This window comes from Acomys russatus, chromosome 13 (assembly GCF_903995435.1).
Source record: "Acomys russatus chromosome 13, mAcoRus1.1, whole genome shotgun sequence".
Taxonomy (NCBI): Eukaryota; Metazoa; Chordata; class Mammalia; order Rodentia; family Muridae; genus Acomys; species Acomys russatus.
Genome location: NC_067149.1, coordinates 19,782,095 through 19,923,495, shown reverse-complemented (window position 1 = coordinate 19,923,495; position 141,401 = coordinate 19,782,095). Strand labels below are relative to the sequence as shown.

The 141,401-nt window shown below is 47.3% G+C and overlaps 6 protein-coding genes across 7 annotated transcripts; 4 read left to right on the top strand and 2 right to left on the bottom strand.

Moving 5' to 3' along the window:
* Positions 1–47,041: 47,041 nt before the first annotated feature.
* On the bottom strand, positions 47,042–53,748 carry Lsm3 (LSM3 homolog, U6 small nuclear RNA and mRNA degradation associated). Its single transcript, XM_051154919.1, has 4 exons — positions 53,665–53,748; positions 52,781–52,891; positions 49,976–50,071; positions 47,042–47,122 (listed from the first exon to the last, which is right to left on the bottom strand). Exons 1-4 carry the CDS (start codon positions 53,683–53,685, stop codon positions 47,042–47,044), a joined length of 309 nt encoding a protein of 102 aa, XP_051010876.1. The 5' UTR covers positions 53,686–53,748.
* A 132-nt stretch (positions 53,749–53,880) lies between these two features.
* Xpc (XPC complex subunit, DNA damage recognition and repair factor) lies at positions 53,881–80,746 on the top strand. 2 transcript variants are annotated; one of them, XM_051154916.1, is made up of 16 exons: positions 53,881–54,050; positions 55,902–56,103; positions 58,116–58,225; positions 59,886–60,006; positions 61,410–61,494; positions 62,166–62,323; positions 62,727–62,847; positions 67,366–67,455; positions 68,261–69,133; positions 70,080–70,240; positions 72,373–72,454; positions 76,399–76,533; positions 76,632–76,801; positions 77,244–77,337; positions 78,342–78,431; positions 80,491–80,746. In XM_051154916.1, exons 1-16 carry the CDS (start codon positions 53,957–53,959, stop codon positions 80,704–80,706), a joined length of 2,802 nt encoding a protein of 933 aa, XP_051010873.1. In that variant the 5' UTR covers positions 53,881–53,956; the 3' UTR covers positions 80,707–80,746. The 2 variants fall into 2 exon arrangements, with proteins under 2 accessions (XP_051010873.1, XP_051010872.1); XM_051154915.1 differs by lacking the exons at positions 53,881–54,050; positions 55,902–56,103; positions 58,116–58,225; positions 80,491–80,746 and having other exon boundaries at positions 59,369–60,006; positions 72,373–72,511; positions 78,342–78,667.
* A 2,788-nt stretch (positions 80,747–83,534) lies between these two features.
* On the bottom strand, positions 83,535–97,464 carry Tmem43 (transmembrane protein 43). Its single transcript, XM_051154914.1, has 12 exons — positions 97,281–97,464; positions 93,671–93,820; positions 92,658–92,792; positions 92,149–92,243; positions 91,307–91,356; positions 90,964–91,033; positions 90,187–90,257; positions 88,859–88,980; positions 88,574–88,648; positions 87,837–87,938; positions 85,201–85,318; positions 83,535–84,149 (listed from the first exon to the last, which is right to left on the bottom strand). The coding sequence occupies exons 1-12, from the start codon at positions 97,290–97,292 to the stop codon at positions 83,947–83,949; spliced, it is 1,203 nt and encodes a 400-aa protein (XP_051010871.1). The 5' UTR covers positions 97,293–97,464; the 3' UTR covers positions 83,535–83,946.
* Positions 97,465–97,650: 186 nt separating this feature from the next.
* Positions 97,651–107,717, top strand: Chchd4 (coiled-coil-helix-coiled-coil-helix domain containing 4). Its single transcript, XM_051154913.1, has 3 exons — positions 97,651–97,855; positions 103,633–103,731; positions 106,899–107,717. Exons 1-3 carry the CDS (start codon positions 97,834–97,836, stop codon positions 107,195–107,197), a joined length of 420 nt encoding a protein of 139 aa, XP_051010870.1. The 5' UTR covers positions 97,651–97,833; the 3' UTR covers positions 107,198–107,717.
* Positions 107,718–123,281: 15,564 nt separating this feature from the next.
* On the top strand, positions 123,282–124,925 carry LOC127196990 (sperm motility kinase X-like). Its single transcript, XM_051154679.1, has one exon. It carries the CDS (start codon positions 123,282–123,284, stop codon positions 124,923–124,925), a length of 1,644 nt encoding a protein of 547 aa, XP_051010636.1.
* A 14,074-nt stretch (positions 124,926–138,999) lies between these two features.
* LOC127196989 (vomeronasal type-1 receptor 94-like) lies at positions 139,000–139,993 on the top strand. The gene is given in 2 exon segments (XM_051154678.1): positions 139,000–139,050; positions 139,052–139,993. Coding segments are annotated over 2 exon segments (981 nt in total). The 5' UTR covers positions 139,000–139,011.
* The last annotated feature ends 1,408 nt before the right edge of the window (positions 139,994–141,401 follow it).

The following is a 141,401-nucleotide window of genomic DNA, read 5'->3' as shown; positions in this document are numbered from 1 at the left end:
TAATTTCTATCAAGCTCCCTCCCATCTATAATCCCATATACTTGCTCGTGTTCTTCATCTGGGCCGGATTCTCCATCCACGCCAGCCATGTGCTTCTCCTCCAGCTAACCCATGGCAGCCTTTCTCTCTTCCCTTCAGGTCTGTCTCCTTTCTTCTCTTGGCAGTCCTTTCTTTTTTTCAGAATTCCTCTCTCCTTCTAGCCCCACCTATCTCCTGCCCTGCCCAGGTGGGATGGCTTTTTAATAAGCAAAAGGTAAGTCACAGAGACAGTAAGCAGTAATTAGCATCAAAATACACCAGACTATCCCCCAACATCTCCCCTTTTCTGTCTAAATAAAAAAGCTCATTGTTTTATATACAGTAGGTACAATTATGAAAAATTATAAAAACCAATAGGTAAGACACACATAACTTTTAATCAAAATGTATTTGGCAACCTTATAGATAATATTATCTATTCTATCTTGGTAAATTTAAAGTTTTGAACCTAAATCCACATCTATTAAAGTTCAAATCTATCAACCTAAAAGTATCTATCTAGACTTAAAAGTATCTTTTTAATTTTTAAACAACTAAGCTTAATTTTAAAATTAACCATCAGAGACTTGAGAAGAAATAAATTTAATTACCTGAGTAAAAGAGAAGTACAGGTTAGCAGCTTCCAAAATGAAAAATGACAGTTTACTGCCTGAACAGACACCCAAAACTCTCTATAACGTTGGAGCATCATCTTTAGCCTTCTGGCCCAGTATATCTGACAGACATATTTGTGAAGCAGAACTATTGAGGACTTGTTTACCCTATCTTGGCAGAGTCTGGCTGTCGACTCTGCCTGCATCTAAGCTTGCCCATTTTTAGGCAGAATTCTGTCTTTGGGAGAAATGGGGACATTTTTTGTCCAGTGGCTGTTTTGTCACACCCAAAGCCATCTCCACAAGGAGGTCCTTTAATGCTCATCGTCTTCTTTATGGAGGTTGGGTGTTGCCAGGAGTTAACCTGTCTTATTGTCAAATAATAAAAATATTTTTAAATGCCATATTTTGTAGGTCTCTGAGGTTTTTGAAGACCTTATCTATTTTACCACAAATATCTATCTATAAAATCATATCTGTTAAACCCAGCATGTATATTTTTATACTTGATATGACTATGAATTAATCAACAATTGACTTGTATTACTTAATTATTTTAAAAAGCCTACAGTAACACTATCAGACTTTTGGACATAAACTATGTATTAATTGAGCTGTATGTGTACCTCATACTAGAGTAGAAATATAATGTGTGAAAAACAGGACCAGATATGAATTCCATTTCAATGTATCAAAATTAAACCTACTTTGTATCAATATACAAACTTTTATATCAATGTGGTTGAACGTTGGCTTTGCTTTGCTTTGTAAGTTCTCTGGTTATTCCTCTGTGGAATAAGAATGCATCAAACTTTTTTTTTTTACGGGAACCCACAGTTAAGAGACATCATATATCAGATTTTAGAAGAGCTCTTAGACTTTAAAGTGTTGGAAAAAATTTAAAGACTATGGAACTTTTAAAAGCTGAAATTTGTTTGTTTGTTTGTTTGTTGTTTTGTTTTCGGAGACAGGGTTACTCTGTGTAGCCGTGGCTGTCCTGGACTCACTTTGTAGACCAGACTGGCCTCGAACTCACAGTGATCCTCTTGCCTCTGCCTCCCAAGTGCTGGGATTAAAGGTGTGGCTGGTTGGTGGGTTTTCGAGACAGGTTCTTACTATGTACCTCGGGCTGTCCTGGAATTTGTAGTGGAGATTATAAAGATGCACCTGCTTCTACCTCCCAAATACTGAGATTAAAGGTGTGTGCCATCATGAACAACAGTGTTTTATATTGTGATAACAACATGAGATCTTGGGGACAAGAAATGAAAAGGGTATAGAATAAAGGAGTATGCACTTTTCTGTCAGGGTTGCCATGTGGTAGAGTGTCTTAGTTTTTGTCAACCTGACACAGACCTAGATGTACAGGAATTTTATTTTTTTTTTTTTTTGGTTTTTTTTTTTTTTTTTTTTTTTTTTTGGTTTTTCGAGACAGGGTTTCTCTGTGTAGCCTTGGCCATCATGGACTCGCTTTGTAGACCAGGCTGGCCTCGAACTCACAGCGATCCGCCTGCCTCTGCCTCCCGAGTGCTGGGATTAAAGGCGTGCGCCACCACGCCCGGCTTAGGAATTTTAATCCAGTAACATGGCTACTCTAGCTGGAATACAGACACGCCTTCAATCCTAGGAGACAGAGGCAAGCAGATCTCTGAGTTCAAGGCCAGCCTAGTATAGAGCAAGTTTCATGTAAAGAAAAGCTTAGGTCCAGGCACTGTGGTACACACCTTTAATCCCAGCATTCAGGAGACAGAGGCAGGCGGATCCCTGAGTTCTAGTCAGTTCTGTCAAGGAGTTCAGCTGAATCAGTGAGTTGAAAGACAGTACAGTAGAGTTGAGTTTGTGACAGCTCAGTTCATGAAATTCCGAGGCAGTTTTACCTGGAGAGTTTTATAGAGACAGGTTGAAGAGAGAACAAGCTAAACACAGGTAACAATAGGAGGAGCCAGAGAATGAGAAGGAGCCAAAAGATTAGAACAGATTTCTAGAATTAGTTTGAGGCCAAGCAGAGCACTTCAGTGAGAAAATGAGAGAAGCCAGATTGAATCCATCAGTTTGGAGAGGAGTTTTGAGCCAGACATCTGAGTTGAACCAGGCAGCCAGTGTTCAGAAAGAACTAGAAAGGGTGAGCTTATACAGAAGTAAGTTTTAGAGGCTGAAAACATTCTAGGCCTAGATTTGATTGCATGGAGTCTAGAAGCTTCCAGGACTAGGCCTTGGTTAGCAGACAGAAGCAGTAAGCTTCTGAGAAGACAACTACTTCATTCAAATAAAAGTTACGTTAACACCTGGACATATCTGAGTAAAGGTACTCTCTAGTAAAGGTTTGCTTCTATGAGATTGGCCTGTGGGCATGTTTTCTTGATGGCTGATGGATGTCAGAAGTAGCCTCTGTGTGGTGACAACCCTGGGCAGATATGTCTGGGTTGCATAAGAAAGCCAGTGGAATGTAAGCCTGAGAGCAAGTCAAAAAGTTTCTCAATGGCCTTTGCTTCAGTTACTGCCTTCAGGCTCCTCCTCCTCCTCTTCCCCCCATCCCCCCTCCCCTCTCCTCTGCTGCCTTTCAAGATAGGATTCTTCTGTGTTGCCCTGGCTGTCCTGGAACTTGCCCTGTAGATCAGGCTGGCCTCATACTCCACTTGCCTCGGCCTTCCGAGTACTGGGGTTAAAAGTGTATACCACCATTACAGCTTCCAGGTTCCTTCTTGACTTTTGTCACTAGGGAAGGGAGTTGACGATATAAACCCTTTCCTCCCCAAGTTGCTTTAGGTCATGGTGCTTGTCACACCAATAGAGAGAAGGAAACTAGGACATTATCATTTAAGACAAGAGTGGTACTGTCCCACTTCACAGAGAGGTGATCCATCATTCCCAAGGTAAAGCGCACAGGGCCAGGTGTGCCTGGATGCACTAGACTCAACAATCAGCCATAACAGCTGGAAGACACACGGAGGATGGAGTCGCACCCGGGACGTGGAGGAAGCAGGCAAACAAATGACACCACCCAATGCGTGGGACAGGGTGAGGACGAGGCAGATGCCGGTGTAAATATTTACACCATTCATTGCAGTTTGCAAATTCCTTTCGAGCCACGGATGGCATTTATTCCCTTCTACAGGCAGGAAGGGGAGGCAGTCAATTATGCTAATTCCACCTACAGACCAAACAAGGGTGCACTGTTAAGGACCGCTGAACATCAGGGATAGTGTACGGCTTCGTCTTCTTCCTTTGAAAAAGAACGGGAGTCGAGGTCTCCTTCCTTTGGGGGGTGGGGATGGGGTTTGACAGTTTTGAGCTCTGAGAAACTTTGGGTCATCTGGCTAGAGGAAGGAAGAGCTGGGTGAGGAATCTGTGGCACAGAGATGGCAAGTGAGTGACCTCAGGTCACACAGTGATCCAGTGACGGGACTAGAACCTGCTCAGACCTGATTACACACTGTCGATGCCACCCCCTACCCCATCCATTCTGGCCTTGCTTGTGTAGCAGCCCAGCTCCCCAGCAGGGGTGGCCAGGGCCCTCTGGGGGTCTCCCAAGCCCTTCAACCCCAACAACATCAACTACTTTGCTATGCCCTTGAATTTGTCCTGGTCACGAAGACAAAGCCCCAGCTCAGCTCAGGCACCTGACCCATGGCCTGCAGGCACAGGTATGGACAGTTGGGAGGTAAGATGAGGATGGAGCATGGGGATGGGGACATTTAAGGCTTCCCGAGGAGTGAGTACTTCTTCAAGTCAGCAGGCCAACACACCCTGGCTACCAAATGCCTCTTATCTCAGTCTCTGTCTTTAGTCTGCCCACTGTCTACTTCTTTTGCTCCTCTTTCTCTCTCTGTGTCTTTATCTTGCCATCCACTGGCTTCAATTTTTATTCATTTCAGCTGTCCTCCCCCTCTGCCTGGTAAGCATCCAATGACAGGCTTTTTTGGTTACGACCCATCTTTCCTCCAAAGAAGCCCCAGAAATAAAGAGGATGGAACCCACCCTAGAATCTGGAACTTGAAAGAATTGGAAATGACCACAGAGGGAATCTGATCCAGATTAACAATTAAGGAATAGTCTACATTCCTTGAGCATCTCAAGTGTGGCTCAACAAGCTTTGATACTGGAGTCTGCGCCCTTAACTGCTAGCCAGACAAGTATCCCCTACACCCTCAAAAAGTCCCTCTCATGTCTGACCTGTCAGTTTCTACCTCCCTAGAGGTAGCTACCATTGGAGTCTGTGGCCATGGTGGTCTGTAGTCATTACAGAGCTTATGGAAGTGGTGTTGTCCTTTGACTATGGTCCATGATGCTCAGGACATTGGCTGGGAGGCTTATGCACATCACTGCATCAATGTGTTGCTTACTGAGGGGGGTTTGGTCTGCTCCAGCAAACTGGGCCACCTTCTTACTATGCCTTCCCCAGTATGTGTGCACAGAGGATGGGGGTAAGACAGAGGAAACACAAGTGTACCCACTTTCTGGATTTTTTGTTTGTTTGTTTTTTGTTTTTTGTTTTTGTTTTTCAAGACAGGGTTTTTCTGTGTAGCCTTGACTGTGCTGGACTCACTTTGTAGACCAGGCTGACCTCAAACTCACAGCGATCCACCTGCTTCTGCCTCCTGAGTGCTGGGATTAAAGGTGTGTGCCTCCACCACCTGGCCCCTTTCTGGAATTTTATAAGAACACAAATCTCGTTGGATTAACACCCCATCTTTATGACCCCATATAACCTTAATTTCGTCCATACAGCCCTCCTCTTCAAATTGAGATTCAGTGGCATTAGAACTCAAGCACCTGACTTCTAGGAAGGACTTGAAACACTCACCCCAGAACAGGTTGTTTGCAAGGTGTCTTAGTTAGGGTTTCTGTTGCTGTGAAGAGAAACCGTGACCATGGCAACTTTTATGAAGGAAAATGTTTAATTAGGGCTGACTTACAGCCTCAGAGGTTTAGTCCATTATCCTCATGGCTGGAAGCATGGCAGCGTGCAGGCAGACATGTGCTGGAGAGGGAGCTGAGAGTCTACATCAAGATCAACAGGCAGCAGGAAGAGAATATAACAGTGGCCCTGGCTTGAGCATCTGCGACCTCAAAGCCTGCCTCCAGTGACACACTTCTTCCACACCTACTCCAACAAGGCCACACCTCCTAACAGGGCTAGTCCCTATGGTCCTGTGGGGGCCGTTTTTATTCAAACCACTACAGGAATAGTGGCCCAGTCAGGGATTTGTTATATAGATGTGTTTACCTGGTGTCTTTCTCGCCTGTTGATAGACATTTAGCTGGGCTGCTATGAACAAACACACTATGAACATGTATGCACCATTATTTGAGTTAACCAACACAGAGACCACCAGGGCACTGACAGAAAGTTGCAGTGGCCTTCAGGAGTGAGTTGGTCTGCGTCTCATCAACCTCCATACCACCTTCCTACTGTTGGCAACTTTGATCTTGATGCTCACATGAGCTTGTTCCCAGCCTCCAGGCTCCTCATGTAGCCCAGCTCTTTCGCTTCTCTCATGAGCAAACGGAGAGACAGCGCTCTACCAAGCCCTGAGCTCTGGGGGAGGGAGCCATGAGTGTCAAGACTGGTTCTCACCTTCCTGAAACTCACGGTACCTCAGAAACCAGGGACAAGTGGACACAGACTGCACACACAACTCTTGTGCAGGCTTGGAGTTTGAACACAGCAAGGGGTTCTGCAGGGTAGGTGAAGCCATCTTGTGACCATCCTGTAGGCTTTCAGGTTTCGTTCCTGTGTTTCTCTGGCGTCTCCCATTTGCAGTCAGACGAAGTCTTCCAGACAGCCCATGTCCACGAGGCCTGTTTGTTTGCTTCTAATCAGGGCCTTGTTTATGAAACACGGCTTGGGAAAGCATTCCTTACTCAAATAGACATTCAAATCCTGCAGGAGAATTCCATGTTCTTGAGGTTAAGGACTCAGTGTTCCATACCAGTGTTATTCCCTCCTTAAGGACTTTCCGCTCAGCCACCAGGGCTAGTGAGAGGCGTTATTTATTGGCCAGATTAAATGTCTTCTTTGGCCATAAAACTGGTACCAGTGTCCTGTGTAAGACAGACTTTTTGTCTCTGTAGAAAGAGCTCTGAAGATGATGCACTCCTATGCCCTCTCGGGGTGAAAGGTTGTAGGTAGGTGTGGATTTTCTGTCCCTCAGGTTTACTCAGGACAGCCACCCTGAGATGAGGGCATATCAGGGATTGGACCAGGCTCGGGGGGCACATCTCTAAGCAGGAAAGACCTGGCCCATATCTCTGGTGGAGCTCAGCGTTGGTTCGCCCTGTGAGCAGAGCATCATAGTGTGTCACTGATATGATTCATAGCAAACGCCATGAAAGCAAAGCATGGGGTTTAAGGAGGATACACCTGGGTGACCTGGCCTAGACGAAGGGTATAGTGACATCAGGGCTGGAGAAATTTAAAGGGTGGACATAAATACATAGAGGGAAAGCAAAGGGTGTGCAGGGCGGGTGTGGCTAGAGTGCATGCAAAGGCAGTGAGTTGGGACGCTTGAGCAATCAAGAAAAGCAGGTGTGGGTGAAGAAGGGGGAAAAGGCCAAGTCATGCTAGGCCCTGTGTAGTTCACGGTTTGTGGAGTTTATTCTCAGAGCCGTGGGAGCCTTGGGAAGTGTGAACAGGACACTAATGTGACTGCCTGCCTAGCTCCCCGCACCAGTCTACCCTCAGTTGATCTCTGACCTCTTATCACTCCTCTCCCAGCCTTAGACCCTGCTGGGGATGGTTCACTTCAGACACAAAATCAAAATCCTCTGCAAGGTTGGAAGTGTCGCCAAGTGATCAAGACTTGGGAGACTGAGTAAACAGGGTGGGGCTCCCTGGAAACCTTTGCTGTCGTTCATTGGCAGAGCATAAGCTACTTTATGAAACAACTTTTTAAAAAACCCTTGCAACAGAGGTGTGAGGAACACAGTGTGGTTGTTGTCGTCACCATCATCTGACACACACACACTTCCTCTCTCTCTGAGTCTCTCCACGCCTTCTCCTCCACTTTTTTTTTTTTTTTTTTTCTGAGACAGGATTTCTCAGTGTAACCCTGGCTGTCCTGGAACTTACTCTGTAGGCCAGGCTGGCCTTGAACTCAGAGATGCCCTGTTTCTGTCTCCCAAATGCTGGAGTTAAAGATGTGCACTACCACTGCCCCGGCTATCACTGATTCTCTTAATTAACTAGAGTTACAGTGCTGAGTAATTTTCACACTGTATTGGCTCACCATTGCCATGTACCACTACAGCCTAAAAGTTCAGTCACTTAGAACCATGAATGTCAGCAGGGTAGGCTGGCTTCGGCTGGGCCATTCTTCTGTGGACAGCAGTGTAGGCTGGCCTTGGCTAGGCTGTTCTGCTGAATGGTCTCTCCAGTGTGCTTGTGGTAGCTGCAAGCCAGCTTCTGGGGACTATCTGAAGGGTGGTAGAATCTGAGAGGACAAATGGTCATCTATATCTGCTAATCCCTCCTGTTATATTGGGCCTTTTCCTATGGTAGTGTGAGATCCCAGAATGAAAAAAGACAGTCAAATCTAGAAACCAGGGCATTAACAAGGTGAGAAAGAGACCCTACGCTTTGACAGGAGGTATCACTAAGGAGCATAGGTGGGGAGAAGCATGGCAATTTGAGTGATTTCTTTCTTTCTTTCTTTCTTTTTTTTGGGGGGGGGTTTGTTTTGTTTTTTCTTTTTTGTTGTTGTTTTTGTTTTGAGACAGAGTTTCTCTGTGTAGCCTTGCTGTTCTATCCTCAAACTCACAGCAATCCACCTGCCTCTGCTTCCTGAGTGCTGGAATTAAGGGCACGTGCCATCCCACACTGCTCCTTTTTATTTTTATTTATTTTTTATTTTTATTTTTAAAGGTTTATTTATTATGTCTACAGTGTTCTGCCTATCTGTACACCTGCATGCCAGAAGAGGGCACAGGGCACCAGATCTCATTATAGATGGTTGTGAGCCACTGTGTGGCTGCTGGGAATTGGATTCAGCCAGTGCTCTTAACCTCTGAGCCATCTCTCCAGCCCAAATTTGAGTAATTTCACCCTCAACAAGAGTCAAGTCTAATTTGACAAACGGGGAAACTAGGCTATAAAGAAAAGCCTCTTATTCAATAAGCTCATAAATATGAGAATTGAAATTTAAACCCTGGAGTTTATGCAGGTTTGATGTAGCCGGGCAGATGAACTCACAATCCTCCTGCCTCAGCTTGAATACTGGACTCAGAGGCGAGGGTTGCCATGCCTGGTTCAAACCCGAGTTTATGACTCTACAGTAATCCCGTGTTTTGGGCCCTCAGGACACACCATACACACCACTCACATGCCAGTCTAAGTTAAGAGAGCATATTTCTCAGGATTCCAGGTCTCTTCTTCTTCCTCATCATATCTATTGTTTGTCAGTGATATACAGGGACTGTCTGCGACTCACACGTCTCAGTTTGTTTCAGTCCTCCTGAAGCCCTAGGACAGTCTGTCGACCTTAGCACTCAGTACTTAGAGGAGGTTGCTCTCAGGATCTCTCTCCACCAGGTATCGAAATCTGTGACGGCTCAAACCCCTTGTATAAAATTCAGGGCCTTAGGATACAATCCACACGTGTCTTCCTGTGGAGCCAGTGTGCTGGGTGATCAACACACCCCACATATGACTGTCATCCTGTGAGGTCATGTCAACTAGTGATCTTGCCATCTACGTGAGGACAAACCATGATGCCCACACAACAGAATTGTCTGCCAGCATGTCCGGAATGTGTCCCTGACATTAGAGTGACTGTGTTTTAAGCCACTGTCTCAGTGTGAGTGCTGTATAGTGCTGTGACCATGCACTGCTCAGGTAGCAATGTGGGGTGGGGGAAGGCTGTACATGTTTAGCACTTGAGCAACATTTTTTTTTCCTAGTTGTAACCTAGGTTGACCTCGAACTCATAATATAGCCCAGGCTGGCCTTAAACTTGCACAGCTACCTTTTCTGCCTCAGCCTCTGGCATGCTGGGATTACAGGTGAGAGTCACCCATACCCAGAAAGCTGCGTGCTTGACTTTCGTTGGGTTGACTCTATGGGTAACAGGGAGGGCTAGGTGTGTAGATTACCAGTTCCCCCACAGTAGGAGGATTTGAAATCTCATGAGGGGCCTGGGGGTGTAGCTCAGTGCTCAACTGCTTGCCTGGTATGCATAAGGCCCCAAGCTTAATCTCCTGCTCTGTGATAACATCAAAGAAATCCATGGTGGTGGGGATCCTTGGTCTTGTTTTTGACTCCTCCCTCCATCCCTCAGTTAGGAGAACATTTGATGTCCTGTCCACACTCTTTTCCCAAATATCTCTCAAGTAACTGAGCAGGCAGAGGCCCAAAGAGAGCATTATTGGCTCAAAGTCTCACAAAGTGGGAGTAAACCCAGGTCTCCGCTCCTTCCCCATGGTGGCCTGGGACTCCCTCATAACAGAGGCCAATAAAAGAAGAAGCTTAATTGGTGGCACACATCTTCCATGAAGTGCCACCAGCCACACCTACTTCAGAGTATAAACCCGGGAGCACTTTGGGATCACTTAGCACAGTGGGAAGAACTCTGGGCCCAGGAGCCAGGGGCCCAGGCATGTTGTCCTTGGTTGATGCATAATCTTGGCCATGTTGTCCCAGGGAGGTCTTGCTTTCTTCATCTGAAATGCTGGACAGTAAATCTCTACCCCTGTCCCAGGCCTGTGTCAGAAGTCAGATTCACTGGAAACTTGGGACATGATTCCCTGCTAACCTCATCAGCCCCACTGGCTGTGCCATGGTCTTGGCCCTGTGTCCAGACCCTGTACTCCCTTCCAGCTGTACTTCCCAAACCCATCCTTGCTATGGCACATGGGTATCTAAGTTTCATCTGTGGGTCTGTTGGCCAGGCAGCATAGTTTAGGATAAGAAGAGACTGAAAATGTCAAATTACAGGTCCCTGAGGAAACAAAATAAAAAAAACCAAACCAAACCAGGAATAGTTGGACCAGACTGGCAGGGCACACCCCTGGACTGGATACTTTGGAAAGCATGGCAGTTTCTTAAGATGTTAAATGTACCCATCCTGCGGCCTGACCGTTCTGCTCTGCTCATCGCATATTATCCAAGAGCAAAAGATCTAACCGTTTGTGGTGGCCGCTCATGCCTGCCATCTCAGCACTCCAGACATTGGAGGCTTAAGTTAGTTCAACATTATCCTCAGCTACATGGCAAGTATAAGGCCAGCCTGGGGTGCATGCGACTCTGTCTCAGGGAGAGAGAGAGAGAGAGAGAGAGAGAGAGAGACAGACAGACAGACAGACAGACAGACAGACACAGAGACAGACTTAAGCATATTAGGCTTTTAGTGACTTTATTTTCAAAAGCCCAGAACCCCAAACAAGCCACTCAATTGTCTCTCAGTGACACTTGGTGAAAGTGAGACAAACAGCAGCATACATAACATGGAACTTTAGTCAGCCAGAAAAATGAATGCGTCTGATATACATGGGTGATATCCTCACTACGCATGAGTGGATCCCACAGTGGCTAGACACTTGCTGAATATGACATTTTGGTCAGTGACTAACCCCGTATATAACAATTGTTCCATTCAAACCCTGTATGCTGTGTGGAAAATGCCAAAGAAGAAACTGTGTAGTGTTTGGTTCTATTTACATAAAATTCTAAAACATGCAAACTAATGAAAGATAGTGCTTGGGAGTGCTGGGGATGGAGTGGGGAGGGACAGACCACAACAGAGCATCAAGAACTTTCTGAGGGTGATGGACACATGTGTCACATCTTTATAAAACATGTTTCCAAGGGGGAGATCCGCAGGCTGGTGAGCAAGCCCAAGGGAATCTGTGGGGAAATGCTGGTTCAACGCTATTTAAAACATTTCAGTACAGAGAAGAAGGGGGAAGCTTCCAGATTCCTTGCATGAAACCAGCATAACGTGGGCACCAGAATCCTGGCAGAACTGTTGTGTTTGTGAGCACGAGGCTCTGTGCACCACACTCAGGCTTGTTACTAAATGACCAGCCTGGTAGCTGACCTAGATTCACAGTGGCTGCTGTCTTCTCCTCAAATACTACAATGTATGCTCCCACAGAGTTCTTTGGCTGTGGTTAGAGACTGACATCAGTTCAAGTTCAAGGCCAGCCTGGGCTTCATTGGAAGACCCTGCCTTACCAAAAACAAAAACAAAAATCCAACAAATAATAAAGAGGGGTTCATTGGTTGAGCCTACTTGACACACTGGGTTAGAGCCTAGTCCATTAAGTAGGGGAGGGGGATGCTGGAAGTGAACTGGAGCGATGGCTCAGCAGATAAAGTACATAGCTCAGCAGTTAAAATAGTTGCCATGTGTGCAAGAGGACCCGTGTAAATATCAGATGGCCCTCCTTCAAATTCCAGCCGTGGAGATGGGCTCCTGGAGCAAGCTGCTAGCGAGACCAGCTGTATCAGCAAGCCCTGGATTACTTTGAGAGATTCTACCTGAAATAAGGCAGAAGAGTGATTGAGGAAGATTCAAAATACCAACTTAGGACCTCCACATGCACACACACTTACATGCTCTTACACACATGTGAATACACGCACTGCATGCCACATATACACATGAGAAGAAAAAGAAAGGAAGGGGAAGGTTTCTTTCCTTTTTAAAATTATTACTGTTATTGTTTGAGACAGGGTCTCATTGTATAGCCCTGGCTGACCTGAAACTCTTTATGTGGACCAGGCTGGGATTAAAGCGTGCACCATCATGCCACGCCTGTCCTGCACCTCCCTCCTTTATACATTAAGGTATTCTTTTTATTATACAAGGGACCCTTGTCCCTTGTGCATTGTAGAATGACCACCTTCTTTAAGTATGAAGTTCCTATTGCTTTCTCATGACTTTATACTTAAGCCTCTCTCATTCTACAAAATAAATGGGGGATTCCCCCTGCCCCAAATCTATCTACTTATGACACTTAGGATCATTTGGGTTAAATGTAGCAGCTATAGAAACAGTTTTGGAGCTGGGCATGGTGGCACAGTCCTATAATCCCAGCACTTTGTGAGTTCGAGGCCAGCCTGGTCTACAAAGTTCCAGGACAGGCAGGGCTGTTACACAGAGAAGGCCTGTCTCAAAAAACCATAAAGAAATGGGTGGGGTGGGGTGGCAAATGAGGCTGTGAAGACACCTAAAAACACATTTTTACGATTTCGTGGGTACAGCACAAGCTGTGAATCTGGACAGAAGAGGGTAGAGAATGGGAGGTAATTGCCAGTCTAGCTGTAGCGAACAGTTGGAACAGACATAAATGGAGTGGTTCACAAGATGGTGGCACCTGCTTAACGTCCTGACATCGGAACACTCTGAAGTGAGTACTTGGATGTAAGCAGTAACGCTCTAGGAGTAGGCAGCCCACACCAATCAGGAGCCCAGTCCAAAAAGTCTGCAAGGAAGCCAGGTGGTGGTGGCTCACGCCTTTAACCCCAGCACTCGGGAGGCAGAGGCAGGCAGATCTCTGTCTGAGTTCCAGGTCAGCCTGGTCTACAGAGTGAGTTCCAGGACATCCAGGGCTATACAGAGAAACCCTGTCTCAAACAACAACAACAACAACAACATCTGCAAGGACAAAATAAACTCAAGATGGTCAGTGTGCTTCAATGCATCTCAGTGCACAGCACTTACACACTTTAGCAACAAGGGACCCTTCCAGTGAGCACAGCTTCCTCCAAGATCTCCTGCTACTGGCCTAGCTCTGACCTTAGTGAGCAGTGAGGTCTGGTACCCCAACTAAGCACATTTGAAGCCACGACCAGTTAGCCTCCACAACTCTTAGGGAACATGTGCTGCAGAGGCTCACTGTCCTTCCCCACCAGTGGGTGTGGACGTGGTGGCTTGCTGTGCACCAGGCAATCAGAGCTGTGGCCTACTTCATGCCACCTCAACCCACTGTCTTTATTTGTTTGTTTGTTTGTTTTTGTTTTTTGAGACAGGGTTTCTCTGTGTAGCCTTGGCTGTCCTAAACCCACTTTGTAGACCAGGCTAGCCTCAAACTCATAGAAATCCACCTGCCTCTGCCTCCCAAGTTCAACCCACTGTCTAAAAGTGAATTCTGCCTCCAGACATGGTGGTATCATTTAGAACTAGATTGTTGGGTTATTAGATTCATTTGCTATGAATTGTTCCTCTTTTCTGTTTGTGAACAATAAGCCATGCATTCAATAAATAAATAAAGACACCTATCTGCCCCTCTGTGACATGTAAGTCATGTTTGAGACAATAGTCGTGAGATCTACCTCCGACAGATGTGTGCATTTGCTTCCAGGCGTTCTTGCTTTAATACATTTGGGAAAGCCGTTGTCTCAGCAGATGGGCATTCTGGAACTCCAGTAGCAGCAGCATTAAAGGAAAATCCCTGAGCACCAGCAAGCAAGCAGAGTCTCTCCTGGGCCCCATCTTCATCTGTCACTTTTCAGTGTCTTTGAAGCTTCTAGAAAAATATTGTCAGTGATACTGGGTATGATGGAATACCAGTCTTGCTTTTCTGTGGCTGTGATTAAACATGCTGACACATAAGTGAGAAAAGAGTTTATTCTGGTTCACAGTCCACCATGCAGGGGAGTCAAGGTGTCGGGAGATTGAAGCAGCTGACCGCACTACATCCATAACCACAAAGCAGAGAGGCACGGATGCATGCCACCCCTCAGCCCACTTCCTTCACTTACACAGTCCAGAATCCCAACCAGGGGATGGTGTGGCCTTCAGTGGGTGGTGTGTCTTTCCAGTGCAATTAGCACAATAAAAAAGATCCACTATAGGCATGCCCAGAGGCCCATCACCCAAGTGAGTCTAGATTCCGTCAGGCTGACAGTTACCAGGATTAGCTAAAGCCACACCTAGACATATTTGTGCATCATTTCTTTGACTCAGTTTGCCTATCTCAGAGTGTCACTGGCCCAGACAAACGGATTGCCTCTCTCTGAGTGTACCTGCTTTCCTAGGCTTCCCTCCACCTTTGCAATGTCACAGGCCTTTAATTAACACTGGCCATGAGTCAACAGGAGCCGAAGGCAAGCTAACTGAGTGCTAGTGACTAGCTAGTTTAGTACTCTGCCTCTTAACTAATAAGCCATTAAAAAAAAAAAAAAAACATTCAGGTGTCCTTCTGTGCTTCTCTGTGGAGGCTATTTTCCACAGTAGCCACAGCTATTAAGTTTGTAGTTCCTAGACAGCCCCACCCAAGAAAGAAGATTCATGATCTGAGATGGGTTCGTTCATAACTGTTTTGGCTCATAGAAGGCCCAGTACAACAATGCAGCTGTCCCTTAATTATCACCATCAAGGGCTAGAGAGACATTCAGGGGTTAAAGGCACTGGCTGCTCTTGCAGAGAATCCAAGCCCAGTTTCCAGCACCCATGTCACGTGGCTCATAGCTAGCTATAACTTCAGCTCCAGGAGATACTACGCCCTCTTCTGGCCTCACAGGTACCTGCTCTCATGTGCACATTCCCACACACTGACACTATTAATTAAAAATAATAGGGATAAATCAAATCTTTAAAAAAATATTATCATTGAACATACAATATTTCCTCAAGCCCGGCTGATGATTTACAGTTTTCCAGCTGCGTAGGTGTACTCCCACCATCCCTGTCAGAGCTTGCTCTTATATAATAAACCCATGAGTGAGATCATCATAAAGTTGGGGAGAGCACAGTGTCTGCACAGACACTGCTCAAGGTGGATTCCTTAACAAGCTATGGACAAGTAAAGCTTTCCTGCCAGAACTTCCATCCCATAAACACACAGATCCACAAGACCCAGGACCCTTTCTCCCTAGTCACCACAATGTCTTACTATCATTTTCTGGCCAGTTATCCACAACTGATGTAATGCAAACCTGATTGAGATGGAAAGAATTATTCCTCCAGTTTTCTCAAGGCGTATTAAGACTGAGGCCAGGCACGACTAGCTGTAGGTGTATATGTTGGCATTAGATGTTCAAAATCACCTTTTAAAAAAAGAACCGTGTGTGTGTGTGTGTGTGTGTGTGTGTGTGTGTGTGTGTGTGTGTGTCCATCCTCAGAGACCAATTGTTCAATCCTTTGGGGCTGAAGTTACATACATCTGTGGACCATGCAACAGGGGTGCTGGGATTTGAACTCTAACCATCTTGATAAAGCAATAAGACCTGAGCCATCTCAAGGTCACCTTGCAGTGTTTTATAAACAGCTTCTCTCAACTGGGTGTGGTGATGTGAACCTTTGTTGCCTGCTTTTGGGAAGCAGGGGCAGTTGAATCTCTACAAGAGACCATCCTGACCTACAGGACACGTTCCAGGCCAGCCAGGGCTACACAGTAAGACCTTGTGTTGGGACTGGAGAGGTGACTTAGCAGTTAGGAGTGTGTATTTTGCTTGCAGAGGACCCAAGGTCAATTCCTAGTACCTATGTCAGGAAGCTGACACTGCATTCTAGGGTATCTGATATCCTCCTCTGGCTTCCCCCTGGCATTGCACTCATGTGCAAAAACCCCATTCACATGCACATGCACAACTAATATTTGTGCCTGGCTATTTTTTTTCTGGTGTAAAAGATGACAAAGCAAACTACAATGAACCGAGTCTGTTACTGTTTTGAGGCAGGTTCTCACAGAACCCAGACTGGCTTTGAACTCACTATGTATCTGGGCACAATGTTGAATCTTGATCCTCCTGCCTCCACCTTGTAAGCTGTCAGTCACCATCCTGTTCTGCGGAAGAGAAGAATGACAGCCAGCCCAAGATGCACAGAGCTGGGATTCAAATGCCTATGCCCAGCATCTGGACCCCATGCTTGTCCTCATATGGCCCTACCAGTCTTCCACCTGGGCCACTAAGAACCATTCCTCCCTCTCGGTTCTGTATAACGGAGATCCCTGTAAAGGCAAGGGTTGGTCTCAAACTGTTCTCTTCTGGCAGGCTCCCCGTAAGGACAGAAGCCAGTTTATTCTGGGAATGCTGCTTCTGGGAAGCAGAGGAGCCAGAGAGCTGGGGGTCTGGTTGGAGCAGGAGAAGCTGGAGAAGGTAGCAGTGCTGGCCAGGCCATTCCAAACATCACCTTGTCCAAGTTGGCACCATCCCAGCAGCATGGTTCAGAAACTCAGCAACTGTGCACAGCCAGCCCTGGCCTGCCTCGCGGCTGTCATCTTGGTTGAATCACTGGCCACCCACGACATCTTACCCACCACCAACCGGTTCCTGCTTCTAGAATCATCCCTGGATCTCTCACAGCCCCTCTTACTCAACTCCTGTCCTATGCATAGTAGGCATCACATCCTGGACCAGGCATGGACCAGTAGCTGTTTAATCATGCCTGCAGCTGGTGAGGAAGTGCTATGAGGTCCAGTTTGCTGATGTGATTCACAAGAGGGTAGTTAACCAAAGGTCACACAGTGAGTGACTGGCCAAGCCTGAAGAGGCCCAGATCCTCCTCCTTCCATCACAACTGGATCCTGTGGACTCCCCTCCTAAGACCCCAAAGGACCCAGATACTTTGGGGCTTTGATTTCTGATCTCTTCTTTTACCTTTCCCTCTCCATCCTTCTCTCTCTCTCTCTCTCTCTCTCTCTCTTTGTATATATATATATATATATATATATATATATATATATATATATATATATATATATATATATATATATATATTCTCATTTCCACCAGGCAGGGTCTCATTCTGTAGTCCAGGAGTGTTAGAATACAATGTAACTCAGGCTGGCCTTGAACTCAAGGGAATCTTCCTGCCTCAGCCTCCCAGATGTGAGGATTACAGACTTGGTTCATCATTACTGACTTTTGGATTTTAAATTTATGTATAGAAGTGTTTTGCCTGCATGTATGTATGTGCACCACCTGCATGCCTGATGATCAGGAAGGGCACAAGAAAAGGGCAACCTGTTCCTTGAGACTGAAGTTACAGGTAGCTGTGAGCAGCTTTATGGGTGCTGGGAATTGACCCTGGGTCCTTTGCAAGAGCACAAAGTGTTCTTAGCCACTGAGCCATCACTCCAGCCCTGGCCCCATTTCCTGTGTATTGTTGAGAGGAGTTGCATGGAGACAGGTGTGTGCTTGTGTGTGTGTGTGTGTGTGTGTGTGTGTGTGTGTGCACGTGCATGCGTGTGTCCATTTTCTGTATCTGTGACAACATGTCTAATGCTGGATATTTTATAAGCTCACAGTTCTGGAGGTTGAAAATCCAAGACTCAATAGTTATGCCTCTGGATTCACAATGTGGTGGCATCTTGGCTTATGAAACTAAGAGCTCTACTGTGAGACAGAAAGCCAGAGAGCAAGGAGAGATCAGGTTTGTTCTGGGGCTGAAACCTACTTGCCTGGAGCTTGCAGAAACTGGATCAATGCTTCTGTCATCAAAGACAGATGTGAATGGCTTCAAACCTCAATTCTGTGGGTTTTTGTTTTCTTTCTTTTTTTTTTTTTTTGGTTTTTCGAGACAGGGTTTCTCTGCGTAGCCTTGGCTGTCCTGGACTCACTTTGTAGACCAGGCCGGTCTTGAACTCACAGTGATCCGCCTGCCTCTGCCTCCCGAGTGCTGGGATTAAAGGCGTGCACCACCATGCCCGGCCTTAATTCTGTGTTTACTCTACTCTTCATGTCCCAGTTTAAAATTGGGAAGACAGTACCCATGTCAGAGGAACAGCATGAGCATGAAGGACCACGGGTGTATTTGCTGTTAGCAGATCATGAGCCCCTGGAGGGCAGGGCCCTTGTTTAACTGCACACAGCAGTAATCGCCACTTCAATGCTTATGAAAGTAAATTTGAAGTACATTCTGACCTCCTCACGCTGGTGAGCTGCTCAGCGAGCTGCTGTGTCACCCCAACTCTTTGTGCCCCTTGCCCTTACCATCCCTTTACATAACACCAGTGGTTTCCTGCCTACAAAAATAGGCTAATTCAATTATTCTGTATTTATCAATTAGAACCAATGGAATGAAAATAAGCTTCCATAGCACAAAACCCCCAGATGTTTGGGGTTAGTTTTCTAACACAGTGTTCAACTATTTTACTTATTTAATGTTTTTCTTAAGAAACAAAACAAAACCAGTCTGTCCTGGGATTTGGAAATAGGATCTGATTCTCTTGGAGCCTCCCGCTCCCTGCTGGGAGTGGTGTGGGCATGTGGGACAGACAGGTAATGAGAAACAGCTGCTTGGCCCATGTCGCCTCCCAAGCCCCAAATTGGTGATGAGGTGCTGCAGACAAAGGGCAGGCAGTGATGGTTTGGGTGGGTGTTCTGTGAGCAGCAGTTAAACTCTTCTCGCTAAGCTGATGGGGTGAAGGAGAGGCTGCCCAGCTGAGCAGCCTCTGGCGTTAGAAGCAGTGCGTACATACCCAGAGAGATGAGCCTGGCAGGCCCAGCCCTTCCCTCTGATGCTGGGAGGACACCCCCAGCAGGCATAGATACTGTGCACAGCTCATCCCAATGTCTTGTCCTGCAGAGACCTGGTTGCTCTTCCCCTCCATGATGTGGCATGACGTGACCCCAAGCAGCAGGCACAGTCACTTCAGAAGACATTATTTAGACGAGGAACCAAAGGACTTTCTTATAAAGGGCTGGTAAGAGAGAAAAGAGTTGAGGCTGCACAGAGAAGGCGGTTTTGGTGTAAGTGCTCAGTGGTGCTCTCGTGGTGTGGAAGCAGCCATAGATAACACGTAAATGACCAGGCACATCTATTTAAAGAAACACATGGGGTTGGATAGGGTCCACAGCATGTATTTTGTTGGCTTCGGCTTCTTCACTGGCCTCTCTGCTCAAACCCCATGTGGTTTCTCGCTCCCTCAGTGTGAACTGAGACTCCTGAGTGTGGGCAGGATGATGGGCAGGGCTGACCTTGCTTACTTCTCTACCCTTGTTTAGGACCCCCCCCCCAGCCCCATGCCCACTTCTTTCCTTGTCCAAGCCCTACACACAGGCTGCTTCCTTACGTGCAGCAGGCCCCTTGTCCCTACTTCCCCTTTCACATGATTCACACATTCCCCCTCATTGGGGCTCAGCACAAATGCCATTTCCTCAAAAAGACCATTCCCGCAACGTGTGAGAACGTGTGACCATGCCCCCTCTCTCCGGTCAGAAGTTACCATGGCACCCAGTTTTATTTTCTGCAGGGCGCTGATCACTGCTGGAAAAGATCGCCTCTGGCTTTGTTTGTATTCTTCACCCCCCGTCAGTTCCGGAAGGGCAGCAGATTCTCTCTGGTGCCTCTGGCCCATAGAGTCGGAGTACAGGAAGTATAAGAGTGACCAGCTCACCGGGCGTGGTGGCGCACACTTTAATCCCCGCACTCGGAAGGCAGAGGCAGGCGATCACTGTGAGTTCGAGGCCAGCCTGGTCTACAAAGCGAGTCCAGTACAATGAAGACCACACAGGGAAGCCCTGTCTCGCAAAACCAAGAGGGGGGTGGGGAGGAAGAGAGAGAGAGAGAGACAGAGACAGAGACAGACAGACAGACAGAGACAAAGAGAGAGAGAGACAGACAGACAGAGAGAGACAGAGAGAGCCAGTCCGACTGGTCTGTTCTATTTGTTTGTTTGTTTTTGTTTTTCGAGACAGAGTTTCTCTGTGTAACAGCTCTAGTTGTACTGGAACTCTTTCTGTAGACCAGGCTGGCCTTGAACTCACAGAGATCCTCCTACCTCTGCCTTTCAAGTGCTGGGATTAAAGGTGTGTGCCACCACTGCCCGGCTTTTTTCTTTTCTTTTCTTTTTCCTCTCTCTTTCTTTCTTTCTTTCTTTCTTTCTTTCTTTCTTTCTTTCTTTCTTTCTTTCTTTCTTTTAGGGGTGTCTTAAAAATGACTGTGGTCCAATTCTACACCGAATGCTGAATGCTCTTAGAGTAACATTCAGACTCTCACCATTGCGCCAGAGATGCTGCAAAGAGGACCCTCTGCCTCCTGCCCCAGACCATGTCTCCCATCCTGAAGAGGAGATTGCTTGTAGGTCTATTGATGTGACCCCAAAGGATGCCACTTGGCAATGGATGTGTTTTTGCATTGATAACAGACAATGGGTGATGTTCCAAGAATTCTCTTCAAACAGAAGAATGAGGCCAAAGACACCTGACTCATGAGTAGCTGGGAAGGTGTCCAGTTTGCTCATCTCACCTCACCTAGGTCAGGCTCTGTCTCATGGCATAGGCAGGGCAGAAATAGAGAACTTGATTGTTGCACACGGATGTCAAAGACCAGCCAGGCTGGAGCTGCACAGATTGTGAGACTCACGGGGCTGGGAGCTTCTACTGCATTTTCTGATCCGGCTAAAACTAATACAAATACAGGAGATGATGCAGGGCTGCCTTAGAGTCATGGGCTCCTTCTACACGTGTATCTTGTATTGCTTTCTCCACACTGCAAACCCACTTACCATCCTACGACAGAGCTGAGGGGGTGTGCACAACTTGCATGGGTATGAGGTACACAGTTGTAGACAATTATTAATTCTGAACATGGGTGTCTGGTAGTACATCCAAAGACCTTCTAGGTCTATGTGACCCACATAAAAAGATCCTGTAGGTCAGAATATGAGCATGCCTACAATCCAGGAGATAGAGGCAAACAGATCTGAGTTCAAGGCCAGCCTGGTATAGAATCAGGTTATCAGGTAAAGAAAAGCTTAGATCCAGGTGTGGTGATACACTCATTTAATCCCAAAGGACGGTAAAGTTAGCTTGTAGAAGGAAGCCCATGTTTGAAAATAATGTCTAATTGAGTGGCAGAAAAGGTGATGAATCAGAAAAAGATTTGACAGAATAGGATACACCAACTCTCACAAGAAGAGAGAGGAAAGGGGAGATACTTAAGAGGCAATTTTACACAGAGAGGAAGGAGTTTTTACCAGGACAGTAATAGAGAGATGTGTTGCAAAGAGAGAACTCAGGTGAAGACAGAATGAGCCAGAAAATGAGAAAAGCCAGAAGATTACAGCAGATAGCTGAGCTAGTCCACGCCAAGAGAGAAGTCAGATTAAATAAATCAGCTGGGAGAAGAGTTTGAGCCAGAACAGCTGAGTTGAACCAGACGGGCCAGAGCTCAGAAAGAACAAGTAAGGGTGAGCTCATTAAGCAGTAAGTTGCAGAGGCTGAAAACATTCTAGGCCTAGGTTAGATTTTATGGAGGCTAGAACCTTCTGGGACTAGGCCTAGGTTAGCTATCTAGGCCTCCTAGATAGCAACCAAGCCAGGAGAATAAATTAATTGAATAAAGTTGCTTGAGTTATGTAAAGAAGAAAAATTAAGTACCTGTCTTTTGTCTTCATCTCAAAGATGGTACAGGAATTGACATCCAAGTGACTAAAAGCAATACCCCACTTCTAAATGACATGACATAAAGTGTATGTTTGAGATTGCAAGAGAATCAATTAAAAATATTTTAATTCTAGATGGGAGGGAACATGGTCCATTAGAATTTTTTTTCTTGAACTGGACTATTATAAAGTGCTAACTTTGAACTGGGTGTGTTGGTGCCCACCTTTAACATTAACACTTGGGAGACAGAGGCAGGCAGAGCTCTATGAGTTTGAAGCAAGACTGGTCGGCATAGTGAGTTCTAGGACAGCCAGGACTATGTAGTGAGACCCTGTCTCAAAAAAAAAAAAAAAACCAAAAAACAAAAACAAAAAAAACCAAAGCAAAACAACCCTCCCCCAAATAACAAAACAACAACAGCAACAACAAACTAATGCTCTACAGTGCATATTAACAGCAAGCTCAGCACATTCACCCCACTTCTGGTCATTTTTTTTCTCTTTGAGACAGAGTTTTGCTGCATAAGCCAAGCTACTCTCGAACGCAGGGAACTCCTGCCTCTACCTTTCACCTTCTAGTACAATAGCAGTATACCATCAAACCCAGAAATTGAGTCACGTTTAAGGCCAGGCCAGGGAAGAAGGCATCCCACCCTTTCAGGCTTATAAAAGAGGGCATTTTAGTATCAGTGTCCTTTGATGCCACTTGATATTGACTTGTTTTTGCTTTAGCTCCTTTTTCTGTTGTTAATTCTTGAATCTCTTACTTCATTCATCCTTCTGATTATCTTAGGATCCAATTACTTCCTGGTGCTCACATCCCTGCTTTCTCTCTAAGGCAGTGGTTCTCAGCCTTCCTAATGCTGTGACCCTTTAATATAGCTCCTTATGTTGTGTGGTGACCCCAACCATAATATTATTTCATTGCTACTTCATAACTGTAATTTTGCTAGAGTTATGAATTATAATGTAAATAGCTGTGTTTTCTCATGGTCTTAGGCGACCTTTGTGAAAAGGTCACTTGACCTCTGATGGGGCCACGACCCACAGGTTGAGAACCACTGCTCTGAGGACTTGCTTCAACAATTGCCTTTCATTCTTTTGATATTTCCTGCGACCTAAGTGATGTTCAAGCAGAGATCAACCCTGACCTTTGACTCTTGACCCTCTCGAGTTGGGAGCAAACACCAGTACCAGGTTATAATGACACTGGAGAGATCAGAGATAACATGATCTCTTCCCTGGGCATATGCAGCCTCCTCCATACTCTCTCACCCATCACTCACCGCCTTTCCCAGAGTACTTCCAAGGACAGGAAACTCCCAATTTCTCTGGACTGTTCTTTCTGTTTTTTTCCCCTCTGACAACATTATCAGCAAGCACAAGTTGTCAACAAGCCTGAGAGCCCTGCAGTCTTCTATTTCCTGCAGAGTGCTGATGTGTGGCGTCAACTCCCAGGCAGCTGTCACCATGCCCTCTCCCAGTCACTTGCTGAGAGCAGCGCCTCAGCATGCGACAGAAATTAATCATTCCCACTTTTCACCAGAGCAGCTCCTTGTGCCTTTTCAGCCTCTGGTCATTCACATTCAACAGATAACTGACAGCCATAGCCATGACTGGAAACATGGGCATGTGTCCAGGGTGGCCAGATATAGCCCATTATCACCACAACTACAGTGCTTGGGCTCATTGAGAAGTTACTGGACACTTTATCAATGAGCGAGGCAGGGCCTGGAACACTGGTGCTGGGTTTCATGTGAAGAAATGGAGGTGAAGATGACATCTTCTGAGATAGCACCAACCGCTTATCTGACACATTTGTCAAACGTCAATGCGCCGTCATCCCTTGTGCAGAGGAACTATGGAATGCCTAGCCTGGAAGATGGTAGAGGATTTGTAAATGCAGAAAATGAGACCCATGACAGGTTTAGACTAGACCAAGGTTATGTAGGGAGACCATGGCAGAAGCTCTGACCTCCATAAAGTGAGACAAAGGCCCCGTGCCCTTTGCAAGCTGCACTGAACTTTATGAGGAAAGAAAGGGTGTTTTGGATGTGCCCTGTTAATGGGACAAAGCCTGGCATCATATGAGAAGGGAGTTTTGATTGAGGGATCACCTAAATCAGGTTGGCCTAAGGCATGTCTGTGGGGGACTGTCTTGATTTTTAGTTGATGTACAGGGCCCAGGCCACTGTGGGTGGCACCATTCCTAAGCAGGTGATCCTGGATTGTATAAGAAAGCTAGCTGAGCTGGACATCGTGGCGCCTGCCTTTAATCCCAGCACTCGGGAGGCAGAAGCAGGCAGATCGATGTGAGTTTGAGGTCAGCCTGGTCTACAAAGCAAGTCTAGGACAGCAAGGCTAACACAGAGAGACCCAGGACTGAGCCTGGAGGCACCCAGGATTCAGAGGTCAGGGCAGTGAGGAGAATGAAGGGCACAGGCATGCTCAGTGAGGGACAGCAAGCCCAGCCAGGAGAGTCCTCTTTGGATACTGCTTCAGAAAGGAGGGATCTGGAAGCTCACACAGACCAAGAAACAGCTGGAGTCCTGGGGTGTGTATCTATCTCCTAGCTTAGCATGTACAAGGCCCTAGTTGAATCCACAGTGCAGTTTAACTTAAGGGAGGGAAGAAGGAAACAATGAAGAACGGTATCAACACAGATTTATTCACCTGGAACCATTGCCAGTCATTAGGGAAAGCCTGTGAGGCCAGGGAGGGAGCCTTCAGAGACAGGGACTCCCAGAAGTTCTTTGAAGACTTTTGCCATCAAGAGTTTGAGGATGCGGAGACAAGATGGGATTATAAAAAGAAAGCAGCAGCTTCCCAGTCTCTGGAAATGCTCCCCCAAGCCCCATCCCACCAGACACGGAGGAGCAGGCCTGAGCTCTGCATGAGCTTGGCAGGGTTCATACCTTCTGCCTTTCAACATTCCCTGCCCCAACACCTCCCCACCCATTGGCCCCAGACACCTTCAGGGCTTGTTTCAGCATTCCTGTATAGCCTAATTGGCAGAAAGATAATCAGTACACACACACCAGAAATATACCCAGAAAGTGAAAAAGTAGAGAAGTGGGGGAGGAGGGGAGGAGAGGGGAGGAGGGAGGAGGAGGGGGGAGGAGGGAGAAGGAGGGGGGAGGAGGAGGGAGGAGGGGGGGAGGTGAAGTCAGGAACCACAGACCACAGGATGGAGATGTTAGCTGTTTCACAGAGTGTAAACAAATAGCGCTTCAAGTGCCCACTCCTCGGGGTTGAAATGGATGGAGAACCCTCAGTGGAAGAGAGACATAATGTGCTTCAGTCTGGGCTCCCCAAGAGAGGCAGACTTCCAGCCAGGATCACTTCATGCCAAGACAAACTTGTAGAGGAATGGGGCTGAGGTAAAGAAGAGAAGGAACAGAAAAAGAGCATGTGTGAACACACAAGTTACCTCAGTGAGCTGCGGGAGCCAGCATGGAACACCCTGGTATTCCTCTTGATGCTGGCAGTGAGGGCTGCCGGTGGGGTAGGTATTTACCTGGCACTTCTAGACTGCCATGCCTATTGGGGAAGCAGGGCCCAGCAGCCAGAGGAGACTCTTTGGCAGATAGGGTGAGCTGGCTTGCGTGGATGTGGAGAGACCTAGGAGGCATGGGAGGGACATTGCAGCCCTCTGTTTTAGGTCCACTCCTCCTTGCTACAGATTCTTCTAGGAGGTTGATGCTCACAGTTTCTACAAAGAGTGTTTCAGAAGCTAGTGGATGGCATGGTGGTGCACACTTGTAATCTCAGGACATAGGAAGCAGAGGCAGAAGGACCAAGAGTTTAGTTAAGGCCAGCCTTGGCTACATGACGTCTAGAGGCAAAACAAAACAAAACACGGCTGCTGCTCTGCAGAAATAACTAGTCTTTGTCTGTGCGGGTCACCACTCTCTGGTTGGATGACAGTTATTTCCTTGTCCATAGTTGTCATCACCAGCTAGAGAAACATCCAGAAGAGCCCCACTGGGCCTTGAATTCTGAGCATGCTCTTCTCTGACTCTATCATCCCACAGCTAACAGATTTTCCCATGATGACAAGACTCCATTGTCCCGCCCCCCCCCCCCCCCACACGTTGGCACAACTGGCTGAATCTAACAAGGTTAGACTTAAATTCATGTGTTTCTGATTCTCTCCCCTCCCCCACCCCCTCCACCCCCGTGGTTTTTCGAGACAGGGTTTCTCTGTGTAGCCTTGAGTGTCCTGGACTCACTTTGAAGACCAGGCTGGCCTCAAACTCACAGTGATCCACCTGCCTCTGACTTCCTAGTGTTGGGATTAAGTAGGTGTGCCACCACACCTATATTCCTGGTTCTCCTCCCCCTACACGTACTTGCACTCCTGCATATACAAAGTACATGTGCATGCGCGCGCGCGCGCGCACACACACACACACACACACACACACACACACACACACACACACACACACGCCCCCATGAGCTGTGCAGTGACATGGAGACTACTAGTTCAGAGCCTAAATTTCCAGGGTCTCCTGCAGTGAGTGATCACAGGTTCATCTCTCCTTTCTTGCTTTGCTTCTTCACAGTCCCAGCACCAGTTGCAACACGCATACCACATGTCTTAAGGGACAGCCTCCTAGAGGGAGAACCACAGAGAAGCCTGTCATCTAGAAAAGGGGCCAGTGAACAGGCAGAAGCCTCCAGAATCAACTTCATTAGAACTGGAAAATGGAAAGGTCACAAGAAGCCTGAGAAAACTTAAGTACAACTGAAAAATGGAAACCCTGCAGAATCTTAACATTAGAACTTTGTTGCAGGCGATTTGATCTCATTGTGATCCATGAGACTGTAAACTCTTAACATAGCTTTAATCCAAGAACTTTCTGTTTATTGTGAACAGGTGATTAAGGTGTGGCTCAGGCAGCCCTTACACACACCTTTAATGCAAGAGCTACTGTACACAGGAGTTAATACAGGTAACCCTAGGTCAAGAGGTGGAGCAAGAAGCCAGCTGACAGGGATTAAAGAGTAGGAGGGACTTTGAGTTGAGGGGTATTTAAGACAGAGTGTAGAAGTAGAGAGGGTCTTTGGCGCTTTAGCTCTTTAGCTTAGGGGTATTTAGCTTGGCTCTCTAGCTCTTGGACTTCTCAGTTCCTTGGTCTTTGGCTTTTTGGGCCTTGGCTTTTTTTTTTTTTGGCCTTTTCCTCCTGGGCTGTCAGCTGAGCTAGTGTGCCTTTTGGGACTTTTCCATCAACTGGGTGCTTTCTCTGCCTCTCTAAGCTAGCAGGTTTTCCACCACAGCATCTGGTTCCTGAGTCTTTATTGGTAAAATAGAACAATCTGGGGTTTTAAATTAAAACAACAGAACTTTGTGGTGTTCAAATTCTCCCTGCTATCAACCAGGGGTCAAGATGTCCTGCTCTTGTGGAGGATTGGAATTTGTGTGCCAGTACCCATTGTGACAGTGCACAATCCACCTGTAACCCCTGCTCTAGGATCCAACGTGGACATCTGCACGTACCAACGTGGACATCTGCACGTACCACACACAGATATGCACACATAATTAAGCATGAAATAAGTCTTTTTGTTTTTGTTTTTTGCTCCTTGAGACATGGTTTCTCTGTGTAACTCTGTGTAACTGTCCTGGAACTTACTCTGTAAGTCAGGCTGGCCCTGAGCTCACACCTGTCTCTACCTCTCCAGTGCTCCGGGATCAAAGGCATGTGCCAACATGACCAGCTGAAATAAGTCTTTTAATTGTGAGGAAAGCAAGAGCATAAGCCAGCTTACATTCAAAAGCTGAGGGTGTACGTCTCTAAGGCAGGATTGACGAGATACCAAAGCCAGGCTCATACATCACAAGGAAACTGCAGGCTAGTATCCTCCTGGGTGAAAATGTAGTAATACCTCCACAAATATCCATAAAGGGATCATAACCAGGTAGGATTTTCTTCAGGAATTCAAGGACAGTTCAATACACAAAAGCTACTCCATGTGACCGATCATATAAACAGTATTTTATACCATTTTTGTTATATCATCTTCATACCCTGATTCACTCACAATGTCCCTCCCTCACTCTGGTAATTTCCTTTTCCTTATTCTCTGAACTATCTGGTATTAACACAATCACGATGGGTGGCGCATGCCTTTAATCCCAGCAGAAGCAGGCAGATCGCTGTGAGTTCGAGAGCAGCCTGGTCTATAAAAGTGCGTCCAGGATAGACAGAACTGTTACACAGAGAAACCCTGTCTCAACCAAAAAACAACAAAAAACCAAAAACAAAAATACCCCCCAAAATATTCACATTTATTTTAATTAATATTTGAATATAGATTTACATTTATTTGTTTTGTTTTGTTTTGTTTTTCAACTCAGAGCTTCTCTGTGTAGCTTTGGCTGTCCTAGAACTCATTCTGTACACCAGGCTGGCCTAGAACTCACAGAGATCCTCCTGCCTCTGCCTCCCAAGTGCTGGGATTAAAGGTGTGTACCATCAATGCCCATCTTAGATTTACATTTGAATAAAAAACAAACAAACAAAAAAGCCAGGTGGTGGTGGTGCACACCTGTAATCCCAGCACTCAGGTAGCAGAGGCAGGCGGATCTCTGTGAATTCAAGGCCAGCCTGATCTGCAAAGCGAGTCTAGGACTTGGCTACACAGAGAAACCTTGTCTCAGGAGAGAGAGAGAGAGAGAGAGAGAGAGAGAGAGAGAGAGAGAAGAAAAACCTAAAAAACTATGATCATCTCAATTTTGAGAAAAAGGACTTGATAAAATCTACTTCCTTTTCATATTAAAAAAAAAAACCCACTTGGCAGAATAGTAATAAAAAGGAAATTCTTCAACAGGATAAACGGTGCATAAGAATAATTCAGAGTTAGTGTGACATGCAGTGGTGAAAAACTGACTGTCCTCCTGAGGTCATGACCCATGGATGTTTTCCTCCACTGCTTCTATTCAGAATTGTGTCACAAATTCGACCTTTGGCAGTCGAGCAATAAAAAGGAATTTAAAAGTGTTTCCCAAAGTGATCAACAGATCAAGTGCAGTCCCTACCAATGACCTGTTTTTGAAAAAGCAGATGAATGGATCCTAAAACTCATGAGGAACTGCAAGAAACCCTGAATAGCAAAAGCCATGTTGAAAAGGTATATGTAGTTGGAGGGCTCGCACTTCCAAATGTCAAAACTGAGTTCAATAGTCCAGTAATCACAACTGGATGCAACTGGTATGAGGGTGGATATGTAAGTCAATGGGACAGATTCAAGAGACCAGCAGCAAACCCAGTCATCTGTGTCTAACTGGTTTTCAGCAAGGGTGTCAAGACTTTTGTTTTCTTTTAAAACTGTGTCAATTTGTATTTATATATATGAGTGTTTTCCTGTAGGTATGCCTGGTGCCTGCAGAGGTAGAAGAGTGTATCAGATCTCCTGGAATTGGAGTTACGGATGGTTGTCAGTCACTATGTGTGCTAGGAAGTGAACCCAGGTCCTCTGCTCTTAGCCACTGAGCCAATAAGGGCTAAAACTGAAAATCTCACACAATTAAACAAAGGTGCCATCTTGGGTTTGGCCATATTTCCTGACACCACGACATAGAGCAGAGAGCAAAAACAATGTAGGCAAGCTGGACTTCATCATTAAAGCTTTTGTGCATCAAAAAGACAGAAGTGAAAGGTAACCTGTGTCTAGGAGAAACCATAGGCAACTCACCTTCCCTATAAGAGACTGATATCTGGAATATGTAAAGAACTAAAATGAAAAAGCGAATCAACTCCCAACAAATGAATTAAGAATAAGGTGGATGTGGTGAACACCTTCAGTACCACCCCATGGCAGATGGAGGCAGAGGATCCCACATTCAGGATCCTTTCAGGCTGCAAGGGAGTCCAGAGCCAGCCTTCAGGACTTGAGATACTGTCTCCAAACAGCAGGGTGGTGGTACATGCCTGTAACCCCAGCTCTTCAGAGGTGGAGGCAGGCTGGGTATGGTTGCACATGCCTTTCATTCCAGCCCTCCGGAAGCAGAGGCAGGCGGATCTCTGCGAGTTTGAGGCCAGCCTGGTCTACAAAGTGAGTTCAGGAAGCCAGGACTACAAGAGAAACCTTGTCTCAGAAAAACAAAACAGAGGTAGAGGCAGAAGAATTGGAAGTCAATTTCAGCTGTATAGCATGTTTGAGATTAGCCTAGGCTACATGAGACTTTTGTTTAACAAAAAAAAAAAAAAAAAAAAAAAGGAGGAGGGGAAGGAATAGGGTGGGATGTAAGAGATGGCTCAGTGGTTGAGTGCTCCATGCTCTTGCAGAGGATCTGAGTTCAGTTCCCAGCATTCTTTGTGGGCTGCTCACAACTGCTTGTAACTTCATCTATAGTGGCCAATTAATCTAGAGCCATCAGGGTTCAGTTGGTCCTAGGACTATAGTCAGACCTTTGGGAAAGAGCTGGTTGGCCAAGCTGCAGGATGGCCAGTCAGTGCTGTTGCAGATATTATATACCACCAGGGGCAGATAACTTGTCTCAGGGGAGTCAGCAACACAGCAAGGGAGAAGCAAGGTACCTGGGCATCTGGATGTAGCTACACCTGTACTGAGAACCTGATTTAAAAAAAAAAGATTTATTTATTATGTATACAATGTTCTGCCTGAATGTAGACCTGCATGCCAGAAGAGGGTACCACATCTCATTATAGATAGCTTTGAGCCACCATATGGTTGCTGGGAATCGAACTCAGGACCTTTGGAAGAACAACCAGTGCTCTTAACCTCTGAGGCATCTCGCCAGGCGCTCCTGACTTATTTATTTATTTATTTATTTTTGTCATGTGTTCAAGGGTTTTGATTTTTGTTTTAAAGCTGGCGGCGGGGGGGGGGGGGGGTGGGGTACTAGTGCACACCTTTAATCCCAGCACTGTATGGCAGGTCAATCTTTGTGAGGTCCAGGCCAGCCTGGCCTACTAAGTGAATTCCAGAACAGCCACGCCTACATGGTGAGATTCTGTCTTAGATAGGTGGGTGGGTGGGTGGATGAATGGATGGGTGGGTGGATGGATTGATGGATAGATAGATAAAGTCCTGGTTAAAATAATCTTCTCATCCCCATACCTGCACATTAAAGTCATGTGTTTCCCAGTGCACAGAAGGCCGAGGCAGGAGGAACACACACATGTGTGTGCATGCACAGCCTTTCACTTTTTCAACGACGCCTCCAGCACCATGCGACTTATCTTTGCCCAGCTTACTATGTACTCTCTCCTCTTTGCTGTGTCCCTATCCACACTGGGTTGCCTGCTCAAACCAGCCCAGATTGTGAGCCCAAGCTTCAGTGCATCTCTGGAAAGGTCCACTCTAAGTCAAGCAGCCCTGTATTTGGTCCCCATGAAGGGATTATGCCATAAAACCCCTGAAGTATGTGATGCCATGAATATATATTGCTTGTATTATCCCCTTTTCATAGGCCAGGACAGCGGCATCCTGTGAGATCAAGTCGGTTGTCAAGAGCATATAGCTCAAAGCAGCACCTGGACTCAGACCTGAGGCCCACAAGCCCACCTTGCCTCTCCTGCGCCTCAAAGAAACCACAGCTGTGGAGAGGGCCGTTCACCTGGGAGGAACCAGAGTTGCCTGTTTCACAGTTATCTTTTCAGCACAATAAACTAAAATTAGTTTGTTTAGTAGAGTGTAACACCTGGGTTGTTAGGCGCTTTATTGCCTGGCTATCTCTCCGATAGCTCTTTGCCAGCATGAGCTGGGAGAGGCTGCTAATAAGAGCACTGAACCCAGAGCTTGGAAACATGGAGTTCCAGGCCCAGGTTGGCCATTAACTGTGGACAACTCCAGGACTCCAGCTCCCATCTCCCAGTGTCACTCCACACATCTTGGATGAGCCTGGTGGAGTCTGAGTAGAGTGGCAGTCTTCAAGTTATTTTCCAGTAGGCATATATTTTTAGAAGCTTTTTTTTTTTTTTTTTTTAAAGGCAAATGTGACTCTTTCCCATACCCACCAGTACCATGAACATGGGCTCCTCATTGTGGGCCTTGGGCCCTTAGTTTCTGTGGGTGTGACTCAGGTAGGAAGTCGCAGCATACTGCAGTCTCCACACTTCCTTGACAAAGAAAACTTGCCGGGTACTGTGTCTTGGGAAGTGTTTGTAGAATAGGCTTTGGGGAAATATTAGGTTCAGGATCTGTAGGGCGATTGTTAACTTGGAGAAGTTCTTTCTTTCCTGTACATATGTGTGCATGCCATGTGTGGTGGTTGTAGTGGGGACACATGTGAGTACGTGTGTCCTCAGAGTCCAGAAAAGGGCATTGGATCCCCTGGAGCTGGAATTACAGGCTATTATGAGTCACCTGTTGTGGGTTCTGGGAACCAAACTTGAGTCCTCTGGAAGAACAATAAAAGTTTTTGTTTTTGTTTTGTTTTTCCAAGACAAGGTTTCTCTGTGAAGCCCTGGCTGTATTAGACTTACTTTGTAGATCAGGTTGGCCTCAAACTCACATCGATCCACCTGCCCCTGCCTCTTGAGGGCTGGGATTAAAGGGGTGCGCCACCACGCTCGGCTGCAAAAAGTGTTCTTTAACCACTGAGCCATCTCTCCAGTCCATAAGAAGTTTTCATTCACAATATTTGGGTTTTATTGTTGTTGCTTGTTCATATTTATTTTCTTTTAGTTTATGTGTATGAGTGTTTGTATGCATGTACGTATATGTGTCACATTAATACAATGCCAAAGAAAAACAAAAGAAAGTCTCAGGATCCCTGGAACTGAAATTACAGACAATTGTGAGCCTCCTTGTAGGTGCTGGGAACTGAACGTGGCCCCTCAGCAGGTGCTCTTAACCACTGAGCCAGCTCTCCACTCTGAGAGGGTATTGTTTTGACTTAAGATTGTGAGATTCAAAAAGTGCATCCAGGATTCTGAGCTACGGAGCTGCTGTGGTTAATAAAGTTTGAATGAAGTTCAGTTGCAATTTACAGAAGGCTACTTGCTGGAAATGAAAGTCCCCATATGGACAAGACAGCAGAGCTTCGAGCAGCAGCCAGTCAATGAACCTGAGCCAGATTGGGCAGTCCTTTGCTGTAATGGGTCTCCACGGCCTGGTTGTGCTGGGCAGTACTGCAGTATGTCTGCGCTGTCTGTGACTTCCTCTTTCCTTCTTCTTCTCCTTCTTCTTCTTCTTCTTCTTCCTCTTCTTCTTCTTCTTCTTCTTCTTCTTCTTCTTCTTCCTCTCCTTCTTCTCCTTCTTCTCCTTCTTCTCCTTCTCCTTCTCCTTCTCCTTCTTCTTCTTCTTCTTCTTCTTCTTCTTGTTCTTCGACTATGTAGCCCATAACAAAGTGCCTTAAAGACTGCAGACACAGAAAATCAATGCCTGCTGCTATGCTGTATGTTGTTCCTGGGAAAGATAAAAAGCAAAATGAACTAACAGCCCTCTCCTTGCAGATGCCAGGGAAGAAAACTAATTCCTTAGCAACCCTCATGACCAACCATAAAAATTGTGATTGATGCTTGTTTGCTGCACCTTCCATACTGTCTTATTTTGTCGAGTATTTAAAATGTCATGGGAAAAAGTATAAATTCATCTTCTTTTCTCTCTCTTTTTTCATTTTTTTTTTTTTTGAGACAGGGTCTTACTCTGCAGCCTGGACTAACCTCAAACTCACTGCCTCAGCAGCTTCCTGAGTGCTGGGATTACAGACGTCACCACACCCAGCTCAGCAGCAGCCTCAGTGTCTACCACTGTGCTCACCCTCTTTGGGTTGCTCACACTGGGTTCATCCATTACCCATCTGTCAAGAGGCCTCTTATGGCTGAAAGCTATAGCCAGAAGATCTTAGAGGTCACCAGAATTCTTTTCACCCAGCCCTCCCTGCCTGGTGAGAGATATTTGCTCAAATGCATAGAGGGTATCCTTCTGCTATCATCTGAGTGTCTGTCAAAACTCACTCATGTGAACATTTGCGAGCTACCATAGAAGATGGAGAACCAGGATCTTTAAAAGGTGGCAGAGGGGCTAAAGAGGTGGCTCAGAGGTTAAGAGCACTGGCTGTTCTTCCAAAGATCCTGAGTTCAATTCCAAGAAACCACATGGTGACTCACAACCATCTATAATGTTATCTGGTGCCCTCTTCTGGCCTGCAGGTGTACATGCAGGCTGAACATTGTATTCCTAATAAATAAATCTTTAAAAAAAAAAAAAAGTGGCAGGAATTGATGTTAAAGTTATGAGTGTGGGTTAGTTCTCACAGGATGGACCTGTTAGAGGTCTCTTGCTTTTCCATTTTGGTCGTGCTCATTGTCCACCTTGTGATAACTCATCAAGAATCCCCTTACCAGATGCTGCCTCCATGATTTAGAATTTTCCAGTTTGGAATAGGAGACAGACTTTTGGTTTATAAATTACCCAGTCTGTAGAATTCTGTAATAGTAGCAGAAACTGGACTGAAACATCTCTATGATCTTCATTCTTGTGTGTGTGTGTGTGTGTGTGTGTGTGTGTGTGGAGAGAGAGAGAGAGAGAGAGAGAGAGAGAGAGAGAGAGAGAGAGGGAGAATGCGCCATACTTTCTTCCTGTGATTTGAATCTCAAAATCTGTGACTTTCCCATGCTCCAAGTCCTTTGTCCTCATGCCCTGCTACAGTGAGGCATGGTGTCTTTCAGTTGAATGTGTGGCATCAAGAGTTGAGGACCACTGAACCAAGACTGGAGGATCTTACCTACTTGAACTGTATTGCATCTCCTGCCAGTTTGCTCCTTCACAGCCTGAGGTCAGGAGACTTGGTAGAAGGTGGGTCTTCCCGTCAGCCACTGTCCTGGCTCCCTTGGAAACACTGGCATTGTACAGTATGGAAAAAGCTGCTCCTCTAGGGAGCCGTCTGTGGGCAGGACTTCCAACAATAATGCTGTGTTCTTCTCTCTCTTTCCTCAGCTCTGAACTTTGTAGCCATTTAAAAAAAAAAATGGAGCCCTGACAGTTTTCTCTCTAGAATAACAAAACTTTGTTAATGTGTCTCGTTTATTCACACACCCGATGCCACACATTCCTGTAAAGACTGTCCCTCACATGCCCACAGAAAATGCATTTTCAATTCTTAACATAATTAGCTGGCTTCCAGAAGGAGGGCGAGAAGCATTTATGGGCATAGATAAATCATATCCTTGGCCAAGTACCCTCTTTGACTTTCTAGAGGGGAACTCAGAGCAATCTCAGGACATGGCTCCTTGTGCAGTCTCAGACACCCCTGCAGAGAGCCGAAGGTCACCCAGCAAGTCAAAGGCAAGGCATGCACTAAACCCCAGGAATCTCAGACCTCCCAGTGTGGTAATTGATCTTCCAAGACAAACATTTGTCTTGCTAACTGTGGTCCTTGCTTTGGAGGCTGCGGATTATAAGCGGGGTGGGGGCTGGTAATGAGTGTAGCGATTAATTGGCAGAGAAAGCTTTCAAGCTTCCAGGGAGGAACAGGGTCAATGAGCTGAGGAGAAAAAAAAGTATCTTTTAAAGAAATGGCCTGTTCTCTTACATTGTTTCAATTCTTCACGCTCAGTTTCTTCAGGAGGCATTTTGTGAAGTGGGGTTTTGTTTTGTTATTTTGTTTTTCCTTTTTGTTGTCTCCCCGCCCCCCCCCCCCACACACACAAGGGCAAGGTTATTTGATAGCATCTCCAGCTTAGATTACTTCTTGAGTTGCACTTGACTTTTGCCCACTGAAGCAGAGCAGCCTCTGGTTTATCTAAAGAAAGTGGAAGCCAGAGGCTGTGGGACAATGAGAAACACAACCAGAAAGGGCTGAGATCTGGCACATCTGTCTCTCTGCGGGAAGGGTACGTGGACGATGAAGGCTGAGGTCGTGAGACACTGATGGGCGTGGAAGCTCAGAAGGGAGCCACCAGGACTGGAGCAGCACTTGGTTCCACAGTTTTACTCATTTTGGAACCATGTCCCCTGCAGTGCAGAGAGTTGGGGAACTTCCCAGCTCAGCTGTGTGACACTGGCCCAGTGAGGCAACTATACTAAGTATTAGTTTTTTCTCAGTCAAACTCCTGCTAACGTGGCAAGATCTTTGGGGACCAGACCCTGGGTTCTCAGTCCCCCGCTGATAACAGGTGCTCAGTACCTATCAGCTCATCCAATGAGCTGAGTTCATTGTTGTCAGAAGGACTGTAGGATCAGGGTGAGACTTATTCAAGAAAGGAAGAATTAAAGCTGAGGCCCAAGCCAGGCATGGTGGCATGTGCCTTTATGTGCTTGGAGGCCAAGGCAGGAGGAGCTACTGAGCAGGCCTGGGTGGCATAGAGAGGTCCCCATGACTCTACTGAAGCACTCATGTCCTCAGATTCCTCACTTCACTGTCAGACCAGGAAGGAGCCTGGCTGTTGGACCTGGCGCTGTTTGTCCTGCAGATGGGGAAACTGGTTCTTCATTCATCCGTTTCACATATACCAATGAGGCGCCTGCGGTCTGAAGGGCGCATCAGACAGAAACATTCTCCACGCTTAGGAAGTTTACATTCTGGCGGGAGGGGACCCTAAACAAGGAGACAGATATATATAAACAGGAATGGTTTACAACACAGAGTGCTGGGAGAGTAAGAAAACAGGTGATGTGGGCGGGCAACATGGCTCAGCAGAAAAGGTGCTCGCTACCAAGCCTAAGAACCCGGCTTTGATCCCTAGAACACACACGGTGGAAAAAGAAGACAAGTTACTTGACTCCTGTGAGTTATTCTACACACACACACACACACACACACACACACACACACACACACACACACACACACGGGGGGGGGGGGGGGAATAAATTGCATGTAAAGAGAAAACAGGTGATGGGGAGTGGGGTGACAGGCTGGGTGAGTGACCAGGTAGGACCTCTCTGTAGAGGTGTTACAGGGTGGAGATTGAAGTGGTTGAAAACAGAGCCACCACTAGTTAGAAGCTAGCACTCCAAGCCTCTGCTTCTTCAAGTTCTGTCTTTGGTGTTTGTTCTCCAATTTGTTTGTTTGTTTGTTTGTTTAATGTACATAGGTGTTTGGTTTTTTTTTTTTTTTTTGCCTGAATATATGTCTATGTGAGGGTGCCAGATCCTCTGGTACTGGAGTTACAGACAGTTGTGAGCTGCCATGTGGGTGCTGGGAATTGAATCCGGGTCTCCTGGAAGAGCAGCCAGTGCTCGTAACCATAGAGCCCTCTTTCTGCCTCCTCTCTTTTGTTTTGCCGAGGAGAAGAGAATGCATTTTTCTATGACTACAAACTTACAGAACAAGGTGATGGTTCTTCTCAATTGTCAACTTGAGGTCTAGACTCACCTGGGAGTCAGGTCCTGCATGCTGCAGGGAGATTATCTTGATTAACTTAATCAAAGTGGGAAGACCTGCCCACTGCGGGTGGCACCATTCCCTGGGCTGAGATAGCTGTATAGAATGGAGAAAGTGAGCGGAGCAGACAGGAAGCTCTGTGGGTAGGATGTGTCCAGCTGTCTCCTGCTGCTATGACTTCCCCACAGTGATGGACTGAAGCCTGGTACTGTGATCCAGAGTCAATTACAGCAACAGGGAAGTAAGCCAGGCATCACCTCGTCTAGATTCACCAGGTGTTTATGTTTTGCTCTGTTCTTGTTCCTCTCTATACAAGGTGTATTATGCCTGATATACTGTGCCCCTTTTCTCAGAACTCCTGTAAGTACATAGTGCAAACATACTGCCCTGTCCCCAATACTTTGGTGTGTGTCTTTTAGGAATAAGAACCTCCCCCCTCTAGTCCATATCTAATATACAACCCATGTTCACCTTTTGTCAATTGCTTTAACAATGGCCTTTTAAAGCTACACCCTTTTCCAGGCCCAAGATCACACAGCACATCCGTCCCTCTCATGTGAAATCTTCTCACTTGGGTTTGATTGACAGTTCCTGAGGATTCAGTTGAGGTTATGCCTGCTTTGGAAGGAAGACCACCAAAGTGACATGGAATCTCCAGTGTGTGGTAGCAGGAGGCACATGGTGTTCGTTTGTGCTGATAGCTTTGTGTGGTTAGAGAGGACTCCACCCAGCTGATCTACTATGACATCGATGTGTCTTCTTGGTAATGTCATCTGTTGGGAGAAGAGGTGGCATTTTGTTTTTTTTTTTTTTTTTTTTTTTGTTTTGTTTTGTTTTGTTCTTGGAGACAAGGTTTCTTTGTGCAGCCTTGGCTGTCCTGGACTCACTGTGTAGACCAGGCTGGCCTTGAACTCACAGAGATTGACCTGCTCTTGCCTCCCTGAGTACAGGGATTACAGGCATGTACCACCATGCTGAGCAAGAGGTGGCATTTTTACCACACACGTACATATTTGAGCCCTAATTTATTTTGCCCTTCATAGGCAGTTGCTTTTATCTTTGCTTCTCCTTGTTGTTAGTCAGCTTTCTGTCACATGACAAAATATCTGAGAAGAGAGGCTAATTTTAGCCGATGGCTTCAGAAGTGGTAGTCCATGGTCACTTGGCCCCATTGCTTTGAGCCTATCGTAAGATATGATCTCATGGAAGAAACATGTGGCACAGACAAACTGTTTGCTTCATGGTGGAAGGCAAGCAGAGGAATGGGCCAGGTCCCAACATCATGCTCTCAATCTACTAGGCTCTTTCCCCTGGGCCTCGCCTCCTAGGGTTCCTACTGCCACCCAATGGCACCTCAGTCTGAGGGCCAAACCTTCACCCATGTGGGTTTTGGGAGCTATGAAATACACTGAATCTATCTATACTCCAGAAGTTGGTGTTTTACTGTAGGGAGGGGCTTTTCTTTCATTCCCACTTATTTCTATAATCATTTATATTCCTACAAAAATCACAAAATTTTACCTTATTAATAGTCTACATTTCTACAATCAGACTCATCTCAAATCAGACCAATGGCTTCTGAGGCTGGGGGGATGGCTCAGCAATTAAGAGTCCTGGCTTCTTTTCTAGAGGACCAGGGTTTGGTTCTCAGCACCCACAGGCAGCTCACAAATATCTGTAACTCTAGTTCCAGTGTGCCTGATGCCCTCCTCTGGCAGCAGTGGATACTGTACCTACACACGCATGCACACATACATACACAATTAAAAAAATATAAAACTTTTAATTAGCTTCTGTGTCTCTCTGACATCATCCCGTGTTGAAGTGTTTCCTTGCTTTGTGTGTTTGTGTGTATGCACACATGGGTGGGTGTGGAGAGGTCAGAAAATGAACCTCAGGTGGTATCCTCAAGTACTGCCTGCTCATCTATTTTTGAGACATTCCTTCACAGGCCGAGCTCTCCCCAAATAGGTTATATTGGTTCACCAATGAGCCCTAGGGATCCACCGGTTTCCATATACCCATCACTAGGATTACAAGTGCATGCCACCATGCCCAGCTTTTTAGAGTGGGTCCGGGGAATCAGATTTAAGTCTTAGTGCTTGCAGGGGCATGCACTTTGCTGACTGAGCTAAATCCTCAGGCTTTCCTCTGCTCTCTGTCACCTTGTTTCAAGATCATCTGGTTCTTTCCTCACCTCAGCCCTAGCCTGAGCTTTTTCTCTAGCAAGCCTGCTGATCCTTTCAGTGTGCAATTAAGATGTGAAGACCCAGGCAGGTTAGGCTCTGCTCCCAGTGTTTCATGGCTTCCGAGTCCCTTGGGACAGGGCTCGGAGACATCTTAATTCTTAACATGCATGAGTCACTGAGGACGGCTGAAGTACAGGTTTTGATCCAACAGGTCATATTTGCTAGCGGGGGTGGCACTGGGATCTGCACTCTGACAGCTGCAGGCATTCTGCTGCTCCTGGCCCCAAAGACATCCTGAGCACTAAGAATGGAAGCCAGTACTTCCCAGAATCTGGTGTGCATGCCACTTCAGGGCTTGTCAATATGCACACTCCTGGCCCTGTACCCAAAGTTGCTCCTTTGGTACCTTTGAAATAGGGACTGAAAACTTGCTTTGCTATTGTTCTAAGGGTCTTGTGCATGCTAGGCAAATGCTCTACCGCTGAGCCAAGAATTTGTGTTTCCAACTCATGCTGCTGCTGCTGTTGCTGCTGCTACTGCTGTTGACCTGGGATTGCAGTTTGAGAAACACTCATCCAGGACATTGGTTCTTAAAAACGCTTACACACTAGACTTCTTAAGGGAGATGCTTTACTTACTTATTTATTTTTTGGTTTGTGTTTAAGTATCAACCCAGAAGGCCCCAGAACCTTTACTTAGCTGGTGTAGGATATGCTGGCCATTAAGAGTTTTATGAGCCTGGCAAGTGGTGCTGTTGCCCAGCATGACTGGAAATGATTCTAAGAGGAGATAGGTTCCAGTGGGAAGGGATTTAGGAGGCACTGAACCTTGCCTTTGTGAGGAATAACAAAGTAGCCAGTGCAGTTGGGCTGAGGGAGGAGAGTGAGATAGGCCAGGGATGGGGGTGGAGGGGTAGGAGGTGAGTGAGATAGGCCATGAATCAGACGCAGTGCCAGTGGGTTGGGGAGCCTGGGGGTAGATTGTGAACTGGACCACCTGATGGGAGTGTCTTCACTTCAGTCAATCAAAGGCCATCCTTCTTTCTACCTACTAAGCTTGGCAGTTCTCCCCAAAACTTTGTGGCTGTAATGAAGGTTAACCATGCTCCACAGTCTTCACCTCATATTTTGGGTACTGCCCATGGTTTTGAAACCTTTGAAAAAGAAGTCTAGATGGAGTAATAAAGCACTGTGTTATGGAGCAGGGACTTGGCAGCTAGGGGAATCTTCAGTCATTTACAACAGTGTGAATGTTTACTATGACCAAACTGTACCCTTACACATTGGTAAGATGGTACATTTTATCTTATGCTGTGTGTGTGTGTGTGTGTGTGTGTGTGTGTTACACACATGTGAGTATGTGGATGCATGCCACCAAAGCACATGGAATAAATAAAAGTTTGGGACAACAATTGCTTTAACAGAACAATTCCTTATGTGAAGTTATACATATGGCTCACCTACAAAGTAAGGCATCTGGGCTCTAAAGACATGGTTATTTGACATACACCATGACAGAAACAGAGAGACAAGCTGGCTGGCTTGAGACCCTCTGCAATGGCAGTTCCAACAGCTCTGCCCTCCACAGGGCATCATGAAATAGAGGGGGTTTGAATTAAACATGAGTCTTGCCACACGATTCCATTCACATCTATTTTGATTCTGGCAGTTGCTAACCATTCTTCTAGGAAAAGGTGGGGGCAGGGATCCCTGTTGGTGAGATTTTACTGTTCTGAGCTTGTGAGAGCACTGGCTAAGCAGAGGCAGGTATGAGTTGCTGCTCCTGGGTAGCTTTCAGCAACACTCCCAGGCCCTGATAGGTAGCAGAGTCTGGCACCAGCTCTGTCACCCTGCCGTGAGGATGACCTGCCCTTCCCTTGGTTATTCGAGCTCTGGGTTTTTGCTGGGCTGGAGCTGATGGTGATGTCATCATCTTGTGATGTTGTTAGGTGTCCTTGTTCAGAGAGCTGATTCTGCTCATTTCTCTTCAAGCCTGACAACTGAGCTGAGGAAATCATTGCTAAGAACCAAGGAGGGCAGGACGGAGGACCCTGTGAAGGAGAGCTTCACCCACTCACACAGTCCCCAAACCCTGAGCACAACTACCTTTGATCTAACCTAGTTTCTCACAGTTCTCAGGCTGGAAAAGCCATAAAGGAAAAAGAGCAGAAGATATGAGTGAGGGCTGGGATGTGTTCAGTGGCAGAGCACTTGGCCAGCTCCTTTCTTATGAATAACAGGATCTGACGACTGAGTCTAGTGTTCAGCTAGTTGTAAATGCAAGGTTTCTTGCCTCCTCGTCTGCATCCTTACCTTGTAACACACAAATGATGCCTCTCAAGTACCTTCCAATCCCTCTAACTTGTACAATCAATAAGAGTGCTCTTCGGCTGGGAGGACTCAGCACAAATGAGATGGCAGAGTCTGGCCTTGGGCCTGACAATAGCTCAGCTCAGCCACCCAAGCGACATCTAGGATGAGTGTGCTGATGAAAACCATCTTGCCTAGACTGTGGGTGCTCTTGGTGGCAGTTCCAGCTCAGCATCATAGGGGCCACCACTGTCTCCTGGAACTGCATGATGTTGTCTGTCCTCTGCTTCTGGAATTTGTGGTTGAATTTTCACATAGTTTGGATTTAGGGAAATAAATGGCACAGAGTTTGCTATCTAATATGTTGACAGTGAACCAAGACACGTTGAAGCACGATAGGGAAGAGTGTAGCACCCCCTGGTGTTAAAACATGCTCTTGGCTGACCCTGGGAAACTTAAAGAGTATGCTACCACAGGCTGTGGTGATAGCTGTGTATTTCAAAAGCTACAAGAAAAGACTTGTAAGTTTTCACCATAAATAAGCTAAATTTAATTATTTTAAAATACATGTTTGTGGAGATAAGCATTTATACTGATCTAGGTCCTACCCAATGCAAACACACTTTGCGACCACCTAGTATCCATTTACTAGTATGTGCATATTTTTATGTTCTTGTCTTTTGAAACAAGATCTCAATTCACAGCTCCAGGCTGGCCTAGAACTTGTGATCCTCCTGCCCTAGCCCTGAGTGCTGAGATTACAAGCACTCCAATACCAAGACCCAATGTTTAGCTTTTATGTACCAGCTAAAACAATACATTTAATTGGAGAAGGAAAAAAGGTATGTACGTTTAGGTGAATTCTCTTAGTACTCTGTGTTTCTCCTCATGTGAGCAAGTGAAACCCAGGAACGGGGAGAAGCTTTCCAAATCCGCAAAGTATGTTGGTGACAGAGCAAAGACTGGCAGGTTTGTGACCCACCTGCTTTCTCCATGAGGCATTTACTTCTTAGTGAGCATGGATGAAAGACCAGGTCTCATTTAGCCCAAACGGCAGCCACTCACTCAAAAGGAAGAATCTTATCAAAGGCAAACAGGAGATGAGACAGGTGGCGTGTGACTAGAAGGGATCATAGCCCTCAGGGCTGCTCATGCCCTGTTACCACTTATTAGTTGGGTACTATGTTCTAGGCAAGTCTCTTTCACTCCCCAGGCTTGGGCAATCAAAGTACTGAATGACACCAGGTTTTCTCTGAGTGCCCAACCTGACTCAGAGTTCTCCAGCATTGGCCTCCTTGCTGAACCTTCAGCCAGGAAAATAAACATCATTCTCACTGCTCCGTCAAATCCCCACAGAGACTACACCCTCCTGAGAAAGACTCCCCGAGGATGCTGCCTTCTTCCGTCTTCTTATCCTCTCCCTTCCTGCAGGCCCATGGTCCTGAGTCCTCTGGTAAGATTCTGGCACAAGGTAGACATTTCTTCCTTCCTCTCTGGTGTATGTGTTCATGTGTGTGCACATGAGCATTTGGGTATGCTCGGAGAGGCCAGAGGTTGATGTTTGATCATTCTCCACCTTATTTTTTGAGACAGGGTCTCTCACCAAACCCAGGGCTTACTGATTCAGCAAGACTAGCTAGCCAGCAAGCTCTGGTGATCTTCCCAGGGCTGGCTTTGCAGGTATGCTCCACCATACCTGCCTTTTCACATGGGCACTGGGAATCGGACCTTAGATCCTCATGTGTACTTGGCAAGCATTGAGCCATTTTTCTTGGCCCTTGCAAAGTTTTGAATCAAATTATTTCAAAGCCAGATTCTCCTCAAAACTACTCAAGAGATGTGGAGAGCAGCCAGAGTAAAGCAGATAGAGAAGTGACTTCAGCCCACTGTGACATGACTTCTTAGTGATGCTTCCAACTTGGAGACAATTCCGGGGGCCTCCTGGGCTGTTCCTGTAGCTGTTTTTTACTCCTTACAACTGGCCTTAGGGTACTCCATACTCCATCTGCCCAGCTGGCACGTGGCACAGGCACGTTTTGAGGCTCTGTTATCTGACTCCACGACATTGCAAGATCCTCCATGGGAACTTTCCCAACCCATGAAGGACAACAGGGAACTCCTGTCAACACCTCACCCTGGATCTCCATGGCATAATAAGTGGGTGGGAAGGACACCAAGAAAAGAATCCCTCAGGGGTAATCAATATCAGAAACCACAGTGGGGCATGCTGTGTCCACACCCACGAAACTTAAGCATCAGCCAAGAAAATAAGAACTGGCATGCTCTGTGAGAAGGAGTAACAGGCCTGCAGGAGTTGAAAACATTGGGCCTCGTAGGCTTCATTTCTTGGTGTTTTCCATGTAAACTGATGCCTGGCTAGGTGCCTGCATCTGACAGTCTCAGGAACATGGTAGCAGAAGACAGTTGAAGGGTGAAAGGGAGGTAAGCATTGCTGAGCTGTGGGAACCGCAGTATTGTGGGATAGTGTGCACAGCTTGCCTCTCCAAAGTACCACTGCCTCTTTTGCCTGCACTGCAGGCCTGGTGTCATTTAATCTTCACACATTCAGCATTGCTGGAGGACAAGCTGTTGGCCTCAAGCCTGGGGTTGTGAATACAAGCAGCCACTTGTCTGGTGGGACTGTGTTCAACTCTTAAGTTTCCCAGAAGCAGAGTAAGCCAATACCTATCCCCAGCTTAACAACCTCACCTGGTGCTGCAACAGGACTCTACAGGAACACCGCCTGCCTCCAGGGTCCTACTGCTACCTGCGGCCCAGGCTGTTACTGAACAAGCCTAAGCTCTGCCCACCTTGATTTTCTGACAGGCTCCAGAGCTGATGAGATTCTACAGCAATAGCTTAACCCCAGGATGCCTGAGGTGTGTCCAAGAAATCTGTCACTACTAATAAAGTACCCAATTACTTTTCAGCAACTTAAAACCGAGAAAGTGTTATCTATAAAACAGGCCTTTGTGTTTGGCAGTGTCTCTTTGTTTGGCTTCCAATAACAGAGGCGGGGCGCATCCTGCTCAGGCCTGGCGCATGGAAACCTCTACTCTCACAGCTGAATGAGCAGCCCGAGGATGAGCACAAGACATCTGAATGTGTCATAGGGAAGTACTTGCCCAACCTGAGCTCCATAGAAAGCTAAGTGACAGGGGCACCCGCTGTGCTTTCTTTCCTTAAACAACAGAAAGCCTGTGCTTCTGCGATAAGCCAAGGTGGCTTCCTCATTTCTGGAGGTGGTGGTGGTGGTGTGTGTTCAGCACAGGTGAGCTTTGCTCACAGCATGGGGCAGCAATGGCTGAGTATCATCTCTGATGAGTAAATTAAAGGCCATGGGAAGCACTGTTTGTTCAGATGGACAATACCTCATGTTTGGGCAGATCTTCAAAATTTACTACTTGAAACGGTCATTTGTATAGATTAGAGTTAACCAAGTTCAGTGGGTTTCAAATAAAGCACATTTCAGACAGCTCTGCATTTCCTGTCTTTGTCAGAAGCAACCACCACTCCTGTCTCTTCATGAAATGACCAACCCAGGAATGGAGGTGTGGCATCTGCTGTGCACACATATTTGACAAGAGGGAACTTACAGGAGGGTTTACTTTGGCTTATACTTTGAGAGTACATCCATCCTGATGGTTTAGAAAGCAGACAGAACAGAAACAAAACCATAAGGCCACCCCTTCATCAACTACTCCATAAAGGCTCCACAGCCCCAAACAGCAGCACCAGCTGGGGACCAAATACTCAAATACCTGAGCCTGTGGAGCTGTCAATATTGTCACTATGATAGACACAATGTTACAGAGGCCAGCTACTAGTTCCAGCAAGCATGGGATATCCAGCTAAGTGCTCTCTGGTCATAAGTCTAAGGCATAGTTGCTAGGAGTCCTTTGCCATACAGCCTGGGCGGTACTGCTTCAGACCAATAGAGTTAGCCCTCATGTGTGGGCCAGTGCCAGGGCTCTGCCAACCTTGCAAACCCCAGTTTGCTCCTTTGAAGACTGCAGGGCTTGTGAGAAATATGCCAGAGAGGCTTTGCCCAAGGCATCCTGTTCAGTGAGTTAGTTACGGCCACTGCTGTTAGCATTTGGTTAAACCATCTACACAGGACGGGGGATCCCAAGCAATGACCACTTGACGCAGTCACCATCCCAAGCCCCATGTTTCCCACAGTGAACATGACATTATCTAACACAGGCAAGGGCAGTGTGGGGTTGCTCAGGGCGGAGGGAGGGTTCTGCCTTGCCCACTCACTGAAGAACAAACTTCCACCAGCCCAACCACACTTGTTTTTCTCTTCTCTAACTTGTAGGGACAGGTACAACAAATAATGAAAACAAAGCCTCTTCAATGTGACACTGGCTCAGAGCACATGAACAAGCCGCACTTGACAGCAGATTAGCAAAATTCACAGAGCACATTCATTTACAGACATGTCCTCCACAGCTTGGGCTGTCTACACTTTTCTTCTTTTTGTGGTGCTGGGACTAAAGCCCTAACGCATACAGGAAAAGTAAGCAACTCCTGAACGCCACAGCCCTAGCCCAATTTTCCACATTTCACAATAGGATAACTACTTAGTGGAAGGTTCTTGTGTTTCTGTGTGAAGAAGCATAGGTTGGCTGAAGCCAGAATAGAAGTAGCTTTGCTTGCAGTTACTCCCTCTCACTCTCTCAGGTCCTCGTCACTGGCTGCCTGTGAGCCACGAGTAGAAGACAGTTTCCTCAGTCACAGAAGTCACGCTCTGTATCCCCCTGGCAGCTAACAGTTCAGGTCACTTGCCTCCTCTCTGGCCTAGTTCTCACTGGGTGCTGACGTGAGCTCTTGGGGACCCTGAGACAGGTGAAGCTATTGGCAATGGCCTCCCTGCCTCCGAACTGCTGGAACAACTTTACTTCAGATGAGGGCAGGGGCAGACTGGCCACACTCTGCTTCCTCACACTCAACATGGTATCCTACACACAGGACACATGCTGTACACACTGAGTAAAAGCTTGAGAATCTGCAAGACACATTAAAAAATAAAATTAAAAAGGAAACATCAAATTTAATTTAAAGAAAAACAACCTGAAAGTAACTGCAAGAATAATGGGCAAGGAACTCCTGAAGAAAGCAAGATGGTTACACTTCTAGAGGGCTGGAGAAAAGGAGCATGTCATTTAGCTGGAGAGGTTGGAAGTTACTTGCAAATGAACTTTTTTGAGGGTGGAGGGATCGGTGGGTCATCTCTGACTATCAGAGCGCATGTGAGCTTCTCTCTGTGAGTGTCCTGTACATCTCAAGAGGTAAAGTCTCCACTTTCCCACACAGGATCCATCGTCTGTCTCAGCCAACTCTCAGCGGAGGGGCAACTAGAACAACACCGTCTCCCCGGACGAAGAGCATGGGGATGTTGCGTTTTGTTGACTGGAAGAGAACAAAGGGAAAAGGACGATAAGGTTGGACAGTCTGAGCACTCCCACTTCCTCAATAACTACAGCTGAGACCGCTGCTACACACCTAGACTCACTCTCCTCTTCCTGTGTACTGCTAGAGTATATTTCCCAGACTTCTTTGAGACCAAATCTGAACACAAGGTCTATGGTTTTTGTCTTATTTGTTTGAGATGTGGTCTCGCTGTATAGCCCATGTTAGTATGAAACCTCTAATCCCCACACCTCAGCCACAAGTGCTAGAATTATTATTTTTTTAAGATTTATTTTCACTGTGTGTGTGTGTGTGTGTGTGTGTGTGTGTGTGTGTGTCTGGCATCTTTGGGCTCCCGTATGTACATGATACACATCAACTCACACAGCTGCACACATACACATAAAAGTTAGACAAATAAATGTAAAATAAACACAAGTCAGACACTGTGGTCAAGACTATAATACCAGCATGGAGAAGGCTGAGGCAGGCATCACCATAGTTTCAAGTCCAACTGAGCTACATGGCAAATTCCAAAACAAGCTGTGTTATAGAGTAAGACTGTGTCAAACATAAGTGCCAAAAGGGGAAAGGGGGAAGAAGCAAGTGCTCTTGGCCCCTGAGCTGTCTCTCCATGCTAGGACTGCAGGAGTATGCCACTATGTCTGGTTTTGGATCAGTTTGAGGGGAAGGGGTGCTGGGGATTGAACTCTTGCACATTCTAAGCAAATGCTTTATTAATGAGTTACACCCTCAGCTTAGACTGAATTTTAGCCATGGACTTCAAGAGTGACTTCCTCTGAGTGTCAATGGTAGTCACCATTTCACCAATGGATGAACTCTGAACACTGAGATCTCAAGGAATAGAAGGATGTAAGTCCAATGTCCCCAACTTAGCACCTAAAATAAAGCTACTGTGTTGACCTGTAGGCAGGACGCAACCTCCAGTATGCCTACCATCACAGCTCCTGTGCGCACATATGGGAACACAATTCTCAAGGCTTTCGCTTAGTGGTTAGGCTTTGGGCAGTCAGCAAACATGGCACATTTGGAGTCATCACTATGCGTTGGCAAAATGTTAGGCAGAACTTGAAAGAAGCCCAAAGACTTCCCAAGCCTCCAGACTCTGGGGAGTAAGGCCGAAAAAAGCCAAATGCTGTGGTGTACAAATACATTCAACAGGAAAATATGAGATCCAGATCAGGCAAGAACAGGCAAACAAAAAGAAACAATGCTAGATGCTTTTAGGCCCAACTACATAAGTACGGGGTTGTGAGGGGGGGAGGGCTGGGAGGGGCGCAAAGCTGTGATGAACAAGCTTTTCAGTTTAAAACCACTTTGTCCTCAGGCCAAGACCATGCAGCCTGAAGCCCAGGGTAAGGTTAATCAGGTGATCCAACAGAGATGCTGTCTCCTCAGTTTCCAGCAGGTCTGTAATTATTTGAGGACTGGTGCTTTTAGGATGAGGGGCAAGATGGTTCTGCTACAAAGAGCACAGTATCACCCAGAGAAGCCAGATGGTAAGCCATACTGTGGGCTGCTGGTGAAGGCAGGTAGTAAACATGACAGACAACAGGGAAAAGTGGGCTACAACCAAGTAACAAAACTTTAGCAATCAACAAAAACAATTCTCTGACTGTAGTGGAGCAAGAACGAGAAGAAGAGGGCCAACTGCTTTCTGCTTTCTTATTGGCCAGTTGGTAAATATCCAGTCACTCAGGAGTTAATTATGCATGCTGTGGGAAAAGCTCTGGGAACCCCAGTGGTCTGTGGTCACTTTGCTGTTTTGGGAATACTGGTGCTCATCAGTTATGTCAACCAAAAGATGGCAAAACATTCAACGGGTCAAGGGGAGGCTGCTGTTTGCTTTCTCATCTCAAAGGTAATGAGAACAAACAAGACCACAAGGCTATTCTCCACAGTGCTGCGTGAAACGAACTGCAGGGACTCTCCACAACACCGTAGTCTGTCTTGGGTCTGTAGTAAACACACAAGACACATGATAACTGCAAACTATTGTAGGGATGCTGAAGAGATGGCTCAGCAGATAAGAGCAGTGGCTGCTCTTCCAGAGAACCCAGGTTCAAGTCCCAGCATTCATAGGGTGGCTCACAATTGTTTGCAACTCGAGTTCCAAGGATCTGATGCCCTCTTCTGGCCTTCTCAGATACCAGCCATGAATGTAGTACAGAGACATATATGTCAACATCATATACATAAAATAAATTACTTTGGCTTATACTTTGAGAGTACATCCATCCTGATGGTTTAGAAAGCAGACAGAACAGAAACAAAACCATAAGGCCACCCCTTCATCAACTACTCCATAAAGGCTCCACAGCCCCAAACAGCAGCACCAGCTGGGGACCAAATACTCAAATACCTGAGCCTGTGGAGCTGTCAACATTGTCACTAAGATAGACACAATGTTACAGAGGCCAGCTACTAGTTCCAGCAAGCACGGGATATCCAGCTAAGTGCTCTCTGGTCATAAGTCTAAGGCATAGTTGCCAGGAGTCCTTTGCCATACAGCCTGGGCGGTACCACTTCAGACCAACTCAGCTGACTAGAAAGGACGCTGTCCAGCTTGTTGAGCTGCTTGCAGGCTATGTAATGTGTTCCAGGTTCCAGCTTTGTGAGCTTTCATCCATGTTGGGGTGGGCTTGGTGATAGAGCAGTCTTTAAAAGCAGTGTGAAAAACAGGCTGTGTGACTCTACGACCCTTGCATTTAGTTATATACTCCACCAATAGTCCTTAAGTAGGTGCCAGAACTCAGTGGGCTCTCCACACATGTGCTAAGCTGTTAAGCGTTGAGATCTGACATTGTCAAAGAGAAGACTTGCAGGACTTACTTTATATATCTCTTCATATGTCTCTTCATCAATCTCTATCGTCGTCACAGTTTCTTCTACATCTCCCAGGATCATATTTAAATGTTGATCATAAGCCTGAAATGGAAGGGTAAGATTTGAGAAACAAGGAACAGGGCTTGAAAGGTGCAAGTGGATTATAAGCAACATGTTCGATTCTTACACCCAAAACGTTTACATCACATAACAAGTGACAATACTGTTTATGATCAAAAGTTAGTTCATTCAACTGGGAGTGGCGGCACACACCTTTAATCCCAGCAGAGGCAGGAGGATTTCTGTGAGTTTGAGACCAGCCTGGCCTACAAAGATAGTTTGAGGGTAACCAGTGGTACACAGAGAAACTTAGTCTTGAAAAATAAAATCAAAACTAAAAAAAAAAGTGAGTTCACTCACACTCAGTATCTATGTTACTTGCTACCCAAGGCAGTGCCAGCGTCCCACCATTCACAACAGTTTATTATGAAAAACAAACGAACAAAAAACCAAAACCCCAGCAAATTCTGTCAGACTTCTTTCAGGGATAGTAAGCAACATAAAGACCTGTCACTTGCTGTGTGATGGTACGGCAGTTCTCAAGCAAGGACGTTGTCATTTGACTCTCACAAACATGAAACACAAAAGTTGGCCTACTTTTGTGGACATGGGCCTGTGTGTGTACATGCTCAGAATCCACTTACATGTTCTTCTAACAAAGCGCTAAGTGGTTTTGCCTTCTCATATCAAGATAAAAATAACCTAACAGCTATTTGGCTGTTACATTACTTGGCAGATACACAAATTAGCAAAATGTTCAGCTGGAGAGCAGGGAGTCAATAGGAAGGTGGGCCACTTAGTACGGCGCTAGGAGCTGAAGGCACCTCCAAGTTTTGGGTGACCGGTCTGGCCTGGGTATCATTTCATGTGCCAAAGACCCATGTAACTTACCTCTATCCCACTTTTCTCGCCAAATGGACACTGATGCTTCCATAAGGCCAATGATCAATGTAGATCAATGACCCGATTTCTTTCCCAGACTGAAAGGTTCTTTATCTTCAAGTCTCATGGAGGAACTATCACAGTTTCTAAGAAACTGAACTGTAGCTGCCTAGTCCCCCACAGAGGCTCTGTCCCTGGTGGTACAGGGCTGTTCCTAATCTGAACTAAGAAGACGCTTTAATTCCTGTGCTGTAAACAAACAGTTCTAAGGAAAATAACAAATTAGTTAAGAGACAAAGCCTTAAGTACACAATGTCACTTCAGTGTGTGCGTGCGTGTGTGTATGTGCATGTCTAATGTAGTTTTATTGCTGAAAATAAAATAAAATGTAGAGCCAGACATGGTGACGCACGCCTGTGATTCTAGCACTCTGGGAGGCAGAGGCAGGTGGATCTCTGAGTTCACGCCAGGTTGGTCTACAAAGTGAGTTCAGGACAGCCGGGGCTACTCAGAGAAATCCTGTCTTCAAAACAAAATAAAAACAAAACAAAAAAAGAGAAATGTGACCGATGCCTTAGATAGAATCCTGTGCAGTCATCAGTTGCATAATCATCCTACCAAAAAAAAACAAAACAAAAAAAAAAAAACAAAAAAACAACAACAACAACAACAACAAAAAAACAAAAAAACCACATGAAAAAAGTGCTACAAATATGTATATAAAGACTTGCCCTGCCTTTCAAGACACAGCTTCATTCTGTAGTCCAGACAGGCCTCAAACATGGTCTTCCTGCCTCAGTTATCTAAGTACTGGAATTATGGGCACATACCACCATACCTCACTCACTGGATCCCCCTTTACACACAGGCAGCATATACATATGCAGACAAGCTCTGGAAGACTAGGTAGCCAAATTTGAACAGTGATCATCCATAGAGAAAAATGGGACTTCACCTTTGATGCTATGGATTTCTATGCTGTTTAACTTTTTTTTTTTTTTTGGTAGTGTTAGGGGCTTTGCCACATGCTAGGCAAGCTATCTTTAGCCTATTTAATTTTTTTTTTCATACAAAAAAGTTTTATATGTCAAAACCTAAAACAGCCTGCACAATAACCTTTAAGAATAGAGGTCAAGCCGGATGTGGTGGCGCACTCCTTTAATCTCAGCACTCGGGAGGCAGAGGCAGGTGGATCGCTGTGAGTTCGAGGCCAGCCTGGTCTATAAATCGAGTCCAGGCCAGCCAGGGCTATAGTTACACAGAGAAACCCTGTCTCGAAGAAAGACAACAACAACAACAACAAAACGAATAAACTCTTAAAAAAAAAAAAATAGAGGTCAAGGCCAAGAATGGTAGTGCATGCCTGTAACCCTGCTCTAAGGAGACAGTGGCAGGGGAATGTTTAATGTGAAGCTTGGCTGGGCTGCATGGCAGGACCTTGTCAAAAACAAAGAGAATAGCTAAGTGTATTCATAAATACACAGGAGATCAAACTGAAGGGAACAAAAATAGGGTTGGAGAGATGCTAAGGTTAAGAGCACTGGCTACTCCTGCAGAGGACCCAAGTTTGGCTCCCAGCACCCACATCAGGCAGTTCCCAACTGTCTGTAACTCCAGCTCCAGGGGATCAGGTGCCTTGTTCTGGTGTCCGTAAGCAGCCCCCCTCCCACTCCCCCAATAAACATTCTGGTTAAGGAAAAATAGTCTGAAAATGAATAAAGGATACTTATATTAGCTAAGATTTTCCAACTCCCAAAAGAAACTTCGTACTTCAAAACAGTATGTTATGTTGCAGTTCTTAAATGTGTAAGGAGGTAAGGGAGGGATGAGAGCGAAAGAGCTGGTTTTGAGATTATTTAACAGACTTACATGTAATCTGCCTCGAAGCTCTCGGTCGTTTCTCATCTTCACATAAATTCGCTCGTCCAAACTGAGCCTGATGAGATCCAGGGGCTCCTCTACAGTGTTGGTAGTCTGTTGCTGATGAAAGAAGCAGGCTTAGTAACGGGATACTATCTCCATCACTGTTAAGCAGTCAAAGCAACTGGGTGGTGCTGGTACACACTGGGGTCGTCTACACGGGCAACATGTGCTCTTAAGCACTGAGCCACACCTCCAGCCCCAATAAATCCCTATAAAGGAATTTACATCCTAGTTGTGGGGGAAACACATGAAAGAAATACATATTTGAAGCAACACGTTCTGAAAAGAAAAACAGTAGGGTTGGCCGTGTGTCGGGGTGTGTGCACGGAAGTCACTTCGATGGCCAGGGAACTCCATAGAAACCTAAGGAAGAGGAAGGGGAAGGCGAGGAGGCCTGCGGGACCTTGCTATCCTGTGTACCAGATCTTTGCTTGTTTTCAATTCACACTACAACCCTAGCAGTTTGTCTCCTGTAAGCGCACCATTTATCTGACCTCCCTCATAATACATTCCAATGCGTCCTGCTTACACGTATTTCTAAGCTGGTGTCCACTACTACGTCACGCTTTCGGTCGGAATGCCGACGGCTACCTCCCAGAGGCGGGCACCGACAGGGTTTGTATTGTATAGATAAAGGGTAGCGACGTGATGGGCAGATAGGAGGACTGCGAAAACTCTGGGCCTGGGTAAGTTTCAGGAGCAGGCGCGGCCACGGAAGGCCGTGGTTACTCGGAAAAAAGAAACAAGCCACTTTTCAGTGAGCGTGTCAAAAGGGAACCCGTCTGAGAAGCGAAAGCACTTCCTTTTATGAACGCCTTAGGAAAACTTACCTGATCTACGTCGTCCGCCATGTTTCAAACGCTGCGCCCTTTCCAGCTCTCGCGAGAACAGGCACTCCCCAAAAAAATAAAGAACGCTAGGCCGTCACTCACTGGAAGTAGAACTATGTTATTTTTGTCCCTTTGAGCCCCTGTAGTTCACATGGGGCGGGGCTTCTTTGGAGGGTGTGGTCCTACCCTGGTCCGGGGGCGCGGCCAGGCATGGTCCGCCTTGGGGCGGAGCCGGCACGTGGAGAACTGTGGCGTCCCGGCTGTGTAGTGCGGAGGGACGCCGCTGGGCAACATGGCACCAAAGCGCGCTGCAGGCGGAAGGCGGCGGAGGCGCGGCGGGGAAGTCGAGGGCAACAAAGCAGCGGGGCCTAAGGAGAGCGAGGCGGGTGAGAGACCGAGTCTGCGTCCTGCAATGCGTTGGCGGCGGAGGCTGGGGCGGGCGGCGGAGCAGTTCTGCGTCTGCGACAAAGTCTCCGCGGCCGGATGCGCCGCTTCCGGAGGGCCTCCTCCATCATCCTTGACCCCCCTCCGTGACGCCTAGAACCAGGTTCAGCCTTTTGGCAAGTGTTGAGGGCCGTGCAGGAGAAAGCTTCGCAGTTGGCATGGTGCCTCGGAGACCCTGTAGTGCGAGATCTCTCTCTCTCCTCCCCCCAAATTTCAGGCGGCCATCCGGTGTACCTCCGGGTTTGGAGTACCCTTTGTTTGTTTATCGACACAGTTTCCGTGTAGCCCCGGCTGCCCTGGACCAGTCTGGCCTCGGAACACAGAGATCCGACTGCCTCTGTCTCCCAAGTGCTGGGATTAAAGCTGTGTGCCACCATCACCGGCCTGGCATGGGCTTCTTGAACAAAGGAAAAGCTCCAATTTGCTCGTAAACATCTCCAGTTGTGCATCTTTGTTAATCACCCCTTCACCCACCTGTTAAAACATGTCTTTTCTTACCTGCCAGTTCGGCAGCAAGTCCAGGCCAGCGTCATCAACACTGAAGTATGTACCTAATTCTTTTAATTTCGTAGCTGGAGATCCTGCCCATGTCGGCTTTTTTTGAGTGAGCGAAGTCTCTTTTCTGTCTTCCCCTCATCCCTCTGCATCAGATCTCCAGCTAGCAGCCAAATTATGTAGAACAATAATAACAAAACCTCATATGTCTAAGTCTCCCAACTTAAAACTTCCTTAGACTTACGTTCACCAAATATAGCGTCTACCTCACTTGGCATGTCTCCCGCAGGATTTCGATGCTGATAAAACTCTGCTGGAATGAATCTCCTTTCCAGATACTCCTACTTTGACTAACCCTAGATCTTCTGGTATCATCCTCATCACAGGGAGCAGATGCCACCATGCCTCATGGCTCTTAGTGACCACCTTTCTGTTCTTCAGATAATGCTGTTTATTTTTCCGGAGGCTTGGCCTTTGGTGTTTCTTTGGCTTAGAATGTTCTTCATGGCTCTTATTGGGGCTAATTTCTTCTCTGCTTCAGGTCTAAGGCGCTCCACGATCATCTTAAGGTAGTCATTCCTAGGTATCTTTTACCACAGAATCACAGTTACTGCCCTGTCAGTCTCTCATTCTACAGCGATCTTCATTTCTGATTGAGGAAAGTGTAAGCTTCATAAAAACAAGTCTCATTTTCCTCCATGTCCTATTTTGTTCTTTCTCTTGTTTTCATCCCTGAAAAACCATCCCACTTTTTTATTATTATTATTATTATTATTATTATTATTATTATTATTATTATTATTACTATTACTACTACTACTACTACTACTACTTTTATGGGTATTGGTGTTTGCCTGTGCATACAGCAGAAACACAATAGTAAAAGTAAGGTACCAAGGTTTGTGACCTGGAAATATCTCACCTGAAAGTAGTAGGTGCCAATAGGCCTTGGCAGGTGGTTGACAAGTGAGGAGTCGATGAGTGGCTTTGAGTATTTCCCTTACATTTCCTTTAAGGTTGGATTTTAGAGTTTTAGTCATAGGGTGGTTTCAGTGTTAGGAGAAATACAATACAATACAATAAGAATGGAGAGTGTAGCTTGGTGACAGCACTTCCCTACCCTACAGGTTTTTATTGTGACCACAGAGAAGGCTGCAGGTGACAGGCTGAGCACTGGGTGCTGCCTAGCACAGGATGTTGAATGGGTGGGTGATGGCTGCCAGTGATGGGGTTGTGGGTAGATTATGGGCATGCTACTCTGCCTCCACCTTCCCCTCTCTCCATCTGTTGTTACCTAGATGACTTTGAAGATGAGAAACAGAAACCCTCAAAGAAGTATGCTCTCTCGAAAGTTTCCCAAGAAAAGAGGAAGAGAGGCTGCACTGATCCAGGGGACCCTACAGATGGTCCAGCAAAAAAGAAAGTGGCCAAAGCCACTGCTAAATCCAAGAATCTCAAGGCTCTGAAGGAGGAGGCCCTCAGTGATGGAGATGATTTCAGGTAAGATGACCAAACATGGTACTGGTGATGTTTGTTCTCACCAGAAGAGCGAAGATGGTGGAAGTCACTCTTGGCTCTCTAAGGGGACGTGGGAAAAAGGAAAGCCTTTAAGCTTTTCTATAGAGTCAGGATAGCAGGAGCTGGAGGCCTCAAGTTTTCTGATGAGTTCAGTGTCAGCTCAGAGATAGTGATTTATTCATGTTTACACAGCTAGCTAGAAGCATCCTCAGGAGCAGAATTCAGGATCCTGATTCTTGGTCCAGTGCTCTTTCAACTTCACAGATACCCAGCAGAGAGGCAGGAGGCTTCCTGCCATCCTGGTATTTGGCAGTGTCAACTCCCACCCAGGTGGACTTTGATGTTCACTGGGCACATCACGCTGGCACTGGCAACTCTTGCCCAGGTGCACTTTGGACATTCACTGGGCACATTCTTGTCCCTTGTTGCACTTCTTACTTTTATGTTTTTTGTTTTCTCATGGTTTGGGGGATCTAACCCATGGCCTCGTGGGTTGTGAGCAAGTGCTAATCACTGAGCTCCACCTCCACCTGCCCCCACCCCCCATCGTGCTCTTGTTTTCCATCCGCTGGAGTACTCTCTTCCCCTCTGATCTGTGTCTGAAGCCATCAGCTGTAGTTTTTACAAATTCTTGGCCTTTTTTGCCCCCCATTTCCTATTGCTGTTGCAGACTGTGATATATTTGCTGGGGTGACAATTATTCATGACAGTGCAGTGTACCGAGGTTTGCTACCCTTTAGGGTGATCACACCTCTTGGGTCTCAGCTAGAACTGGGAGCTTCATTCATGTTCACAGGGCCTATGGCACCTAGGGCTGGGCCTGTAGTTTGCTAAATACTGAATGCCTTTATAGTAGGTGAGTATTCTTATTTCAGTATGAGGGACAGTGAACATAAGACTAGTTCACTAGCCAGCCAAAGCAAGCTGGAGGTGATTAGAGGAAAACGTAAGAGTTCTTTGCTTCTGAGTAAATCCAACCTGCTGTTGATGATGATGAGCAGTCCAGCGAGGGCAGTAGTGGGCCAGGTGAAGCAGGCCAATTCCTCACTATGCTCTACCACATAAGCTTCCTGCCCACTCCCTATCCCCCTTTGACTTCTGGGGATATCCACAGGCTGCCAGGGGATGCTGCAGGTCTGCTTTCTTCTCACTGGAGGGTGGACTGCTCTAACCTGTGGTTCAGCAGCATTTCTACTATCTGACCACGGGGAGATTTTGTTGCCATGGAAGTAGCAAACAAAACCAAAAATGCTATTGGAGCTCAAGACTGAGATCAATTTAAATGTCTGTGCTAAAACTTTGGCTGTTTTCACTTGATTCCAAGTATCGTAATATTTATACAATCTAAAAGTAACCCAGAACTGTAGACGGGATTTATATACAAATCTGTAGAAATATGTCAACATACTGGCAACTGTTTCCCTGCATGTTGTTGTCGGTCCAGCTGCTTATCTGCATGGTTCCCCCTACTAGCAGCGCCCAGCCTGGTCTTGGCTACAGGTCCATGTGTGGTCACACTTTTATTGACCTGTTTGAGTTGTGCCAGCTTCATTGTCCTTGGGCTTCGTTCCCTGAGCTGGTTCACAGGCAGCGGCAGCTCAGCTGGTGCGAGCCTCTCTTCTTTCTGGCCTCCAGCCATGTGCAACTGTGCCATTACCTCAGCTCTCTGAGACTCCTGTGACTATGTGTCTTCTTTAATTGTGCCCTCACTATTTCAAGGCAGAGCATTTTTGTTTGTTTTTTTTTCACCTGGATTGTGAGTTACTAGGTTCTGGATTTGTTTTAAGAAACAAAGGTCTTGCTTAGTAGCCAGGGTAACCTTACACTCTAGCTCTTCCCACCTCGTATCTTGAGACTTTGAGAGCCAGCTGTCCATCATCTTCATGGATATGATTGCAGCAGTCAACAGGAGAAGGAATCCTGTAGGTTCTGCTTAGCCTGAGTGTGACACGAGGGTGTACATGTGAGCCTTTGCATCTTTGATCCACACACAGGGACCCTGCAGCTGACTGCAAGAAGGCCAAGAAACATGCAAAGAGAGAGGTGGCGGACAAAGGCACTGATGAAGATGAGGACAGCGAAGATGACTGGGAGGAGGTGGAAGGTGAGGTGGTCTGTCGTGTTTTCCTAACTTTGAGCCTCTTTATTTATTTGCTGTTTGAAGCTAAGTCTCATGTTGCAGTCTTGTTGTTTTTCTTTGAAACAAAGACCATCTTTAAAACAGGCTTGCAGTAGGGACTTCTTTTAGACAAAATCCCATGGGTTACCAGAGAAGTGTGTAAGTTCTCTTCCTCCAGTGGCTTTTGCTGGGAAAGCTGTAAACAGAGGCAGTGCTGATGGAAGAATGCAGCTGGAAGAATTGTGTAGTGCTGACTGCAGCCCAGCGCCACCACATAGCTGTACGAGCAAGTTCTTTACTTGTCTGAAGTTGTCTGAGGCGGAGCTCTTCACTGGCAGTGTTCTGTAAACTGCATGTGACTGTGAGCTGTGCCCAGTCAGCCTGCAGGATTTGGGGAGGAAGTCTGCTGGCTCAGTAGCCTGAGCTGCAAGTGCACACCATGAGAGTTAATCCCTGATTTCCTTCTGTGGGGCATGCTTCCCCCTAGCGTTTTTACTAAGAAATGAGAGGAGTCTGGATACCTGCTTCCTTATATCAAATGTGACTTTCTAGCTATTTGAAATCCCAAAGCTTAGCTTTTGAATACTTGAACATGCCTTTCCTAAGAAGGTAGTGCTGTGTTATCTGGCAAAGCAACCTCATCACACCCCAAAACATGGAAAACCACCTTCAGTTGTTATAAAAATGCTTTTATAGCTCTGTTGTTTTCTTTTTTCTTTTTTTTGAATTCAGGTCCAGTAGTTGTTACACATCTGTAAATTTCTTTTAACTAAAGCCCTACCATGTCCATTTTCATTTATTACTTGTGCTGGGGATTAAACCTTGGCCTTAGGAATGTTTGTTTGTTTGTTTGTTTTTTGGGAAGGTGCTCTGCCACAGAACTACCGCTCCTCTCTCTTGTTTTTCTGGTTTTGTTTTTAAAGTACGTGTGAACATGTGTGAATGTGTGTAAGTGCACGATGTCCATGTAGACCAGAGACAGTTCTGCAGACTTCTTTTCTGCCATCTTGTGGGATCCAGTACCAAAGTCAGGTCATCAGGATGTGTGTGTACTATCTTTCCAGCCTCCAGATCTTGTGTTTTTGTTTTTGTTTTGTTTTGTTTTTTAGGTGAGGCCTCTATTATTGAACTTACTGTACAGCCGAGGCTGACCTGGGATGTAGGAACTCTGATCTCAGCCTCCTGAGTGCTGAGATTACAGATGCATGCCATCATACTAGGCACTTTGTTTTTTCCTTTTTCCTCTGACTTTGTAGAGCAATGCCTGCTTTGAAAAGTCCTGGCCTCTTGCTCTTTAGTCTGTTCTAGTTTTGCCAGATAAACAGTCAGGAATCTCAGGCACTTCCTTGTCTATTCCTGACTTTGTATTTCCCAGCAGAACCCTGATCTTGTTCCACATACTAGCTATTATTATTATTAACTTTAGTTTATATGTGTGTTTTGCCTATATATATGTCTGTGCGCCGTGTACCTGCTACCCATGGGGCTAGAAAGGGTGTTGAATCCCCTGGCACTGGAGTTACAGATGGCTGTGAGCTACCATGTGGGAATTGAACACAGGTCCTTTATAGTCACTGCTCTACATCACTGGGCCATCTCTCCAGCCTCAGTTATGATTATTAACTTTAAAAATTGCTGTTGATAGAACTTACTGAGCCTGTGCTGGACATGGGAGAAAATTCTGCCACCTCTTGGTCTGCCTTGCCTGTGAAGGCAGTGGAGATAGAAATTGAAACACCGGAGCAGGCAAAGGAACGGAAGAGAAGGTAGGCTGGACTCTAGTTTCTGTGCTGCTGTCCTGAAAATAGGCAGCAGATACACTAAGAAAGCCTTTGCATGTCATGTGGTCTGGAGCCACAGGGGAGAGCCTGGGTTTGCCTGCAGGACTGAAAAGAGACAGCTGCATGTCCTGGCGGGTGGGAGGTGGAGGTGTGTAGGAAGGACCAAGTACCTTGTTCATCACTTACTTTACATGACCTTAGGGCAGGGTTATAAATGAGAGGCTCAGGGCATATGAGACTCTCCAGGGCCTTCTTAGCCAGAGAGTGGAGGAGTCAAGACCCGAATCCCTGTTGGCTGACATGGCACTCATGCTTCCCCTCCCACTACACAACTTGAGAAGGTGCCCACTGTGGAAGGAGCACTCAGCCTTCACAGGTGCCCAGTTCCCCTGTAGCCTCTGATGGCCTAGGACAACGGAGCATAAGCTAGCTAATGAGGTCCACTTCAATGGGCATAATGAAGACATTGTATCTTTCAGGGAGTGTTAGGTTTTTTTGCAGATGGACGGGCCACGTGAAAGGTTTTGCAGGGCAGTCATGTAAATGTAGTCTTTTAATTTAGCATCAGTGTGGCAGTTTGAGGAGAAAGTGAGAAGTTAGGACTCTGACGGAAGGGAACTTGAGGCCTAAGGGTGAGGCATGGCATGCTGCGGGAGGTTGGGAAGTGGGCTGCACAGTGTCCAGGAGCAGCTTTGCAGATGGGAGGCGCTGCATCCAGGGGCTACACAGTGACCTGTGAGCGGGTTTGCAGACACAAGGTGCTGCATCTAGCATGGCTCCAGGAACGGACCAGACTGGGGCAAGAGGGGAAAGAGGAGAAGAAACCAAGGACAGAAAGCTGGTCAGAAGGTCGAGGTTCTTGGACAGAGAAACTGCAACCCTCTAGAAGCTCAGTGTGTTTATTATATAGAGTTGGACAGGGAGGTGGGGTTATTACATAGAGATAAGCAGGGAGAAATGGCTTATGGTGCACAGCTGGATCAAGGGAACAGGTTTAGATCATCTCAGTAGCAGCAGCCTCTGTAGGGATACAGACTTCAGGCTATAAACACGGTGGAGAGCTATGGTGGACGTTTTCTGTATCACCAAAAACATCCATACTTGAACCCCCTGAGGACGGAAAAGCCTTTGCCATTTCTTTGGGTCTCATGGGTGAGGGGTGGCTTTGCCATTTTCCCATGAGCCTGAGGCTAGGTGATCCATGGCATGACTCAGGACATCACTCACTCGGGGCTTCCTCTTCTTTCCATAGAGAGCAGATGGTGGTCACTTGTTGATTTGGCTGAGTAGCTCAACCTTGTATAGGAGCTGGGGCGTGTGACCCCATTGTCATGGCATGGAGTTGTGGTTTCCTGTTCTAATCTTGGGTCTCTTGCTGTGTGTTTCAGTGAGAAGATAAAGATGGAGCTTGAGACGTACCTGCGGAGGATGCTGAAGCGCTTTAATAAAGAAGTGCAGGAGAACATGCACAAGGTGAGGGCAAGTAGGGCCAGGAGAAGCGGGTCCATGGGTGACAGGCAGGCCTGCATGTGCTTAGGTGCCGTCCTTGAGGCTGGCCTTACAGGAGGTGGTTAAGGGAGCTCCTTCCACCTTTGTGTGGAGAAAGATGTGGTGAGGGAAGAAGGTGCAAAGCTTTGTGTGGAGATGACAGAGTAGTCAGCCTTGCTGCTGCTGCAGTAGGTTGGTGAAGGGTGAGACTGGAGAATGGGAGTTAAGGTGGGGTGCCTAGCAGTAGAGGTGGGTTCAGATGAGCAGAGTGAGTGGAAAACAGTTGGAGAGCCATGCTTGGCCCTCAGTAAGTGCTCTGAGCAGCCTGTGTCGCTTGCTCACGTTTCCTGCTAACCTCACTGCAGCAGAACCAGGTGATGTGACGTTTCATCTGAAAATCATGTAGTCTATCTGTAAAGGTAGGAACTGCTGAGAGGAAAAGAGCTAGTGAGTTCTTTGAGGGAGTGAGTAATTGGAGAGAAGAGAGTGAGACACACAGCCTTGGGATATGGCTGATGGCCACCCTGTGTGCTTTGTACTTACTGTGTGTAGAAGCACAGCCAGTGTTTCCTGTCCACAAATCACTGAATTTGGCAGCGACATCCCTGCTGTCTTCAGCTCTCCTTCCATGCTAGCTTCTTCTCCCTGCTCCTCAGGTTCACCTGCTGTGCCTGCTGGCCAGTGGCTTCTATCGAAATAGCATCTGCCGGCAGCCGGATCTGCTGGCCATTGGCCTCTCCATCATCCCAACTCACTTTACCAAGGTGCCACTTCAAGACAGGGATGTCCACTACCTTTCAAACCTGGTGAAGTGGTAAGGCCATCAGCTATCCTCCAGCACTGGGGTATAGGGTTGGGTTTCTCTTGGGCTGGCTCAGGCCAGTTCTATAGACCTCCCCACTGACGTTGAGGAGAGGGAAGCACCAGGATGATCCTGGCACTAGAAGAGAGCCTGGGCTGGCAGGAGTCCCATATGCACTGCATACCAGGGTAATGTGAGGAGTTCTGAGGCAAAGGGGTGCAGAAAGCTGTGTACGTTCCTCAGGTGGGCAGTCTAGGAAGGGTGCCCAAGGAGGTCCAGCTGGTTGAGTTTAATGGGCAGCATTAGCTAGCTGGGCTGAGGAGCCAGTACAGGCAGGTGAGACTAAGAGTCACTTGCTTTTGGTTTTCTTGGCTGTAAAAGACTAGGACTTCTGTTTCACCTGGTCTCTCCCCAGGTTCATTGGAACCTTCACTGTCAATGCAGACCTTTCAGTCAGTGAACAGGACAGCCTGCAGACGACCTTGGAAAGGAGAATCGCCATTTACTCTGCGAGGGATAATGATGAGTTGGTCCATGTAAGTGGTTCCTCTGGTGGCAGTGCTCATTAATGGGAAGGAAATATGATGTCATCCTGGGAGATACTTGCTGTCTTAGTCAGGGCTTCTGTTGTTGCTATGAAGCACCATGACCAAGAAGCAAATTTGGGAGGAAGGGGTTTATGTGGTTTATACTGCCAGTTCATAGTCCATCGTTGGAGGAAATCAGTGCAGGAACCTGTAGGTAGGAGCTGATGCAGAGGCCTGGAGGGGTGCTGCTTATTGGCTTGCTCATGGCTTGCTCAGCCTGCTTTCTTACAGAACCGAGGTCCACCAGCCCAGGGATGGCACCCCCTGTAACAGTTAACTTTCATTCAACAAATGTAGTTGTCATCTTGCAGGCTTACTGCTGAATAAACACACCCTTTCTAGTTCTTTCTGAACTCTGGCTGGCTGATTCAAATCAGCTATTCTGGCTCAAACTCCTCCCCAAGCTGACTGATTGAAACTGGCTTCTCTTAGCTTCTGACTGAATTGCTCTGCTTGGCCTCAAACTAACTCTAGCAGTTTGTTCTACTATTCTGGCTCCTCATACTCCGCCTCATTTGTCTTCAACTGTGTCTAGCTTGTTCTCCCTCCAGTATGTCTCTGTGAAACTGTCCCTATAGAACTGCGTCCTCTTGTGCTCTCTTAGATGGCATCTCTTTCCTGTGCTGTTCTTGTGAGAGCTGGGCATATCCTATTCTGTCAAATCTTTCTCTAATTGTCACTTAGTCTGCCCCTCAATTAGATGTCATTTCAAACATAGGTGCTTTCTTCCGCAAACTTACTTAACCCTCATTGTTTGAGATTAAAGGTGTGTGGCATGTCTGCATTCCAGTGGATCATGCAGACCTAGAAGGTCCTTGGATGTGATCAGAGAGCCATTTTTCTACATTAAGTTCCTGTATAACCACCTACAATAGTCTTTCCCTCCCGCCCGCAATCAATCACTAATTAAGAAAATGCCTTATAAGCCAGGCACGGTGGTGCACACCTGTAATCCCAGCACTCTGGGAGAGAGGCAGGCAGATCTCTCTGAGTTTGAGTCCAGCCTGGTCTACAAAGCAAGTCTAGGACAGCCAAGGCTACATAGAGAAACCCTGTCTTGAAAAACCAAAAACCAAAACCAAAACCAAACCAAAACAAAAACCTTATAACAGTCATTTTTTTATGATAACATTTAAAAAATTCTTTTCTCACATATTACATCCTGGCCACAGTTTCTCCTTACCTCTCCTCTCCCCCAGATTCACTCCCTTCTCTGTTTCCCTTAGGAAAAGAGCTTCCTAGGAATATGTCAAACATGGCATAACAAGTTACAGTAAGACTAGGCACATACTCTCATATCAAGGCCGGATGAGGCAATCCAGTAGGAGGAAAAGGGCCCCAAAAGCTGGCATAAGAGTCAGAGACAGTCCCACTTCTATTGTTAGGAGTCCCACAAGAACAGCAAGCTACACAACCATGACATACATGTAGAGGACCCAGGTCAGACCCATGCAGGCTCCACGATTGTTGGTCCAGTCTCTGTGAGCCCATATGAGCCCTGGTTAGTTGATTCTGTGGCTTGTGTTCTTGTGCTCTTGTAGGAGCCTTGGCTCCTACAATCTTTCCTCCCTTCTTCATTAGGATTCCCTGACTCAGCCTAAGGTTTGGCTTACAGCCAGATCTTACGGAGCCATTTCTCATTTGAGGTTCCCTTCTTTCAGATAACTAGTTTGTGTCGAGTTGCCATGAGACTAGCCAGCACAACTGACCCCTTGTCAACTTGGTACACAAACACATCACTGCTAAGCCATTTCCTTTCTTACTCATCCTCAAGATTTCACATTAAGAACATACCATAGCTTTGAAGTCCCACAGTCTTTATGATTTCAAATATCAGCCTTTAAAAAATACCCAATCTCTCTAAAACTCCAAACCTCTTTTAAAAGTTCAAAGTCTTTCATCTGTGGGCTCCCATGAAAATCAAAATTAAGTTAAATGCCTTCTTCAAGAGGGGCACAGTCACAATCTGAACCAAGCAAAACCCAAACTCCAATATTATAAATAACTTATTGTGCAATTATCTGGGATTCACTCGTGATCTTTTGGATTACTTCTGGATCTTCTGGATCTTCTTGGGTTCTCCAGTTCTTCCCTCTGCAGCAGAGGCTGCGGCTGGCTCCACTTCACTGCTGCTGCTGCTTTTGGTAGTCATCCCATGGTACTGGCTCCACAATGCTAGGGTTTTTCTGCTGCAACTGGGCTGCACTTTCACCAGTAGCCTCTGATAGACTCTCTTCATGGTGCCCAGCCTCAACTTCTTTGCATGACCCCTTCAGTCCTGGGCCTTCAGTGCAGCCAATGGCCTCTCCTGGCCTTTCACGGTGCCGGGCCTCACCTGCTCCCTGTGATCCCTGAATTCCTTCAAAACCAGTACCAATTGGGTGACTCTTCCATTACCAAGTTCATCTGCAAACACAAAGTACAACTGTGGCTTGTGTACACAACCGCTTGTGTATGTTGACCCTGAGGAAACACTTCCCAGAAGATTTTACCTCTGTGATGCTGCTTTCAGTCATTGCTAATTTCTTAGCTGCAGCTCACTCAGCAAAGCAAAGGGTTCACTTTAGTAGTGCAGGTATTTTGCCAATCACAGCTGATTTGTCAGCCCCAGCTAAACCAAAAGCACAGGATCCGAATTCAAAATAGCAAATGACCCTGATAGAGTCTTTAAACTTCCCAAGCCAGGCCTCCGTCCTCTTCTGCATTACCCTCACATTGCTGCCTCCAAGCTCCTACAGAACAGCTCTCTAAGCATTGACCACTCAATGACTTTTCTTGTACAAAGTTCCAAAGTCCTTCTACAATCCTCCCCAAAACAGCAATACCCGACTCTGGGCCCAATTTGTCTCAGGGTTTCTATTGCTGTGACAAAACACCATGACCAAAAAGCAAGTTGAGGAGGAAAGGGTTTTTTGGGCTTACACTTTCACATTGTAGTCCATTGCTGAAAGAAGTCAGGGCTGGAGCTCATGCAGAGGCCATGGAGGGGTTCTGTTTACTGGCTTCCTCCCCTCAGGCTTGCTCAGCCTGCTTTCTTATACAACCCGGGACCATAGCTCAGAGGTGGTGCCACTCACAATGGGCTGGGCCCTCTGCCATCAATCACTAAGATAATGCCTTACAATCAAATTTTATGGAAGCATTTTCTCAATTGAGGTTCTGTCCTTTCAGATAGTTGTAGTTTGTGTCAGTTGACATAAGGATAGCCAGCACAACTGTTAGCTACCCAGAGACCACACTCTGCATTTGCATGTCTGGCCACATTCCTGCTTTCTTTAGACCTGAGATTTGCCTTTAAAGAGTATAATATGTCAGATCCTGTCACTGTCATTACCTTCTCTCACCAGCTTGTTAGTGCTGTCAGGAAGGATAGACAGGGTAGGGACACCACTCAGCTAGTGGCAGGCGCTAGTTGAGACTTCCAGCCCCATCTCCAAGGAACTAGGAAGCTCCCTTTGGTGCAGTGCTGCCAGCTAGACTACAGACTACAGCGCCTGGCTTTGCCTTCTCCTGGTTTAGAAGCCCCTGATACACTGAGTTGTTGCTCCCTTAGTTTCCTCCAGAACAGGATGGTTCCTTGGTCTTTCTCTGTCTTTGGTGACCTCACAGTTTTGCTGGAAGATGCCAGGGCTCAGAGCTAGGGATTGGAGGGTGACAAACCTTCCTTACCAGTGAGCCGCCTCCTTCAGCTCGGTTTTTTTTTTTTTCAGACAGGGTCTCTTATGTAGCTCAGGCTGGCCCAGAATCCAGACTTCTGCCTCAGCCTGCTGGCTGCTGGGGTTAGAGGTGTGTGGCACCATCACATGGCTGCTGCTCTACAGGTTGCTTTAAAAAACCCCAGATAAAGGAAGTCTCAGGTAATAGCTTTTTCCATGGTCTCATGGCTTTTTAGATGTCCTATCTTCCTATTTCTGGTCTTCACCTCTGACTTTCTCACCAGAGTGTTGTGGTCAGGAGCTAGTGTGGTGGTGTAGGGGCAGCTTTCTGAAATATATTACCACCGTTGCCACTAAGCTTATCCTTCACAAGTCAGTAATTCAGAGCTGTAGCCTCCAGGTAAAAGGTGGGGAGTGGAAAACAGAAAGCAGATGTGTCACCTGGTGACAACTGTATTTCCACATTTGTTTCCCTGACTATTTCATTTTATTTTCTTTTAATCACACATATAATACTGACTACAGGACACTCAAAAGATAGGTAAGCAGGAAGAGTCTCTGTGACAACCCCAGTAATAGGTGCTATTAAGTATGCAGGTAGTCTTTATATTAATTATGCATATAGATTATATTAATCCTTCTTGGGAAAATATGGTGACTTTTCCTGTGAGCTGAGTCTGCAGTGTTATTTACAACAGTGTCCTGTGTCCTGTATTGGGGTGTTTTTCATCCTCTCCCATCTAAGCACCAAATACATTGGGTCAGCTTCCTCACACTAGGGAGTTAAATATATTTATTCTTGTCACTGTAGATATTTCTTCTGATCCTTCGGGCTCTGCAGCTGTTCACCCGGCTGGTGTTGTCTCTACAGCCCATTCCACTGAAGTCATCTGTGACAAAGGTGAGGTCTTTGGGGGTGTCTAGAGCCACTAGAGAAGAGGGAAGAAATCTTACATTTAAAGAAAATTGGTCATTATCATTTTTTATTAAATTTCTCTTACATTTGTGTGTGTATATCATGGCACCTGTGGAAATTGGCTTTTTTCTTCCACCCTGTGAGTCTCAGGGATTGAACACAGGCTGTCAGACTTGGCAGCAGGTGTCATTACCCACTGAACTATCTTGCCAGCCTAGTGTCATATTTTTAAGAGTTGATATTCATGCTGCCTGGGCTCCTTTGAGCCTACTCTGCACATCCCCTGTATTAGAGATGGACACACAAGTGGTTGTTTAACACCCTGAGCTTGGTGTGCATAGAGTCATCTGAGCCAGGCAGGGCTGGTTCCAAGCTATCCTTTCTAGCCTGTGAGCCAGGTAGACAGTCACCCATCCTCATTAGCATGGTGGAGGGCTGGTGGATAAAAGACTCTGCACTTTTACGTATGTGAGGAAGGAGGTCAGTGCTGCCTCACTAGGGTATCATGCCACCTGACACCTGGCAATAATGGAGGTTAATTTTCATAATTTAGCCACAGCTGTACTCATAGAACAAATAAGACAGAGAATAGCAAAATTAATACATCTCTTCCTCCTCCTCTCTTTTCTACTCTTTGAGAGAAAGTCTTATATATCCTAGATTTTTGCTCAAACTCACTGTAGTTGAGGATAACCTTGAACTCTTGATCATCCTGCCTCTGCCTACCAAGTACTAGAATTATAGGATATACCCATGTGTATCTTTTTTTTTTTTTTTTTTACTGTTTCAGGGAAAGAAATCTTCCAAGGAGACATCTTTAGAGGTTCCTGGAGGCTCTTCAGAACCTTCCAGTAAAGTTTCAGAAAGCTACCACAAACCCATGACCAGCAAAAGAATCAAACAAGAAGAAACCTTTTCTGAGGACAGTGGCAAGGCAGATGTGAGAGGGAAGAGAAGCAAGGCTGCTGTGGGTAGCAGGCAGCGGAGAAAGCCCTCCTGCAGTGAGGAAGAGGAGGTTGAGCAGAAAGTCCAGAGCCGCTCACGTGCCCGAAAGCGTCAGGTGGCTGCCAAGGTGTCTTACAAAGAAGAGAGTGGGAGCGATGAAGCAGGCAGTGGCTCTGAGTTTGAACTGTCCGGTGGAGAAGGCCAGCAGTCTTCTGAGGAGGATCGTAAACCTGGCCCTCGAAGGCAGAAGAGGGCCTTAGCTCCTCAGAGGACAAAGGCTGGGCCTAAGAGTGCTTCCAGGACCCAGTGTCGAAGCCAGCGTGAGCCACCAAGCTTTCCAGCAGCATCTTCAAGCTCTTCAGGCTGTAAGAGAGGCAAGAAGGTTTCCAGTGGTGGTGAAGAGAAAGAAGATAGGAAAACTGCTGGTGTAGACCAGTGGTTGGAGGTGTACTGTAAGCCGCAGGCCAAGTGGGTGTGTGTGGACTGTGTGCATGGTGTGGTGGGCCAGCCTGTGGTCTGTTACAAATATGCCACCAAACCCATGACCTATGTTGTAGGCATTGACAGTGATGGCTGGGTCCGAGACATCACTCAGAGATATGACCCAGTTTGGATGACAGCAACCCGCAAGTGCCGGGTTGATGCTAAGTGGTGGTCTGAGTCCTTGAGACCCTATCAGAGCCCATATACGGAGAGGGACAAGAAGGAAGACTTGGAGGTAAGACACTGGCTGCCCAGGCTCAATGCTGGGCAGAAATCAAACCCTTCTGCCAGCAGTATGTAGGTATTTTATGACTATGCCCAGCAGTATGTAGATATTTTAGTGTAGTTTAATTCTATATTTCTGAACGTATTTATATAAGCCTTAGAAATACGTACTTTTCTATATATTTATTTATTTGCATTTAATTATCACCAACTTACACATCTCCATCACAATCTATCCTTGAGGGCAGGAACCCAGGCAGGAGCAGAGACAGGAACCTTCCAATCAGCAGTCAGGAAAATGCCCCGGAGACATACCCACAGGCCAGCCTGATGGAGGCGATTCCTCAGTTGGAATTCCCTCTTCCCAGATGTGTCTAGGTTTGGTCAACGTGGCAACAAACAAAGAACAAAACCCCAAAACCAACCAGCCGGGCACAGTGTGCCAGGCTGTAGGAGCTCCCTGGGACTTGGAAGGGATACCAAAAGTCAAGTCAGCTTGGGAAATAGGGTTTGCTTCATAGCAGTGGGTTTTCTACTGATAACCCAAAATTCTTATCGCAGTACAGGACTTGTGTGGATCTCAGTAAAGCTGCAGCTGATCGTCCTTTTGCTGTAGGATGGCAATGTCACTGAGGTCAGGCCTTACAGTAGGAAAATTGGCGTTCTCTTCCATGAAGATCTTTAGTTGAGTGGGCCTGGTCTGCTCAGCTTAGGATGTTGAAGGATTGGAAACAGGTACCTTTCTGCTGCTAGTGCACATCACAGTTACTAGTGCTGTCTGACTTTGGGTTGATCCTTAGTGCACCTCATGGCCACGGTGACTGACAGTGTCACCAAGTCACTGACAGGTCTGGGCTCCACAGTCTCTTGTCAGAACAGGTTCATGTTTAGTAATCCACTCATACTCCTTTCCTCATTTAGGAGAGTGCTCACCACTGTCTGTCTGGCCTTTGCAGTTTCAGGCAAAGCACCTGGACCAGTCTTTGCCCACCTCCATCAGCACATATAAGAACCACCCTCTGTATGCCCTGAAGCGCCATCTGTTGAAGTTCCAGGCCATCTACCCTGAGACAGCTGCAGTCCTCGGGTATTGTCGTGGAGAAGCTGTCTACTCCAGGTGTGTGAAGCATCGTCCTTGTGTCCTGGTGGCCCGGGACTAGCACCTGCTGCATAGACTCAGTCGTAGCTGGGCGTGGTGCCGCACGCCTTTAATCCCAGCACTTGGGAGGCAGAGGCAGGTGGATCCCTGTGAGTTTGAGGCCAGCCTGATGTACAGTGTGAGTCCAGGACAGCCAAGGCTACACAGAAACCCTGTCTTGAAAAACAAACAAACAAATAAACAAAAACAAAAAACAAACAAAACACAACAAAAAAACCATAGACTCAGTCGTTTACAATAGTCTCAGGGGTGAGCCATGGTATTCGTGTTCTGTGACTAAGAAATTAGAGCTCACAAACAAACATGTACTAAAAGACCAAGAGCAAAAAGCTGTAGGGGAAATTATGTAAATGCAAGACAGTTAAAATATAAGACCAGCTGTGTCCTCAAGAACGGCTGAGAAGTTGTGCTCTGTGTGTGCTTGTGTACTTCAGGCAAATGAAGGCAACAGAAAAGTACTGTAAATAAAATACCAGATGTATCATATTTACAAAGTTAAACCTGAAGAAAGATGAGTAGAATTTAGAACTGAGGGAAAAAAAAATAGAAGCAGAGATTTTGAGCAATAGCAGTAGGAAACAAATGAAAGAAGGGATTTAAAACATTGATGTGTATGGACCAAAATATAGGGGCTGCTTTAAATAAATGGAAAACACAGAAATGTAGAGACCCTGCACAAGGGTGTCCTGTTTTGAGCCTTGTTGGGGAGTCACAACAACCTTTACTGAGTCATGTTGCTGGCCTCTCCTTCCTTAAAACTGTGTTTTCCCTTCCAAAGAGGCCACATTCTGTTGACTCCAGCTCCTCCTTCTGGCTGTTCGGAGCAGTGCTGCATGTGTGTTAGCTGAGTCCATGCTTTGCATACCACAGAAACTTTGGGGGGGAATGGCTGAACTGTTTCCTCCGAGGCCACACCATTTATTTTCCCCTAGCAGTGCACAATGCTACCGGTAACTCCATGTCCCCTTCAGAAGTGCTGGTAATAGCCATTCTGATGAGTGTGAGAAGGTTGGAAGCTGGCATTTTCTGAGAGTGCTATGTGTGTGTACTTTCTGGCTGTGTTTCTTTGGGGTTTTCAAGGGATGCCTGCCCGTCAGTCTCTCTGCCTGCTGCATTGTCTGCTCCTGTCTGAAGTCCTTTGGTCAATCAGAGATGCTCTGGTTCCAATGGGAGTGCAGGGTGGAGCTTCTGTCCTAACAGAGATGCACTACCTGTAGGTAGAGAGGATGAGCTGGTTACCCTGGCTGATGAGCAAGCTCCTGGGGCTCAGGAAGGTGTAAAGGGACTGATGTGGGCCTGCTGTGCTGCGCTGTGCCGTAGGTTTGATAAACAGCAGTAGAAAGTAAATGAATAAAGCTCAAGACTGTGGAGCAGGTTTCTAGTGTTCACAAATCTAATGCCCTTCCTTGTAAGAGCCCCTATCTTCAAATGGGTTAGTGTTTCGAGCTGAAGAGGTACTGGGCCTGTCTGTTTATGAAGGCTCAGCCAGGGAGTGCTGGACTGCAGTGAAAGAATTGTAGGCCTATGGTATTGCTCTGAGCTCAGGGGCAGTGAAGCCAGAATAACTCCCCTGAATGAAGGCCCGAATCATTTCTTGCTTCTGTATGCACCGCCCTCCACCACAGTCTATTCACTCCTTTAGTTAGTTTCTCAAGAGTTTTCTTTTGAGTGTACCACACCTTGTGGACATTCAGATGTCCCGGTGTTCAACAGTGGCCAGACCTTCAGAAGATGCTGCTTGGTGAGTGCTGGTACCTGCTTGTGCTGCCTTGCACCTTCCCTCACAGGCCACAGAGACGGCTCCAACCATAGGCTCTGGGTGGCAGTCTTGGGAAAGGGGCAACCAGAGGTAGGTACAACACCCCAGCTAGAAAGCTCCAGTCGGGTTAGGGTCACAGTTGGGCACAGGTAGTCCAAAGAAGAGGCCATTTCCACTGTGTGGTGCAGCCTGCTCCAGGTGTGAGGTAAAGCTCGGGAGGAGAATTAACAGGGCCATGCCCACATCTGCTACATACAAGCTGAGGTGAGGCCCAGAGGTCTTGCATCCTTACAGTGTGCGCTGAGTTTGTCTTTTGTCTTTCTTCTCTTAGGGATTGTGTGCATACTCTGCACTCCAGGGACACATGGTTGAAGCAAGCAAGAGTGGTACGGCTTGGAGAAGTGCCCTACAAGGTAACTGTGAGATGCCTGCAGAGAGATGTTCCTGGCAGCAAGAGCTGGGAAGGCGAGGTATTGAGAAAGTGATACTGGTGCATGCCCGGATAGGCAGCCAGAGATAGCCTGTTCTTTGCCTTGAGTAGGGTTTGAGGAGATAATCATTTACATTATTTTAAAATAAGGCATGAGATTCAAAATATTTAAAAGTACCTAGGCCATATAGCTAGGCTCTTCTCTGACTAGCTCATAACTTAAAATAACTCATTTTATTAATTTACATTTTGCCATGTGGCTGGCTACCTGTGCTCAGGTGCCATACATTTGTCCTCCTCACATCTTACCAGTTGAGTCCTGCACCTGGCTCTATCCCAGAATCCTGTCTACTGGATGGTCCACCTCTTATTTCCTGCCTCAGCTATAGGCCATTAGCTTTTTACTGTCAAGTGTTGGATTCATACAGTTCACAAGATATTCTCTCAATAGAAATAAGTTTTTCAAATAAGAACTGTAGGCCAGAAGGTAGTCTCATAGCTGGGTGTGGTGGCACACACACGCCTGTGATCCCAACACTCAGGGAGACAGAGGCAGGTGGATCTCTGTGAGTTTGAGCCAGCCTGGTCAACAAAGTGAGGCTGGGACAATCAAGGCTACACAGGGAGACTCTGTCTCAAAAAAACCAGAAAGTAGCCTGGAGACTCATGTTATAAACTCAAGAGCCAGCAGGATAAAGCTGGGTTGTTGGGTTATTCTGAGGTACAAGCCTTGCTTCATAGAGAAACCTTCTAGCCTGGTTGCCCTGCATGCCAAAGTTCACCAGTCATTTTGCTTATATGTGATTTACTGCATTCCAGTGACCTTAGGGATCATGTATGCTCTGTTGCATTCCAGTGACCCTCGGGATCAATACCATGATGTGATGTCAGTTTTACAGATGAGAAGGTCAAGAGTTCAGACAGTATCATATGACTTGCCAGTAGGCCTTGCAGTTAGTAACATCCTGGGCTCAGGACTCACAGGCCCTGCTCTCAGCACTTGCCTCTGACTCTGTGACATCTTTAGGTTAGTTGCCTGTGAGGGTCATGAACTCAGCAAGGTGTTACAGACACTGGCTTAACCACACTAGCAGAGCACAGTGTCCCTTTTATGCACACTTATTCTTCTGTCAGAGGCCTCCTGAGATCTGCCGTAGACCTTTTCACTCCCAGACTAATGCTGTCCAATGGAATTACAGTAAGAGTCACACCTTTATAATATTTAATAGTCATATAAAAACCACAAGAAGTATTTGAATATATTGAAAACAGCATTTCAACATGTTTACACACACAAAACACACACACACACACACACACACACACACACACACACACACACACATCTCTGAGCCAGTTAAATTTTATTTAGTCCTTATTTGTAATTCTGTGTTTGGTTTGCAGTATCGCAGTTCATAGTAGTTCTACCGTTGGTCAGGTAACAGCACACTTCTAGTGTGACCCCAAATTTCTCCCTTCGTTCTGATGTCCATCTTCCTGGCTCTGCCCTTAGTGCTGCTTTCTTGAGTACCAGACAGCCTCTTTTCTAGATCAAATGCATTCCCTGTATTATAGCTCTGTGGCTCTCTCAGGACAGCTGCCATGTGTGGCAGACCTGCCCTAGCTGCCTGTCACTTCAGCCCACGGCTTCACGTGATCATAATTAATGCTGTGGCCATTGCATGTATGTCTTATATTGATTTTAGTGGGGTTTCTTATATCTCTACCTCCCTTCCACCAACCCCCGCCCTCCACCCCCCCCCCCCCCCCCACCACACACACTAGGTAGGAGAGAAAGAAGGTTCGTGGGGAGAGGGCCTGGAGTTCTCTTTAGCTGCTTCCAGCTGGCTAGGGTTGTTAGGTTCTTTGGGGCAATACTGATCTCAGTTCTCGGGATATCTGGCAGTCCAGCTGACCAGCCGCCTTCTTCCTCCTCCAGCTGTTTCTTCGAACTCTCCTTCCCTCCTTCTCTCCCTCTCTCCCTCTCTTCTTTCTCTTGGAGTATTTTCTGACCATCTTGCTGAAGTGTGTGCTCGCCCCCCAGAGCGTCCTTTTTGGAGTTCCCTGGCTCTCTCTTGGCTCTTGATACTTAAATCCTCTCAAGAGTCCTCAGAATTAAACTATCTGCAGCTGGCAAAGACCATGCCCCTCCTCCAAGCCTCATGAGGCTGTTACTAGCTGCCAGAGAGGATGCCCTTCTCCAAGCTGCATGAGGCAGTTATCAGCTGTGGATAAACTAAAAGCAGCTCCATATTCCACACTTGGGATTAAAACAAAAACCTATTTATATAACATAACTGAGTTTTTAAAGAAATCAAAACTTCTACTACATGTGGCACCTGTCTCCTCCTTTTTAGACCACGTCAGCGTCCCAGATACAGCTGCTCTCCCTATCCTTGGGTCCTAAATGTCCTTCTCTCCAACTGTGTTCTGATCAGCATTTCCCTGTTCCATTTATGTCTCAGCTTCGCTGTGGCCTGCTCCCATTCTACCCTGTATTCCTTACACCTCCCCTACAGCCATGTGCCATGATTGCTGTCCTCACTGAACACTTCTGGATGAACTATGGCCGAGTTTGTTTTCTAGTGCTGTGGTGAACACCAGGACCAAAAGCAAGTTGAAGGAGGAAAGGGCGTATTTGGCCTACATTTCCATGTCACAGTCCATCATTGAGGGAATTCAAGGCAGGAATCAAGGAGAAACTGCCCTTAGTTGCGCTCTCAGCTAGCTTTCTTACACAGCCCAGATCCACCTGCCCAGATAGGGTGTTACACATAGTGCCCATCTCACAGCTGGACCCTCTCACAGCAGTCATCAACCAAGATACTCTCTTTCAGATGGCTGCAGGCAGATCTGATGAAGGCAGTTCTCAAGTTGAGGTTCTCTCTTCCCAGGTGACACTAGGTTGTGTCAAGTGACAACCTAGTGTCACGTTACAATAAAAAGCTAACCAGAGCAAACAGCTGCTTCAGGAGACTGTCAGAGCCAAAAGTCAGCTGAGACCCACAGGGCTAGCTGAGGGGTTATGCCAAGAGAATTAGGCTTGAGAGCGGGGTGCAGCATGTAGCTAGGACAATACCAAGCCTGAGTCCCTTTGGTGGGCTCTTCATCTAAAGAGTGGTTTTCCAAAGGCTTTTTAAAAGGAAAAGAATTAAAGGATGAGAGAAGTCACATGTAGCCCTTTACCAGCGACCTCTGCTGACCTGACCCCTGCACCAGAGCAGCCTGTGTGCCCACGCCCAGAAGCTAGTCCTTAGCTCACTGCCAGTGCTGCCCTTGTCTGTGTTATGCAACCTCTGTTTGCCACTCCTCTCCTCTCATCTCTCAGCTCCCCAGAAAAAGATCTAGGTCTTGGCTGCTAGACATCTGTGCACTGGCATGCTGAACAGACCCTGCTTTCCACGGGTGACACTGAGGTGGAGACTGGTTGATCCACTCTACCGAGAGATAAGCAGTTATCTGAGTTAAACCCTGGCTCCTGTCACCTGTAAACCATGGTACCTGAGTAAGTCACTTCTTCTCTAGGGCCACTGTCTCACTGTAGTGGGACTCAGAACTCAGGACAGAACTTAAAAGCCGTCCTTCCTGAACTGTGGCTTTAGGCACAGAGGAGTGAGTGACATGAACCTCTTGGGCTCATGGAGATTAGTAGTAATCTAAAGCACAGAGGTCAGGCATGCTGGCACACCTGTGATCACAGACTTGGGCTGACACAGGAGGATCAGGTGTTAGAGGCCAGCCTGGGCTACAGATTGAAGTTCAGTTTCAGCTTCTCCTCTCTAGTGGAAAGAGAACCATGTAGTGCCCTGTACAGGGTAGCTGGTGACGGTCCATCTGTGTCAGAGTGACAGCACTCAGTACCTGGTGTGGGCTCAGTGCCTAGAGCTGGAAGCCTTTGTTACAGCCTGGCCGTTTCCTCTGGAGTAGATGGTGAAAGGCTTCTCCAACCGCGCCCGGAAAGCCCGGCTTTCGGAGCCCCAGCTGCAGGACTACAATGACTTGGCCCTCTATGGTCACTGGCAGACAGAAGAGTATCAGCCTCCTGTGGCTGTGGATGGGAAGGTAAGGACAGCTCTGGAGTTGGGGGTGGGGTCAGGGGGTGTCAGGGTAGGCTGCCTTGTTTTCCATCCAGCTCCTCCCTGGCATGCCCATCTCTGCAGGTACCTCGGAATGAGTTTGGGAATGTGTATCTCTTCCTGCCCAGCATGATGCCTATCGGCTGTGTCCAGATGAACCTGCCCAATCTGCACCGTGTGGCCCGCAAGCTGGGCATCGACTGTGTGCAGGCCATCACTGGCTTCGATTTCCATGGAGGCTACTGCCATCCAGTGTGCGTGAGGGGCCTTCGGTGGCAATTGGGGAGGCTGAGGCTAGTGGCACTTAGGTTCCAGATTTGACTCTGGGTTTAAAGTTAGCTGTATCCCCGTCAGTCCCAAGAAGCAGCAGACCCAGTGCAGTGAGTGTCCTGGGACTTCTAGACTGAAGCTCTGCTCCCTAGAGCTGCTCACGGGCTGGGGACCAAGGCATGGTGAAGTCCTGTGTGAAGTCCTAGGGTTGAGGACTATCACTTCAATGCTCAGGCAGGGTCTGTGGAGGAAGAGGTACAGGTTCCCACAGGCCTGCATCCTGCATGGGTGGCATCTGCCACCGGCTGGCCAGAATGTCCATCAGGGCCCCAAATATGCAGAAAGGGCCACTGGCTTCTGAACAGGGGAGGAAGGGCAGGGTAGGCGGCCAGCTCTGGGAGCTCATCCATGTTAATATTCCCACAGAACTGATGGCTACGTAGTCTGTGAGGAATTCAAAGACGTGCTGCTGGCTGCTTGGGAGAAGGAACAGGACCTCATTGAGAAGAAGGAGAAGGAGGTAAGTAGTGTGAACGGGGCGCATGAGGAAAGCCGCAAGTTCCAGCTGGGCTCCCCTGCCCAGCCCACTTGCGCATCATGAAAGAAGGTGGGAAAGTCCATGTGTTAGCTCTCCTGGTGCTCTGACTTGAGGGCATTCTAGGGATGAATTCTGGGTAAAACAGCTCCCACCTGCACTCCACATCCACTGTCCTGTCCTCTGCCTGCCTGCATGCAAATTCCAGGGACTGTGGTCCTGACTTGGAAGGCCTAGGTTCTAGACCTGATTGCTGTCTTCTAGTCAGTGATGCCTACAAAAGACTTGGTTGTTAGTGGCTTTTATTTACATAAATCTGATTTATGGTTTGGAAGCAAGGCTTGATTCGATGGGAGACCCTATCTTTTCTTTTTTCTTTTCTTTCTTTTTTGGTTTTTCAAGACAGGGTTTTTCTGTGAAGCCTTTGCTTTCCTGGACTTGCTTTGTAGACCAGGCTGGCCTTGAACTCAGTGATCCACCTGCCTCTGCCTCCGGAGTTTTGCTGGGATTAAATGCCCGGCCCTTGTTTTTTTTTTGGTATTGATTTTTTATGTGGTGTGTGCACGTGTGTATATGTGTGCCTGGGGGTATGGCATTCATGCATGTGGAGGGCCAGGTTAATGTCTGGAATCCTTACCACCTGGAATCAATCCACCACCTTATTCATTGAGGCAGGGTCTCTCAGTCAAAGCAGAGTGAGCTCATTGATAGCTAGCCAGCTGGCTCTAGGGATCCTGTCTCCATCCTCTGAGGCTAGAATTCCTGGCAGGCTGCCACGGACACACAGAATTTATGAGGGTCCTAGGGGCCCAAACCCTGGTCCTCACACTTGTGCAGCAAGAGCTTTAACTACTTGCCGTCTGCTCAGGCAGGGAGACTCTTCTAACCTAAATTGCTTTGATACAGGTGTCAGAGTGCCAGGCTCCGCCTTGATATTTTTTTGATGCTGCTATTGCTTCACCTTTTCCTTCCCTTATTTCTGCTTGCAGAAAAAGGAGAAGCGGGCTCTGGGGAACTGGAAGCTGCTGGTCAGAGGTCTGCTCATCAGAGAGAGGCTGAAACTCCGATATGGGGCCAAGGTCAGTGTGGGCCTTTGTATACAAAACAAGCCTGGGGTTAGATTCCTAAGGTTACCATGGAGGGGAATTTTAATTCAGAACATGGCTACTCTGGCAAGAGATCACATCCAAAGACCTTCTAGGACTAGGTCTGTGTGATCCGGCTCGAAAGCAAATACGCCTTTAATCCAGGAGACAGAAGCAATCAGATCTGGGTTCAAGGCCAGGCTAGTATAGAGCAAGTTTCAGGTAAAGAAAAGCTTAGGCACAGGTGTGGTGGTACAGGCCTTAAATCCTAAACAATGAAGGAAAGTTAGTTTGTGGAAAGAAGCACCCATGTTTATTTGGGGTTTTTTTGTTGTTGTTGTTGTTGTTGGGTTTGTTTTTGGTTTTTGAGACAGGGCTTCTCTGTGTAGCTTTGGCTGTCCTAGACTTACTTTGTAGACCAGACTGGCCTGGAACTCAAAAGAGATCCACCTGCCTCTGCCTCTCGAGTCTGGGTATGCGCTGATGAATCAGAGAAAGATTTCACAGAATAGGATATACCCAACTCTCATGAGAAGAGAGAGGAAAGGGAAGCTATTTAAGGGCAAGGTGGGGCAAGGGTGCAGTGTTACCAGGAGAGTTTTACAGAGAGAGGTTGAATGAGACAGCTAGACACAGGTGAAGACAGAACAAACTGGAGAATGAGAAGGAGCCAGAAGACTAGAAAAGATTGCTGGAGTTAGTCTGAGGCCAAGCAGAGCAATTCAGAGGCTTAGAGAAAAACCAGATTGTTTTAAGTTAGCTGGGAGAGGAGTTTGAGCCTGAACAGCTGAGTTGAACCAGCCAGCAGCCCAGAGCTCAGTAAGAATAAGAAAGGGTGAGCTTATTAAGTAGTAAGCTCAGAGGCTGAAAACATTCTAGGCCTAGGTTAGATTGAACAGAGGCTAGAAGCTTCTAGGACTAGGCCTAGGCCAGCAGAAGGAGGCAATAAGCCTCTGAGACAACTGAAGCAGGCAAATAGAAGTTGCTTTAACATTACCACTCAGTCACTGGCCCGATTCTGTGACATCACATTGTAGGTGGCTGTTTTTTTTAAAGATTTATTTATTTATTACATATACAGTGTTCTGTCTGTATGTATGCCTGCCCAACAGAAGAGGGCACCAGATTACATTATAGATGGTTGCGAGCCATCATATGGTTGCTGGGAATTGAACTCAGGTCCTCTGGAAGAGCAGCTAGTGCTCTTAACCTCTGAGCCATCTCTCTAGCCCGTTGTAGGTGGCTTTATGTTAGGATGCCTACCTGTTGACCTCAGCTGCTGCTGCCCTACATCCTAACCTAGACACCTCCCTGGGTCTAATTTGCTATAGAGTTCCATGTAGGCAGTGCAAGTGTGTCAGCACCTGTTAGCTTCCAGGATTCCCAGTACTGTGACCAGCTTCAGGCCTGCACACTCCACACAGCTGCAGTACCTGCCCCATTGCTGGGTATGGGGGAGGGTTTTCATCTCTGTGCAGGCAGAGCTTTCAACAGTTGAGTGATAAGTACTAAGTCAGACCCAATAGACTGTACTCTAAATGTTCTTTTCTCTTTATGATCTCCTTTCTGGTTGCCTGGTTTCCTGCTAAAGACATTTTAGTCATGTGTTCACGTGAATCCGGTTAAGGACCCCTTCATCTGGCTTGTTCTCACTTGCTCATAGCTCCCCCAGCTAACCCAGCCAGCTTCCAGGGGTACCACTTCAGATTCCTTAATGCTGAAGGTTGGTCATAAGCACTGAGTAGTTGAAAATACCATGCATGTATGTCAGAATGAGGTGATGTGTACAGCAGCACCTATTTGCCCCTGGACTTGACTGAGCTGCCTGCCTGGACACCCTCTTCCCACCAGCAGTTTTTGCTCATGTACCTGTTTGGATGAGTTCCTAGGCTGGGGAAGGGCAGTAAGGAAGCCTGGGTTCCCCCAGCACACTTGTCTTCCAAGTGGCCCAGGCAGACTCAAGACTGGGTTTTTCTGGGGACCATTGCTACCTTTTAAAGTCAGCTATGTGCAGCTAACCATACAGTGCCCCCTCCACTGTCTTCCCCCCCAGAGTGAGGTAGTAGCTCCCCACGCAAATGCTGGAGGCGGACTCTCTTCTGATGAGGAGGAAGGGACCAGCTCACAGGCAGAAGCAGCCAGAGTCCTGGCTGCTTCCTGGCCACAAAACCGAGAGGTTAAACAAGAGCAGAAGCCGGAGAACCCGAAGATGACCCGGAGGAGGCGGGCAGCAGAGGCGTCCCATCTCTTTCCATTTGAGAAGCTGTGAGGTGTGAGTGTCTACCAGGCCAGAGAAGGCAGACCGCTGAGGGGTCTGGTGATTACAGACCAAATGGAAGCTGTGCTGCAGATTGGTCTGACACCAGCCTGGGTCAGAGCCCCATGGGCTGCTGCTGGAAGCTGCCCAGAGCCCGCTCTGGCATTTGGAACACTTTCCGTGGCGATACCGTCTGACCCCTGGACCTTGGGTTTCCCATCTTTGGAAATGTGAGTTTGTTTTAGAGAGTCTTATTTGTTGCCCTGGCTGGCTTCCATTCAAAATCCGTGTCTTAAAACACTGAGGGCTGAGATTACAGGCAGATGCCACAATGCCTTATCTATTTTTCACTTCTGTCTTTTAAATAGAAATCACTGGAAATTTTTGGGTATTGGAGCACTGGGACACACCGTTCAGTGCAGTTCACACATGGAATGCTTGCTCGTCTCTGCTGCAGACGCAGGGCATCTACTTTTCAGGCCTGACTTCTCTTGAGTCAGGTTCCCAGTGCTGCCCAAGACTCTGCTGTCAGAGACGTAGGCATCTCTTGTCAAGGCACTTTTGGAGTTGACTTTATAGTGGCAGACTAGAACAAAGAGCTAAACTCAAGGAAGGGAAAAGAAATGGAGAATTACGAATATGTTAGTCAAAGATTAGTGTCAGACTCTTCAGTTCTGGATACATTTACTCTGTACTGATACTTACTAAGCTGCTGTGTACCAGCTACTCAGGAGAGAGCCCTTTTATAAAATCTCTACAAAAAATAAAGCATTTACGTAAAAACACTTTGCAGTGAGTTTTCTTTCAGGTCTTAAACCAGCTAAGAGGATCCAGGTAACAGACTTCTTCTATGTGCAGTAAGACTTAAGAGAAAGCTCAGGTTTGTTTTCATGGAGGCTGGGAACTCCTCACACACAAAAGGTTTTTGTGTGTGACTATATTCAATATTGTTTCATCTTTGAGTCTTTAAAATGTTGAGTCACTCTTACCAAGGCAAACAAACAGAACACTTGGGCTATGACTCATTTTGAACACTAGTAGAGAAACAGCCTAGGTCACCATGGAAACCGCATTCTGGCACTTTTGCACCAGAACCTGACAAGCTTCCTAAACACAAGTTTGTTTCTGGGGTTTTGGTTAAGCATAACCATGTCTCTGGATATGTAACCTATTCTGGCAGGTGTCAGCTGTGAGGCATGATGGGAATGACACATTAGGTTTGCAAAGTTTGTCTGCTAGATAGCAGTGTGGCAGCGCCTCAGACAGGAAGCATGAGGAGTGCCGTGCACCAGGCACTTGGGGTTCAGCTTGCTCACTCACGACAGCCATGCATGGTGACAGGCTCTGGTCCCCTTTACAGATGTAATAGGTTGGCCCCACACCACCAGTCAGTAGGACAGAGTTGATGTGTGGGCCACTCAAAGCCAGTGCTTTCAGCTCTGCATCATACTTCTAGCACATTCTCTAGGTTTGTGAAGCATGAGTCATTTAGTTTAAGTAGAGCCAAGACAAACTAGGCTTAAAGGCGAATATTGGAGCTGCCCTTTTGGAAAGAACTGAAGTCACTTAACAGCAACCAGGAGCTGAGTGAATGGAGAGTCTGAACCCTAGAAGACTGCAACGCCACCACCTCCCAAACAGACTGCTGCAAGATCCTATACCAAAAGACAGGTAGAAATTTATTTTGAATTTTAATACAAAGAATACAAACCTCATGGTTTCTCACAAATTATTCTTCTGTAATTTGCTCTTAATACTGTTGAGTGGTAAGTAAAACCCATGTAAGAAAAGGTTACATACACCGAATCCCAAGACCTGTGTATTTAGCCATCACTAATTATATTGTATTTTCCCAAACCATCTTTTGGAGTTTAGATGAGATTTACCAGCATGCACTGAGCAGTAGTAAATACTGTTTCCATCCCAAACCCAGTAAGCCATTTTTGGCTGCGTTTTTACCAACAGCCCCAGCTGAAAGCATAGATACTACAGGACATGAAAAGGACTGACTGTTAGATGTCACTAGGGTCAGGGGTTCTGACATCTTAGTCAGGTACCAAGCATACTGTTGTTGCTACAGCAATTACTTGGGCTGTTTGCAAATAGAAATGAGATACAGGATAAACCAAAGCTCTGTGGTGAGATCAAAGCTAAGCAGCTCTTCAAAAGATGCCACAGTAGTGTGGAAACGTAGAAATTATGTCTATTAGCATGGGTGAATTTTACTTGGGATGAGGAAAGCAAAAGAACCACTCTGCAACACTACTTGAGTCTGGAGTGTCAAGGTCAAAAGCATTCCCACAGCAAAGGGCTGCCTCCTACAGCAAGCCTCAGCCCTGATTCTTGGCTTCCGTTGACTAGGGGTCACTTAGTAGAAAAGCTTCCAGCCTTTCCTGCAACACTAACTACAAAGTCAAAATCACCTTCAAGTGAAGAGGTGGTCTGTGATGGCAGCGGATGAAGGGGGTGCTTCCTCCAGTCCCAACCCAGCATGAAAGTGAATCCTCTAACACTGGTTCAAAAGCGCCACAAAGCTAAAGCTTCCGCATGGCCTCAGGAACTAAAACCGGTCAAGCCACACCCACTAAAACACCATTCCTACTGAGTTACACTCTGGGACAGGAACTGTCAAGTGAGCCATTTACCAAGTTTTAAGTCTCAACCCCTTCTTGGGATAGAATGCGTGAGAAAGTGGAGTAACAGAATCAGGCCTGCGGGCATATACTGAAGCACTCTGTCCAGCCACAGTGACAGGGACCTTTGGGAAAAGCTCTTCAGTGTTTCTTCAGGCCACATGTACCCAGAGACTTGGTTTGGAGCGCATCTCCTTCTGCAGGCCTGAGCACGTGTATCCTACTGATGAGACATGGCCAGCAGTATAGTGGGTGATGGCTCTTTCCCAGGGTATGACTTGTACCTGGTGGTTGTATAGCAGTCCTGGCACTTGGTTTTAGCAATGAGGGATGGGCAGTGAGAAGGCTGAGCCCGTCACCAGCACATCAGCTGACAGTTGGGTGGAATGAGGCCCTGAGAGGGGAAGGCATGAAGCAGGACAGGACTCGCTGGGTAGCCATCCTCAGGCTGCTTCTGGCCACCAAAGCTGCACTTGCCAAGAAGTGGGGTGGAGATGTGAGCTAATGAGCGTGAAACCCTGCATGCAGGTGTAGACACTGGCCCCTTGAAGAGTGGGGTGTGCAGATGCCTGTTCCAGCTGGAGCTGGGCAGAGGTGACGGAACCTGGCCTCTCAGGCCTCACTCCAGCTTCTTGGCTGGCACCCGGGTCCGTGCAATGATAATGGGCACCAGCGCCAGGCAGCCGATGAGAGCAGCCCACAGCGGTCGGTAGAAGAGCCAGCCAGCAGCCACAGTCAACAGGGTCAGCGAGGTGGCCACACAGAAGGCAAAGGCTTTCAGGCCAATGTTGACTAGGTCTCGGAAGACAGGAAACCAGTCCACTGTGGGGAAAGGAAAGGCCATGAGTCCCTGAGCACACTGTGCTCCCTGCTCTAGACTGCTCCTCTCCGCCATTCAAGGGAGAAGAGTCAACAAGGTAGAGCCAAACAGCCTCACACCCACCTAGGATACCCAGGGGAAGAGAGGCTCGACAAGCTAGTGGCCACAACTTTATTCCTGCATAGCCCAGTCCCAAGTGTGAGTGCTGTGGACCTGCAAAGTCCATACTGAGGCCGCTGGAAAGACCCATAACAGCCTCTTCCACAGAGCCAATATGATTCCCCGCACGGCTCAGAGTCTGAGCTCTGAGGCACTGTGCTAAACCTGCAGAGGACAGGAGGGCTCCTTACCCTCCACACTCTATCTGCCCTTAGTGTCAACATGCCTCCAGGGGAAGAAATGATCCCAGACAAGAGCATCTCAAACACGGTGGAGACCGAGGCTCAGGGACTGGCTTGTCCTTAGTCAATGGCCAAGATAGTTTGGTTTGAATTCTGATCCTTCTCTGACGTGGCCATGATATGGCTGGTACCTGTGAGCACATCTCAGCTGTCCAGGGAAAGTCTGAGGGATGACCTCAGTTTCCCATCTGTAAATGAGGAAGTCCCGTCAACCCCAAGACTTACTGTCAATCTGGGATGTGCTCCAGCCATACCTCTCCCAGCCCAAAGACCTCAGTGGGGGAACGGTTTCTGCTTGTACCATAAAGATGGATGGGGACACACTGGGGCAGAGGCCTTGGTGCTGAGTCCTCCTGAGCAGGTTTTTATCCTGCATGGACAGTGTCAGCCCAGCACATTCCAGGCTGGGCACCAGCTCCTGAACCAAACTGGGACACTTAAACTTGGGCTCTCTTGATGCCAGACTGACACCCTGAGGAAGGTGAGCAGCCCTCTCCACGCTCCAGATGTGCTAGTTGCTGCCTGGCTTTAGAGGGAGTTTCCATACATGAAACTCCCAAGCAGGGCTGAGAAAAGGAAGCCCAGGCAGAGCTATCCATGACTCTGACTTGAGGGATTTCAGCTCCAAGAGAGATAGCTACACCACACCTACCCAGGGTGTACAGGATCCGGGTCATGAGGTTGAGGCCCATAAACATGGCCATCCATCCAGCCGCCCGAAGGCCCCATGTCTTCATGGAATTGCTCTTCTGTTCTCTATGAAACACCTCCTGTAGGACAAGGCAGCACAGCGTAAGGACCCAGGGAGTCACCAACCAGCAAAGTGGGCCCTGGGGTGTGGGGGTATTGTTGGCCATTTCCTTACTGAGCACAGAGATGGGCAGACCTCTTACCTGTGTCTGCCTGCCTGCTCTGGCTCAAGAACATGGAATAAGAGATCTTTATGGCTCATGGTGTCATCTGGAAAAAGGTCACCACCCTTCCTACGGCAGCTGTTCCATATGGAGACACCTTCCATCCTTCTGAGTGGACAGTATGAGAGTGCATGCTGGTCCTAGGTGAAGCGCTAGCCCTCAACCCCAGGACACTGCTTGGGGCTTCAGGACCCCTGACCCCAATTGTCTCTCTCCTACCCTGTAGGCTGTGCCTTCTGCCCCATCTGTCCCTGGTTCTCTCCCTGGCCTGCAAATGCTGCTATCCTTTGGCTGCTTCATCCACTCCGCCCAGGACCTCCCATGCATCCATGCACCTGTAACTGAGACAACACCAACACCCAGCACTGCTTTGGGCCACAATGCCTGGTTCCTGTTGCCTCCTACACATTTTCCCACCCTCCTGGCATGCTGAGCACTGACTCAGAGCCCCACCCCAACCTGATTCTGTGGTCTCCGTGGCACCACAACCCTAACGCTCACCCACCTGCACAAGCCAAAACCTGGGGGTCAGCTGTGGCCTGTTCCCCAGCTCACCATACAAGCAAGCTCTGTCAGCTGTTTCCCCACTGTTTACCATGATCTGCACATGACTGTTCCTCTCCTCACTGGGCTCTTAGGTTAACCTCGCTGGCCTCCCTTTTTCCCCACCCCACCTCATTCTGACACTGCAACTGCCATAGCTCCCCCACCTCTGACCCTCCACCTGGACCTGGGCTACCTATAGTGAGACCAGGTCAAGTGTACTGTCATGTGCAGATGGTCCGCCCACAGGTGCCCAGCAGTTCTGCACTTTCTTCCAGTCTTGGCTTAGATGCTATTTCTTCTGAGAATCTTTTCCAGCCTCTGACTGAACAGTGCTTTTGACTGTCCAATCTCTAACACAACACAAAGATGAACACTGCCTGTCTCACTATTTAGCTGTCATTGCCCTGTGGTTTACAAGCACACTGAGCTGACTCTTAAAATAACCCAATCATTAATCTTCTCTGTTTTACAGAGACAGGAAGCTGAGGCTCTGAGGTTGTGATAAAACCCCAGGGCCTGTTAACTTGAAAGCTATTCTCACATGTCTGTGCTACCACATGAGATGAGGATGATGACAGTAGTGTTTTTTAAAAAATGTTTTGTTTCACAGATGCGAAAATGGGTTCAGAGAGGACACTGGCTTAAGGTCTGTGGCTAGTGTCAGGCAGAACCAGGACTAGGTGGGCACTTGACAGGGGCCTGTGAGTAGTGCTGTGGTCTGAGCCCCTGAGCTCTCCAGACCTGAGGCTCCCCTGACTTTGAGGCCCAGCTTTCTTCTCAGTTCTGTGTGCCTGCCTGTTTGTCTATATTAGCCAAACCTTCCCTCTCAGGCCTCCTCAGCCACATGTTCCACCCACCACTCTCTGGAGGACAGCTCTGAGACCTGGGCCTCTGCCTGAGAGAAGGCTGGGCAAAGCCCTGGGAAAGAGAAAAGGGGTTCCTAATTTTAGAGCTGTCCCTAGGGTGACTCAGCCCAGGCTGAGCCTGGTAACCAGGCTCCCCAGCAACAAATCAACCACACCCTATCTTGGCCAGGTAAAAGGAGCAGGTTGGGCCCAGCCACTATAACCTCCTGGCTGTGGCTGGATGCAAGGACAGAGGGCAGCTGAGTGCCCAATTAAGCAGCACAAGGGCCACAGCTATGCTCTGAAGCCACGTGCCCTTGGCTTTTTCTGGCTGTTCTGGATTGAAACCTCCACATCTGCTTAAGATACACAGGGAGGCCCTAGCAGTGATCCCCTGGGTATACTAGCAAGAGCTAGAATCAATACTCTCTATTCAGCACCTCCCATTCAGCACTGTGTTTAAGGCATGACCCTTCCCAAATACAGCTGGAAAAGGCACATCTGGGGACTGTGGGACTTGTGTGTGGGAGATCACCTAACTCACGTGGCCCTGATACTGTAGCTTCAAACGCTCCACTGGTGCCCCTGAAGGAAGAAGAGGCACCTCAGAGTGGCCTCTGATGCTGTCCACTGACAAAGTGAACCCTTTCTTGCCCGGCTCGACTATTCTAGGGTGGACCTGTCCAGTTTGAGGGCCTCCATAAAAATGGCTTGCCACAGAAACTATTAGAAATCCATCGTGTTGGAGCATGGCTGTCCACACTCCTCTCTGCACTTCCCGGCCTTTCTCACTATTCTCCTGCTGCAAGGCTGATGCCTGAGAGGACAGTGTCAGTCCTTAGTGCCCTGCTTACACAGGTCGCTGTCCCATTTCCTTTTCTTGTTGTACAGCACTGGCCATGATCTCTAGTAGTGGGGCTTCTTAAATACCACTGGGAAGAAGGGCAGGGTGTGCCCACCCCACACAGGCAGCAGCAACTCACCTCAGCTGAGAAGTCTCCATGGTGCAGGAGCAGCAAGGTGTCCCCAGACTTGGTGGAGTATGGGATTAGCTGGTCACCTCGCTGCCGGGCAATCACAGTAACCTGGTCAGAGAACTCAGTTATTAGAGCTGAGAGGGGTTACCTGAGTGACAGAGGCACAGGGTGAGACCTACAGCCCACCCCTCAGACTGCACACTAGCCAGGAGGTGGAAGGACCTGGGGCTTGTCTCTCCTTGCTTCTATAGAGTGGCACTTAGGATGAAGCCAGCATTGGGGATGACCCACACAAGGAAAGGCCCTGCTGTCCTCCTGGACTGAGAGCTCCTTATAGATAGGACTAGCGGTCCCAGCAGGCACCAGATGACTGACAACACATATACGTATCAAGCAACCAGACGAGGCCTGGCTCATCTACACTTCTTTCACCATGACTGCCTGAGCCCTAAGTCTTCTCTGTCTGCCTCCTAAGTCAGGCCCTGGTGTAGAGTTCTGACCATATGTACTGTGCAGAACCAAGACCAAGTACTGTGGCTGGGTGAAGGGGCTGCCACGATTGGACGGATTCCACCAGGGACTGTGGCTCCCAGCCTGGGGTCCAGGAGTGGCTGTGAAGAACAAACAACCTCTGCACAAGCTTAATGCCTGTACAAATGAGCGAGGACAACTCAGTCAGGACAGATCCCAAGGTGTGTGGGCCTGGGGAATCATGACGGGTCAGCCCTTGGGAAGCAGATTACCACATGAGCCGGGCCCAGGTCAGGGTCGTCGCTGCTCAGTCCCGCATAAGAAAAGGAGACACGAACATCACCAACCTGAGGGTGGAAGAGAAGTGTGGAAGGAATTAGTGAATGGTGATCTATCAGATCTTCAGCATTTGGCTGTTTTGCACTCTTGCTCAGACTGTCCCATTCTCTTAAAGGCTTGCCCATCTCCAGTCTCACTGGTCAAGTGCCCCATGCTACCCTCAGTGCTACTCAAAAGCCATGGCCTCTGCTATCTGGGAAGCCCATGTGTCCACGTACCTCTGGGTACTTAGGGTTTTCACTGTGGTAGAAAAAGTCTCCTCGGCGAATGATGTCCACGTGGGGGTCCTCCAGCTTGGACAGGCTCAGGGGCTTGAAGTTGTCAATCTTGTCAATGAGGCCTGAGGGAAGCAGAATGCTCAGAAACCATGCACTACACTGAAGAGCCCTGATCTGCTAACGCTATAGCCTGACACTATATCCTTGGAGCCAACAGACAGCAGGGCATGTGCTACCACCCAGCCTACACCCTCTGGATTTTGCTTACATGGCTCTCCCAAATAGAGTGAACTATTTCTAAAGGTAGTAGGTCTTATGTAGCCTGTGGCAGCCTCCAATTCATTACAGGGCTGAAGGTGACTTTGAACTCTTGATCTTATTGCCTTCACTCCTCAAGTGCTGGGATGACAAGCCTGTGCTGTCATGCATGGTTTCTTTTTTGTTTTGTGACCGGGTTTCACCATGTAGCCCAAGTTAGTCTCAAACTTGTGATTCTCCCGCCTCAGCTCCCTGAGTGCTAGGATGATAGGCATGTGCCATGATACCAGCTGCGATGCCCTTTCCCCCAACTCCGTCTCTTCCAGAACTTCCCTGTGCCAGAGTCAGCCCAATTCAGTAAATCCTCCAGGAAGGCTTTCCATGTCCTCTCCTGCTCTGCTGGCATAGCCACAGTTCTGAGAGTGGTCTTGGCTTCTGCCATCAGAGCAAACTTACCCACATCTAGGCCGGAGTCCCCTCTACCACAGGCACCATCTGAGTGGCAGAGCTGTTAGGGCAGCCAGGCTAAACTTGACAATCTGGGTCTCAATAATCTTCTCTGTCACACCCCCAGGTTAGGCCCAGAGATGGAACCCCAGCATTACTATGACTCATCGTGCCACCTTAAGCCTTGAGAGTTTCTCCTTAGAGTCACAACAGAGGCTGTAATGCACCTTCTTGAGGTATAGCTAGATGCCAGATAGGGCTCACAGGTGGAACCAGTGGTCAGAGGGAGGGAGGGCCTTGTCTAAACTAGTTTGAGTGCTGCCCAAGGCAGGTCTCTTGTGTAATATCTGCTCAGAATAGACATGCACAGAAATGTGGCAAGTATGTAGGACCTGGAGTAATTTCTAGATCAGTCCAGGCTTCTGGAGAACTGGCTGGAGTAGGGGTTCTACCTGTTGAGGACTCATTTCCCTCTGGCCCCAGCCAGAGTATGATTCTGAGCTGGGGGCCAGCTGGCTCCTGATACAAACCACTATAGACTGTGGGTCTATTAGGTGCTGGGGTCCCAGCCTTGGAAGAGGCCAAAGGGTTGGAACGGCTTTTACAGGAGACCTGAGACTTACCTGCTGAGAGGAAAAACCTGCCAATTTGGACAAAGGGGGCAGTTGCTGTGAAAGACTCCACTGCCATGGCACTGTAGGAGAGATAGGGAGTAGTCAATAATGGGACGGGAGCTGTCTGGCTTCAGGTTGTAATGTGCTGGTGACAGTCTCTACCCGGGAAGGGTATCCAGCAAGTGTAGGCATAGTATGACCTCCAGGGCTCCTATTTCCCTCTCTGGGCTGAGCACCCCAACTCTGTCTCATCACCCAATGATTTCTACTCTCGTACTCAGACCCACTAGCCTGTCCCACCCTATTAGCCATGAAATGGAGTACTTCTGCACCTCATACCACTTCCAGCCTGGTCAGTCCCCAAGCACTGACCATCTTCCTGGCTCAATCTGGACCATGGCTCCACATGATCTAGCCAAGCCCAAGTGTTACATCGTCCTCCTCACCCCTCACCAGAGAGTGATTTCCCCGTGAGGAATCTTAACAAAGCCCATAACAAATGCCACTACTCCTAGAGCCCCCCAACTGGGCTAACAGTCACAAGGCAGTTGGCCGCACAAAGGGGCCCCTCAGTCCTTCATCAAGCCTGTGCTAACTTGAGGGTCAGCAAAGACCAGGCCTTGATCTGTGATCCTGGTGCCAACACAGGGTTTTGTGTTAAACTACATCTCATGCGTTTGCCAACCTGTGGGACAGAGTTAATTTAACCTGTCACTCAGATAAGACACTAAGGCTGCAGCCTGCAAAGGTGAGCAAGGCTGGATGCAGGCACAGGCCATTTCTCACCTGGGGTTTTTGTGACCAATCTCTCGGTCAAAGTTTTTGCTGGAGACAATTTCTGACCTCCACTCTGTGTCTGCATGAAAAGAAGGGATAATTCAGACCATTAAGAGTGGCCGCAGCATCCTCTTACTAGCATCCATAGCCCATGGGGACCAAAGTGGCTGCTCAGACTTCCCTGGATGGTGGGCATGCAGGACTCTGAGGACTGGCACCCAGAAACTCTGCTGGGCTGTGGCCTTCCACACCTGCCCACAGTCCCACTGTACTGCCCACCACTGCCAGCCTGGGCTAGGATGGAGGTCACATGTCCTGGGGATGTACAGAGGCTTAAAAGGTCCCGACTCACTGTAGGAGTACTTGGTCTCCTTCTTCACCTGCCCATCTTCCGTGTACTCACTGCAGAAAAAGCACAGGCGCAAGAGTCAGTTCTGGTACCCAAGGCCATCTGTTCTCTTAGTGTCTCAGGGCAGAAGTGGTCTCAAGGCCCAGACATCCACAGGGAGGGAAAGCCTGGTGGGCTCAAGAACAGACAGTCACTGGTCTCCATGGAGCAGGCACTGCCTCTGGAGGCTTTCTCAGCTAAGCTGGCACATTTAAACTGGCTCACCCAAAGGCACCTGGCTGTAGGCTCAGAGATACCCAGCTGAAGCCTCTGGGAGAACCTAGGGTGGCAGGGACCTTTTCCAGCATCTCTTGACTTTCCATTATAGGCCACGTAGTTCAGGTGAGGTTGAGTCTGGTCCCGGCTCCAGGTGGCCCCTTCTGGCCTCTGAGACTGACCTGGGCCTTCTTACAGGCTGTGAGGTAACTGGGAAGTAGCCTGTGCCCTCTGTGAGAGGATGGACCAATGCAGGGAAAGCTGAGCAGGGACTGGTGATGGGAGCGCCATGCGGATCCTATTGACACCATTTGACCCTGGACTGCCATGCCTTGGGCTGTACACCCTGGAATGTCCAGGTGAGGAAGCTATGCAGCTCCCTTTCTGCTTTGGCCCACTCTGCACTAGATCACTGCCACCTCCAAATAAAAGGTCACCATGCACTAATGCTGGAGTTTGACACTTTTCTGACAGGCAGACCCTACATACTGAATTTGTTTAAATGGCATCTGTATGAAAGCTACTGCCCTTTAGCTTAACTAAGCCTGAGGCTTTCACATCCTCCAATCCCTCAATGCCTCGCTCCTTACCTGGACTCTTCTGTCTCCACCCACTGGTACATCTCCACATGCCTCCGCAGCTTCACAGCTGGGAGATGGACCCCATAGTTTGGGTCAGACAAGAGCTTCAAAAAGAAAAAAAAGTATAAAGGTCAGACTCATGGCACTCCAGAATCCCCAGCCCAGAGCAGGCTAACTGCAAGAGAGACAAAAGCAGGATTGGAAGTAAGGGTGAGAGAGACCAGCATGAGGCTGCCAACCTCAGCTCTCAACATGACATCCATGACCCTGAGCTTAGACAGCTGTGCTCTGCTCATCAGACCATCTGTGTGCTAACTGTAACTTGAGCTGCTCTCAGCACATGGCTGTGAGACTGCTGTCATTAGCACAGGGGACACTGACTAAGAAGGGACTTGTCTACCCAGTGACAGGGTACAATTGCATCCATGTGGGTCTGTCTCTGAGGCCCAGCCCAGAGCCATCGCAGTCAGCAACTGCCACCCAGTCACCCAGCCTACTCACCCAGTCACCCAGCCTACCTTGGAAGTCCTTAGAGCCCCGATGATGTGCACCAGCCTCCCTTCATTCTCCGGAGCTACACTGTGGATGCTGTCGGGGGACACCACGAGTGACAGGCCCTCTGCAAGCGAGGTGGCTGTCTTCAGTGCACGGCCCTGTCAGAGTGTAGAAGAGAGGATTTCAATAGCTCAGGTACTGCTTGACACCTGGCTGCGGGCACAGGGAGGGGTGGGCCTCAGTGAGCAGAGATGTTCATTTCTAGCAACCACAGACTCAAGACTAGAACTCGAGGTTCCTGCTTTCCCCCGCAGACCCCACAATCTCAGCTGAAGTTGGGAAAAGCTCTGTGCCTCCACTTGCCTCTGCTTTCCACTCCATCCCTCCATCCCAATCCATGTGGCTTACAAAGGCCAATCTGAACCACTGTCCAAATCATGTGATCCAGGCCTGACCAACCAGATGTGTTCTCAGCTTAGCTGACACACTTCAGCTGTCTCACCCAAAGGTGCCTGGCCTTGGGCTCAAAGAGGTACCCAGCTGCAGCCTCTGGGAGAACCTAGGGTGGCAGGGACCTTCTCCAGCATCCTTTGATTACTCCCGTCCCCTCACAGGCCATGTAGTCCAGGTGGGGCTGAGTCCCATTCTGGTTCAAAAGGCTGAGACCTAAGGCAAGAATCTGAGAGATGGCTATAACGTCTGTAAAACTGATTAAGACAGACATGGTTCCCCCTTTCCCTCAGATGTCTAAGCTGCTTGGATTTGAGACCAGATGCTGGGGCCACATCTGCCCACACAAGGGAAGAGGCTGCCCAAGAAAAATAGGATAATAAAGAGGCAGAGATCCCCAGTAATCCAGCCATGCCTGAAGCAGGTTTCCAGGTGTGGGAACTGACTCACACTGCCCCTGTGGCCTTTACTGAGGTGTGTCACAGCAGAGAGAAATCTGACTGACTCAGCGTCCCCTTTTCCTCCTGTAAAACCCAGGCCCTTTTGTTTCTGAGTCCAGCTATTGGATCCTTACTCTGCATCTTACCTCATTGGTGAAAATTAAGTAGAAGGAGAGTAAGAAGGTCATGAGCCCCACGAACATCCCGCCGGAAGTTTCACTCAGCCGCTCCAGGAAGCCTGGCTGGGGCTTAGATGTCACTTTGACATGCTCTTTTCTGCTGCTGGTGCTGGAATACTGAGGGGGAAAGTGAGTTTGATGAGTTTTGGGAAATGATTTTGGGGTCCAAGGAGATTCCTGGAAGAACCCCTCTTCCCCACAGACACTGGGGGACAACTAGACTTTGGCACAGAATTTCTGGACCATAAGTTAAGCATAAATTAAGCCAATGTTTAAGCATATGGTAAAGATACCAACAATCTATTTTACAAAGCAGCTAGAAATATAATTTTATTTAAATTGGAGAAGTAACGGCTTGGTTTCCTGAGGACAGTGCTGTGCTATGAGAGTGGTGGGTAGCCTTTCGGATGTAAGAACTACCAGGAGACTGTGCTGAGTGTCTAGTGAGAGGTGGGCTTCGTGCTGGATGCACCTTCCAGCTAGGACATCAAGACAGGCTACTTGGAGGAGAGGCATAGAGGCAGATCTCAGGGAAAGGGTGCCCTCAGCAGGGGACTGTGGAGCAATGGTGTCAAACAGCAGCTTATCTGCTCTGGCTGTGGAGGGCTGGTAGACAGACAAGGCTGATGGGCATGCCCAGGCAGCTCCCCATAGGCCACACGGCACAGGTCAGCGGAGCAGACTTCACCCGGCTTGCTACTGTCTGAAATATGTCTGGTGCTCATCACAAAGAGCAGAGACTGAGCCTGAATCCTGGCTTTGCCATGCATCAGCTGTGGGCCCTCCATTTCCTCATGGGTAAAGTGGGCGTGCAAATCCAATGCTTGGGGCTCAGGGCCGGGGCCTCCTAGGTATCTGTGGGAGTTACAACTAATAGGAACATTATCAGATTTCTCCATAACTGAAACTGGGGCTGCCACCCAGACTGTGGGTGTGGACAAAAGTCACAGAGATACTAAGTGGTCACCTGGCAGGCACCCTAGAGAACAAGGACCCTTCCTGCCTAGGATCAGAGGATGGGTTTGTGACAAAGTCTTTGAGCATAGCTGATGCCACTTCTTCTGGCTGCTCTCCACTGCTGGCTCAGGCTTGCTGAGGACACCCACTGTACCCAGAACACACCTAAAACTCAGTGTAGGCAATCACTGCAGACAAGAAGGTGACCATGGACCAGCAGGATGCCCATAATGGCATACTTGTCTGTTGCAGGCCAGTCATGAGCTGGCTCAAGGGGGAAAGATGCTATACCCCATTTCACAGCTGAGGAAATCAAGATGCACTGCTCAGGATAGCTGGCTAGATCAACAGCTTATAAGTAGTGAGTGGGTATTCAATGTACTCTGACCCCTCTACCCTAGACTGTCTTCTTCATCGCTCAGCTGTAACTAGAGGTGAACAACTGAAGGCAGGAAAAAGAGACCTGTGTTCCTACTGGTTTCCCTTAAGGCCAGGAAGATGCCCCTTCAGCTGGGGGAGGGGTGAGATGGGAAATGGCAGCTACATGGGTGTGTGTATATGTACACTTATGTATCCTCAGTAACATACTCCACTCCCAGAACACAGGGCTCAGAACCCACAAGCAATAGAGCCATGGGTGGGAACACACAGGGCCAAGAAGTTGGAATAGCAGGGTTGGAATCTTAGCACTGTTGCTGTATGGTCCTGGCAATCTGCTCCACCTCTCTGGTCCTGGCTCCTCACTTGCTGGTGATAATACCTACCTGACAGGACAGCTGTTATGCTGAATTCAGATGCCTATGCTCCATGCATTGCCTTAAGTTTTTAGTTTTTGTTTTTTGTTTTTTTTGCTTACTCTGCTTAAGTGGCTCAGCTACAGCATGATATGTCCCAGGCATGAGATAAGCATTGCCATCTTGAAATCAGAACAGCCGTGATTACCCAAATGAACCCCTCACTTGGTCAGGCATGCTCCCAGGAAGAATGGGAGAGGGTCTTTGTACCCTCTCCTGAGGTTCTAGCCACTCCCCTTCTATGTAGTACTGCTGGAGTATAGAGGAGGCAGAAAGCTCTCTGGAGGAGGGGGAGGGAGACACACCTCCATCTGCAGCTTTCCAGAGGTGGCCACTCATGCTGGTGTGCGGCTTTGGCGATGCCCATGCTCCTACAAGTAAGCCCAGTAAAACCTTGGTTCACCAAAATGGAGTAGGTGGACTTGTTCCTTTGGTCTATGGCTATCCTGTCTGACATGAATGGATGTTTGTTCAAGTCTTCCCAGGAAAGCAATGAAACAATGGACGGACAAAGGCATGGCTACTGAAGATATCCGAGTGTGGCTACACTTGTCGGCGTGAAAGTCAGACCCCCAACATACCAAAGATGGTCTCTGCCTACCAGGACTATGTGCGCACTAGCCTGTAAGAGTGACTTTTTCACAGATTAAGAGCCTCCCACGTACAAGGCTCTGTGCCCTGTACCCTTCCTCAAATTTCAAAGTAACTGATCCCACGAGAGAGTGAACTCAGAGAAGTTACTATGGAAGGATCTGGATTTGCCTCTAGGCTTGACTCCGAAGCCTGCCTCCATCAGCACCTTCCCAGACTGATGACAGAGCATGCCAACCTGGACAGAAGCACCCCCGCCCCGCCCCCAAGCAGGTGTCTTGATGTTGATGACAGGAGTCAGCAGGAGCCCACCCGCTCTTGTCACACTGGTCCATTCGCTGCCTTCTCCTCTGGCTCCAGCGCAGCATCCCTAACCTCTGGTTTCCCTCCCCTTCCAGGGCTGGACAATGTGCCGAGCAGACACTGCTTGGACAGTGGGTGAAACAAACTCTGGCTTCCCAGGAGGTGTAGGGAGGCCAAGAAGAGGTTTGCTGGGCAGAGGAGGAGCCTGGGAAAAGCGTGTAACAGGCCCAAGGAGTGCAGCAATGACATTCTACCAAGGAGGGGGAGAGGGTGTGCCTGGGGTTGGCATTGCTCCTGAGCTGGCTTCAGAGGCGCTTTTACCACAGGCAGTGGTGAGTCACTAGCTTCTCTCACACCCAGGCCCACAGTAGGTAGAGCTCCTCCGTTTGTTGAATGGATGTTAGGTTTCACTAGGAAAGTTTTAAAGGACTAGCTACAGGAGGAAGAGGCCAGAGTCCTGAGGGGAACTATCCTCAGCCAGGATCTCTAACCAATCAGTGCACCAGGAACCAGGAGGTAGAGAAAAGCCTACCTCTCTTGGTCATCCAGCCAGGCTCAAGCAGACTAGGAGTACACACCCCCTAGGGTGCGGAGACCAAAGCAACCTCTGCTGGACAGTTGCACCCGGGCGAGACTGCCTCACTAACCTGACCACCGACAGACTTTCCCCGTGGTTCTTTCGTTCCACAAGCTTCATATCTCCAGGGGCCCAGAGAGAAACTAGGAGTGGAAGGTGCAGCCGTGCACGAGCGGACTCGACTAAAGGGAGCATCCCACAAACGCGCGGCTGAGAGTGGGCGAACCGATGGACAAGCACAGGGAGATTAGGGCCGCTGCACCCACTGGAGTCGCACCACCGAAGGACCCAGCACAGACCCAGGGGAAAAAGCGGCCCGGATGATGGTGTGGCCCGAGGACCAAAAAACACTCACGTTCGCGGCCATGGTGGGCCGTATACGCCGCCGCCGTCTCGCTCTGCTCAGCTAGGAATTGAGCTGAAGGCCGGAACGCAGAATTCGGTGGCCTCCGGTCTGCTACAGACCTTGAAGACTCCGCGTAGAATCCAGGATCTGGCGGGACTCAGAACCAGAGTTAACGCCCCACTGACTCCTCAAGTTGTCTGCGCGTGCGCATCTCAAGGCCTGCTGGGAAGTGTAGTAATCTGTTGGACACTAGCCACAAAATCGCAGCATCACTGGTGCGCGTGCGCAATGTAAGATTTCTGGGAAATGTAGTATTTGCCTTCTTTGGAGGGGCGCATAGGCTGCTGGTCAATGTAGTTTTCGGCTAAGGAGAGGCGCTCGGTGCTTAAGAAGCGGGCGCGCAGAGGCAGGCGCGCAGGGTAGGCCTGGAGGGGGCGGGTCCGCGCGGGCCTCAGTACGGCCCGCCAGGCTAGAGGAGAGGAAAGGGAGGTCACGGAGTGAAGGTGTATCCGTTGCGGCAGAGCCCGCTGCTGCTGAGAGCTACGATCCGTCAGAAACAACCATGTCCTACTGCCGGCAGGAAGGTGGGTCGGGCGCTGCCATGGAGACCGGGCGGCGCGGGCCTGGGAGAGACACGCGGTCCGGTAGTTTTCTAAGGGCGGCCGAGGGTCCTTGGGCCTCACGTGGCGGTTTCCTAATGAGGAAGCAGAGGCTCCGTGAGGATCGAGGTCCAAGGTCACGGTGAAGCCGTCACCCGGGCCTCGGAGGCCCACACGTGTGTCCTGCGAGTGCGGAGAACATTGAATCGAGCTGGAAACCGGGGACTGTTACAAGGACGTAGTCACTATGGCTCCTAGCACTCCCCCACGTGTTTCTACCAGGCTTTTTAGCTATCCCGACCACCTGGGCTGGAATGGGCTCTGCTGGCGAGCTAAAGTGCCACTTGCTGGAGCATTTATTGAGCTTCTCCTGTATACTAGGCACTCTTTAAACTTCACGTAGCGATCTTTATAAAGTGGGATCTGTTACTGTCCACGTTTTACCAAACAGTAAACGAAGACAGGTTACTCTATCCAAGAACCGACCAGGTAATGAAGCTGCAGTGCCAGGTGGGAGCCCTCTATGAAAGGACTTCCTTTCTTTTGTCCCCAGCCACATTGATGACCACTCACTTCTTCTCCCTGTTGTTAACCTGTAGGCAGCAGCCCAGAAGAGTCCCGAGCAGTCTGTGGCAAGGCCTCCTGGCTCTGTTATCTCTAAGCTGCCAGCCAACTCCTCCAGGCCTTAGTTTCCAGTCTTGTAAATTAAGAGGTCGGGCATCATTTACCCTGATATTCACGCAGTACGTGCCCAAGGAAGAAAAAGAGTTGGAGAATTATTATTATTATTATTATTATTATTATTATTATTATTATTATTTTAAGATTTTATTTATTTATTTTATGTATATGAGTGTTCTATCTGCATGTACACCTATCCACCGGAAGAAGGCTTTAGAAGGTATAGATAGATGGTTGTGAGCCACCATGTGGTTGCTGGGAATTGAACTCAGGACCTCTGGAAGAGCAGACGGTGCTCTTAACTGCTGAGCCATCTCTCCAGCCCCCGGAGAATTATTCTTGAGACTACAAAGCTACAGAGAGACTTGGGTCACCCTGAATTCTAGGATGAGTAGGCCAGCACCTTCATTCTAAGCCTAGGAAACCTGAAGGAAAAGGAGGAAGTAATTCGCCCAAGGCCATGCATCCAGTTAGAAGGCCCTAGTCTACCTATGATGCATAGTCTTTCCCTCATTGTAAAAGTTAATTAACTTTTATTTTCCTGGCTCAGTTGTCTGGGAGGCTTACTGCCTCCTGCTAACCTAGGCCTAGTCCAGGAAGCTTCTAGCCTCCGTACACTCTAACCTAGGCCTAGAATGTTTTCAGCCTCTGAGATTTGCTGCTTAATAAGCTAGCTCACCCTTACTTGTTCCTTTTGCGCTCTGGGCTGGCTGGTTCAACTTAGCTTTCTGGCTCGAACTCCTCTCCCAGCTGAATTATTTAAACTGGCTTCTCTGTTGGCCCAGAATTGCTCTGCTCGAGCTGTTTAATCATCTGGCTTCTTCTCATTTTCTGGCTTGTTTGGCCTTCACCTGAGTTCTTGCTCCCTGCAACCCATCTCTCTCTTACTGTCCCTGTAAAACTGCCTGCCTTCTCTGTAAAGCTGCGTCTTCAGTAGCTTCCCTTTCCTCTCTCTTCTCTGAGAGTTGGGCATATCCTATTCTGCCAATCTTTCTCTGTCACCTTTTCTGCCACTCAGTTAGATGTTATTTTCAAACATGGGTGCTTCCTTTTACAAACTTTACTTTCCTTTGGGATTAAAGGTGTGTATCAATCACCACACTTGGATCTAAGCTTTTCTTTACCTGATACTTGCTCTATACCAGGCTGGCCTGGAATTCAGATCTGTTTGCCGCTGTCTATTGTATTAAAGGCGTGTTTGTATTCCAGCTGGATCACACAGGCCTTGAAGATCTTTGGCTGTGATCTCTTGCCAGAGCTGAATTAACATTACTCTATACCTCATACCCTACCCTGCTCTAGAACCCCTTCCTTCGCAGCACCATAGTTGACTGACGTCTCTCTTGAGGACTATTTCAACATGATTAGCAATTGGTGTTCCTTATACAAAAGTCCCCTGACCCAGCACTGTCAGTCAGGAGATTCTTGTGATTTACCAGTTGGTGGGTGGATGTTGAATTGAGTGTTTGAGGTAAGGAGGGTATGCAGGCAAACATCACTATGTCTTGATGGATTTATAGACCTCAGTTTCTCCTGGAAGGAGGTTGTGTCCATCTGCTGCTAATGCAACATAGAGCCTGTCTTCCTGGCCCCAAAAGATAGACACCGCCCCCCCCCTCGTGTGTGTGTGTGTGTGTGTGTGTGTGTGTGTGTGTGTGTGTGTGTGTGTTTACTATGTGCTTCAAACTCAGAGATCTCTTCTTCCTCCCAAATCCTGGGATTAAAGGCACATGCCTTACCTACAAGCTCTTTGAGTTCAAGGCCTGTCTGGTATAAACACCGAGTTTGAGGCCAGCCAGGGCTACACAGTGAGATCCTGTCTCAAAAACAAACCAACAATACTATGTAAGGACTTAGGTGACCATACTGTGGTATTCTTCCAGTCTCATGTTTTCCCTCTTGCTCCTCGGTGGCTCAGGTTGTGCCCATGGTCTGGTGCTTTTTTCCTCCCACTCTAAACACTGCTAACTGATCCTTTAAGAACCAGCCCAAATGCCACCAGGTCCTTCTCTGATAGTTTGTGTCTTCACAAACACACTGAAATTATTGTCTCCAATCAAGCTGAGAAATGGCAGAAGGCCTGCTATACAGTGACACAATCAGGATTTAATAGAATGCCTCAGGCTCATGCTGGTCCTCTGTTCTGAGTAAATGGTTGCCTGAACACATACATGTCAACAGTCCATACATCTAGTCAGTCTTTCTTGGCTAAAGGCCTCAGGTTGGCATTCAGGGAGTCCCACAGTGTGGTAACACCTCAGTCTGACCTTGTGCTGCTGGTGTTTCTGTCAGTGCCACACTGATGGTGCCTTACTTTTCTCCTAGTAATACACAGACTGCTCTTCTCTGATCATTCAGGAAACATTTTTATTGCACTGTGATGTGCCAGCAATTGGGCATGTAGTAGTGAGGAAAGCAAGTAAATCAGTTTTGATTTTTGTATCCGTTCTCTCATCTTCTCTCTCTCTCTTTTTTTTTTTTTCGAGATAGGGTCTCTCTGTGTTAGCCTTGGCTGTCCTGGACTCACTTTGTAGACCAGGCTGGCCTCGAACTCACAGCGATCCACCCGCTTCTGCCTCCCAAGTGCTGGGATTAAAGGCTTGCGCCACCATGCCCAGCTTCTCATCTTCTCTTATTTATCATTTTACCATGTTGGAGATGGAATCTAGGGCACGTACTAGGTAGGTGTTCTAGCCAGTTACACCCCAGCCCTCGGGCATCTGCTTTTAAATATTCCAGAAAGCGCAGGCCTAGTGGGACCAGGCTAGCAGCACACAGGTATTTTGAAGGAAGACACTTGGGATCCATCAAAGCACAGGCTCCGCTCTGGCCTTACTGTTTCTTAGGTTTGATTCTTAGCACATACAACTTTCTGCTTCCCCTTTGAAGAAAGGAGAGTAGAGGAGACCTGCTCTGCATTGGCGTGAGGGCTAACAACTCAGATTAAAGGAGTCCTAAGCTGCTTCATTCCAACTTGACCTGGTGTCAGTATTGGGAGCTTAGGAGCCATGTGGATGTGCCAGAGAGTTTGAGCTTTGCTGGATGAGGTCTGGCATCTGCATATATCACATAACTGCCCCAGGTATTTCAGGAACTTGTCCAGGTTTGTCCTTTTCCTTTTGGGCCTATGCTCAGCCCAGGTCACAACTCTCAGAACTGAGCTGAGAGCTTTGTGTCAGCCGCATTTGCTTAGCACTCAGCAGTCATGCAAATTGCTTTTGGGAGTTCTGGAAACTGGCCAGAGTCTCTAGGGTCACTAGGCACTCTAACATGGTCCAGTGGCTTTGCCCAGATGCTTTCTCTAGCTGTGGGCGGAGTAACCCGGCATATGTTAGGTGCTGAGGCCAAAATTGGTGCTGGGCAGAGAGCTAGCAGGTGGGCAGTGGGGCTAGCCCTGTGTGCTGAGACCTACCCATTTCTATTAATCTGGGTTGCTTGAAACCTGTGTCCCCTAAACTGTCCTTTGCTCTGAGGTAGCCTCTCTGACATTTGCCCTTCCTCACTTGTGTTCTCCAGACCTTTTCCTTGGGTATTCCAGCCCAGGAATGGGGCTTAACCCTTTGCCTTACTTTTCTTTCACATGCCTGGACCTGAACTTTCCAAAATGTAGGGGGAGAAGTAGATAGTGCCGGCAGCTTTCAGAGAGCCCCCTCCCACCCCCGGCTGCAGCCCAGCCTCAGCTTTCACAGGAGCTATCTCACTCGGGCTACTCATGAGGTCAGGTTTACCCACACCTTCCAACGTGCCCTCTGGATGAGGGCCAAGTGACCCCAGGTCCCCTTCAGTCAGGGCGAGCTGTCGGAAAGCTCAGGATTGTCCTTGCACTTTTCCTGGAGAGCTAGAAAGACGTTGACTTTTCTCTCTTCTGCCTCAGCTTGGGGCTGGGATTGCTGGCTCTCTGTTTTCCTTACTGTTATGCTCAGTGCCCAGGTCAGATGTCACTAACGTTCTGTGCTGGGGAGAACAGTGTGGGCTACTGGAAAGGTTTGGGTGTGAGGGATTCTGGAAGTTCCACAGCCCATGTAAGCCACCACTGTGCACAGAGGGCACTGCTGTTCCTCCCAGGAGTAGTGGGTGGATCCAGAATTGAACAGTCCAAGTCCTCCCCAAATGACCACTATGGAAACAGATGACCCCTGTGCATTGTGGGTGCTGAGGAATGGTTCTCTCTACTACAGTGGAAACGACTGTCATGCCTACTGAGAGTGGGAGGGGGATACTTGACAGCTGGCCAAAATCTTTCAGAGGGTGAGCCACAGGGTGTCCAGGAGAGCTGTTCTAGAGCTTTGTTTTCTTCCCTTGTTTTGAATTTTGAAACAGTCTATGTTGCCCTGGATAGTCTTGACTCACTGACCTGCTTTAGCGTCCTAAGAAGCTGGGATCATCGGGATCCCTTAAAGGGTCACTAAAGATTTCTGTTCAATAGGCAGTTCTTGTCCTCACACCATCGGGAGAAATTCTAATGTCAAACCCAACGGCTTCCTTGTGTTTTCCCCTGGACCTTAGCCAGGCCTAAGTAAGGGTGGAGGGTCCTAAGAAGATTGAACTCAGCACTCAGGGGGACTGTTACATTAGAGGAAAGGAGACCTCACTCTGAGGAATGCTCCAAATTTGCCCGGTCCAGGCTCACCAAGTCTGGCCCTGGACATGCTCTATCTTTCAGAGGCTGGTGTCTGGGCCTTTTTTCCGAGGTAGGATCTAGCTGCATTGTGCACACTCGCTCTAGGTCGGGGTCTCCCCCCCCAATCCCTCTCTCTCTCCCTCCCTCCCTCCCTCCCTCCTGGCCTGTGAACAGCTCCTGCCACATCTCAGGTGGATGCTTGCTTTAAGGCACCCTGAGTATCCCTGACCCTTCCTTGTGAGAAGTGTCTTTATTCTCCTTTGGGGGAGGGGAGTGCCAGTCCTTTCTTTGTGGGAAGAGAAAATGACTTGTCAGACTAGAGGGCTGTAGCAGGATGTGGGGTGGAAGAAACTTAGACAAGTAGCTGGGTGTGGCTTGTGTCTCCTGTGGGTCCTTCAGCTTGGCAGCTCCTGTTCCACTCCACCCTAGTGAGTCTGTCTTCCTCTGCTCTAAACCCTAGGGAAGGATCGGATCATATTTGTGACCAAAGAAGACCATGAAACTCCTAGCAGTGCAGAGCTGGTGGCTGACGACCCCAACGATCCCTATGAAGAGCACGGTGAGAGATGAGGGGCGCAGAGACACACCCTGGGGGAGGCTTGGCGCTGAGCACTGCTTTTCTGTTTTGTCTCCCTTGGCTGTGGACAGCTGTCCAGCGCTGTGGTCATTGTGTCCCTCTCCTAAGGCTTGGGACTGTGCCGAGCCAGCAGGCAAACGTTTCTTCTCACTAAAACATTGTCTCTTTTCTTCTAAGTGTTGATACTGATGTGATGAAAAGTGGCTGGAAGGCTGTCTGGAATCCCGAAGTTAGGACCGACAGGGATCTCTGCTCTGTCAGGTTATTGGAGTGATCCCTGCTATGTTTACCAGCTAGTTTGCAATAAAAGAGCAGCAGCCAGGATGCTGGTCCTGCTCTTATGAGCACGTGGTATGGCAAGGTGTCTTAACCGATGCCCGGTTGCCAGGCAAAGCTACTCAGAACTGTCACACACTCTAGTCTCTCCTCCAAATGTAACAGTAGCCCCTTGGACACAGGATGCCCCTCTAGGCTTTGGGCTGGGCTCCGAGACTTACTCCAGTCTGTGTGGGGTAGGTGTATGCGGCATTCCCAGTCCACATTGTGTCAACAAAATTCGGTTAGCACTGGAACAAGTGTGTCAGGTGAAAGTTGCTGCTGAGTGACATTGAGGAGTGTAGAGCAGGCTGCCCTAGAGGACTGGCTTGTGGGTGGAACTTTTCAGACTTGGTCTAAAGCTTGCTCCTAGGTGGCACACTACTTCACCTCTTGGCCTACTGCCAAGCTAAGGGTGAATACCTAGCACTGTGCTGGGAATACTGGCAAGTCAGATGTCAGAGCGTTAGTGTTCTGAGAGTGACAGCTGCAGCTACCCTCCAGTCAGCCTTTCTTAATGAAGAGGGAACTCCTGTCTGGCCTGGTCCGTCGTCTGCTTTGAGTTCACATTAGCTATGGGGGTGTGAGCAGACGGGCTATGTCTGCTTGTGTTTAAACGCACTTCCGCCCTATAATTGCTGAAGCTGCTGTCTAGTGGGTGCGTGTCGTATGTCTCAATTCACCCTGTCCTCTGCCAGGCTTCTCTCGACCTGAGTTGTCTTTTTAAACAATTATTTATTATTTTATGATTATGGATGGTTTTTTTTTTTACTTGCACATGCATGAAGTGCCTGCTAAGTTCAAAAAAGTGTTAGATCCTCTGAAACTGGAGTTACCAATGGTTGTGAGCTGCCATGTGGGTCCCGGGAATGGAACCTGGGTCCTCTGCTCCTCTGCAGGAGCACTTGGGAGTTCAAGACCAGCCAGCCTGGTCTACAGAGCAGGTTCCAGTACAGCCGGGACCTTGTCCCAAAATAGTAGCTAAGGCTGGGGTCACAGGTATGTGGCACCACAGCTAGCGGCCGGGCTATAGTTTTTTAGTGTACTCTTACTTCCTTTGAAAGCTGATCTACGGGTTAGCATGTTGGACTCTACAGTGCTACCATTTTATTCAGCACTGAGAGTCTCTGAGAGGGTGTGAGTAGTGGGGCCGGGGGTCAGGGCTCTGGGGATCTGATGGGCCCTGCTACTGTCTTGACTTGACCTCTGAAGTCCAGAAACCTGCAGACAGTGTCAGAAGGGCCGCTACAACAGTTGCCACACAGCTTCATGTGTGTGAACTTACTCTGCAGCTGTGGTGTTGGTGTTGAGCAGCCTGTCAGGGACACCAACCACATTACCTGCTGTCCCCGTTTTGTTTTGTTTCCCGAGACAGGGTTTCTCTGTGTAGCCTTGGAAGTCCTAGACTCTTTGTAGACCAGGCTGGCCTTGAACTCATAGCGATCTACCTGCTTCTACTTCCCAAGCGCTGGGATTAAAGGCATGCGCCACCACGCCCTGCTGCTGTCCCCATTTGTAAATGAGGAACATTTGGGGCAGAAGTGCTGGTCAGTGAAGCTTTCAGAGCTGGGGTTGAGAGGCGGGACTAAGCCTAGGACTGTGGACACTAGCTCTGAAGCCACACCCCAACATGCCACTGGAGTAAAGGATCATGGGCCATTTCAGTGGGCTTTTTAGCTTTGTATAGATAGACTTCCTTCCTTCCTTCCTTCCTTCCTTCCTTCCTTCCTTCCTTTCTTCCTACCTTCCTTCCTTCCTCAGTAGTGCTGAGTCTCAACACTGGAGACAGGTGCTCAACTGTAAGCATTCTCTGCTTTAGTAGGCAGAGAACTGCCTTTGGTATCTATCACAAAGCTTAAAGTTGTCAACCCTTTTGGGAAACTAGGAAATTCTATTTAGATGTGAACAAAGTTCATAGAAGCTGGGTGTGGTGGCTCATGTCTTTAATCCCAGCACTTGGGAGGCAGAGGCAGGTGGATCAATGTGAGTTCGAGGCCAGCCTGGTCTACGAAGTGAGCCCAGGACAACCAAGGCTACACAGAGAAACCCTGTCTCGAAAAAAAAAATTCAAGTTTAAAAAGAAGCCAGTGCAGCCTTTACTGAAGACCCATCTATAGCCTGGTTTTCATCTCTTAACTTAAAAGCTTTATTTATTTTTTACAGGTTGGGGATTGAACCCGGGTCTCATGAACACCAGGCTCTGCTCTACTTCTGTGCTGTACCCCAGCCCTGGTCTTTGAGTTTTGTAGGAAGAATACAGCTCCACTAGTCTAACAGCACTTGCTGTACTTTGTACAGTGGGCTTTAAGGCCTTTCACATTCATAGGTTTGCACCAGTCTCTAGGCTGTCCTGGCAGAAGTATGGCGAGAGGCTGCGGGAGGGAGCGAGGCCTGGAAAATCAGTATTTGGCTTAGAAGTTTCCTGTTTTCTTTCTTTCTTTCTTTCTTTCTTTTCTTTCTTTCTTTCTTTCTTTCTTTTTTTTTTTTTTTGGTTTTTGATTTTGTTTTGTTTTGTTTTTCGAGACAGGGTTTCTCTGTGTATCCTTGGCTGTACTAGACTTGCATTGTAGACCAGGCTGGCCTTGAACTCACAGCGATCCACCTGCCTCTGCCTCCCGAGTGCTGGGATTAAAGGCGTGCACCACCACCACGTGGCGAGTTTCTAAGTCTCAGAGTTCTGATTCTAATTCTGGGTAGTGGCTTAGAAAATAGACCAGAACCCATGTAGGGAGGTCACAGGGGATGCCTTCCAGTAATAAGACCAAGCAGGCTTTGCACATTTCAGAGCATAGAGAACACCTCTCATTTTTTTCTTGTTTATCTTTCTGTTCCAGGGTTGATTCTGCCCAATGGAGATATTAACTGGAATTGCCCATGTCTTGGGGGAATGGCCAGTGGCCCCTGTGGGGAGCAATTCAAGTCTGCCTTTTCCTGCTTCCACCACAGCACAGAGGACATCAAGGGATCAGACTGTATAGACCAGTTCCGGGCCATGCAGGAGTGCATGCAGAAATACCCGGACCTCTATCCCCAAGATGAGGAGGAGGAAGAGGAGGCAAAGCCAGTGGAGCAGGTGGAGGAAACAGCTGACACTAAGGCCGCTGTAGCCAAAGAGCAGGGGTCAAGCTCCTGAAGGCCATAGGCCCTGGCTGTCACTCACCATGGGACTTTCTGCACAATGCCTTTTGGTCACCTCTGTCAAAGCTCTTTCCTTTTGTGCACTGTAATGTACAAAATAACTTATTTTAATGATCAGGGGTCCTGGCTACTTGCCATATACACTGAAGAAAAGGGGCTGTGTGCACCTGTGTCTTGCATAAACCTGTCCTTGAACATTAGGCCACTGCTGGATGTACTCTGTGGTTGCCCTGGATTTTGTCACTTTGAAATAATGTGCTGAGACTTCTCAGCAACCAAAAGTTGTTACTCAGGAAAGTTTATCGTGAGAAAGTTGATTTATTCTAATCCATTGTATCCCTTTTGGTAGATTTTACACCTCTTTGGGAAATTAAGTAGATGCCTAAACTCCTTCAAGAGCGGGTCCATTCCTGTGGGAAGAGGCTGGTGGTCAGGTACTTGAGCTGGAGTGTGTGCGTGGGCCTTCTGCCTCATCCTGACAGTTAAGTTTATGTGTTTGCAGTTTGCAGTCCAAGCTCCAGAGTGTTGAGTTTCAGGGTGGGCTTGGACCCTGTGACTCTCAGTCTCTCCTGAGTGGAAGGAGAGGCTGGGTTTGCCATTTATTGTTTTCCTGTTCTGAATGCCCCTGGTTTGGGGCCTGTGTTCACTCAGTTCTGATACTGAGGTGGGGTCCTAGCTGTGTTCTCTCAGTTCTGATAGTGAGGTGGGGTCCTAGCTGTTTCCAGAGCAGAAGCCGACAGAGGAGTGTCTGAATGAAGTACTCAAAAAGAAACAATTTCTGTCTGATTTTGAACTTGTTTTTTAACTAGTTAGGAAGTTGTTAGCTCTCTTGTGATGGTGGAGACTGAACATGTGTGAGGATTTGTCTGCCAGGCAGGAAGTTTGCCATGAAGCCATATCCCAGCCCTTTAAGAGCATGCCAAGCTATTTGGCTTTTTTTTTTTTTTTTTTAAATGAAAAACATAAATTAGGAAAGATTAGTTCTATTGAAGAAATCCGTTGGATGGTGGCATATGCCTTGAATGCAGGGGAGGTGGATCCCTTGAGACTATAGGTCAGCTTGATCTACATGGTGAGCTTCAGGACAGCCAAGGCCATATAGTGATGCATGTCTCAAAATAGAAAGCCAAGCTAGGCTGAGTCTTTAAAATGGTCAGTGTTAAATGTAGAGCAGGCTCTCCTTTCTTCAGAACACTGCTGCAGACAAGGACAGTTGAACATGGGCAGGGTGGATTGTTCTCTAGGGGTCTGTGGCAATCCCTTGGCTTTGGGTCACTGTCTTAGTTCTTAGGCTGTACTATGGTAGAGCCCCAGATGTTCTCACAAAGTCTAGAGCCACTTCTGGCAGGACTCAAGTGAGTTGAGTTTATGGGTTGTTGGATTGAGGCTTCAGTTCCTCCCTGGTTGTCAGTTTCTTGTCATGTGGGCCTTACTTAGAGCAAGAAAAAAATAAGGTGGAAGGTGGAGCCCCTTTGCAATTTAATCTTGAAAACCAAGGGACACTCACCAAGCTGTCCCACAGAGACGCCAGTCAGTGCTTTCCCTACTACCGTAGCTTTTGTGAGAAGTGGCCCAGCCCATACTCCATCCTGAGTGCCAGGACACTGACATGCTACACTGGGGCAGATGTCACCACTGTAAAGCTTGAGAGCACAGAAAATTGTGAAGTTGGGGCTGGAGAGATGGCTCAGTGCTTAAGAGCATTTGCTCCTTTTCCAGAGGACCAAGGTTCAGCTCCCAGCACCCACATGATGGCTCACAACCCTCTGTAGCCCCATGCCCAGGGGATCCAACACCCACTTCCGACCTGTACGAGCACTGCATTCAGTGGTGTGCAGACATGCATGCAAGAAAAACACTTGTCTTAGGGCTTCTATTGCTGTGATGAAACACCATGACTAAAGCAACTTGGGGAGGAAAGGGTCTGTTTTGTTTAACCTTCCACATTACAGTTCATCATCAAAGGAAGTCAAGGCAGGAACTGAAGCAGGGCAGGAACCTGGAGGCAGGAGCTGATGCAGAGCTGATGGAGGAGTTGGAGTGCTGCTTACCGGCTTGCTCTTCATGGCTTACTTAGGCTGCTTTTCTATAGAGCCAAGGACCACTGTGTGTCAAGCTGACATAAAACTAGCCAGTACACACCTGTACACAAAGTTGCAGCTCTGAGATACAGAGGTCAAAAGCTGTGGATCTTACCTAGTTCAGTCAAAAATGGCTGGTGAGATGGCTCAGTGCTTCAGAGCACTCAGATCATTTCCTAGCACCCATGCCTGTAACTCCAATCTTAAAAGGTCTAATGCCCTCTTCTGGCCTCTAGGTACTGCGTGCACATGGTGCACATACATGCAGGTACCTATACATAATATGTAAATGAGTGTTTTGCCTACATGCATGACTGTATGACATGTGCATGCCTGGTGCCCACATAGGCCAGAAAAGGGTGTCAGATCCCCTGGAGCTGGAGTTAGACAGTTGTGAGCAGCCATGGGGGTTCTAGAAATCAAACCTGGGTCCTTTGGAAGAGGTGCTTTTAACTACTGAAGTATCTCTCCAAAATAAAAATAAAGTTATTTAAATGTTTAAAAAGAGCCCAATCCATGGAGCTGGTGAAATTTGAGAGTTTTGACAATGTTGTAGATTTCACTGGATGCAACCTCATACATAGAACAACACAAAACATGATTTCAGGTATAATTTTGGTCCTAAGATACTGATGTACAGACTTGCCTGGCATAGTATAGATTGTGGCACATGGTATCTGCCAGGGTAACTAGTCAGGAGTAGTACACACACCTCTAAAAGCAGAAAGGAATGATGAGCATTACACAGTACTGCTAGACTCTCTATAAATAGTAATTCTTATCTATAATTATGTGTCTGTGTGAGTATGCGCATATACCTGTGAAGGCCAGAATAGGATGTTGGGTCCCCTGGAGTTGGAGTAGCAAATGATTGTATGCCATCAGACAAGTGCTAGGATCATGGAACTCTAGTCCACTGGAAAAGCAGTTCATGGAGTACATGGTCTTGCCTGCTGAGCCAGCTCTCCAGCCCTGATAATTCATTTTAAACTGTCCTCATAGGGAAAAACAATAGATGAGAACTAACGACAGAGAGAAGTGGAGAGGGGAGCGTCTATAAGGAGAGTTGAGTCAAGGGCAACTCAGATACAGCTGCTCACAGTGTTGTGTTATTTAGTGAATGTGCCCAGCTCCCAGTGTCCACATCAGCTTGTTTTTGTTTTGAAATGGGGTCTTTCTGTGGAACCCTGGCTGGCCTGAACTCACTATGTAGCCCAGGGGATGTCCTCAAACTTGCTGCAACTGTGCCTTAAGTACTGGGATTATAGATGTGCACCACTGTGCCTGGAAAGGCTGAGCAGAGTGCTGGAGGCACGGAGGGATTGTTTTGGCTTACATTTTGAGATGAAACAGTCCATCATGGCAAGGAAGGTATTATGACAGGCACGTGAGACAGCGGGTCTCACTTCATCCAGCAAGGCTCCGCTTCGTAGGGTTCTACAGTCTTCTAAAACAGCACCATTCACTGGCAACCAAAGTTTAAACACGTAAGCCTATGGGGACATGGCACATTCACACCACAAGCTGTAATATCTTACCTAATGTGAGTAGACAGCTTTAAGGAAAGTAGGCCAATAGGTGGGCCTGGAAAACTGGCCTTGTTCCTATATCAGGGTTCTTGGTCTCGTAAATAAAGAATACCACTTCCCAACAGCCTTCAGGGATCTGTCACGAGGGCCTCAGGAAACTCACCCAAGTTTCTACAAGTCAGTTCTGATAGGAGTCTTCCCTTGAGAGTCTTGTAATTTCTAGCAAGGCATTCTTCTCCCCCTAAAGCCTAGGTAGGAGCAGGAGAAATATTCAGTGGTTCAAAAGCCTCTGCCTCCTGATTGCTGGGATTAAATGTTTGCGTTCCTATTCTCCAAGGTGCTGATGGTGGGAGCAAGGCTTTTAAAAAAAATAAATTAATTTAAAGCTTGTGTGGCCAGTGACCATTCTTACTATACGTTACTCAAGGTTTTACTTATTTTACAAGAGAAACTGAAGAGAGAAGAAAAGTGCAGTACAAGAATGTTCTAGCTCACTGTCTTCCAATTTTTATAATTTACCTGCAATTTTGACTCAACTCTGGATTCCTAGGATTTTCTACATTATTCAAGTATAAACGTATAAGCCATGCTTTCCAGATCTTTCCCAGTTTTAGGTTGGAAATCCTGGGTGGGAGCTGCCTTTCCCTGGCAGCCTCAGGTGCTGACACTGTTAGGTATGGCATTTTCAGAGAAAGCTTGGAGCCGGGAAAATCTACCAGATGGCCTCTGCCTGCCTTTACCTGAAAAGACCGCACCCCCAAATCAAGGAGTCTGCCCAACTGTCCTCTGGACTGTCAGGACAGCTTACAGGCCACTCTAGACATTAGCCTATGCTTTCCTTTTGAGTCCAGAGATCTTGAGGTTCTTGCACATGGGATCCAGAACTCTGGTCTTTTCATCTTGATGACTTTGAAGAGAACTGGGTAGAAAATAGAAAGTGGGAAGTGAAGCAGAGCAGACATGACCAGAAAAATCAGTCTTCGAGGAGGCAGGTTGGCGTGACCCCAAAAGGCAGGTAAGGTTTTATGTGACCCTCAGCAAAGTCAGGCCCACAAGGAAGGAAGTGGTGGAGGCTTAAGATATAGTTAGTTCCATTTGAGCCTGACTGAGAACTGAACTCTGGTTTTTTGGACGAACAGCAAATGTTCTTAACCTCTGAGCCATCTCTCCACTCACCAGAGAGTTTTTGTTTGTTGTTGTTTTAATATAATAAATTTGTGGACTAAAATCTTATTTATAGGGACTGGAAGAGGGATGACCTAGGAATTAGGAGCACGTATTGTTCTTGCAGAGGATCTAAGTTTGGTTTCCAAGTTTAAGTCCAGGTGTTCACAACTGCCTATAACTCCAGCTCCAGGGGACCTAATGCCTCTGGCCTCCATGGGTATCTGCACATGGTGGCATACACTTACACACAATTAAAATAAATCTAAAGACAGCTTAGGCAGCAGGGGCAGGGGGAGTTAGGTGTGTCTATGGAGGTCAGACGACAACCTTCAGGAATTGATTCCAGGGATAGAACTGCAACTAGACTTGGCAGCAGGCAGCTTTCCATGCTGAGCCACCTCCCTGGCCCCATGGATGAGTGTCAGTTGGAATCGGATTCCCCAGATAGTGCCAGTGCAAAGACCCACCTCTCTGGAGGTCATGCTGCTGGATGCCTCAGGTCTGGTTCACACTGTAGGAATGTAGTGTCAGGATGCATCTATGGACTCTACAGAACTGTTCCTATACTTTGGTGTCAGGAAGTCATCAAAGCAGGGAGACTCATGTGTGAAGGCAATGGTGTGGTATTATTTATAGATGGTATCCAGTGCCTGCCATCAAGTAGGAGAAAGTGGAGCCTGGAAGGCGTGCCCCAATAAGTGTGGTTTAAAGGGATTTTTTTTTCCAGGAAATATAGTGACAGTATTACCAGGGAAGTGGAGGTCTCTCTTTGGACTGCTCATTAATAAAAGCATCTTAAAATGGAGTTGGAAGGAATCCTCTGGACACCTTTATTAAAGTTTGAGGGAAACCAGTGGAAATCCCAGCAACTACCAAAAGGAATAGAGGTAAAGAAAAAGCTATGACTTTTAAGTTAGGCATGGGGTCAGAGACTCAGTAAGGAGGCCTGGAGCACTGGAGGAAGTATTCACAGGCTCTTGACTATTCTCTGAAAAAGAGAAAAGAAAGAGGAAAGCATGTCCTGTGTGGGCCCACAAGCTGAGTTCAGAGGCAGCCCATCCCAGGCTCATGAGTCATGGTGCACAATAAAAGACAGTACCAGGGACACTGGGTTAGAAACAGAAATAGAGACAGCTTATTAAATACTGAGTTTATAATTTTCAGAATAGTATTAGGCTACTAAACTAAAGGAGGAGGGCAAAGTGTTGGGCCATCATGGGCATGGGCCTCTGTAGGACATGTACAAGACTACCTTGCTTGTTTGTTTTTCCTGGGCTTTTCTTGAACATTCTCTGTTCATTAATTGGATCAAGCCCAGGTAAACAAGAGCCTCTATTCTCCTCTGCAGACTTCTTCTTCCGTAGCTTAAGCTTGATGTTTCAGCCTCCAGTCCCTATTCACAGGGAGAGTACCTCTTACCACTCTGCCAGTCTACTGGAAACACACAGTAAACAGACAGACACGACCATTGTGAGGCAGGAAGGAATAGCCAGTCTCCCTAGGTTAACTCTGGGACAAAGCAAGGAAAAATTAATAAGACCAGCCCTGTCCTAAGAGCTGCCCAGGACTAACCCAAGGACTGTACAACCCTCCACCCATCAAAGAAAACCAGCCACATCTGAGAGCTCAAGAAAAGCGTACCCTCCAGGGAATTCCCTTCCTTTTTATAAGACAACCCTGGCCTGGAACAACACTCTGAGCCATGTGCTTGCTGCATTCCCACCTGTATTCTGTTGTTTTAAAATTATCTGTATTATTAGGCCTACCATGTTGGGCACCGCTTGTTTTTAATTTAATCAATATGGTCTAATAGTTGTTTATTATCAGGCCTATAATTATTACTTCAGTATGCCCGCTAGCAATCAATCAAGACATAGACACCTGTTATATTTTAAAATAGCCTTTGTTAACCTGGGGCAAGGCATATATTTATACTCTAAACTACTTCCCATAGTGGGGCAGGTATCCAATACCTGCCCCAAACCCATGCCTTCTGCTTCTAATAACTTCTATCAAGCTACCTCCCATCCATAATCTCAAATACTTGCTAATGTTTTTCATCTGGGCCAAATCCCCAACTACACCAGACACGTGCTTCTCTTCCATCTAACCCATGACGGCCTTCCTCTCTTCCTCTCCTTGGGTCTTTCTCTTCTCCTCCTTCTTTCCAGGATCCTCTCTCTGTCTTCCTAAGCCTGGGAACCTTAGCCACACCTATCTCATCTGCCCCGCCCAGGTGGGATGGCTTTTTATTAATTAGCATCAAAATACATCAGACCAACCAACAGTATTCTATACTCTGTGCTCATTCCCTCCCTTTCTATATGTGAACATGGAGGCCAGAGGACAACCTCAGATGTCATTCTGTCAACACTCTGGTTTTTCAAACATGATCTCTCATTGGCCTGGGAGTTGCACATTAGGGATAGCCTGGCTACCCAGCAAGTCCAGAGATTTGTCCTCACATCCCTATTATGAGTTTATTAGGTTTACTTTTGTGAATTCTTTGTCTCTTTGATGAGAGAATTTGAAAATGAACTCAGAAGAAAGCTTCAGGACCATTTTATTAGATTTTGAGAGGAAAATAACAGGGCAAGTAGGCTGAAAATTCTGACAGACTCCAGGAGGGAGATTGAGAAGAGAGAAAGACATGGAGATGAGCAAGCAACAAGGACACTCAATGAAACAGAGAAAGCCCAAGACAGCCGGGAAAGCATGCTTAGACTTTTGGCTGGTGTCTAAAAAGAGACAGAATGAGAAGGAAGAATTGTGCTTCTGGGTAGGCTTATCTGTTGAAGTTATTTTTATAAAACTGTGTTTGTTTCTTAGTTTATTTCTTAACCTGGCTATCACACAATTGAGACTCTTTTTTATTTGCTCATAAAGCTATACAACACAATCTTGAGCAGTTTTAGTCTGCTCTTAACTCTCTATGTTAACATCCCAGCAATACTTGGCACTTTGTATCTTTCCTTGGTTCCAGCTCCTTCTGCTGGTCTTTCTTGGACCTCTACCAGTGGCTCAATCCACTGCTTCCTCTTCTAACTTCTCCTCCCCTGGCTGGCAGGAAGTCCAGCCCTATTTTCTCCCCTGCTCAATGATTGGCTGTAAGCTGCTTTATTGGCATACCAGGGAGCAATTGGGGAGCAATGTTTACACAACATTGAGACACAAACCAGCATTTAAACTACAAAATAGCCTTATGCCTACATCTATCAGTGAAGATCTGTGAGCAACTGTCTCGGAGAGGGCCTTTGGGAATATATAATTACATTTTCTCATAAAAGTATCATCATTCCACCCACCTGAGCGTCCTCAAGTGAATCAGAATTCCTGAGGGGTGGCTCTGCCAGAATGATTTACAGTCCCAGTTGAATTAACGCTTAACTGTTGGGGATGGTCCGTGTACTACTGATCCCAGTCAGGGGGTCTCAGAGACCAGAGAAGATAAAGGGGAGAGAGAAGAGATAGTGATGAGGAGGACACAAAAACGGAGCAGAAGATGCCAAGGCAAGACTGAGATGGCAAGTAGCATGGGACATGTGCATGGGAAGTAGCCAGGCTAGTATAGATGGTTAGAATAGGTCAATATCTGCCCAACCATAGTGGGAAGTCGGCTAGTATAGATGGTTAGAATAGGTCAATATCTGCCCAACCATAGTACTTTATAAGGCTTATTAATAAATGTAATAGATAGTATGCCATTATTTGGGAGCCAAAATGGATAATAGAAAAAACCCCAAAACATTATTTTTACATTTGGCACCCAACATGGGGCTAGAAATCTAAGCATAAGCTCTTAAAAAAAAAAAAAAAAAAAAAAAAAAAAAAGCTGGGAAAAGTTCCGAACAACAGAAGCCACAGTTTTGGCGGTGATGTTGGGGGGTGGGGCTGGAATGGGGAGAGCGGGTTATTAGCAAGACAGCAAATGGCTTCAGCTTGTGCTAATGGTGGTAGTTTCTCCCAAGCTTTGCATGGTTCTGGGGAAAGTTCAGAGCACATGCTAGACTTGGCACATGGGCTTCCATGGTGAGGGGGCAGGGGTGGGAGTGGGGTGACCTCACAAGGTGCACCTACATACCTGAGCCACCAGAGTTAACCTTGCCATGGGAGAGGCCATGCCTCCACCTGTATCTGGGAATGAAATGCTGAATCCAACCCACATAACTTTCCAGAACTGCAGCTCAGAAGGAAGATCCAGAGCCAGCAGGAGCATAAGGCTGGCGGGTGCACACTTCCTGAGTCTCAACCAGTGGCAGCCTAGGGGCACATGTCATGGGGGAGGGGGACGGCATCTGGTGAAATATAGCTCCCATCTGGTGCCAGTGAACATGAGGCTTGGCAGACACCAGCTACAGACATGTTGAGACAGCAGAAATGCCTCTGCCCTGTGAGCAGGGGCAGGCCAGCCACAGTGCAAGGTCTGAGCTGAACAACTAAAGCAAGACATAGACAAGGAAGAAGAAATCTGAGCACAGCCAAACTTCTTATCAGATAAAAGATGTTTGGACTTGTGCTTAAATGCTAAAGAAAGAGGGAGACTGGGTAGAAAAATTAATAGACAGTTATAATTTGAAATGGATAAATTAAAAGGAATAGGACATGTAAGCATTTAGACTCTACTCTTCTTTCAGCTTTCCTTGAGTAATGAATGTGCACACTTGTATAGCTAAGCTGGCCAGTCAAAGGAAAGGAAAAGAAAGACACACAAAGTTCAGGAGCAGTGCCAGACATCTCTTTCTGCTATTTGGTGAGACCAGATGAAAAATGAATGCATTTTAACACAAAGTGTCTAAATCTATTATAAAGACTCAAATTCCTAACAAACTGGTTAATTTGTTAATAGGTTAATATGTTTCAACCCAGCTGTGAATGCAGCCCTCTCCCCAAAAGTGCTTGTGGGTTTTCTCATCTCCCACTCTCTGCATGTATCAGACCCACACTGCTCTCTAGGGGAGGTGGGTGTGCTTGACACTCTGGCAGACACAGGTAAGTAGGGATGTCTCTGTGATAGGTCTGATTTGAAATGTCCCCACATTCTTCTTTGTTTGAACAGTTGATCCCCAGCAAATGGTACCTGGTGATGTAATAGCACCCTGGGGAGTTGTGGCCTAGCTAAGCAAAGTGGGTCACTGGTGTGGGGTGTGGAACATAGTGTGTACAGCCACCCAAGGAGCCACGGCCTCTGCCTTAAGCTACAATGGTTCCTACCACCATGGATGCTGGCCTTCCTGCTCAGGAAGGAAGGTGTCCAGGAAACCCACAACTCTAAAGCCTGCAAAGGTAACCCAATGGAAGGGTGTCTTAAGACATGGGAGCCCAGGAACCACACAGCTCTGAGAGGAGGCCTGTTCAGCACACACACTGCAGCTCCAAGGGGAGGTTATTACCAGCTGAGCTGAGGCTTTCAGGAGCCTAATCCCTGCTCCTTCTCCATCCATTGTGCTCCCATGGGAGAGTTTCCCCAAACCCAGCTGAGCTGAGGAACTCAGAAGCTTTGACCCCACTCCTTTGCTTCTGTCCTTCTCTCCTGGGCTTCTTGATTTCTTTTGATGAAAGAGTCCTACCAGGCAGCCAGTCTCTTAAAAGAGATTTATTGGAGGGACTAATCTAGGAGAGAAGGGATGAATCCATAAGTGGCTGCTTCTGCTTCTAGGGAAAAAACAAAAAACAAAAAACAAAACAAAACAAAAAAAACCCACAGCAGAGAACTGACCAAACATAGCCTTTATATAGGATTTTTTTTTTTTTTTTTTTTTTTTTTTTTTTTTTTTTTTAGGGGGCAGAGCTTTCCAGAGTGAGGATTGGTAGGATATCAAGTCCTGAGCTTAGGGAGCTTAGTGATTGGTGGGTTTTTGTTCAGATTTTTCACTTAAAATTAGCATAACTCGGGGAGGGTTTTCACCGAGGGGCCTTTGTGACAGAGATGTATTGGGGAGGGGTGTGTTAACTCATGCCCAAAGGGGTTTTCACAGACTCGAACTCTAAGCTAAACAAAACAACTTTCTGCAACTAAACTATGAACTTATACTAAGGGGTCCTGGTCTCTGGCTGGCAGTGCCAATGTAGGGAAAGCAGTCGCTAAGGCCATGGCCAGATCGAGGCTGCCAGATCGAGGTAGACCAGAGCCTCAGCACTCTGCTGCCTCAGCTGCAGCTGATCAAGACCACCTCACCAGAGCAGAGATAGCCCAGAGCCTTGACACTCAGAGGCACTGAGCATAACACCACCACCACTACCACACTCCTCCTGCTGAGGTGAAAACCACGGTGCCCTCCTCAAGTCTCGGCCTGGGGCAGCAATAGTAGTCTGCCCCAAAGCCATGGCAGTTCATCCCCAAGCCATAGCAGCACACCTCCAAGCTGTGGTGGCCTGCTACTATCCACTGCAAACCCCAGCCTTGTGACATATCTTTCCTAAGCTGTGGGGAGACCATTGCCCTGACCCCCAGTCCTTTGCCCTACTGTATCACCACCCCCAAGAGCTATGTCTAGCCTTTGAGCAGCAGGCCACAAAAATTTAAAGTAGTTAGCTCCCAGTCTTCCTTCCCATCTCAGGGAAGTCACTCCTCCTTTCTACCCTGGGGCTGTGGAGACTGGAGACAAAATGGCAGCTGTTCCTGTTGGCACCTCAGCAGGAGCTGTCCATGGTAACTTTCCTACCCCAATTTATATCTTTCGAGCTGCCGCCATGGGAACTGTCCATGGTAGCGACAACCTTTCCTGCTTCCAGCCCATTGCCTTCACAATGGACTCTTGGTAAATTTTGGATATATTATAAACTTTATTACCCCTCAAGGCAGAAAAGTGGCTAGACCTCTGCCTGAGAAAGCTCCAGCAGCTCAGCCTAGTCCCTTCTACCCTCGCCCCAGACCTGGACCTCTGTAAATGTCATCTCAACCCAGATTATGCTAATTTGGTTTGAGAAGTCTGGACAAAACCCCAGCTCAGGCTTGAAATCCCACCAATTCACACTCTGGAAATCCCTGGCTTAGAATGATCCGCCCCCTAATAAACCCTATATAAAGGCCGTGTCTATGGGAGCAGAGGCAGCCACTCCTGGATTCATCCCTCCTCTTCTGGATTCATCCCTCCAAGAAATTCTTTTAAAAGATTTACTGCCTGCTGTGACTTTCTCGTTGGAAGAAAAAGAAATGAAGAAGCAGAGATCAGGCTCCAAGGCTCCTCAGCTCCTCAGGCTATAGGGGCAACCCTTCTCTGGGAGCTGCATTCTCTCTGTGGAGGAGACCTCCTCACAGAGCTGTGAGGTTCCTGGGCTCCCGAGTCTCAGGGTACCCTTGGGACACTGTCCCACCTCAGGGCTGGGATATCTTCCCAGCCCTTCGAGTTGTGGACACCCTTCTACCCAGAGTACCAGATGTTAGGCCACCCACACAACAACAGCCAGACCACGTAAAGCTCCTTGCCTTGGAGGAATGGCTAGGTTATACATTGTTGCCACAGAGATGGCTATGGAACCCACAGACTAGCTCCAGTTGGACTCATCTCCCTTCCTCTGAGTTCCCTGTCAGCAGCAGCCACAACTGAGGCCTCAGGTGCTGCTGCTATCTCTGTGCCTTCAGCTTCTCAGTTTCTCCAGGCGTCTGAATCATCTCAGGTCCCAGGGCTGTGGAGATTTAGCTGCAGCTACTCTGGAGTCCTGAGGTGTTGCTGCCCGGAGGTGTAGAGAAGACAGTAGCACAGCCTGAAGATCTGAGTTCCCCTTTCAGGGATCAGGGGTGGCACCCAGGGGAGCTGAAGTGCTGAAGGGGGGCACCAGGGAAAGATGTAGGGGGACCCCAGAGGCAAAATGTGAAGCAGCCTGACCTGGCTGCTGGAGCTCCTCAGGCAGGGCCTGGACATTTTCATGCAAAGTATACAAAGTTTACAAAGGGAGTCCAAGGCGTGGAAGACTTTCCTTGCTACTCTAGCAGTAATTTGCCAACAATGTCTCCACTGCTCTCACAAAGCATCAGTCCAAAGTATCCCTTCCTCTTCTAAGATGCTTCTTTTAGGTCTTTGTTCACAGTAACGAGAAACCTAATATAGTCCTACTGATGGAAAAGTGTAAAACCCACTGTGGGTGGACCCTATGTGGCGTGTGCCCTCAGTGGGGTGTGCCTGATTTGGATTGGTCTGTTTCTTGCTCTGACATCACAAGGAGCCATTGTGACCAATGCAAGGTCTCTATCCATAAGAAGTGTGAGGGGCAGCTGAGTATTAGCATTCAGACAGCTGTTGGCTGGTGGGTTGTGGACTTGGACACTGGTGATTTGTTGCAATTGACACTGGTGATCTGCTGGGCTTTGGCATAGTTTATTTCCTGGCTTGTTGGTTTGGTGTTAGGGGTTTAGGGTTCAGCATATAGTTTTGTATTGGAGTTTTTCTGTTTGTTTGTTTGTTTGTTTGATGTTTGTTTATTTTTGTGTCTCTTTGCGTATATACTACAACATACATGTGGAGGTAGGAGGACAAGTTTTAAAAGTCAGTTCTTTCCTTCCATCCTTGTGGATTCCAGGGATGGAACTCAGGTTGTCAGACTTGGTGGAACCTTTACTGTCTGAGACACCTGGCCAGCCCCATGTAGGTTCTTAGATCAAGATTACAAATATCACATGCTCTGCAGTTCCACCTATTTTCCAGAAAATGACAGTTGTTCTTTATTATTGTTCTGTGTCTGCTGGTAGCCTGGATTCCACTTCTGGCATACTAATCCAGGTACTGTTTGCTTCTGGATGGGAACAGAGAAATTTCAAGACCAAAGGTTCCGTTTCTCTCTCAGGAGTGGCTTAGAGCATTCAAGGCAAGTGTTACAACTAACTCTTTTAAAATGAGATTGATGGTACCATACAGCAGTGGAAACAAAAGCCTGTGATGGTACCAAAGTGTTACAGCCCTTCAGCTAAGCTGCTGTATTAATGTCAGGGGTGAGGGTGAAAGCTGGAAACCTGCTGGAAGGCAGTTCTGGTGGGATGCGGATTCAGTAAGTGTAGAGCTCATGGCGATGGGTGGGGCTTCAGGTGATTGGGCAGTCTTTAGTGGCTGCCTGATCTGGCAGCCTGGGGGCAGGGTAAGAGTCTGCCAGATTGGAACCAAGCTGGGTGTGGTGGTGGTGGTGGTGGTGGCCCAGAAGCTCAAGTTGACTGTCAGGGAGGAGGGGAGCCCTTCCTTCCCCAGAAAAATGACGTTTAGTCTGAGCTGGTCATGGTGGAGGAATGGAGTGAGGGAGCAAACTCTTACTTTTGCGAGTCAGTGACATTATAAACCTTGGGCAGTGGGAGGGGTTTCAAGGGTGAATATGTTCGATTCGCTGGGGCTAGGGGTACCAGGGATACTGCATCTACATGGAACAAAAAAGCCCTATCATAAGACGGGAAAGCAGTACTTAAGTATGCTATAGGTGGGGTCGAATCTCCAGGTACAGTTAAAAGTCATTGGTTGAAAGCCAAGAGAGCAAGACAACTTATCAACATAGAATGGGCACCTCCAGGAATCCCCAGATACTTTCTGAATAGGTTTCTTATCAGGAAAGGGTCCAGCCTGTAATCTTCCCTGGGGGCTGTGTGGCAGCTCCTTAGGAGATCTGGCATTCCCCAGATCAGGAAAGATGGAACTCCATTGATAAAGGGAGCTCTGTCATTTTATCCTGAGCTCAGAGGCTATCTGGAAACACCAGACTTCAACCTCAATAGTATGTTTGCACACTTTGTGGCTAAGTGGATCATCTTTGTGCTTGGTTCCACCTTTCCTTTCTTTCTCTGCCTCTGTCTGACTTGTCTGTCTCCGCTACCTCTCCATTATCAATTCATGTATGCTGCAGCATCGTTGTCTTTGGGTTACATAGTGAACTCATCTTGGTTGTAAAGTATGGCCTTCTTAATGTGTTATTGATTTTAGTGTGTTAAGGGTTCTTATAAAGGATTTCATGTCTATGTTTGTCCTGGAAATCGGCTTATAATTTTGCTTGTGTCTCTCTCCGACTTTGATGTCAGCGTCCTTCTGACTATGTAGGGTGAGCTCTTTCCATTTTTGCTTTACTAGATGGTTGGGTGCTGGTGTAGTTCTTCTGGAAAAATTCTTCAGATTCCTCAGGGAATCCACCTGAGTCTAGGCTTTTCTTTGGGGGGAGATTATTTAATCACAACTGAACTTTCTGCTTTGTACTTGATATGATGTTTTTCCTCTTGGTTTAATGTTGATGGGCCAGGTGTGTCTAGAAACTTAGTCTTTTCTTCCAGACCCTCCAGTTCAAAATGTGCTCTGAATGTCAACAGTACCAGCTATAATCCTGTAGCCTTTCTTGTTTTTTATTTTATTCACATTCTCTGTGAGCTGGGGTCGGGCTTTCAGCTCAGCTTCACTCTCAGTTAACTCTGTCTCACCAATGCTTCATATCTTCCATATCTGTTTCATTTCTGCTCTGCTCTTTTTTTTTCCTCTCTTTTCAGTTTATTGCTTTGGTCCTTGGTTTGTTTTGGTTTTCTGTGGCCTTAAGGGGCATCATTAAGTTCTCTTTTTGAGATGTGTTTCTTTTTTTTTAATTTATTAATTTATTCAGATTACAACTCAATTGTTATCCCATCACTTATATCCTCCTATTCCTCCCTCCCTTCTGCTTTCACCGTATTCCCCTCCCCTAGGTCTATGACTGAAGGGGACCTCCTCCCCGACTATATGGTCATAGGCTATCAAGTCATCTTGGTAGCCTGCTTATTCTTTCTTTGAGTACCATCAGGCCTCCCCAACAAGGGGAAGTGGTTAAATATGTGGCACCAGAGTTCATGTCTAAATCAGTCTCTGCTCTCCACATAACTGTGGAGAATGTCCTGTCCATTGGCTAGATCAGAGTAGGGGCTCGATGTTTACTACTTGTATTGTCCTTGGATAGTGCAATAGCTTGATCAGACCCCCCCCCCTTCTTCCCGGGCACTGATTCACCCATCATGATGTTCTTCTTGTAGGTTTATAGGACCCTCTGCGTCCTTCTATTTCCCCATTTCCTATATTTATCTCACTTAGAGTCCCAGTGGGATGTACTCACCTCTATCCCAATCTCCTGGTAAGTGAAGACTTTCATGGGACATGCATTTTGGGCTAGTGCCCAATTATAAGTGAGTATGATATGTGCTTCTTTTAGAACAATGTGTTTACAGGCATACAGCAGGAACAGGAGGCTGGTGGCACCAATAGCAGTGTCCATTCTGTCTTCCTGATGTGGGAATTAGAGCCACAGTCCCCTCTGAGAACTGACTTCTATTTAAACATTTTTTTTTTTAAATCTAGCACTGTTGATTGGAGTGATAATGGTGGTGCTGGACCTCAAGGTCGCAGTCCCCGAAGAAGCACTCCTCAGAAATAGTTACAAGATCTTGAACACCATCTGCCAAGGCAGCTTTGGGGAAGTGAAGCTTGCCTGGCACCTCCTCACTGAGACCCAGGTGGCCTTGAAAATCCTGCCAAGGAACTCCTCCATCATCACATCAGAAATTGACATCATGAAATCTCTCAACCATCCCAATATCATCCAACTTTATCAGATAATCAACACCACTGTTAACACCTACCTTGTGATGGAGCATGTGAGTGGAGGAAGGCTGCTTGACAGGATCCAGGAGGATGGCTATCTGCAGGAAGATGAAGCCCGCCGACTTTTTCAACAGATTGGGAGTGCTGTGCATTACTGCCATTCAAAAGGTGTGGTGCACAGAGATCTGAGGCCAGAAAATATCCTGATGGATGGTGAGGGTATCATCAAACTCAGTGACTTTGGGTTAGGCATTCAGGTGAACCCTGGGCAGAAGCTGCAGTCTTTCTTTTGCAGCCTCCCATTTTGTGCCCCAGAGCTCTTGCGGGGAAAAGAGTATGATGGGCTTGCAGCTGACGTGTGGAGCCTGGGAGTCCTCCTCTACTTTATGACCACTGGCTGCCTCCCTTTTCAAGCACCTACCAGTCTTGGGATAAAGCAGAAGATCCTGCGTGGGAGATACTCCAGCCCATCTCACCTTTCTACAAACGTGCTAAATGTAATCAGCCAGTTACTCACCCTGGACCCCAGCAAGAGGCCCTCGATAGACTACATCATGCGGGACCTGTGGCTCATGGAAGATGAGGTGCCTTCCCTTGAGTTTTCCTTGGAGGAGTTCCCCAGTCTCCCAGACCCCATCATCATAAACATCATGGCTGACTTAGGGTATGACCCATATGAGGTCCTGGAATCTTTAAAAGCACAAACCTTCGATGAAGCAATGGCTACGTATCTGATATTAAAACACAAGAACCATTGGCAGGATAGCCAGGAGAACCACATGAGGCCCGTGCAGCCAGGCGTTACACCACCTGTGACTCCTGCTGATCTTTCTACTTTCCCTCTGCCACTGAGCAGAGTCAGCGAGCCCGCCCCTCACACCTTCCCCTGTAAATGTCAACTTCCCGAGGATGAGAAACATTTAAGGATGGGAAGGAGGGCCATCATGCCTGCTGCTCCCCACTGCTCTCTGATGAAGAGGACCATCTCTTATTTCAGAGTAGCCTGCCATCACAGTGATGAGCTTGCCCTCTGCACCCACTCCAAGAGTAGCTGCGAAGCTGGGCTAGACATCTTTCAGGACACATGGCCAGAAAATAACTCACTTCCCATGGTGGATCTTCAGCCTCAGAACACAAAGTGCGCTCGTGCAACAGAGAGAATCTTATCCTCTGGAGATCTGTCACCAGAACCAGTGTCGTCCCCCAGTGATCAGCCCACGGGTGTGCTGATAGCCTGTTCCCACAGACACTGCCCAGGCTGCAAGAGGGTGATGAGGAGGATGGTGAACTGTGCAACAAAACTATGTTGCTGCTGCTGCTGCTGCTGTGTGCCAATCCAGAGGAAAAGTCAGGTCTCCAGGAACAAAGTGGTTCCAGACAAAGGGCAGGAGAGTGGCAAGACACCCAAAGCCAGGAGATGAGGCAGTGAGATGTATCTGTGCCTTGACCTCATCTGCATTGTTATTCTGTGCTTTTCAACCGACATCAGATACTGAGCACCTGCATGGTATGTGTGTATGACTTTACGCACCTGTCTCCTCAAGAGGACGAGTCCTCAGGACTCACTCATGTGGTATTTGAAGTGTATGTGGACATCAAAGGGTAGTGACTAGGGATGGGACTAGTCACTAGGGGCAGGGTGACTAGGGGCAGGGTGGGGAGGGGAGAGACGTGGTAAAGGAGACAAAGGCCAAGACCCAAGGAATCAGGTGAGCATCTATCACATGATGAGGAGTAAGTTCTGGGTGGCTCAGTCACTAAGGGATTCCTCTCGTTTTTCTGTTCTTAAGAGGCAAGGGGGCAGCCCTCCAGCCTTGAGGATGATGAGCCATAGGGTGAGTTCAGCCTGGCATGGACTGAAGCCACTACAGCAGTGAGCCAGGCTGGAACTTCAGGCTGTTTTGTGCCCAAGTACACAATCCTAAGGTCTTTGGGAAGGTGTGGACACTGAAGCAGACCTTCCCAGGTAAGTTCCAGTTAGTCATGGCGCAATATGATCCGACCATGGCACTTCACAGCACTCGGTGTGGGACACTGAGCTTCCTGGGGCTGAAAAGGCTGAGCCTCTCCTGGAGAAAAGGTTACACTGCCCTTCCCTGCCCCCACTTGCTTGTCTGTCCTTACCTTCAAGTGTCTAGGGTTGGATGGGGGTGAGTCTTCAGTAATGGATGAGATGTAGTTATCTGTCTCCTCCCGGTAACTACAGGTCAGGCTATCCCAAGTGTGCCAATGTTGATTTCATGAGAATGATAATTGCAATTCCCCAGCAAAGCCCCATTTGAGTCATTTGTAGGGCAGCCAACTGTCATCCTGTACACAAAGAAAAAATAAGGCCCATGTGCACGAATCCTGGGAACCAAAGTGGCACAGAGATTGGGAAAGACTCATCTGGACATGAGAGTACCGTGTTTCCTCTCCCAGTGCTGCCCCTGACCATCTAGCCCCCTCCACCAACCTGGTCCCACCAGGTACCCAGCTTCCACTGCCAGAACCAACAGCTGCAGCATCTCACAGTGACCAAGTGACAGGTGTTTGAGGCCAATGCTTCACTTAGGGCAGCTGTTCTAGGGCTGTGAGGGGACAGGGAGAAGAGGGACAAGAGCCTTTGAAGGCCCTGCTGCAATCTTAGACCTAGCCTCTGAAGCTACCCTCCCCAAATTTAGGGCACCTCCATGTGGACAGGCTGCCCTCAGGACACTGGTCAGCTGAGGGAGTAGAAAGAGCTGAGTGTCTGAGGGGGGCCAGGGGTCATGGATAATGAGGATCAGAGTGAAGACCCTGAAAGAACAAGATCTGAAGGGGTTTAGGGTGTTGCCAGCCAGTGTAGAGAACAGAGTGTTCCTGGTGGAGGGCCCAACCGTGCCTGGGGGCAGAGCAGCAGTATGTGGCAGCCACAGGAGAAATGGATGGGCCCATCCTTGCATGGGATCTCTGGGCTTCCTCCAGTTTCTTCTTGAGCCTCTTCAGGCAGCTCTACCTCCATCTGTGTAACCCATAGCCTGCTTCCTCCAGACCTAAGTGGTGTCCTCTCTTCTCATCCTACACTCTGCCTGTCAACGTTCAGAGGTCACAGGTGGATTCCTGTCCGTGATGTGACACTGACAGATCCAGTTCTAGAACATCTACTAAGGTTCTGAAAAAGTAAAGTTGGAGTGAAGATGGGGCATGGCCCCAGTTATCTGTTCCCAGGCCCCTGGGAACGATCTGGAGGAATGTAGATTCTGGAGAGAGGGTGGGGGTTGGGGAATAAAAACCTGACTTTGGTGACTTAAATCACTCAAGTGACCTGCTCTGAGTGATATTCCTTTCTTCATCCCCACCCCCCCCCCCCAGTGTCACATTTTCTGAGCCTCTCCTTGCTCCTGGCTCAATGTCTTCCCATACACGGTGTGGAGGCCATGGATGTGATAACAGTGCCAGGTGAAGCTGCAGGGAGCCGGGGGGGGGGTAGAGTGGAGCTACAAGATCCATGTTTTACCTTCCGGGGCCTGGTGCTGGGCAGGGACTGAATACATACTGAATATTGACTGGGCAAATGAACATGCAGATGGGAGCGCACCCAGGCTGAGGAATAAAAACAGGCACACAGGGGAATGGTAGGATGGGCCTAGTGGGTGACTGCACTGTCTCTTCATGGCTATGTGCATCTGACTCTATAGAGAGTCTCTGTCTTCTACTTCTCTCAAGACAGTCTCTGTACCTACAATCATTACACCCACACTCCTCTACACTTGTGTTGGGGGAGAGAGGTAGGGTGGGGATTGACCCCAGGGTCTGGCATATGGGAGGCATAGATCTACTGCTGGGCTGCACCCCCAGCTCCTGAGGGTCAGTTTATTTATCTTAGATAGCATCTCACTGTAGCCTGGACTGCACTTGGACATGTGACCTTTCTGTCTGCAGGCTCCCATGGCCTCCTGATGGTCTGCCTTGCTGCCCCAAACTGTGAGATGCCAGGAACTTTAGAAACTCACACACCTGAGTTTGGTATAATCTGTATTTTTCCAGGGGTGTCCACCCACATCTTGGCATTGTGATAGACAGCATGTACAGATGTATTAGTTTGCATTCATAGCTCTTGGGATGCCTGTAGGCCCTGAGTCATGGGCTAGACACACCTCTTGCAGGTCATATTTCAAATGGTTATTGGCAAATGGCAGAACTATTAAAGGTAAGTCAACTTGCTGGAAGTAAGTCAATAGGGTGTGGCTTGATCCTGGTCCCTTTCCTGTCCCTGCTGTCTTCTTTCTGGCCACTCTGCTCACTGTACCTAGATGTTCTGTTTCATTGTAAGCTCAACCACTAGGGAGTTGGAGGCCTTGGACAGAAACCTGAAACGTGAGCCCAGGCGTAGCTGTGGGGACTTTGGGAAAAGGGATTGCGGATGTACATCCAGAGGCAGTTTAGTACACAGATGCCCCTCTGTAATGGAGAGGAATCAAGGAGGGAGAACGGGCTCCTGCATCTGACAGATTGTAAGCTGTCCTTGCTCAACAGCCATGGACCCAAAGCCACATCTCTATGCCAGGAAATGAAGGTTTAGCTGGAGCCCATCAAGTCACAGGGACACAGGGCACAAGTGACTCTTGATAGTTGATCACAACTTGGGACAAACTGGACACAACATCATTCTCCAGGCCATGCGTGTGGGTAACACAGATGGCCATGCATGCGGGTAACACAGATACAGATATCCAAACGTAAGTTTCGTGTTCCAGGACGAACACTGCTCTCTGAGTATATACTCAGCTGCTCTCTGAGTATATACTGAGAAGCCACGGTGAACTCAAGTTGGTCTGGTGTCCCATGGGTCTGCTCCCTCCTATGGAGGAGAGGGAGCCTATGGGTGTGACAGGAGAAACAGCTGCTACAAGGCTCATTAGTGCTGTTATCTACACGCACCCAGTAACTGACACAGTTTTCCATTTCAGGAAAGTCCCATAGTCATTTCCCAAACACCACAAACCTTTAGTAATGGCCCCGTGCAGTGAGAAAACGTTAAGAGCCGATAGATCTGTGGCTAGCCTCAAAATTAGTAACAAGCGGCAAGGACCACACTGGCAGGGTATATGTGAGTCCCACCACGTGCTGCTGATAAGGAAGCTGAAGAAGACCTGGAGGAAGATAAACACAGGAGCCTGTTTCCGTTTGATACTTATTACAATGACATGTGCTGCTTGGGGGTTACTTTTTACACATATTCTCTTTTAGGGCGTTTCTCTTCTCCAGATCTTAGGTAGAAGTCTATGAAGCACCCTAGTGTTCAGAGCCACAGGAACCATCTGCACCGAAGGGCCTCCTGATGACACCATGAACCTGCGCTGTGGCTGCTACAGCTCGAGGTTCTACCCAGCCAGATGAGTGGTCTCCATTGCGCACGTGCTTTTCCTGCTGGAAGGGTTGGTGCTTTTGCCTCGGAGCGCTAGCTGGAGTTTCACATCCAGGCCAGGAATACTCAGGTTCCAGGTGTTGTTGCTATGAAGCTGCCTCTTGCATCCTTCAGAGTCTGAGGGAGGAGACTTGAGGGCAGGAGGTCACTACCTGATGAGCGCTCATAGAGTGCCCCTTTGGAATGTGAGGTGGAACACTACTGTCATACAGAACCTTGCTACTGAATACAACAGAATTAATGTCTAGAATATATTCATACTCAAATAATGAAAACTAGAATTCAAGTGATAGGCTATGGATATGAGAATACAGTTCTCAAGAGATGGGGTTCATGGCCAGTAAACAGAAAAATAAAAAAGTCAACAGATTTGATTAAAACTAAGTTGAGAATTTGGCTCAGGCCAGTTAGAATAAGGATATTGTAAGACTGAAACCTTCAAAGAGATCTCTAGTCTATACCCGGAGTCCCCAAAGAGAAATGGAGTCCAATGCAGATGCAATACACACAGGAATTTAATTGAGCTGATGCATTGGCGGCGGGGGGGGGGGGGGTCTGTCCAGCTCTTTCAAGCTGCAGACCTCCCCAAAGCAGGAGCAAGTGCTTTTTTTTTTTTTTTTTTTTTTTTTTTTTTTTTTTTTTTTAATCTTTTTTGCAAAAGCAGAATTTAGCAGGCTATCAGGGAGGGGTTAGTACCTTTCACGGGAAGTGGAATATTTTTAGACACAGCTGGTTGTCCTTGGACCCTGGTCACAGACGGAGACCTTGACTCAAGTTGGACCCTGGGCACAGATTGAGACCTTGAGTCAAGTTGGACTTTTTATTATCTTTACACGTGAGCTAGCTGTCCTTGGGACAAGCTGGACTCCACAAGGGGGCCAAGTAGCTTTCCCTCATGTCCTGGACACATAGTGATCATGATTTGATATTGCTACCTTGGTTCAATACTGATATTGCTTCCTGGACCCTCCAATATCAACTGGTTTTGGCCTGTGTTCGTAAAAGAACCCAAGGATGTGGAAAACGTGTGGAGGCTTAGATGAGATCTCAATAGAGAGGGTGGTTCTTAGGATAGTAATAACACAGAGTGTGCCACCCCCTTTCTCCTGTATTTGAAGCCAAGAACCAGAGATAAATGCCTGAGAAACATTGGAAGGGATTTCACTACCACCTGCATCATCTGCCCCATGGTTTCCCAGCCATGTCTGGGGTATGTATCCATTGCTGGGACCTTTTCATACCTAAGTTTTCATGTGCCCTTAAAGATAGATTACCAGATGTTAACAGAAAGTACTGCCAACTACTGCTTCCTCTTTTGTCAAGCGCGTTGTAAAACTTCTACAGTTGTGGGTGAATTCAAGTGGAAGGATTAAGTACTAGTGAAGAATTCCAGTATTCCTCAGCCTTGACTTTTAACAGACTGAATGGACTCAGTGGTGCCTGTGTGCACACGCACGAGTGAGCGTGTGTGTGTGTGTCTGTGTGTTACAGAAGAAATGCACTCTACTGTGGATGAGTGTGAGCTCGAAAACACATTAGTTGGTTTTACATCTATGACACATCTTTTAGAGTGCTTAAAGCTAATGTAATCACTTGTAATTTTGATAGTAAACTTTTGATAAGATTTTTCCTGCCATATTCTGTAGGTCTCTGAGGCTTTTGAAGACATTATCTAACTAGTTTACCTTATATATCTACAGAATCATATCTATTGGTTAAACCTAGGATGCATATTCTTGTGATAAAAATACACTAGTAATTGACATGAGCATGATTTGACTAACTGAAAATTAGCTTGTATTACTTAATTATCCTAAACAGCCTGCAATACCACTTTCAAGGTGTTGGAAGTAAATCGTGTGCTGTAATTTAGTTGTATGGGTACAGTACCTTATATTACAGTAGAAATATATATGTGCGTAAATATATATAAATAAATATATACATAGTGTGAAGAATAATTTTGAATTTTATACCAATGTATCAAAATCAAACTTAGCTTTTGTTATTTTAAAGGTTCTTTGACAATAAGACAGGTTAACTCCTGGCAACACCCAGCCTGCCTCAAAGAAGACAATGAGCAACAAAGAACCTCTTTATGGAGATGGCTTAAAATGTGGCAAACCAGCCACTGGGTAAACTGTCCTCATTTCTGCCATAGACAGAATTCTTCCTAAAAATGGGCAAGCTTGGATGCAGGCAGAGTCAACAACCAAACTCTGCCAAGACAGAGTAAACATGTCCTCAACAGTTCCTGCCTCGCAAATATGTCTGTCAGATATACTGAGCCAGAAGGCTCAACATAAAACCAGAGACATTAAATCGGTTAGAAGAAAAAGTGGGGAAGAGCATGGAACACATTGGCACAGGAGACAATTTCCTGAACAGAACACCAATGGCCCAGGCCTTAAGGTCAACAATTAATAAATGGGACCTCATGTGGCTGAGAAGCTTCTGTAAGGCAGGAGACACTCAACAGAACAAAGCGACAGTCTACAGTCTGGAAAAGATCTTCACCAACCTTACATCTGACAAATGTCTAATATCCAAAATATATAAAGAACTCAAGAAAATAAACACCACCAAACAAAATAACCCAATTGTAGAATGACTCTCTTGTGCATCACATGCCAATAAAAAAGCTAATGGCCTATTAGCCGAGATAGGAAATAGGAGATGAGAGCTTTTTCTAAGAGATATGAATACTGGGAGAAAGACAGAAGTGGGAGGATTAGCTGTGGGACTCTGAAGACTATGAACATATGAAACTGAGGAGAGGTAATCAGCCAAGTAGCACAAAATAAATGGGTGAAATAAGTTTTGAGTTAGGTAGGAAATGGCCCATAGCTTATGGCGTAGGCATTTGTTCATAATAAAGTCTAAAAGTCATTGTTTCTGGAACTGAAGCATTGGGGGCAGTAATACCCCCTCCCAGTTACACCTGCTTAACTAGGCTCCTCCTTCCCTAAGAGTAAACAGTTAAAATTGCTGAGAGTCAGTCTCAGATGTGGTAAAGCTTCAAAGAATACTGAGACAAGCTGAGCTGCCCAGAAGAGGTTCAGACCAACAGAGCCACTTAGAGAGGCCACTGTCTAACTTGTTGAGCTGTCTGCAGGCTGTACTGTGTGCCCCAGGTTCCCAGCTTTTGTGACTTGTCACCCACACTGGGGTGGGCTTTGGTGATACAGCTATTTTGGGATCATTTCTGTTCCTGCAAGTAACTCCTCACCCATCTTCCCATAAGCAATCCCAATAAAACTCATTGACTCATCAAGTAGGACTTTGGTGATATACTGTAGAAAATCTATTAATTATACAAGGCTTTTCTAACTCGGCTCCAGCTCCTGAATAATTGAAAAAGCGACCTATTGATTTATTTAACCAATTTAAGCACCATAACTGGGCAGGTACAATTTCTACTATTTTTCTAAGCTAGTCCCAGCTGCACTCCCCAAATTATTTGCCAGTGTTATTCCTGTGTGGGTTGGCTCTGCTCCATCAGGCCATACCTCTCCATACTTTTCCTTTTCCTCCTGCCTCATGGTCCCTATCTGAGACCCGAAGCCTGGGAAATGAAACCCCGCCTACCTTTCTTCTTTCCAATTATAGGATGACCAGGCTTTCTTTACTAACCAATCAGAGATAATTGTGGAGCAAAGTTTACACAACACTGGTTTACAAGAGAATGCACTAATCTAGACTACAACCAGATCTTGTGGGCCAGAATTTAGCATCTGAATACATATAGCACCAGACAAACCCCCAGCAATGATATCTTCGTTTTGGTCTGTTATAGGCTCCCTATGTGAGTATGTGTTACAGCTCCCAAGTAAAAGTGTTGCACAACAACAACAGAGTGTACATTCTATGCCATGCACAAAGAGATCAGAGGACAACACTATGGATTTAGTTTTCTCCTTCCACCTTTACATGGGTTACAGGGATAGAAGTCAAGTCCTTAGGCCTGATGAACCATCTCACAGGCTTCCTGGTCTTGCTCCTTTGTTTCCTGCTTCTTTTTCTTTTGTGGGTTTTGGGTGTTTGTGTGGGTATTGTTACTGTTCATTGGGCATCTGATTTCACTCAGAGGATGGATGATCCAGACCATCAATGTGTTTGTGTTATCTTATTTAATCATCAGAACTAAATGCAGTTTCAGCTCCCTATTATTTAAAGTCATGAAACCAAGACTCAGTGAGGGGTCTCATTTTTCAAAAGCCACATCCATCAACAGCAGAACCAGGGTGTGTTCAAGTCTCACTGGCTTCTCCAAAGGGCCATTCTTGGCTTCCTAAAAAAGCAGCCCCACCTCTGCCACACCATCTCCAGCACTTCTCTGGGGCTGCTGGAGAGAGGGCACTGTACCTGGCTATAAACCAGTGAAGAATGGTCCATGTCATGCCAGACATAGGCAGAAGGAGTACTGGATTTGGGATGAAGTAAACTGTGCATGATGACCAACATCTGTTCATTTGTTTTGAAGGTCCCTATAGCACTTCCACAGTCTTCACTGCTTACTGGCTCATTCACATTGTTGAAAATCATTTGAGACTGGAAATCTAATCTTCATTCTCTGTGTATCCACTATGTTCCTTCTAGGTTTCTGGCTCTCTCTGAAGTACTAACCTTTTCACCCTTACATCTGTGATAATTTCTAACATTGGCAATGGTTGTTTTAAAGTATGTTTTCCAATTCTAATACCTAAACTATTCATGAGTCCATGAAAATAACTGTTTCTGCTGACAGAGTATTTCTATGCAGCCTTGAACACAAATCCTCCTGTCTCTATCTCCCAAATTCTAGAATTGCATGCTCTTGCCATCCTGAATGTAAGTAGTGGCCCGGTGGGCTCTATTTTGTTGCTAGGTCCCTAATATTTAGTACAACTTCATATAAATGATGTGGACTACTAGAGAGCACTTGCAGGGAGCTTCTTTCATTTCAGGAGTGAGACTTTCTGCTGCACCAGTGAGGATGAGGCTGGTACCCAGGCTTCTCCGCAGCATTCATCTGCCTGTGACTGCATCACCACAAGCCTCCAGCTCTGCCTCTTTCTCTACTTTTTCACTTCACTTCAACTTAAATTTACTTGTAAACATCACTCACAGCTCAAATTCTGAAGCTGACTATGGGAATTGAAACACAGAGAACAAACACTGCATGAAAACCAGGGAGAGAACCTCAGAGCCATGGGAAGTCATTTCTTACCTCAGAGCAGACACATCAAAAAGTATGAAGTGGGATGGGACTGATTACATCTGGAGTTCAAAATGAACACAGTCAGGTTGTTTACATGATGGGACCAATCGATTCCTCCACAGGCATAGCAGGGGAGCTCAGACAAAGTTTGTGCCCAACCCTCCCCAGATGCCTTTTATCCAGGACACAGGGAGTGAGATCAGCAGGCAGGGATGATGCTCCACTGGGATGCCAGGTCTCCGTGCTCCCCAGCGGGAACTTGTCACCTTCTACAGACACTAAAGTAACAAACTTGAGAGATGCATTAAAGACTCCCTTCACTAAGCTGTGCAGGATCTCCTCAGGTGCAGAGTCCTCCCCTGTCACGTCCATCTGGGTAAGTGCTCTGCACCCAAGTGCAGCATCAGAGGGATGTTGGTTCCAGGCAGGCTGTGGGAGGAGGAGCACTGGGATGCAGGGAGGTTTTCAGCATCTGCAGGGGAGATGCTGAGCTCTGACAGACCCTCAGCACAGGGGACTGTGGTCTGTACTGCCAATAAGCACATTTTCTTCTTAAGATCTTAATTTCTTTAAAGAATCTCAAAATTAATTTGGAATTGACATTCGTTCCTCTGAATTAAGTAACTCACACAGAATATCTAGATAAGTTGTATGGTTACATACATTTTACTGACTTATTTATTCCTAAGACAAATTATCAAAGAATTGAAATGTCTAGAGATCATATTTTCATTAAACACCCTCAGTTGTGTATCAATAACTTTGGGCCACATGGTAAGCAGTAGAACTATTCTGATGTATGTTCTTCTGTAGTGTGAGCTATTAAAACTTCAAAAGTCTCTGTAAGGAATGGTGGCTGCAGATTTGAAGCCTTGTCCCACAGAGGGCGACCTCACAGGATTGCAAGGTACCTTCTAGGGTTTGCTCTTGGTCACTATTCTCAATTCAATATCAGAAATCACAAATGAGTGGTGTCAGCCTTTAGCCTCTGCCAGCCTGGTGGGAAGTGTCACTGAGCAGCCATGATAATGAGGTTGCTAGGACACTAACTATTAAATCACAGTGAACAGCGGCAGGTTCCATTCTCTGACTCATTGACACCAGCAATGGGGCATCCTGGGAAGAGGCGCTTGTGTGTTTTGTCCTTTCTCTATATTTTCCTCATACACTATATGTAGTTTTTATAATGGAAAAACATAAATCTCACTTTGAGGAAACTTTTGGAGAACTGAACCATACCTTGTTGGGGGGTGGTGACCTGGTGCTCTGTGGCTACAAATGCTGAATTCTGGGCCTGGAGATCTGCTTGCAATCCAGATGAGTACATTGTCTAATAATCTGAACAATGTTGCATAAAATTTGCTCCCAAGTTATCTCTGATTGGTTAATTAAAAAAGCTGGACAGATTGTACCTGGGCAGAAGAGAGGTAGATAGAGCTTCTGTTCCTGGGCTTTGGGACTTAGGTAGGGACCACCAGGTGGGAGAGAGAGAGAAGAGAGGAAGACGAGCTAGAGAGAGGATGTCACAATGAGGAATTAACCTGATGGACCAGAAACAGCCCAAGCAGGACCAATATGGCAAGTAACTTGGGCCATGTGGCAGGGAAGTAGACAAACTAGCTTAGAGTGTTAGTATAAAAGAGTATCTGTTCAGGTATTAAGCCTAAAGCTTGTTAATAAACCTAATAAGGCTCTGCGTCTTTTATTTGGGAGCTAGAGCAGGTATATAGAAACAGCTTCTGGATTATTAAATATCTACTACCCCATCTGTCCTGCTGTCTTTGTCTGGTTTTTCCCAAACCTCATCTCTTCATGAACCTATGTGAAGAAATGGACAGAAGGAACTGGCCAACCTATCTTGTCACTAAGGCAGTGAGTGCACTGGGAGGGAGGTCACAGCCACTTAGCTGGAAAGCCAAGCCTCTCGCGAGGTGTCTCTGGGTGATGAGAGAATCAGGGTGTGCTGCAGCCCGGCCTGGGGTCCAGTGCTGTGGCTGGAGTCGGCCATGCAGCTCCTCCAGGCCATCTGCTCTTGATGATTTTGGAGGTTGGTGTGGAAACACCGGGGCACGTTCTCACCGACAGTGTGAGCTCAGAGACCCAGCTACAAAGGTGGCAAGATTCAGAATGCAATTCTCACGCAGTCTTTCTGAGGCAGCTGCCGTTCCTTAGCCCCAAGTCTCTTCATGATCTGCGCATCGCATTCCCACAGTTCATTTATTTCTGGCATCTCTGCAAACTGCACTGGCATCTGCTTGGCGATGGTCTTGCCTTCCCTGGTGTACCAGCCATCTCTCTCCAGTGTCTTTGCAGTTTTAATGTTGGGATTGTGCCAAAGGTAGACATCTTATCTGAGTCACCTCACCCTCAAGCCATTTTCTTTTCCTTTTTTCTTCTTCTGTCTTAACTTTATTAGACCTGGAAAAAGGGGGACAAACTGCTCCCCTTTTTTCCATCCACTACTGTTTGCTATTGCCATTGATGGGATGGTTCACATCCTTGGGAGAAGACAGAAAGGCCTGATCTTGTGATGAGCACTGAGATGGGCCACATAGGCATAGAGCTGGGGGAAGTTGTCCAGGCAGCCAGGGGCTGGAACCTGGTGAATCAGTAGCAGGTCCAGAACGTTGTAATTGGCAAAGGAGATCTAGTCACCCAGGATGAAGGCTTTTCCTCCTTAATTCTGGAACAGCAGAGTCTCAAAAGGCTTGAAGTGCCCAGGCAGGGTCTTCACATAGTCATCCTTACCATCCTCCTATTTGGTGTAGGTGAGGGTGGCATATTGCAGTGAAGGTCTTCCACCTCATCATTCATTATATCCACCAGGACGGCCTCCCTCTGATCTTTCCCATAAAACCATGTAAAATGTCAGTAACACTACATTTCCTGTCCTAGTTACTGTTCCATTCATGCTAGGAGACACTATGGCCAAGGTAACTTACAAAAGAAAGCATTAAATTCAGTGGTTTGTATCTTTCTTAATGCTGCAACACTTTAATACAGTTCTTCATGTGGTGATGACTCCCAAACATAATATTTCATTGCTACTTCATAAGTATGATTTTGCTACTGTTAGGAATCATAATGAAAATATTTGATATGCAGGATATCTGATATATGACCCCTATAGAAGGGTTGTTTGATTCCCCAAAGGGTTTGCAACCCATAGGTTGAGACACACTGGTTTAAATGGAGGCTTGCAGTTTCAGAAGGTGAGCCCATAATCACCATGGCAGGAAGTGTGGAGTCAGGCAGGAATGGTGCTAAAATAGTAACAATGTTTATACGTGATCTACAGGAGGCAGAGAAGGAGGGAGGGAGGGAAAGAGAAGGAGGGTGAGAGTGAGAAGGGGAGGGGGAAGGGAAGGAAGGGAGAGGAAGGGAGAGAGAGAAGGGGAGGGAGAAGGGGAGGGAGAGGGAAAGGGAGACACACACACAGAGAGAGAGAGAGAGAGAGAGAGACAGACAGACAGACAGACAGAGACAGAGACAGAGACAGACACAGACACAGACACAGAGACAGAGACAGAGACAGAGACAAAGACAGAGACAGAGAGAGGGAGAGAAAAAGAGAGAGACTATGAATATGACCAAGCTCCTGGTGTGGGCTTTTGAAATTTCAAAGTCCACCCCCAGTGACACTTTCTTCAACAAGGCCATACATTCTAATATTTTCAAAACACATCTACCAACTGAAGACAAAGAATTCAAATATATGGGGACCATCCTCATTCAACCATCACATTTCCTAAAATAAAATTGAAGCTGATGTATCAGAGTCTGGAGAAGTATCACTGCTCAATTATGGAGAGAGGGAGCGTAGACTCCTGCGGAGCCTGTCTTTCAAGACCGAGTTGGACCACTTTGCTTTAATTCTGTAATACGGGATAACCCAAGTCTGTTATAGCAGTAGTTCTATTTACCCCCTGACTTCTCATGCTGAAGGAGAAGGTCATGGAATGTGTTGGCTCCTGCTGACATTTGCCCACCTTGCCCTGCTCTTGGAAGTGGCTCCAGAGTGAGATTAGAAACCTGGAAGATGCAGTTAGAGAGCAGCGCTCAAAGACAAAATTGTCCACCAGGGCTCTCTGAAAAGGAGTCCACTCCAGTGTTCTGCTGTTCAGTTTATTTATCTTTTACCTTCTCTGTTTCAGGTAGGGACAGAACAGACCAGTTGCTATGAGCTGCCTTACCTCTCCCAGAGCACAAACCTAGGGCACTGTGTGAGAAGATCACAGACAAAACATCCACAGAGACCATCATGTGCTCAAACACTCCATGATGGTGTGCAAACATCACGTTGTTGCACACATAGTGTCTCCCTGACAACGGGCACACTTCTGTCCATATGTTCAATAGGAGATGACTGGCACTCAGCCTTAGAGTGTTCAAGGTCACACCTGGAGGAAACAGTGATTATGAATGGAATAAGAAACAGCTGGATTCTTAAATCACGATCCCCAACATTTGCCATAGAAATATATTAAGAAATTTTGTTTTACAGTAAATAAACAGAGTAAAGATAGTCCTGACTTGAATCAGTGCATACCCAATCCATGGACCTCTTTCACTGTGAAGAGCTGGTTTCTTTCTTTTACACAACCCTCCTTACTCAAACTCACACAAAATAGGAAAACTCTGTCTATTTTGTACCTGGCCATCAAGATGTTGTGGGTGAAAACCATGTAAGATGCTTCACCTGATCCAGAAAGACCCAAACTTGTAAAATAAGAAAAGACAATTTCTGCTGTGCAGTTTTTAATGCTGAAGGAGCACACAACCTGATGCAACCGCCGTGGGACACAGGATCCAGCTGTGGCTCAGCTTAGTAAAAGTGACAGTGGGAGCATGGTCTGTGGGAGGTGGAACAGAGATCTTCAGTGGAATAAGGTAAGGGCAGAAGATCTGTCAGGGAGTGATGACCAAGGTTGTGTTCTCTCCTCAGCCACTGTTTGTTGCCACATAAGATGAATAAGAACAGCAGACTCCACACTAATTCTAACATAAAGAACATTGTTTTCTTTGAAATTGGCATTGGGATCTCAGCCAATAGCTTCCTTCTTCTCATCCACATCCTGAAGTTCATTCATGGGCACAGGCCCAAACCCACTGACTTGTCCATTGGTCTCTTGGCCCTAATCCACCTGCTGATGCTAGTGACGAAGGGATTCATAGATATGGACATTTTTGAGTCTTCAAGTGGGTGGGATGACATCACATGCAAATCCATTATCTACTTACACAGGAGTTTTAGGGGCCTCTCCCTTTGTACCACCTGCCTGCTAAGTGTTCTTCAGGCCATCACCCTCAGCCGCAGAAGATCCTGCCTAGCAAAGTTCAAACAGAATCCCCTATACTATAATTTGTGTTTCCTTCTTCTTTTGAGTACTCTCTACATATCCTTTAGCAGTCATCTCTTAATAACGATTGTTGCCACCACCAACTTAACCTCAGAAAACTTCATGTATGTTACAAATTCTTGCTCTCTTTTACCCATGGGTTATCTGATGAGACATATATTTTCTGCACTGTTAACCCTCAGGGAAGCCTTTCTCATCAGTCTTATGGCCCTCGCCAGTGGGTACATGGTGGCTATCTTGTGCAGGCACAGGAAGCAAGCCCGCCATCTTCACAGCACCAGCCTTTCTCCAAAAGCATCCCCAGAGCAAAGGGCCACCCGGACCATCCTGATGCTTGTGAGTTTCTTTGTGGTCATGTCCATCTTGGACGGCATTATCTCCTACTCAAGAACCACATTGAATGATCATCCTATATTTTACTGTATCCAGATTCTTGTGGCCCACAGCTACGCGGCATTCAGTCCCTTTGTGTTCATCAGCATTGAAATACGTACAATCAACTTTTCTGGGTCCATGTGTGGCAGGACAGGAAATATCTAATTTAGTGTTCATAAGTTTGCTTATGATGTGCCCATGTACTGACACAACTACTAGTGATCGAATAATGTATATGCTCTTTGGTTTAAACGAAAACATGGGGCTGTGTCTTTTCTATTAAAACTACTTTAATATGTGTGAATGACAGATATGAAAGAGAAAGTTAAACTATGTGCCTTTTGAAATGTTGCAAGTGTTTTATCTTTTTTTTCTTTCTTTTTTTTTATTAATTTATTTTTGTTACATCTCAATGTTTATCCCCTCCCTTGTATCCTCCCATTCTTCCCTCCTTTCCATTTTCCCATTATTCCCCGCCCCTATGACTGTTCCTGAGGGGGATTTCCTCCCCCTGTATATGCTCATAGGGTATCAAGTCTCTTCTTGGCAACCTGCTGTCCTTCCTCTGAGTGCCACCAAGTCTCCCGCAAATATTTTATCTTTATGTCTTCAAGGAAACCATGGAACATAACACTCATTTGTTACATCTCAGTTTAATCTATACTACTTTTAACTTTTAATAGCTTTATATACTTTTATTTCTTTTAAAGTAACATTTTTAATGTTTTGAGAGTTCATAAACTTATACACTTATGAAATCTATGTTGTGTATATCCACTCACCACTACCTCCCTCTAGGTCCCCCTAGTGTTCTATATCTCCCTCCCAAATTCATGTCTCGTTAAAAAATATTGTTTTCTGGTTAGTTTCATTGTCAACCTGACATAACCTAGAGTCATCTGGGAAGTGGGGACCTCAGCTTAAGTATTGTCTTGATCTGACTGGTCAAGTATGTGAGAGATTCTCTTGACCAATGATTGATGTGAACTGACCAGGCCAACCCTAGGTGGCAGCATGTGGGCCTGAGTTGTATAGCAAATCCAGGTAAGAAAGAGCCTGAGACCAAGCCAGTAAACAGCATTTCTCCATGGTGTCTGCTTCAAACTTGCTGATTTCACACCCTGACCTATCTCAACAATTGACTGCAACTGGTAAGGTGAAATATTTCCTTTCCTTCTCCAAGTTGCTATTGGTCAGAGTGTTTTTATTACAACAGAAAAGCAAGCTAGCCAAATCCAGCTAGTGCTACCCATCTGGGCATATATGTGTCCATCTACTGGGTCATGAACAACCTGCCAGTGGCCAGATCCCCCCAAAAGAGTAATTCTCTCTCCTGCAGTAGACATCACTGATAATATCTCATTTTATAGGGATGATGCTTTAGGGGTTCTTCCCTAATACATGCTAGAATTTTAGCTAGCTTGCTCTTATAAGGTAACCCTAGCTAGCCATGTCATGTACAGATGTCAGAATTTTCCAGACCTTATATTCTTTCCACCTGCTCTTCCATGATGTGCCCTGAGATCCAGATGTTGGGCACCCAGTGTTATTTATTCTTAGCACTTTGACCATC

Bases quoted from the DNA above. Each gene is read 5' to 3' on its own strand.
- Chchd4 (XM_051154913.1), top strand. From the start codon at position 97,834: ATGTCCTACTGCCGGCAGGAAG. The intron at 97,856-103,632 runs GTGGGTCGGGCG...TCTAAACCCTAG, and splicing joins GTCCTACTGCCGGCAGGAAG to GGAAGGATCGGATCATATTT. The intron at 103,732-106,898 runs GTGAGAGATGAG...TTTCTGTTCCAG, and splicing joins CGATCCCTATGAAGAGCACG to GGTTGATTCTGCCCAATGGA.
- Xpc (XM_051154916.1), top strand. From the start codon at position 53,957: ATGGCACCAAAGCGCGCTGCAGGCGGAAGGCGGCGGAGGCGCGGCGGG. The intron at 62,848-67,365 runs GTAAGTGGTTCC...TTGTCACTGTAG, and splicing joins ATAATGATGAGTTGGTCCAT to ATATTTCTTCTGATCCTTCG. The intron at 78,432-80,490 runs GTCAGTGTGGGC...CTTCCCCCCCAG, and splicing joins AACTCCGATATGGGGCCAAG to AGTGAGGTAGTAGCTCCCCA.
- Lsm3 (XM_051154919.1), bottom strand. From the start codon at position 53,685: ATGGCGGACGACGTAGATCAG. The intron at 52,892-53,664 runs GTAAGTTTTCCT...TTCTTTCATCAG, and splicing joins TGGCGGACGACGTAGATCAG to CAACAGACTACCAACACTGT. The intron at 50,072-52,780 runs GTAAGTCTGTTA...CTTCCATTTCAG, and splicing joins AGCTTCGAGGCAGATTACAT to GCTTATGATCAACATTTAAA.
- Tmem43 (XM_051154914.1), bottom strand. The intron at 88,981-90,186 runs GTAAGTCTCAGG...TGCTTCCCTCAG, and splicing joins CAGGTTTTTCCTCTCAGCAG to GCCTCATTGACAAGATTGAC. The intron at 87,939-88,573 runs GTAATCTGCTTC...TTCTCTGACCAG, and splicing joins ACCTGGGCCCGGCTCATGTG to GTTACTGTGATTGCCCGGCA.
- LOC127196990 (XM_051154679.1), top strand. From the start codon at position 123,282: ATGGTGGTGCTGGACCTCAAGGTCGCAGTCCCCGAAGAAGCACTCCTC.